The sequence below is a fragment of the Hyaena hyaena genome, unplaced genomic scaffold (genome assembly GCF_003009895.1).
Source record: "Hyaena hyaena isolate Hyena2069 unplaced genomic scaffold, ASM300989v1 scaffold_252, whole genome shotgun sequence".
NCBI classification, from domain to species: domain Eukaryota; kingdom Metazoa; phylum Chordata; class Mammalia; order Carnivora; family Hyaenidae; genus Hyaena; species Hyaena hyaena.
Window position 1 is genome coordinate 1217380 of NW_024080884.1, and position 144179 is coordinate 1361558.

The 144179-nt window shown below is 41.7% G+C and overlaps 4 protein-coding genes across 8 annotated transcripts in view; 2 read left to right on the forward strand and 2 right to left on the reverse strand.

Moving 5' to 3' along the window:
- Nucleotides 1–2974: 2974 nt before the first annotated feature.
- LPXN (leupaxin) lies at nt 2975–43254 on the reverse strand. 3 transcript variants are annotated; one of them, XM_039245058.1, is made up of 9 exons: nt 43014–43254; nt 34172–34329; nt 28286–28332; nt 20370–20469; nt 16826–16993; nt 15711–15884; nt 15548–15629; nt 4498–4646; nt 2975–4187 (listed from the first exon to the last, which is right to left on the reverse strand). In XM_039245058.1, the coding sequence occupies exons 1-9, from the start codon at nt 43027–43029 to the stop codon at nt 3918–3920; spliced, it is 1164 nt and encodes a 387-aa protein (XP_039100989.1). In that variant the 5' UTR covers nt 43030–43254; the 3' UTR covers nt 2975–3917. The 3 variants fall into 3 exon arrangements, with proteins under 3 accessions (XP_039100989.1, XP_039100990.1, XP_039100991.1); XM_039245059.1 differs by lacking the exon at nt 43014–43254 and adding an exon at nt 40335–40480; XM_039245060.1 differs by lacking the exons at nt 28286–28332; nt 43014–43254.
- A 629-nt stretch (nt 43255–43883) lies between these two features.
- Nucleotides 43884–88213, forward strand: ZFP91 (ZFP91 zinc finger protein, atypical E3 ubiquitin ligase). Of its 3 annotated transcripts, XM_039245057.1 has the most exons (12): nt 43884–44351; nt 50260–50288; nt 76123–76335; nt 76567–76603; nt 77217–77321; nt 77818–77952; nt 78956–79006; nt 79424–79502; nt 81141–81255; nt 84239–84338; nt 84688–85060; nt 87175–88213. In XM_039245057.1, exons 1-12 carry the CDS (start codon nt 44005–44007, stop codon nt 87211–87213), a joined length of 1623 nt encoding a protein of 540 aa, XP_039100988.1. In that variant the 5' UTR covers nt 43884–44004; the 3' UTR covers nt 87214–88213. The 3 variants fall into 3 exon arrangements, with proteins under 3 accessions (XP_039100988.1, XP_039100986.1, XP_039100987.1); XM_039245055.1 differs by having other exon boundaries at nt 43887–44351; nt 84688–88102; XM_039245056.1 differs by having other exon boundaries at nt 43887–44351; nt 77220–77321; nt 84688–88102.
- A 1522-nt stretch (nt 88214–89735) lies between these two features.
- Nucleotides 89736–95269, forward strand: CNTF (ciliary neurotrophic factor). Its single transcript, XM_039245061.1, has 2 exons — nt 89736–90415; nt 91656–95269. The coding sequence occupies exons 1-2, from the start codon at nt 90302–90304 to the stop codon at nt 92142–92144; spliced, it is 603 nt and encodes a 200-aa protein (XP_039100992.1). The 5' UTR covers nt 89736–90301; the 3' UTR covers nt 92145–95269.
- Nucleotides 95270–138072: 42803 nt separating this feature from the next.
- The window catches only part of LOC120240385 (glycine N-acyltransferase-like), an 18171-nt gene continuing 12064 nt past the window's right edge, over nt 138073–144179 (reverse strand). The window contains 3 exon segments of the mRNA XM_039245109.1: nt 138073–138582; nt 138996–139167; nt 140995–141121. Coding sequence (XP_039101040.1) covers nt 138180–138582; nt 138996–139167; nt 140995–141121 — 702 coding nt within the window. The 3' untranslated portion in view covers nt 138073–138179.

The following is a 144179-nucleotide window of genomic DNA, read 5'->3' on the forward strand; positions in this document are numbered from 1 at the left end:
CCAAACACAAAGCCAGCCTGGTGGCTGCAGAAGAGTCAGGGAGATCAGGATACGGTGCATCAGGTGACGGTTGTGAAAGCAAAGTGCAGTGATGTTCGTGAAAGTGCTTGGTCACCTTCACGCTCCCTCCAAACATAGGAGGTTATGAGCAATGCTGTGTCGTCCTCCTGGATGAACAAGAGACAGTGAGCCCATTTCAGCCAGAGTGTTTTAGAGCATTTCAGAGACGGGAGATCAGCTGGTTGACCTGCACTTGACTCCCCAAAAGCCCCAGAGAAGTGAAAAGGGTTTGTCCATGGTGTGGCAGTGGCTGCAAGAGGCTTTCCACAAAAGAGGGCAAAGCTCCTGGCTTATAGGGCTTAGGACATGCTGCTGACCCTGAGCCTTATAAGCCACAGATCAAGAGTGCTTGTCCTTGAAGCCACAGCCTCTCATGCTGGAGGTGATAAAAACAAACAAAACAAAATAACTTCCTCCAAAAACTGTATGTACACTTGAGACGATGTACATGAGAATCTGGGCCACACTTATCAGCTCTGAATCTCCAGCAGGTGCCTGCCTTCCCCAGTTTAGTTAGAGGCACTTTCCATTTCTGACATCTCCACTAGAGGGAGCCACCACCACTTGTATTTCTCCCACAGGCCAAATAGAAGACTCAGAGCTGCTCTTGGGTGCCCATGGCACCTCTTAATTGGAAAAGTTTATCCAACAGCACTTAGGTCATGCCACAGGGTCCTTTCATGACTAACCAAACCTGCTGTGTGAATCCTAGCAGGGCTGAGAGTCTGTGTTGTTCTTCCTCAGGGTCTGTCGGGGCCTCCTTCTAGCAGTCCTGAGTGACTGGATGTCCAGAGAAATGGGTGATGACCTGCCCCTTGCAACCCATGCATGAGCAGAAGGAGGTTCTGTGTGGAGTGGTAAACATGGATGCTCAGAGATCCCGAGCCCGTGTGGTGGGCTCCCTGATGGATCCTATGGCCTGTGAAGTCCAGTGGGCATTGTGGGGTGTCTCCAATCTCCTCGAAGAGGCAACAGAGTAATGGGGAGCAACAGGAAATTGCTCTGGAAATTCCACACAGAGGCCTGACATTTGGGGACTTCTTCCCAACTTGCTCTCTATGGAGGGAAATTATCCATAGGAGCTAAGCATAACATGGCAAAGAAATCAAGTGTCTTTTGAAGAAAAGTGGTTTTCCAGTTCAAGTACCACTTGGTTGCAGAGATTTTCTAAATCTTACCTGGCCAAGAATCAAACTGAGTAGTGATGAACTCCTACCCAGGTAGGTGACCTGTGTACAACCTTTCTCTTCCGGAGCAAGTCCTTAGCCCTGGGCCTTGGTTCCCTGCTCTGTCAAGCAGGGGTGGGTCCTGATGATCTCCAAGATGCCCCCTGCAGTAGACAAATGCTCAGTTTGTCATCTTATATTATGGCTCATTTGTTACCAGCACTCTGCAGCTTGAAGCATGTTAAAAATGGTTTCCCTTCATACAGAAATGCTGATGCATAGGAGCACATGTACCCCAATNTCTTCTGCCCATTTCTTCACTAGGTTGTTTGTTTTTCAGGTGTGGAGTTTGTTGAGTTCCTTATAGATTTTGGATATTAACCCTTTATCTGATATGTCATTTGCAACTATCTTTTCCCATTCTGTTGGTTGCCTATTAGTTTTGTGGGTTGTTTCCTTTGCTGTGCAGAAGCTTTTGATCTTGATGAGGTCCCAATAGTTTATTTTTGCTCTTGATTCTCTTGCTTTTGGGGATGTGTCAAGTAAGAAGTTGCTGCGGTGGAGGTCAAGGAGGTTGTTTCCTGCTTTCTCCTCTAGGGTGTTGATAGTTTCCTCTCTCACATTCAGGTCTTTTATCCATTTTGAGTTTATTTTTGTGTATGGTGTGAGAAAATGATCTAGTTTAATTCTTCTGCATTGATTCTTCTGCTAAAACCTCAAGTGCACTTTGACAAATTGCTGAGGCAACCATGAGCACTGTCACATTGGCACCTACGTGTGACATCACAGAGTGCAGACATTGTAAAGAGGATGTTTAAAAGAAGAACGAATACTTTGCTTAGTCTGGTTCTCAACCAAACAAGGCAGGAGGCCCATTGGCTCCCTGCGTGACCTCCCACATAGCCTGGTGTGTTGAAGTTCCTATTTTATTAACTGTTACCACTTCCTTTTAATTCTCAAAAACCCCCTTATGCTCCATTCCCTCAAAGGAGACAGATGTGATCAAGTTTAACAAGAATCATTCTCCAAGAGCTCAGTTCTCATATCAATCTAAAGACACTTAAATTGGTCCTATTTTTAAAAATACCTTTGGTAAAGGAATTTTCCTCAGTAACTTAAACTCCTGGTTGTTGTTCTGTTTTTTTTTTAATTCAAGTAATTACACAATTATTTTGAGACCATGGTAAGAAGGATATAGTACAGATCTTATCAATATCTCTTTTGAGGAAGGACTCATTTTGAATCTTACTTGAACTTGGACATGAGAAAGTCAGATTTCTTTAATAGCTGACAAGCTTTTCTACAAACTTACTTCTGATAGTTGCAGAGGAAAAAATAATTAAATGGGGATTTTTCTTTGAGGCTTGGATTTCCTAATCCAAACTGGATATTATCAAAGATCCTTTATAGCAACTTCCTTGAGAGATTAAATAGACATCTTGTCTGTCTTTTTGAGAGAACTAGGAATGTTTCATTTTTAAGAAACAGCTTTATTGAGGGGCACCTGGGCGGGTCAGTCAGTTGGGCGTCCAGCTTCAGCTCAGGTCATGATCTCACAGCTCGTGGGTTCGAGCCCTGCGTCGGGCTCTGTGCTAACAGCTAGCTTAGAGCCTGGAGCCTGCTTCAAGATTCTGTGTCTCCCTCTCTCTCTCTGACCCTCCCCTAATCGCGCTCTCTCTGTCTCTCAAAAATAAATAAAAACATTAAAACTTTTTTTAAAAAAGAAACAGCTTTATTGAGATATAATTAATATAAAAAATGGACTTTTTAATACATACAATTTTATGAGTTTGTAGCAGTGCATACATAGGTAAATATGAATTTTCAAGTGTCTAGTGGAGATCTGGTTTTTCATGTTAGGTAAACAAAGTGACGAAGACAATTTTAAGGAGTTTTGCCATATTTTAAGATGATTCAATGATCTCAGTGCAAAAACTGAAATGAAATGAATGTTGAGGGCCCAGATTAAGAGAAAACTTAGTGAACAGGAGTCCCTCCTTTCGATTTCTTCTGATTAAAACAAAGCGCCTACTATATGGAAGTAAACAAGAGATACAATGTGAATTTAATTGCACATAGTGCCTCATATATAACCCAGGAAGTGGGAGTTTATCTCTAAATATGACAGCAAGGCATTAAAATCGAAAGTTGTTTCATTGATGTCGGTACTCAAAGTAGTCCAGTTAAAACCTACATCCTTTTGAAAAAAGAGAAATATACCAAAGAGAGATGCAGAGAACTTGGGAGGGGGCTCAGGATTTCTGACAGCACAGATAATGCAGGGGTCATGGGAAAGTGGGGGTGGGGTGGGGGACAAGGGAGGCGTGAAAGGGCCCAGTTATGAGGGCCACTGGAGAGAGACATGGGCAGGGCCGTCCCAGGGGTGAAAAGGAAGCCATCTGAGAAAACCAGTGGTGGAATAAATGTGTGCATGTTGAAGACGTATCTGCAGAGCCACTAACAGTAGGACCCAGATCTAAATCCAAGTACTGATTTAAAAAAAAAACAAAAAAACAAAACCTAGAAATCTAAAACCTAAGACTGCAAGCCTAGCCATGTAACATTTAGACGTCAACTACCGTTTTACTTTCTCTCGACGCCCACTGAGAAGAGCAGTAACCGCGAAGTACTCCCTGCTCTCCGGGTTTCAACTGTACCGGGAATCTGCGGGGACCGTGGGGTCAGCTGAGGTTACAGTGGGAAGAGTTTGTGGAAGCAGGGTTGACAGTAGGTCTTGTCATCCTGCTCCCTGAAGACGCCCTGTGACAACTGCGTCAGGCAGAAAGCACAGACAAAGTGCTCGGGATGGAACTTGTGACCCATGGCACTGATGCAGCGGCCGGTGATGGGCTGCCCGCACCCGCGGCACAGAGTTCCGCGGCGCTGGTGGTAATGCAGCTCACAGAAGGGACGTCCGTCCAGTTCAAAGAAGGAACCAGTAGAAAAACTGCTGAAGCAGTCCTGGGGAGAGGGGGGCAGGGCGAAGAGAAAGAAAAGGAACACAGATGTCAAGAAGCAGAACCTCAGCGAAGTGAAACCCGCAGTCTCGAAATTCCTGCCAGTTACCTGGCAGACGGAGGCGAGAATACCGCCCGTTTGCAAAACAGCCGAGCAAACGCCCACAGGGGGCGCTGTGTTCTGTGCCTCCTTTACCTTCACATCAAGTCCTCACTCTAAGGCTGTGAACCCTCTTACCAGCTGGCGTCCTGGCCTCTCGGAGAGAAGGACTCTCGACTTTCCCTAAGTCCAAAAGGTAAGGGAATATACTGACCCCACAAACAAAGCATTCCGGGTGCCAGACGCTGTCCATGGCTGAAAGGTAGTTTTCCAACACGGGGCGGTTGCAGCCACCACACTTAGGAGAGAACATGGTTAAGAAATCCTTCCGGCAGTATGGCTTCTTGTCCTTCTCGTGAAAGCCTGGAGGGGCCAAATCAAGATGTAGGGTGATACCTTCCGGCACATGGGAGGCTGAGAAGAAGCCAATGATTTTGGCTCTCCTGATCTCAGTGTCGTCATATTCAAAGCAGGACCAATAACAGATACCAACCCCAATAGCTCATTATAAGAAATACAGGAGATAATGGGGGACAAGTGCGTTAGTGCTGTGGCTGGCTCATCCCTAGCAGTTAGTATCGGGGTCTATTCCTCCCCCACGCCTTTGTACTACCCAGGACTTGGCGTGGCCCATCTCACCATATGTGATTCAGAAATCAGTTCAGATACCACCTTATCATAGAAGCCTCGCATCAGCCCATATCCATCACTTCATATTTTTTTATTTTTTATTTTTATTTTTAATGTTTATTCATTTTTTGAGAAAGAGAGAGAAAGAGCATGAGTGGGTAAGGGACAGAGAGGCAGAGAGACACAGAACCTGAAGCAGGCTCCAGGCTCTGAACTGTCAGTGCAGAGCCCCACACAGGGCTCAAACCCACAAACTGTGAGATCATGATCTGAGCTGAAGTCAGAAGCTTAAGGACTGAGCAACCAGGTGCCCTCACTTCATCTTTTTTTTAAACCATCTTTCTAGCACTTACCACAATCTAAAACTATCTCTGTGGTCTGTCTTTCAGTATTAGAGCATTAGCTCTGAAATGAGATATCCTTGGCTTTGTCCCATTATAGCTCTGGTACCTAAAATAGCACCTGAAGAAAAGTGCCTAATATTGAAAAAGAAAGTGCTATGAAATAATAATTTCCAAATGGATGCAAGGTTCTAGATGTAATAATTCCAACCATTCAAGACTTGAAGCAAAAATGAGTGGCTTCCTCTTTAAACCAGGAACGAGAAAACTGGTAAAATTGGCTCAAATATCAAAAGCAAGTTAAAACTCAATAAATTTAGCTCCATTAAAAATATATGTCAATGATTTGTGCATGACCAAAAGCATCATAAGCAAAGCCATAAGCACCATTAGATGGGACAAACTGAAGAAAATATTTTCCAAATATATCTCAAAAGAATAGGGTGTGGGTGGACAAAGCAAATGAGTTAAATAACATTGTGAGGAAGCAGCTTCAAATCAAGAACATGGAATATTTAATAGGACATAGGTTCCAGTTTCTTAAGAAACCAATGGTATTAAGAAAGGGGAAGAGTGGATCATTACAGGATTTTTATTCTGAGAAATAAAACCATCAAATGCAATGCATACACTTTCCTTGGACCCAACTGATTTAAATAAACAAAGTAAATGACATTTTAGAAATCTGACATAAAAGATCTATATGCTGAAAACTATAGAAAGCTTATGAAAGAAATTGAAGAAGGCACAAATAAATGGAAAAACATTCCATGCTCATGGATTGGAAGAACAAATATTGTTAAAATGTCTATTCTACCCAAGACAACCTACACGTTCAATGCAATCCCTATCAAAATAACACCAGCATTCTTCAGAGCTAGAACAAACTATTCTAACATGTACGGAACCAAAAAGACCCCAAATAGTCAAAGTAATGTTGAAAAAGAAAACCAAAGCTAGATGCATCACAATTCTGGACTTTAAGCTGTATTACAAAGCTGTAATCTTTAAGATAGTAAGACATTGTCACACAAAAAAAGACTCATAGATTAATGGAACAGAATAGAGAACCCAGAAATGGACCCACAAATGTATGGCCAACTCATTTTTGACAAAGTAGGAAAGGGTATCCAACAGAAAAAGACAGTCTCTTCAGCAAATGGTGCTAGGAAATGAACTATTGGGACTTCAAGATAAAAAGCATCTGCACAGCAAAGGAAACAATCAACCAAATTGAAAGGCAACCGATGGAATGGGAGAAGATATCTGCAAATATCAGATAAAGGGTTAGTATCCAGAATCTATAAAGAACTTACCAAACTCAACACCTGAAAAACAAATAAGCCAGTGAAGAAATGGGCAGAAGACATGAACAGACACTTTTCCAAAGAAGACATCCAGATGGCTAACAGACACATGAAAAGATGCTCAACATTGCTCATCATCAGGGAAATACAAATCAAAACCACAGAGATACCACCTCACACCTGTCAAAATGGTTAAAATTAATAACACAAGAACAACAGGTGTTGGCAAGGATGTGGAGAAAGGGGAACCTCTTGTATTGTTGATAGAAATGCAGACTGGTACAGCCACTCAGAAAAGTGGTGTGGGGATTCCTCAAAAATTAAAAATAGAACTACCCTGGGGCGCCTGGGTGGCTTAGTCGGTTGAGCGTCCGACTTTCGCTTAGGTCATGATCTCACGGTTTGTGGGTTCGAGCCTCGCATTGGGCTCTGTGCTGACTGCCAGCTCGGAGCCTGGAGCCAATTTCAGAGTCTGTGTCTCCCTCTCTCTCTGACCCTCCCCTGCTCACGTTGTCTCTCTCTCCTAGAAATAAATAAAAAATATTAAAAAAAAAAAAAGAAAAAGAAAAATAGAACTACCCTACAACCGAGCAATTGCACTACTAGATATTTATCCAAAGGATACAAAAATGCTGATTCAAAGGGGCACATGCACCCCCATGTTTATAGCAGCACTATTGACAATAGCCAAAGCATGGAAAGAGCCCAAACGTCCATTAGACAGATGAATAGATAAAGAAGATGTAAATATATACAATGGAATATTACTCAGGAATCAAAAAGAATGAAATCTTTCCATTTGCAACAACATGGATGTCACTGTAACCCTCGGACCTAGAATAGCGCCGACACATACAGGGCAGGGGTTCAATAACTATTTATTGAATTAGCAGACATGCGAACAGTATTACAATATTGACACCGTCAGCTCCAGAACTATGATGTCATTTAGAGCCTCTCCAGGACTAACTAGATTATGTACAAATAGGTGAACTTTGCTGTCAGGAGCTCTCCTTACCATTTATCAGGAGGGTCTGCCTAAAATGAAGGTGACGATTAGCAACCCCATGGATGCAGCACTTGCTTTGTCCTGGTTCCATCTGAAGGTTCTACCTACGGTACTAAATTGAAATTAAAGTCTTCACAGCAACCCTCCCATCTTACAAATGAGAATAGGGAAGCTCAGAGAAATTACATGTAACGAACTAGCCAGTAGGGGACCTGAGGTTCAAACCTAGGCCTACCTTCAAAGCCTAACTTCTGTGTCACACCCCTAGCTGTCTGTACCCTAGTCTTGACCTCGGCGTGGGGACTGATAGTATCGGCTGAGCCCAAATATCATAACCTGATAGCTCTGTAAATATGAGGGCTGTATCTTTACTTCCACTGAAAGAGCAGGTCACAAAGCACGCACAGTGCACTGAAAAGTGGCCCACCCATGAAACGCAATGCCTAGGAACCCGTTTTGATAGTAGCACCAGATCCAAAAAGGCAGTAGGAGCAGCCAGGGGTTGGGACCCAAATCAAGCAACTCCGGTTTTCCTATTATCTCTGGTCACTTTTTGAGATCCCTTGCGTCATTCAACCACGCTGTCCTTGAAGACAGACAACTGAATAGACTTCTGAGGCCTCCAGATCTAAAATTCTAAACTAATAATTTTATAAGCTGTTCTGGGTTCTTCTAAAGCCCTGAGACGCAGAAGAATGTACTTTTCCCCCCTCACTTTATCAAGGAATGTCTAGAGTCTGATCAAGGACAACAGCATGCAGGAAGCCTACCATTTAAGGAAAACAAACCAGCACCCACAACCCTTGCTTTTGTGTGGCATGGTATTTGTCAAACTGCAGCATGCATCCAACACCTGGAGAGCTTGTCAATATGCGGATTTGCTTGGCCCTAGCTCCTCCCCCAACCTCCCCCAAAGAGTTTCTGGTTCAGTAGGTCTGGGGTGGAGGCCCAAGAATTTGTAGTTATGCTCCATAAAGCAAGTGACATAAAACTGAACTTGCCTATAAATGGGTGTTACTTGAGAAAATCGTTAAGACATGCCAACTGACCTAGGAATGACCCTCATCTAGGCATTGCAGGGTAGCTGGTCTCCAGAATGACACAGCAGGGAAGGAACAGCCTCTGGTGAGTCTCAGGAGAGGAATCAAAAGCAATCAGCCAAACTTGCTGTGATGCCCCCACATTTCGTGATCCAATAAACTGAGAAAGTTTCAGCAGTCACTTTCCTGGAGGCCCTCTCTGGGGCCAATTACCTCTGGAGGACACATGAGAAACACTAACAACTAAAATGCCACAGAGAGAAAGAGAGAGAGAGAGAGAGAGAGAGAAAAGTGTCTATACTCTCGGCGAGGCTCTTAGCCACAGGGGAAATTAGGGAGCACCTGCATGGCCTATATAATGAACAATTAAAAAAGAAACACACAGGCACTGAGGACCTGGTCCCCAGGGGAGGATGCTAAGGCCTGATATGCTTAGAAAGTTGAGACTTAAAGAGGAACTTTCTAAACTGAAACAAAAATGCAGATGAATTTAATTTCCCGGAAGGCTCAGCGATTAAGCTGTCATCATAGAAACCCTGTATGACTATATGACTCAAGGTGAGGCAGGATGTCACCTAATTAACAGACTGGCCGTATGGCAGGGGACCCATTTGCAGAAAGCAAAGGATAAAAACAAAAATATAAGGCCGGAACAGCATCTGATTAATAAATGGCCGGCTTTCGTCAGGTGTATCAATAAATGTTTTAAGTGTGGTCTGGTGAATATGTAAGGTCATAAATGACCCAATCCACCTCGTCTGTTTAGAGGGGGTGGAAGTCAAGAACAATGATTATTAGCTACTATCATGGTGCTTTCTGATCATTCTCTGGATGGGATACTTCTCTTCTGGATCTAACTTCTGTCTTTTCTTGAAATATGCCTGTATTCTATTGCTCTGCTCTCAAGGCAACCTGCATTTCATAATCATCCATGAGCAGCATTCACTTGCTAACTGTTCTATTCAACTAACTCTAACACTTCTATGGCTACCAGTACAATATAAATTTACCATGACCCATTTTCATATGATTGAGATTAAATCTCAATAAAAAAAAATCCTGCTCAACTAAAGTGCAGTCTGAAAATGAAATACCTAATGATTTGTGAAGAGCATTGAACAAGCTTCAGTGAACAAGCAAATTACTACAAAGCACTTTGCTAGTGGATCATGTCAGTGCTACTGTGTTTGGGTCTATTGTCAAATAAAGTGAACCATGTTGGTGCCAAGAAGGCGAAGAGATCCAACAGCAGAAGAAGAATTGAGGGGCGACTGGGTGGCTCCGTCGATTTAAACATCTAACTTCAGTTCAGGTCATGACCTCACGGTTTGTGAGTTCAAGCCCTGTGTCGGGCTCTGCACTGACAGCTCAGAGCCTGGAGTCTGCTTTGGATTCTGTGTCTCCTTCTCTCTCTGACCCTGCCCCACTCCTCCTCTGTCTCTCAAAGATAAAATAAATGTTAAAAAAAAATTGAGTCTATGTCAAGGGGCAGTTATGATGATGCAGAAGAAGCATGGAATCTGCAAAAATGGGACCTAAGTTTAAATTCCATCTTTTTGGGGCACCTGGGTGGCTCAGTCAGTTGGGTGGCTGACTTCAGCTCAGGTCATGATCTCATGGTTCGTGGGTTCGAGCCCCGTGTCGGGCTCTGTGCTGACAGCTCAGAGCCTGGAGCCTGCTTCAGATTCTGTGTGTGTGTCTCTCTCTGATCCTTCCCTGCTCACACTGTCTCTCTCTCAGAAATAAATAAAAAACGTTAAAAAATAAAAATAAAAATAAATTACATCTCTTTGAGGGGTGCTGGGGTGTCTCAGTTGGTTAAGTGCCCGACTTTAGCTCAGGCTGTGATCTAACACTCTGTGAGTTTGAGCCCCGCATTGGGCTCTGTGCTGACAGCTCAGAGCCTAGAGCCTGCTTAAGCTATCTGCCCCTGCCCCACTCATAACTCTGTGTCCCTCTTTCTCTCTAAAAGTAAATAAACATTAAAACATTTTTAAAAATAAAAAAATAAACTCCATCTCTTTGACTCTAGCTGTTTAAGAAAATTACTTTACCTCCCCGGGGCTCATTGCTTCCATCTATAATTAGATAACATGTGGGATAAAAATATTCTTACAACAGTGGGGGTTAAGTGATTCATAGTGAGGAATATACATAATAACACGCCTGACATTTACATGAGTCTCTACATTGGTGAAGCGCAGGATACATGGGATTATTTTCACTCCCTCTTGAAGTATCACCAACATGATAGTTAAAGAATTATTTACATTAGGAACACCCATAAGGAATAAGAGAAAAGGAGAGGAGATGCCATAGAGGAGATATCAATACAATGTGCAAGTTTTTAGGTAGGTATATGGGTGGCAACTAGCTGGGCATGAAACAAGGAAATGAAGCCTGCATTTCTGCAGAGGGGAGGCACCAAGACAATGAAGCTAGGGCTCCACAGCATCAGAGGGGCTCGGAAAGCAAATGTACAAGATAGTTTTCGAGGCTGGAAACAAGATTGGCTGAAAGTCTGAAGCGCTGTCAGATCGGATCCCCCCTATCTACCATAAGATGTAGTGATTCATTGTAGAAATCTCAAACCAGAGAGTGTCAAGCACTAAAAGACCTAAAATAATAATATTCAGGGGCTTCCCAGCAAAATGGTTAGAGCATGCTACCTGAGTATCACACAGCTAAGTCCCCCAGTCAACAAGTTCTGCTTGTATTCAAAGAGCTCCCAATTAACACTTTAGAGTCTAGTTCCTAAAAAGCAAATGGACAACCAATGATCAGCAGCATTTGGCAAAGACTGGTGTAATAAGATATAAGGCACAAGATGTAATAGATGTCAAATTTCTTTTGTTTTAACATTTATTTATTTTTGAGAGAGAGAGAGAGAAAGAGGGAGAGAGAGCACAGGTGAGGGAGGGGCAAAGAGAGATAGAGAAAGAGAGAAAAAGAGAGAGGGAGACAAGAACATGAAGCAGGCTCCAGGCTCTGAGCTGTCAGGACAGAGCCCAACGCGGGGCTCGAACCCACAAACTGTGAGATCATGAACTGAGCTGAAGTCAGATGCTCAACTGACCAAGCTACCCAGGTGCCCCAGTAGCAGATGCCAAATTTCAAAATGACCTTTAGGATACCCCTCAAAGTAGATAGCCATGGCTGTTTACACAATTCTTGAACTCCTCACTCACACTGAGGCTCTAAAATAGGTAAAGAGAAAGGAAAAGTGAGAGAGGACTTGTTTGGAAAAACCCTGCTATGAGTGCTCCATCGCCATCACCACCAAGAGGGATGAGGTATGCCTCCAGCCTCCAGTTGAGAGAGGGACTTCGATAAGGCCCCTCAGAGAGCCGGATATGTGTCCCCAGCCACTAACAGGATACAGTTGATGATATCTGACTCACCCCTGGAAAAACTCCAGGAGTGAATCTGGCTGAATACAGAGACACAGCTGACAACTGACTGCAAACCCACTGACCGTGAGAAAAAGGTGCCAGTGCCCCATGGTCTGTATACAAAAGTGTGAGTGACAGAGACACATGCAGCCACTGTGATTGCTTCTAAGAGATCACCAAGAGGGAACAACAAAACCCTGCAAAAATGATCTGTGCGGAATGGGTCCTCTGCGAAATGTGCCAAGCAGAAAACAGCTAGCTAAGAAAAGTGAAGGGTAATCAAGAGTTTGAAACTGGACCTGTACTGAATCCACAAGAGCATCCAAGTGGGCGGAGGGGGGGGGGGAGTTAGCGAGCATGATGCAGATTTATGGCAGCACTAGGAAAATTAGTGCTTTCCTCCAGGCTCGTCTTCCTTTCCCACTGTTTAAACTGTGGAGGGGTCAGATATCAATATCAGCAACAGGGGTGAGGATGGTGGATGCTAATGGCGGGAAAGGACAGATGAAGGGCTAGAATCCCCTTCCCTGGTCTCCCACAGCTTAAAGGGCCAACCAAGGGACAGTAGCGGTCACTTTAAGTTGGATGCTTTAGCTATTACACAGATGGAATTACCCAAGGACTTAGTTTTGTGTTTTGTGGGGTTTTTTTCTAATTTTTTTAATGCTTATTTATTTTTGAGAGAGAGAGAGAGCAAGCACAAATGGGGGAAGAGCAGAGAGAGAGGGGGACAGAGGACCCCAAAGCAGGCTCTGTGCTAACAGCAGAGAGCCCAATGTGGGGCTCAAACCTAGGAACCATGAGATTATGATCTGAGTCAAAGTCCCACACTTAACTGACTGAGCCACCCGGGCACCCCATGTGTTTTGCGTTTTAAGCTGATTTTCTATTTAGAACTGTTTATTAAGGGATCGCCCGGGTGGCTCAGTAGGTGATGCCTCTGATTTTTTATTTCGGCTCAGGTCATTATCTCACAATTCAGGAGTTTGAGCCCCACATCAGGCTCCACTCTGACAGTGCAGAGGCTGCTTGGGATTCTCTCATCCTCTGTCTCTGCCCCTCCCCTGCTTATGCACACATCTGCTCTCTCTCAATAAATAAATAAATTTCATTTTTTACTGCTTATTTATTTTTGAAAGAGAAAGAGAATGACTGGGGAAGGGAAGAGAGAGAGAGGGAGACAGAGGATCCAAAGCAGGCTTTGCACTGACAACAGAGAGCCCGATGAGGGGCTCAAACTCATGAACTATGTGATCATGACCTGAGCCTAAGTTGGATGCTTAACTGACTGAGACACCCAGGCACCCCAATAAATAAACTTTAAAAAAAATCATTGTTCATTAAGAGTCATAAGAAATGACACGGGACTGCCCAAGTTTTTATTTAGGAGACAGCTGAATAGTTTCCCCACTGAGTTAATTCTAAAAAGACAGGAAAAAAACACAAACAAAAGAAAGAAGCCTTCTGATTCCACATGTGAGTCATACTCGTTCAAAACAAACATAAAAAGAAGAAGTCAGGGGAAAAAAAACAAGATAATTCAGAAGAAAGAAGAAAAAGAAAACTTGCAAAGAGACAAAAACAGATCACACAGTAAGTATCATGAATCAGATACTTCAGAATCAGAACAGAAGCTTCATAAAAACATCTCAGCCGTGGAAACTGGAAGTCAGGGAAGTCAAGTGTGTTCAGAATTATAGGGGGAAATAGTTTCACCTAGAATTGTATGTCCAGGCAACTTAAGGTAGACAACAGAATAACAATATTTTCAGATATTCAAGGTCTCAAGAGGGTTACCTCCTATTCATCTTTCCTAGGAGCAGCTCCACCAAAGTAAAGGCAGTAAAAGACCTGGGATCCAGGAAACAGAGGATCCAACAAAAAAGGTAATAAAGGAGTAAAAGAAATTCCCAAGATAATGGCCGGGAATAAGTGTTTCACAGCAGGCCTGAGGAGGAACAATTTCAGGCTGGGGTGGGAGGGCCGATGTCTCCAAGACATAATGAGGGGAACTGACTGACTACCAGATGGGGCGGCCCATTTTAAGAATGATTCCACAGCTCTGACAGATAAATTAGAGCTAGGTACAAGGAAAATTGAGCTGGTAAAAAAGAAATCTAAATAATAACTTCAGGAAAAAAATAACTTATACGAAAAGGATACCATGATAGTAATACTAATTTTTACTGTGTTCCAAGCATGAGGCACTGTTCTAAACACTAAACTGCGATTGTATCTTAAAGTCCTCATAATTACCCTGTGAGGTTATTATTACTGGGCCCATGATGAAGAAAGCGAGATACAGAGGGGTTAAATGACTTGAATGATATCATATGGCTAATAAATACCGCAGCCCAGATTTGAACTTGGGCAATCTGACTCTAAAATCTGTGCTCTGCTCCAGAGTCCCTGGGTGGTTCAGTGGGTTAAGCATCTGACTTCAGCTCAGGTCATGATCTCATAGTGTGAGTTCAAGCCCTGTGTAGGGCTCTGCACTGACAGCTCAGCGCCTGGAGCCTGCTTTGGATTCTGTGTCTCCCTGTCTCTCTGCCCCTTCCCCATTCACACTCTGTCTCTCTCTCTCAAAAATAAAAATATACGTGAAAAAAAAACTTTTAAAAGACAGTTTTAAAATCTGTGCTCTGCTTTACCCATAGTTTGCTACAAGGCTCAACAACGAACAACATTTCCATGGTTGTCAATATGTACACACTGAATACTGGTCTGACCTGTAATTATGACCTAATTATATACTGAGAGAATGGGGGAGGGGAAGTGTGTTGAGGGTAAGGTGGGATAATAAATTCTCATCTTCCCTGGTAGAAAATTAATACACAATTGTTAAAATTCGTGAAAAAAAATCAATGTGTAGTAATATAAGCATATTCCTTAAAATACACACATACATAACAGAAGAAAAACGCTGAAGGCGGAGATAATAACTGGATTTGGGGGCGGAAAAAGGAAAAGCAAGGGACTGATCTTTTTCAGTATTACCTTTAATGTAATACTTAAGCTCTTTGTTTTTTTTTTCAGAGAGAGAGAGAGAGAGACAGGGTGCAGGTGAGCAGGGGGCAGAGATAGAATCCCAGGATGGCCAGAGGCAGGGGGTGGAGAGAAAGAGAGAGAAGCAGGGCTCACCCCAAAGGGGGGAGGGGAGCTCGAGCTCATCTGATGTGGGCCACTCAGGCATCCAAAATTTGAGGCTTTGTATCCGTAAATCTTTGATTTTAAAATTCAGGGGCGCCTGGGTGGCTCAGTCTGTTAAGCGTCAAACTTCAGCTTGAGTCATGACCTCACACTCCTGAGTTCGAGCCCCGGTATCAGGCTCAGTGCCTCCCTCTCTCTGCCCTTTTGCTCACACTCTGTCTCTCTCTTTTTCAAACATAAAGAAACATTTAAAAAGTTAAAAAAAAAATTTTAACAACATTTATAAACGCCGGGAAAACATGGGGAGGGACGGCGTCGAGTACTGAAATGGGTGAGAGGCTGCCCGTGGCCGGAACCAGGACCGCCACAGCGGACCAAGGAAGAGTTAGCTATACCTTCTTCACCGAACACCTCTCCGCAGTGAGAGCAGAAGAAGTGCTCCGGATGCCAGGTCTGGTTCATTGCCGTCAGAACTTTCTGGAAAAGGAAGACACAGAGCCGTCAGAGCGCAGCAGCGCCATCAGCCCTGAGCCCCGCAGGAGAAGGGGGATCACTCACGTCCAGGATGGGAGCCGCGCAGTAAGCGCAGCGCGGGGAAAAGAGGTGGTGGTAGTCCCTGGGGCAGTAGGCCAAGCCACTGCGCTCGAAGAAGGGGCTGGAGCCAATCTCCTCTTTGCAGTGAGTGCAGACGAAGTGCTCCGGGTGCCACGCTTGCCCTAGAGCGTGGATCGCCTGCGGAGGAAATAAAGTTGGGCGCCGCTGCAGCTGGGTGCCCGAGGGTCTACGGTGGCACAGCTCTGGGCAGCACTTTCCACACAGTATTCCGTGTAGACGGCGCCCCCCGGGGTTACACAACATGGAGGCCTAGACCCAGGTCTTGTCTACGGGGTCTGTTGTCCCTGCCTTAGGGAGAGTCAAGGGTGCCCGGTTTCCTGACGAATCGTGCAGATAAAAGTCTTTTAAGTGTTCATTGCGGCTACACTGCTCCAGAGAGTGGGGGGAACCAAAACCAAACACAGCAGTGACAGGCAGGGATAACTACCCCGCCTGGAAGGTCTCCCCGGAAGACGAAAAGGCCAAATGACGGTTTTCCTTCCTCTGGTCTCAACATCTCATCTCATTCCCGCCACACACCCCCCCCCCCCCCCCCGCCCGCCCGCCCGCCTCAGGTCTTAAAGTCCTTTTTGCTGTGGATCTTGGTGACGCATGATACAGAGCAGGAGTCTGTGGCCATGATTTGGAGCTGAGTCAGCAGAAATCATAGTCAGTCAACTTGATTGGGAAAGTCGGGACAGAGGGAACGGGGAGAATCCCTCCCAGGACAGACAAGTGGCTAAGAGTCACACGCTGGAGTCAGGCTCTCCCAGGCTTCAAATCTTACCGCTTTTCTCTTTCTAAACCTTGGACATGCCAGTTAACATCCCAGAGCCTTGGTTCCCTCATCTTTACAAAGGAACAGTAATAGAGTGTCCCTTGAAGGGCTGATGTGACCGTTAAATGAGGAGATAGTTGCAAAGCATTTAACTCAGTGCCTGGAGCACTGTACTAATGGGTAGTTGTTAACTATTACTAATATGTCCTAGAATAGAAGGCGATAGAGCATCCTTGATGAGGCAGAGACAGACATACACACAGACGGATGGCTGTAGAACCAACATCTTGGCCCATCCCACCTTTCCAGCAATCGGTTTCTGACAGGAAGCACAGTGGCCCTTGGGCACAGTGGCAATTCCAAGGTCCTGCAAGTCCTGTTCCAGCCCCCCCAGCATTGAGTCCAGCGAGGCTTTCTGATCCTGCTTGTTTGCTAAGTGCTTCTTGCTGGCATCTGCTTTCGCTGCAACCTGGCACCAGGGAAAGAATCGCAAAAAGCATCAGTGTCACGTATATTTCCCCTTCATTGGCATCTTTGCATGACCCTGAAAGCTCACCTCTACTGACTGATCCTTTCTTCTGTATCTAACCTCTCACCCCAGCACTGGAAGAGTCAACACTGTAACACCAATAGAAATGCTTTCTTCTCCCTTGAATCCTAAACTCCAGAGGCCGGGTGAAATATGAATAATCTTCCCTCATTTGTAAATCTTTTCTGACCACGGGAAATCGGTGTACGAAGATGACACCTTTCCTCACTCCTGTAATGACCACGGGTCAACAATTAATCATATCTTCTTTTTACCCATTCATTCTGCAATGTTTTTTTGAGCATCTAGTTTGTGTTCATCACAGCTCCGGGCTCTTGGTATAGAGCAATGCCCAAGGCAACCGAGACTCTGCCCTCATGGAGTTTACATTCTCTGGGTGATAGACAATAAACAATGGAATAAGTATATGATGTAACATCAGGTAGGGATAAGACATAAGTTCTATGCCAAGAGAGAAGTAACAGAGGGTGGGATGGTGAGAGAGAATTGATTTAGATGAAGGTGATCAGAGAAGACTGTCTAAGGAGGTGACATTTGCACAGATATTTCATGATGTACTGAAGGGCCCAGAAATATTGATATTCATGGGAAAAGCATTCCAGAAGGCAGGCAGGCCCAGAGCTGAAGAGCTGTTAGGAGAAAAGTCAGAAGGTCAGAGAAGCTGGAGCAGAGGGAGTAAGAGTAAGTGTGGCAGCAGAGGATGATGGACAGAGAGGCAAAGATCACACGGAGCCCTCGTGGTAAACTCGGGTTTTATCCCAAGGATGATGGAGCCTCTGGAGGGGTTCAAGCACGAGAGTGAAAGAATCTGATCTACAGGATCCCCGTGGTAGCTGAGTGAGGGCTTACGTGTAGACAAGCATGAGTGGAATTAGAGGCAGCAGCTAGGAGGGAGGCTATTGTTAATAGTTCAAACCAGAAAAAATGACTTCGTCCAGTGTTCAAGGAGAAGGTGGTGAGAAGCTGTCATATGAAACTTGCTGATGGACTGGATTTATTTACGCAAAACCCCAAGACAATTATTATAATCCGTTCAAAGGAAAAGCCTCAAATTACAAAAAAAGATGCCCAGCTCGTCCTTCATCACTTCATGTCCTGATTCTGTCTCTCTCAACTCCTTTCCGACTGGGCTACTCCTACCATCTACCTAATACTTCCTGATCAGGAAACAGGTGCATTCTCTACGGCCTCCATGGCATCACAATTGCACCCACTAGACAGACATTCAAAGCCTCCCATCCACTGCCCTCACTTTACCTTTCCAATCTCATCTTTCATTACTCACTGAAAGCCTCCATTGTTTAAGGCCAGCCAGGCTCCCTGCAGTCTCCTGAATATATATGATTTGTTACTGTCTGCCTTCAGGCCTCTACATATCCTATTTGTACTGCCAGGAATAACTTCACATTATCTCACTAATCCCAAATGCTCATTTCCCTTCAAGAAACTTATCATCTGACAGATTTCCTCCCTCTATTATAGAATGTTACTTAATGTTGAAGAGATTAGCATTCAAAAGGTTAACATCTGAAAGGCCCAAGAGAGCCATCCCTATTAAGTAGGTAAAAAACCCCACAATTTTGTATGCATATACATATCCGTCCATATCTATCTATTCACACCCATGTCTATTTGCTTGGTAGAACAAGCTTCCAGAATGAGTATGTAGGAAACAGGGGCAGAACTGGATGTCTGGAAACAGGGCTGATATGGAAATAGTTCACTGCAAACTTTTCCACCTTTGATTTTTGCACAACGTGAATGGATGGCCTCTTCACAAAATGAGCAGATATTTCTTAAATGTAAATAAACCATTATGCGTGCTAAGTCAATTAGAAAATACAACATAATTAAAACTCGTAATGTAGATTTTTTTTTTTGTCCTAGCACTTTCAGATCTACAGGGCACTGAGGAATGTACCCAGCTTTGAATGTACCCAGGGATTGAAGAAAATTTATGTCTGATGTTTATTCATTTGTTCTTGTGATGTGTCAGGAACTGTGCGGGCATTGGGAGTCCAAAGGTGAGCCACAAAGATAAGTTTCCTGACCTCCCTAGTCACACACCTTTTTGTATACTGCCTTGCAATTCTTAGTATCTTCATGTGTGCATATCAAAACTTCCAACCAATTTAGAGTGGTTGGATTCTCTACTTTAAGAATTCTAGATGAGGGGTGTCTGGGTGGCTCAGTCAGTTAAGAATCCAACTCCTTGATTTGGGATCAGGTCGTGATCTCTCGGTTCTGAAGCTCGAGCCCCATGTTAGGCTCTGTGCTGACAGCATGGAGCCTGTTTGGGATTGTGTCTCTTCTCTCCCTGCCCCTTCCCCATTCATGCTAGCTCTCTTTCTCTCTCTTTCAAAAATAAATAAGAATCAAAAATATAAATAAAGAATTCTAGATGGTATTTCCCTTAGTGAATTCTTAGATTTTTTTAAATGTTTATTTATTTTTGAGAAACAGAGACAGAGTATGAATGGGGAAGGGGCAGAGAGAGAAGGAGACACAGAATCTGAAGCAGGCTCCAGGCTCTGAACTCTCAGCACAGAGCCTGCCGCAGGGCTCCAACTCACAAACTGCAAGATCATGACCTGAGCTGAAGTCGGACGGTTAACCAACTGGGCCACCCAGGCACCCCTTCCCTTAATAAATTCTTGAGCCCACTTCTCTGATTTTCATCCCCTTCCAGGCCACGTGAGCTCACCGCTCATGCTCTACAGACCAGAACAAAGTGGCCGATTTTATCGCAGTATGGGGCTCAGGACTCCTCATCCTCCCTACTTTCAGAGCCACACTCTGCTCTCCCTAGCTCTGCTCAGCTTGCCCTCCGCTGTCCCACTCAGGCAGATCTCTGATGGCCTTTCCACATTCCATCCAGCCTCAGATGCCGGTGCCCTCATGGGTTCATACCTGACTGGAAGGGCCTCCTCTCTCATCTCTTTGCATCCAAACTCTTCCCATTCTTCAGAGTCCATCCCACACCCCATCTCCACCTCTGATAAAATCTCCTTGACCTTTCTACCTTCCTAATGTTTGCTTTATATATTTTGATAACCCATCTGTGTTTTATTCTATAAATGTTACACCGGCTTATGCTTCACTTTACCAAGCATGTTTCACACTCCTTGAGATCGGAGCCCATATCATAGTACCTGTTATGCTCGGATAATGCGTAACACAAAGTTGAGCTTACTGTTGAATTCAATTAAGTCTGGGAAAATGAATGACAACTGAATGATCCGAAGGGGGATGGTGAAGCTGAGGGCCACAGAGACGCACCCAGAACTGTGCTCACCTGGGTCTGCATGTCACACAGGTGGGCCATGAGCTCATCCAGCTGGGCAGCTGCTGAGGTTTTAGGAGGTTGGGGTGCTTTCTGTGGCTCTTGGACCTCACTGTAGGGAGAGAGAAAAAAATCCCAACCCCTCAACACTCAGATAAATGTGAAGCCCCACATAAAATACCAGAAGCCTCAGTTTTAACTACTAACCCCTTAAGTGTGAGTAAAACTAGAGAGAGTATTTAAAAAGTAGGTAGTGGGCAAAAAATCTCAACACGGTCTCCCTGCATTTTGTCTCCATGTCTTCCTCTGTTCATCTCAAAAACTGACCATTGTTCTCAAGTACATGAAGAAATGCTCTGGACATAGAGCTGGCAGGAGAGTCTCCACCAACAGTCAGGTGCAAAGCAGCTTCTAAAAAGGGCTTGAAGATAATGGCCCAAATTATGATATTTTTTATGATCATAGCATTCTTTTTTAAATTATAAATTATTACACCTTCATTCACTTACTGTCAGGCGAAAGACAAAACCTAAGTATGAATAAAGAGCAAGCATCAGCCAATTAAGGGCCAACGGCCAAATCTGACCATGCCCGTTCATTTACATACTGTCGACTGCTGCTTTCTTACACAGGTGGATAGTTCCAACAGAGTTCTTGCGGTCCACAAAGCCTAAACTATTTACTGTCTGTCCTTTACAGAGAAAAAGCACCGATCGAGTTTAGACAATGTTCATAATGTTGGTTTCACATCCATATAATTGAGAGTAAATTACTGATGAATAAAATTTGGACCTGAGAAACAGAATACAGTCTATTCAAATACTTGCCCAATTGTTAGTAAACATAACAGTGCACAAGAGCACAGAATAAGGCTCAATAAATTCTAAGAAGTAAATCATACAGGCCATATTCTTCTATTGCTTGAATGAAAGTACAAATTAATCATAAGAAATCGACCCACTTAAGAAAAAAGAAAGCACTTCCAAATAACTCTTGTGAGGAAGAAAGAAAAGAAACTGAATTTTCAACCTATCTAGAAATAGCAATGGAAGCACACACACAAACATCTTTCTTTTTTTTTCTTTTTTTAATGTTTTTTATTTATTTCTAGGAGAGAGAAAGAGACAGCGTGAGCAGGGGAGGGTCAGAGAGAGAGGGAGTCACAGACTCAGAAACAGGCTCCAGGCTCTGAGCTGGCAGGCAGCACAGAGCCCGACGCGGGGCTCGAACCCACGAACCGCGAGATCATGACCTAAGCGAAAGTCGGACGCTTAACCGACTAAGCCACCCAGGCGCCCCCATAAACATCTTTCAAAATCGAAAGCAGTATGTTATTAAAAGGTAAAAATATAGGGGCACCTGGGTGCCTCAGTGGGTTGAGCTTCCAACTTTTGATTTCAGCTCAGGTCATGATCCCAGGGTTGTGAGATTGAGCCCAATGCTATGCTCTGTACTGAGTGTGAAGGCTGTTTGGGATTCTCTCTCTCTCTCTCTCTGCCCCCTCCCTCAATCATGCTCTCTCTCGCTCAAATTAGAGAAATTAAAAATTAAAAATTAAAGGAAAAAATATAATGGACTCAAGTACAATATTGAAAAATAAGAAAGACTTGGGGTGCCTGGGTGGCTTAGTCGGTTAAGCGTCCAACTTTCGCTTAGGTCATGATCTCGTGGTTCGTGGGTTCGAGCCCCGTGTCGGGCTCTGTGCTGACTGCCGGCTCAGAGCCTGGAGCCTATTTCAGAGTCTGTGTCTCCCTCTCTCTCTGACCCTCCTCTGCTCATGCTGTCTCTCTCTCCTAGAAATAAATTTTAAAAATATATTAAAAATTAAAAAAAAAAGAAAAATAAGAAAGACTAGACACCAATAAATAAATACCCAACTGAACAATCTCAAAAAAAAAGGGGCGCCTGGGTGGCTCAGTCGGTTAAGGGTCCAACTTCAGCTCAGGTCATGATCTCACAGTTCGTGGGTTCGAGCCCTGCGTCAGGCTCTGTGCTGATAGCTAGCTCAGAGCCTGGAGCCTGTCTTCGGATTCTGTGTCTCCCTCTCTCTCTGACCCTCCCGTCTCCCTCTCTCTCTGACCCTCCCCTGCTCATTCTGTCTCTATCTCTCTCTCAAAAATAAAGAAAACATTCCACCAAAACTAAAATAACTAAACAGAAGGAGTAAAACCATGAATTACCGAAAGAGAAAACAAACAGAAACTAGTTTTTTGGGAGCACTGTGTAAATTTTCAAGTTCATAGAAAAATATGAAAAATCACCAAGTTCTATAAATATCACAGAAATGCAACACTAGAACCAGACAAAGAGAGAACAGTGTGTGTGTGTACGTGTGTGTGGGATGGGGTGTGGGGGGGGGCAGTTTAATAAAAACAGCAGAAATGTGTTTTAAAAACATCTTGGCTAGATAGTGTTATGGTTCAACATTAGAAAAAGGATTAATATAATACATTATACAAAAAAATAGAAAAGGTTTATAAACATATTGATAGGTTTATATCAATATAAACCTATTGATATAAATTTTTTTCAATGGACAATTGAAAAGCAGTGGACAATAAATTCCACCACCATTCCTGTTGTTGAATATCGAGGAAAAGAAATTTCATAACCTGATAAAATATAAGAAATCTATAGTGAACCTCATATTTAATGGTCAAATACTAAACACATTTCTAATTAAGAGAAGAGGAAGACACGGATCCTGCTATCACTGCTGGTCTGTGATATCATTCCAGACTGCATCACCAAATGCATTCAAAAGTAAAAATAAGAGACGTATATATTAGAAAGAAAAAGGCAAAGGCTTCTCATTCCTATTTTCTTTTTTATTTAAAAAATTTTTAAATGTTTATTTATTTTTGAGAAAGAAAGAGAGAAAGAGACAGAGCACAAGGAGGGGAGGGGCAGAGAGAGAGACACACACACACACAGAATCTGACATAGGCTCCAGGCTCCGAGCTGTCAGCACAGAGCCCGACATTGGGCTCCAACTCACGAACAGTGAGATCATGATCAGAGCTGAAGTTGGATGCGTAACTGACTGAGCCACCCAGGCACCACTTTATTTTCTTTTTTAAATAGATGATATAATCACTTACCTGGAAAATGTAAGATAAATGATTGGACAACTATTAGAATGTAGAAAATATCAGGATGGTTACTAGGTACAAGAATACAGTGAAACAATTAGTTTCTTTCCTATAGACCAGCGGTAGCCAATTTGAAAATCCACTGAGGGAAAAAAGCACATGTTCACAATACCAACCAAAAAACATATAAAATATTAAAGAACAACTCATCCTAATGAGTTTATTGTCCTAAAGTGACAATAAAATGTGTGTGATGTTGCAAAAGAAACAGATCAGCAAATAGATCACAGGACTGGAGCAGACGCAGAGCCCAGAAACAACTCCTGAACCACGAGAACTTTGCATCTGGTAAATGTGGCATTTCAAATCAGCAGAAACAAAATGCATGACAACCTACTTGAAACAATAAATTTAGATCTTTAACAAACTATACACATGAGTAAGTTTTAAATGAATTAAAGACATAAATACATTTAAACATAAAAGTAGTAAAAGAAAATGGAGGATTTTTTTTTTATAATTTGGGGTAATGAAGGCTTTCCTAAGAAAGGCATAAAAGCTACATAAAAGCCACTTTGCCTTCTAAAGTGAAAGCAAAAAAGAAAACAAAATAACAGAGCTAATCTCAAAAAAACATTAAACATATATACATATTTGAAACATAAATAATATTTAAATATTTAAAATCTGCAAATCAATAAGACAAGCTAATAGAAACAGGAGTTAAGGTTTAAAAGGAAAAAGCAAGTTTCAGAAAAGGAAATTTTAATGTTTACTGCTGTATAAAAATATGCTGATCTCGATCTTAAACATGCAGATTAAACAGTGAGATTCCAGTTTTTATCCATTAGTCAAAAATTTGAAAGATTGATAACATGATTGATAACATTTCTCTCTTAAGGGAAAAAAGACTGTCTTTTGGTCACAATATGTCCCACTAGTGACCTACTTGCATTTCAGTATGTAACAGTAAGAAAAATGTAGGAGGAAGTGGCTATCTTCCCTTCTGGAGAGAAAATATTTTGTCTTTTAGATACAACAGGGCCTCCTGCCAGGCATAATTTTTTGTTTTTTTAATTGAGAAACAAAAATGGTCAAGGACACAAGAGCTTGATTCAATCCTTAGAGCCTTCCAAGGGAGTGCAAAGGACCTCATCTTCAGGACACTTTTGGGTCACAACCCCTTAGTTATGCTGCCACAGGCCTGTGTCTTGGGTACAAAAGGCAGCCAGGCTGTCCGCACATTCTCTGCCCTGTTTCCCAGGGTAGAATAAATAAATGTAGCTTCTAGTACAGTGTATATAATCCTAAAAACCTGTCCCTCTCACAGCTGGGGCACCTTGGTGCTTATCCAAAACACTTCCTACCAGTTTTTAGCAAGACTCCTGGCGCGGCATGGAAAGAGAAACAGGCCTTTGTTGTGATACCTTAATAGTGATTGGGTCAACAATATAATATTCTAAATAAGAATGGAGAGGTCAAAAGGGTGGTGATCCCATCACTACAGGAAGTGCTTCTAAAATGAGAGGAGCCTCAAAATGAGAGCTTATTTGATTGGTCCCCTCGCTTCTCGAAGATGGTAAAAGTGCTTTGCTGTGTTATGAGCAACAGTTTAATTCCTGAGTTAGAGGTTTTAATAACATACAAATACAAGATGTGTGGTGTTTGTTTTAAAATGTTTGTTTGAGGGGCGCCTGGGTGGCTTAGTCGGTTAAGCGTCCGACTTTCGCTTAGGTCATGATCTCGAGGTTCGTGGGTTCGAGCCCCGAGTCAGGCTCTGTGCTAACTGCCAGCTCAGAGCCTGGAGCCTGTTTCAGTCTGTGATTCCCTCTCTCCCTGACCCTCCCCTGCTCGCGGTGTCTCTCTCTCTGTCTCCTAGAAATAAATAAATTAAAAAAAAAAAAAAAAAAAAAGAGCTCCCAGGGCCAAAGCCTAGAACATTTAAAAAAATAAAATAAAATAAAATAAAATGTTTGTTTGTTTGGGGCGCTTGTGTGGCTTAGTCGGTTGAGCGTCCGACTTTCGCTTAGGTCATGATCTCGTGGTTCGTGGGTTCGAGCCCCGTGTCGGGCTCTGTGCTGACTGCCAGCTCGGAGCCTGGAGCCTGTTTCAGTCTGTGACTCCCTCTCTCTCTGACCCTCCCCTGCTCACACTCTCTCTCTCCTAGAAATAAATAAAAAAAAAACATTAAAAAAAATGTTTGTTTGTTTTGAGAGAGGGAGAGGATCCCAAGCAGGCTCTGTGTTGTCATTGTAGATGTGGGGCTCAGACTCACAAACCATGAGTTGGATGCTTAACCAACTGAACCACCCAGGTGCCCCAGAAGAGACGTGTGTTAAAGAATACAGATTCCTCATGCAAGGGGTTTCATTCACTGGAATTTTTCCCTATCCATTCCTCTGCAATGTTTTTATGAAATTTTTTCTCCTTATTCTTACCAAAATTATTTTTGTTGGTTTATACATGTCTAAATATCCCTCATATTGCTACAGTTGAAATATTATTTTTTTTTTTTTATTTATTTCTAGGAGAGAGAGAGAGAGAGACAGCGTGAGCAGGGGAGGGTCAGAGAGAGAGGGAGTCACAGACTGAAACAGGCTCCAGGCTCCGAGCTGGCAGTCAGCACAGAGCCCGACGCGGGGCTCGAACCCACGAACCGCGAGATCATGACCCAAGCGAAAGTCGGACGCTTAACCGACTAAGCCACCCAGGCGCCCCTACAGTTGAAATATTATTACATCGCTTCACTCACCACTAGTATTGAACACAGTCTCAAGGTTGAAGGCAGAGTTCAGTTCTTTTAAGCAAACCAGAGGAAATGGTGGAAGCAGAATGCAGGGATCTAGTTTCTGACTCTCATGCTCTGTCTGCAGCTGTAAGCCTTATCTGCTCCAAGTTATGCCAGCCGTAGGGATCTGTATCAGGCTATCGCTTATTTACTAGGCCACCTGGATTTCATATCAATCTCCCACATAGATCGACACAGCAAGTATCATTCAGTACTTGGGGAAATGTATCAGTCAAGGCCCCCTCAGGAAAATACAAACACACTGGGAATAAGCCAAAGGAATTTAATCCAGAAATTTGATTACACAGGTGATGGGATAACTAAAGAAGCAAACAGAAGATATTGAGGTAACTCAGAGATTAGCCACAGCAGAAAGCCATTAGGCCACAGAGGAAAGGAGGAGCAAAGTTACTAAGAGCCAGGGGCCAAGGTACAAGCTGGAACCATAGTAGACCTGTCTTGCTCCAGCTGAAGCCAGAAAGGATGTGTAGCTGCTGATCCCAACATCCCTTTCGCCCTCCAGTGAAAGCCAACTGATCCTGGAGCCTGGAAAACTCAAACTACAGGGGTCAGCACCCCCAGGAATACAGAGCAGGGCAAGAGAAAGAAATGGATCTGAGGGGAGAAATATGGGAGACTTCTCCATTGGCAAGCCACCAACTGATTGCAATGCCAGATACACGGGAAAATGACTGTTGGTTGTGCTGGCTTTTCTGTTCTATGTTCCCGTGTTCATTAATATTTCTATTGAAGTCCTGGTCTCCTAGATTTTAATAAGCAAATATTTACTGAAAGCCTATTTGTGCCAGGCACTGTTTCATTGTTGCTTTGCTTGTTTTGATTTTTTTTTTTTTTTTACAAGGAGGAGGAGGGATAGGGTGGTCTAGGGGACATACCCAGCAGGCAGTCTCCTGGAACTGGAAGGATCTGGCAATTATATTAATATAAATTGGCCTTACTCCCATCAAAGTAGAAAGTGTGTTCAGGTGGGAAGTTATACAAAGACTTCATGGTAACACAGGTCCTTCCCTTATTTGGCGTCATGGGTGTGCACTGTTGGCTGCAATTCTAGAACCAAATAAGGTATGCTGTGGTACTCTACCAAGCGTGAGCCTTTGCTATCTCGTTTCCCTTTTAATTTGTGAGGTCCTCCCATTTGTTTCCCAGAAAGCTGTCTGATTTTTTCAAAGTGCAAGCAGTACCTGAAGAGAGAAGAAGAAAAACAGCCTTTTTTATTTTCTCAGACTGTTGATTCTGCTTTGGTGAGTTGAAATGATTTAGTAAGTAGATCTGTTTCAATATGTAATGTTTTAAAAAGGAAATCCACCCTCCTTCCACCTCACCTACCTCTCCCCCCACCCCCACCTGCCCCCAGCTAAATAAATCTCAAACAAATATAGAAAGAAGAAGTACAGATTCATTACAAGTGTATATTCATCAGTCTGCTGTGGAGACCCTCTAGTCTTACGTGGACCTGATCTTAGCTCTGGTTTTGTTGGCATCTTGCTGAAACTTTTATAGGTGTTTCCTCTTCCGCGAACTGGAGCATGATATTTGGAGTAGCCCTGCCAAAATATGTGTGGTGACTCGAAGGATTTACACCTTTGCAGGTGGTGAAGAAAATAGCGGAGCCCACCAGCCTGGACGGCCCATGAAGAAGGCAGGCACGTTAAGAAACTGCCAAGCGAGGGGCGCCTGGGGGGCTCCATCGGTTGAGCGTCCCACTTCGGCTCAGGTCATGATCTCACGGTTCGTGGGTTCGAGCCCCGTGTCGGGCTCTGTGCTGACTGCCAGCTCAGAGCCTGGAGCCTGTTTTGGATTCTGTGTCTCCCTCTCCCTCTGACCCTCCCCTGCTCACGCTGTCTCTCTCTCTCAGAAATAAATAAAAACATTAAAAAGTTAAAAAAAGAAAAAAAAAGGAAAGGGGAGGAGGGAAGTAGCCGCAGTTCTAACAATAAACACATGCACAGCAAATTGTTGTCCAGACCCAGGTTGATAACAATCATCTTATATCTTTAATATTTTAAAATGGTGAATTAAAAACATACCTGTAGACACTGGGCTCCCGGATATGGGTAGTATACACGAGCTGCACCTAAGAAATATTAAGAGACAGAGAAGAGCAAAGAATGAGTTTCTGCTGCGAGAATGTTGTCACTCGTCTGCACCCAGAATTAGGGGGTGTTGTTAGCTTCTAAATAGGACTGATAACTAGCATATCTCTGACATCTTCCTTCACAAGGCAGAGCAGTACCAGACATCCCATAGCATAAGGCCAAATTCAAAGCAGAACACCCAGCATGTGAACAAATTAACAGCATCCCCCTCCGTGCCCTAAAAGCACTGAAAACAGAGAAGTTGGTGGTACTCAGATAGAAAACATAAAACCAACAAAATGAATCAGAGCATTTCCTTTACTTAGGATGTTGTCTAGGGGGGACTATAACATGACTAACTTTAACACACACACAAAAAAAATGTGCATCTCTAAATGGTAGTTGACCAGCAACTCGTTTATGTATTGAGCAAATATTTATTGGGCGCCTGTCATGTGCCGGGGCCAGGGATGCGGCGATGAAAAAAACAAAATGAAATGAACAAACAAAAACTGTCTCCCCTGCCTCTGACATTATGGTGCTGAGAAGCAGATAATAAACCAATTAATGGGAAAAAAGACTACATTCGGTAAGATGTATCTAATCAGGGGGGCGGGACATGAGAAATGGGGAAGAGATGGCAATGAAAAATGTATCTATCGATCAGGGAAGGACTCGCTGAGAAGGCACCACTTGAGTGACGGCTCACGGAAGGTAAGGGAAGTAAGCAGACCAGGGGGAACATGGCCAGGCAGCCAGCACCCAGGAGCATCTGTGCAACAGAAAGGAGGCCAGAGTGGCCGCACAGTGAACTGGTAAGATGGGGACAGGGAGTAAGGGGGCCAGATCAAGCAGGTAGGGTGACTATATAATCTATGGTTCCAACTGGGATGTTCTTAAAAGCGAAAGAGGGGTGCGTACCAAAAATAATTGACACTATCCAGCTTTTAAAATACGTATTTCTTGACCCCAAATTCAGTTTTATTATATTGATGGACCTACCAAATAATTCTCTTGAAAACTTACTTTCGAATAAAATTCTCTAGGGGCGCCTGGGTGGCTGAGTCAGTTAAGTGTCTGACTTTTGATTTTGGCTCAGGTCATTGTCTCACGGTTCATGAGTTCAAGCCCCGCATCGGGCTCTGCACTCACAGCATGAAGTCTGTTTGGGATTCTCTCTTTCCTTTTTTCTCTGCCTCTCTCTCTCAAAATAAATAAACTTAAAAAAATAAAATTCTCTAGAACATTTTTAGATGACACACAACTATAAACAGTAATTTTTTTAAAATGTTTATTTATTTTGAGAGAGAGCACAAATGGGGGAGGGGAAGAGAGAGAGGGAGAGAAAGAATCCCAAGCAGTCTCCGCACTGTTTCACAAACTGTGAGATCATGACTTGAGCTGAAATCAAGAGTCAGTTGCTTAACTGACTGAGCCAACCAGGTGTCTCTAAACATTAATTTTTTTACTTTTTATTTATTTTTTATTTTTTAAATGTTTTGTTTATTTTTGAGAGAGAGAGACAGCTTGAGCAGGGGAGGGTCAGAGAGAGGGAGACACAGAATCTGAAACAGGCTCCAGGTTCTCAGCTGTCAGCACAGAGCCCAACGCAGGGCTTGAACCCACGAACCGTGAGATCATGACCTGAGCCAAAGTCAGACGCTTAACCGACTGAGCCACCCAGGCGCCCCTAAACATTAATTTTTTAAAAACAACTTTTACATTGATTATTTGAACATTTTTAAACAGCACAGTAAGTAATTATTCTTGATATAGATTCATATACCTTAATTGGTTACCTATCCATCATTGTCTCCACTGTGATGTGGAAATTTTTCTGAAAGATGTCTCTTTTTAAAATATGATCTTATGATCTTATTGGGGCACCTGCATCGCTCAATTGGTTAAATGCCCTACTTTTGATTTTGGCTCAGGAGGTCATGATCTCAAGGTTTGTGAGTTCAAGCCCCACATCGGGCATCGTGCTCTCTGCTGACAGAGTGATGCCTGCTTGGGATTCTTTCTCCCTCTCTCTCGGCCCTTCCACTGCTCTCTCTCTCTCTCTCTCTCTCTCTCAAAATAAATAAACTAATGAAAAAATTTTATAAAATATGATATTATTATTTCCATATTTTTTTAGTATTGCAAACTAGTTAAGGAGCTGCACTTTATGGTTAATGTATTTTGAAGTTGTTGACACTTTTAACTGATGCTTCTCTGTAGACCATAATATTTTTAATTGAGAAAATATTCCCACTATGGATGCTGATTAGCCTATAAATTCAGGGCAAATTCTGCTAAATGGAGGATATTCTCAATTGTTTCTCATATTAAAATGTATAAATATTTCTGCCCCAGTATTTTCACAGGTGCTGTATTTCTACCTCCATCCAAGCACCTTTCTTCAATAATATTTTTACAAGACAGAGCTCTTAAGTCATCTCTATTCGTGATTCTTTTTAACATTTTGCCAAATGTAGATACTGCAAAATCATAGACCTTCACAATTTCATCCCAGTCTGGTGGAGAATATGAATTTATCCAATTAAAATTAGAAACGCTATCAAAGACAAGATTTTTCCAAAGCACAATTTTCAAATTAGGTAATTAAACCATTTGAGCTCTCATCTGTTAACTTGTTCAATTCCTCCCCAGCTTTTGTAGAGAGAAATTTGAGCTCCTTCCTTTTTGCAAGCTTTGTTTTACATAATTGCAACTTGCTGAAAGGCTCAAAAGCTGAATTTTCATGCTACATTCACTGAATAATTCGATTAAATATTTTGGACTGATTTTCCACATAATGCAACCTATATTTAAGTTGCTTTACAAAGTGTTATTTTCAGAGGCTCAGGCACTTCTAAAATCTTATTGATAGGCAATACAGAGAGAAAATGAATGCAGCCATGCCAAAATGTTGCTTCCGTATTCAACATCACCTTCTGTCACAAAAGTTTTGTAGATGAGTTAAATACATAAATATTCTGATTGTGGAAATATACATCTGTAAATTTTGACATTTGCAGTTTCTATTTTGATTGGTAGAATCCTGGAGATTGGATGCGGTCAGGAATTTTGTGCATATCACAACCAATTCAAGCACATTTCTGCTGCATAGGTTTTTAAATATGGAATGAGCATTTTTTTTTTACCGCAATTCTGTTCTCCACCAAAATTTGTATTCATATTATCACACACACAAAAACCCAGTTTGTCTTCAATGTTGCACTTTTCCACTAAATTTACAATGGCATCAACAATGTCAGATGTTTCATTTTCGAGAGAAGAATGAACTTCCAAATACTGAATTTTGACCCTTTCAACTGGAGGGGGAAAAAAATCAAAGCATTTTGGAATGAACAAATTTTCTAATTGAGGTTTCTGGTGGCACGGACATAAAATTGACATTATTTGATGGTTTACGAATGGAGTCAATTCAATCATCACATTTACTTTAGTTACAAGAACAAGAAACCTTGAAACTGATAATGAAAAATCCAGTTGAGAAGCGTCGTTTGTTCCAGATGTAAAGGTGTGCTTCACCGTGACCTGTAAACACACCTACTTCAGCTGTACACCAAGCACATCCTTCTTACATTAGCAACTTATGAAGTAGATGCTGATGTTTCTTCCCCATAGCTCTGTCTTCCTGTATTCCAAGGGGCAGTAATATTTCTACTTGATGCCGGGGTGGACAGGAAATGTTGGCAAATATTTTGTGCAAATTACACATTCATCATCAATTCCTTGAGAAAATTAAACATGTAATTCTGGATTTGGCTTTGTTTTGAGCCAAATGCTGCTAAAAACATCTGTTGCAAAAATAAAAGCATTGCCAAATAATAAAACAAATAGGTATAGCCTTACATAGACCATTAAGGACAGAGCTGTTTTAAAGGGAACATTTAGAATATACTACCCTCAGTGGCAAGAATGCTTAGCCTCTATTTCCTTAAACGTAATGTGTATAACATTAAGCCACAGTTTCCCATATTTTTTTTCAGACCCTGAGGAGGCTCCGCGCTTCTCATGAGCATTAGTGGTGGTATACCGTATGGCCAGCTGGGGAAAAAGCTTCCAAAGTTTTCCTGCCACCAATGACCAGAGGAGTTAGCTGTCCCTGAGTGTGCCTAAGCTTTTATTTTTAACATCCGGCACACCACATATTATCCCTGAAAAGGTGCTTGCCAGTTAGGATTTATCTGAACAGGATCAGGGAAAGAGAGAGGAGTTATCATTAGCCATCTTTAGGATTCAGCCATAATACAGTTCGAACTCTGTTCACTGAATGTATTTTCATGCTACTAGATGATGAGGCATTGGAAGAAGTCAGAAGAGCCAAATGGAGGTCTATGAACCCATGCTGGTTTACTTTAGCGTAATCACTAATAAGAAAACTTCATAAAATATGGAAGAACTAGGGTAAATGCCAAAGGCAATAATAGGATGTCAGGAAAACAAGCATAAACTCAGGTATTGTCCAAGTAAACCAAGGCATATAATCACCCCACTAAGGTCAGTGTAAAGACGGTGGCTTTTACTTCAAATGAAGATGGAAATTCACTATGGGGTTCTGAATAAAGGAATGACATCATACGATTTAAGTTTTATGAGATCACTCGCTGCTACTCTGAAATAGAATGTTGGGGGCAAGGGTAGCAGACCAGTTAGGAGCCTATGGCTATGATCTTGCATTGAGGAAAAGAGACAGTAGTTCTCTGGCAGAGAAATAAATGTTCATCCTTAAAACTGTATGTATATAGTTGGAGGGAAGAACAATTAAAGGGGGAAGGAACCACAGACTCACATTTCAGGTCTGTGTACCCGATGATTTCATACCAAGTGTACAAGGATGAATCAGAATATCATAGTTCAAAACACCACATATGAAAACTACTTAATTCCTCTTCTACACTAATTCCATTCTCATCAAGCAACCTCTTACTTATAATATAGATTCATGTAGACTTACATATAGGAAGGGAATATATATATATATACATCAGCAAATACTAGTATCTATTCTAGTTGATGGTTTTAATTCTAACCAGACACTGATAAACTGGATTTCTGGATTTTTTTAAAAATACCATCTCTTATGAGTTTAGTTTGTTTCTGTTGGTCCCCGAGAGTGTCATCATCTCTAGGTATGCTAATAATTGAATTTCCCAATACATTCAACAGAAAATAAGACCTGGAAAGTTGTGGCCCTAGAAGGTCACTCTGAAAAGACTTGTCTGAGCTCCCACTTGGCCTTTCCCAGGTAATCCCTGGTCTTCCAGAGTGCCAATTCCAGCCAAACCACAATATGCATCTCTGATGCCCAGACAACAATATCAGAATTTTCCAAGTAAATTAGGGAAGACTCTGTTACCATGCCCTCATAGAAGACAATTTAATTCTCAAAGGCTTATTCTTCCATAATGATTTTCTCAATTCTCCTCCTTTCCAAAAACAAACACCTTTAAGTTATCATTGAGGGGTTCTTCTTCTCTTTTCTTGGACATGATTCTCCTTTCATATCATTTTATGTAAGATACAACTAATTTTCAGAAATGTACTCCAACACTTATATTAAAGGTACTCCAGGGGAGCCTGAGTGGCTTAGTCGGTTAAACGACCGACTTTCGCTTAGGTCATGATCTCGCAGTTCGTGGGTTCGAGCCCCGCGTCGGGCTCTGTGCTGACTGCCAGCTCAGAGCCTGGAGCCTGTTTCAGAGTCTGCGTCTCCCTCTCTCTCTGACCCTCCCCTGCTCACGCTGTCTCTCTTTCTCTCTCCTAGAAATAAATTTTTTAAAAAATTAAAAAAAAAAAAAGGTACTCCAATAAATGAAAAGTTACCGGCAAGGGACTTGTATCACTCTGAGCAGAAAGGACCCCTGAAGTCTCAGCAAGGTCATTCTCCTTTCTGGAATGCTGATCCAGGGAAAGAGGAGCTGGGTTGGAGGATTCATCACTGTCCTGGAGAGTGGAGCGTTCCAGTTCCTCCAATAAGGCATCTATAAGATACAAGAGAATCATAATACAGAATGTGGAAGATTTCTGGGATAATTTTCCCCCTTAAATATCCCCACTGTGCCTCTATTCATCTCCTTCTTCTCCTGGGTTAAGGCTATTTTCAAATATTTTCTCTTATTCCTTATTTTACTTCAAGAATGTGGTCTATTCTACCAGAAGATGTTTAATGTCTCCACATGCTATGATTTATTTCTATGGTTGCATTCAATTTCATAGCATCACTCAAGAATTGGACTTCTTATAATGCAGCATATTAATTCTTATAATTCACTTTGGGTGGATTGCCCACAAACATCTCCAATAAGAAAAAAGTATATCTTATAAGTTTTTCCTATCAGAAAATGGAAGTAACTATATTACTTTTTTTTTCTAAATATACCAAAACAGTGGGGAGACTGGGTGATGCAGATGGATAAGTGTCCTACTCTTGATCTCAGCTCAGGTCATGATCTCACAGTTGGTGAGTTCAAGCCCCACATCAGGCTCTGCGCTGATGGTGCGAAGCCTGCTTAGAATTCTGTCTCTCCTTCTCTCTGCCCCTCCCCCACTTGTGTGTGCACTCTCTCTCAAAAAATAAACAAAATAAACTTAAAAAAAAGAAATATACCAGACAGTAACACTTATTTTTAACGCTGTTTTTTTTTCTTACATCCCAAGCACATGACAAAATTGTCAAAACCAAGTAGAAGTATTCTGTTTTTTAGGGTATAGGGGGAAAAAAGGGATCAGAGAGAAAACAGGTATTGCAAAATCAAGCAAGATATTGCAATCCTAATACTCGTTGCCTCTCTTGTAGTTTTCTTAAGGAAAACCAATGCACGTTACAAGTAGCACACTATCACTTTTCTGTTAGGATGAAATTAATAATAATAATACAAATTAACACATTATAGGCACTATGCTCAGGAATGTATATATTTCATTTAGTCATCCTAATGCTTTAAGGCAGGTGATATTATTGTCCTAACTTTGTAGATCAAGAAAGAGACAACTTGTCTCTGTTGCTACTGACATAGATCTTGTCTGACTGATTCTGGACTATCTGATCCCAGCCCCTGCACTAACTTCAAGTCAAAAATTCCAGTCCCCCTGGGCACCTGGGTGGCTCAGTCGGTTAAGTGTCCAACTTCGGCTCAGGTCATCACACAGTTCGTGGGTTTGAGCCCCGCGTCGGGCTCTGTGCTGACAGCTAGCTCATAGCCTGGAGCCTGTTTCAGATTCTGTGTCTCCCTCTCTCTCTGACACTCCCTTGCTCACACTGTTTCTCTCTCTCAGAAATAAACAAAACATTAAAAAAAAATTCCAGTCCCCATCCTCACATGGATTCTCGGGGCCATCTTGGCATGACTACTCCAAAGTCGTTTCCTCACCTGCATAATGAAGTAATTCTATTTCAAGTTTTTTTCAAATTGTGGGTTGCAATCCATTAGTGGATCCCTGGTGGATTTCTTACCACAGGTCATGTTTTCTTAAAGTTCGCAAAACTGGATTATACTATTTCTAAGGATCTGGCTAGTTCTGAAGTCCTCGGATGAGGGAAATGAACTTCACAGGTCATTAATAAAACAGATTTTCTTTAATTTCAGATGTCGGGGGTGATGGGTATTTCTTAATGGCATAAGAAAAGATTTAGTCATTTCTGCCCGAAAGTCCATCAACTGATGAATGGATAAAGAAGATGTGGTATGTATATGTATATGTGTGTATATGTACATATATATATATATATGTACACATACACACACACACACCATGGGATATATATATATATATATATATATATATATATATAGTGTGTGTGTGTGTATAGAAGCAAGCAGCAAACCAGCAAAATATATATATACACACATACACACAATAGAATATTACTCCACCATAAAAAAGGAAATCTTCCCATTTGCAAAGATGTGGATGGAGCTAGAGTATCACGCTAAGTGAAATAAGTCAGTCAGAGAAAGACAAATACCATATGACTTCAAGAGTATGTGGCATTTAAGAAACAAAACAAATGATCATGGGGATGGGGCGGGGGCGGCAGAGGAAAACCAAGAACCAGATTCTTACCTATAGAGAACAACCTGATGATTATCAGAGAGGAGGTGGGGTGGGGGTGGGTGAAATAGGTGAAGGGGATTAAGGAGTGCACCTGTTGTGATGAGCCCCAGTGATGTAAGCGTTGAATCACTATACGGTACTCCTGAAACTAATCTTACACTCTGTTAACTAACTGGAAATTTAAAAAAAGAAAAGATCTAGTAATTTATTACAAATGAAATTTTCTACAGATCTTTCTTAATCACCCATCTCAAAAAAATTTTTTTTAAGTTTATGCACCATTTTAGAGATAAGCAAACTGAGTTAAACTCTTCAAGGCAAACTACCCTTCAAAAAATAAACTGCAGTGGAAAGAAAGACATGGAGGGGAAATTGAGAAATTAAAAAATTTAAGAAACACAATGAATTTCAATGTATGAACTTAAATAAATAAAAAAGAAACAATGAGGGACATTGAACACTGAATATTCAATACTTTAAGCACTGTAACCTTATTTTAGGTGTATAAAGGATATTTGATAACAGTAAGTAATTTCTGTTAACATTTTAAGTGTTTCATGGTGTTAAGGAACTATTACGAATTTTGTGAGTAATGATGCTATTATGGTTATTTGTATATGGATATATTTATTTTAGAGATTAATGGTGAATTATTTACCAATGACATGAATATAATATCTGATATCACTTTAAAGTAATCTAGGAGTGCAGGCAGAGAAGGACAAATATCATATGTTTGCACGTATAGGAGGATTAGGAGGAACTTGACGGAGGACCAAGGGGGAGAAGAAGGGGGGAAATGGTGGGGGAGAGGGAGAGAGGCAAACCATGAGAGACTCTTGAATGCTGACAAAAACTGAGGACTGATGGATGTGGGGGGGAGGAGGGATGGGCATGGAGGAGGACACTTATGGGGATGAGCACTGAGTGTTATGTGGAAACTAATTTGACAATAAACTATTTGTAAAAAAAAAAAAAAAAAAAAAAGAAAAAAAAGAAAACAGTAACCAAAAAAAAAAAAGTAATCTAAGAGTGGAGTGCCTGGGTGGCTCAGTTGGGTAAACATCAGACTTTGGCTCAGGTCATGATCTCACAGTTCTTGAGTTCAAGCCTGACATCAGGCACATGGGGCTTTGAGCTCACAGCAAGGAGCCTGCTTCAGATTCTCTGCCTCTCTCTGCCCCTCCCTACCATGAGCACACTTTCTCTCTCTCTCAAAAATAAATGAACATTAAAAAATTTTTTTTAAATAAAATAATAAGAAGTGAGAGGAATGGATGGATGTATTAATGAAATAAGATTAGCCAAGAGCTGATGATTGTTTAAGCTGGTTGATGAGTATGCTAGATTTCATTAAATTTTTTCTTTACTTTTATATATTTTAAAATTCCTCATAATAAAAGATTTTTTAGAGGAACAAAAAAAAACTAAAGTAGAAAGAGAAAGTAAAACTTTTTTTCTCATAACCTTACTAGCCAGATTGAATGCCAAACTTCTGAGTTCCAAATTTTTATTCTGTGCCCCTCTATTAAGACATAGCCGCCTGCCTTTTCTATTTTCTAAGCTTCACTCCAACCAAAAGTCATAGATCTTCTTGGATTCAAAACAAAAAAGCACTTACAATAAAGATTAGGGGGGAGGGGAGACCCTCCATGACCCAGAGAAGAAACCTTACCTCTACCCTGAGAAGCACCAACAAACCAAGTTAGTGAAACTCTCCCTGATGGGTCATGAGTTAACAGGCCTTTCTCTTCCTGTTTCCTTTGAGTGCACATCGCACCAACACCCAAAATCATCTTGCCTTCTGCCAGATTCTGTAATTTAAAGATGACTAATTTCAGTATGACAAATGCCGGGTTACGAGGGGTGGCAGCCGGTATTAGACCGAAAACTCCACAGTCCTCTCTTGCCCTTCATCTGCGGAAATCAAATCGTGTCAACGTTAACACGAAAGGAGTAAATTGCGTTTTCTTGGAGGATCTCAGTGGCTTGTGATGCTTTCATTCAGAGCCAGAGTCCGCTCCTGGCTCCCCGTTAGCCAGCCTCCCTGAGTAATGAAGGTTTAGGTAAAATCTGCTGGCTGCAAACTAGCCACCTGGGAGGAAGTGCTGCAAAAAAGGAAGTATCTGCCTGCCTTTGCTAACCTGTCACCTTCCAGGCAGCTTGGTACTTTCTCCATTTCTGGACCAGTTTTCTCTACCATTCATCCTGCTCAACTAGCGTAAAACTGTCCAAATCTAATTTTTAATTTTTTAAGTATCTGGGTCGTTCTATTGGCTGGAGCACCTGAAACAACACACTTCTAAAATGGGACAGGGGCGCCTGAGTGGCTCAGTTGGTTGAGTGTCCTATTCTTCATTTTGGCTCAGGTCATCATTTCACAGTTCATGGGTTTGAGCCCTGCATCAGGTTCTGTGCCAAGAGCATGGAGTCTGCTTGGGATTCTCTCTCCCTCTCTCTCTGCCTTTCCCTGGCTTGCGCTTTTTCTCTCTCTCTCTCTCAAACATAAACAAACATTTAAAAAACCAATAGAAGAACACCTTGTAGCTTAATCAGCTTTGGTGTTAGGGGTTCCTGAGAGCAGTACTGAACAAGTTTATCATTTTTCTTAGTTTTCTCATTGGAAATAAAATGTGGATAATACCTATTTCAAAGAGTTGCTTCAGACACTAACATGATTAATACATGTAAAAACGTCATTTTAGCTTAACTCACTGACTACTACTAGTTCCTCTTTGAACTACCTGCATGAAAGCCATTGGGTGTTGCTAAAATAAGAAAGAAGGGCTAGATTCTAGCGAACTGGAATTTGAAATTAGTCAGAAATGTGAACTTCCCCAATCCTCACACAGAATAAGAATGTGGATTCTACTCCAAGTCCAAAACATGATCTACAATCAGCAAAATAGTTTTGCTTTTATTAAATACCACCTTTCCATCTTCATTAATATCTCTTTCCTTCTATAATTTGCCTTTCTTCTTTTCTCTGCTCCTCTGGCTCTCAAATTACATTCCAAATAACTAACACTCCAAATAATTAACAACAAAACAACAATATGCAAGATATGTTTTTTGTTGTTGTTCATACTTTTGACATACACCAGACATACAAAAACCCAGAACACTATGGAATTAATACAGCTTGGAGATTGAGTAAAGGTTAGTGACTCAGTGTTAGGAAGGATTCCAGCAACAAAAGTCAGCCGAGGATAAGGAATGAATCCCAAGAATGACAAAGCTCCCATTACTCCAAAGATTTGAAGTCAGGGATCTCTCTGAGCCACGTGGCCAATTGTTTCACTGCTGGTTTTAATTGTTTGAAGGGGAAGAGTTATTTGCAGGCCATAGTAATCTGTTCCTTCAGAATTTCAGAGAAATTCTGAATGATAATAAAGAGCTTAGCAACAGAATCACTGGCATTATAGTGCTAATTCTCCTTGATTTAATACTAAACCATGCAACAAGTGAATCCACCCTGGGCTTTCTCCAACTTTTACAGATGCCTCATTCTTGTTCTTCTATTCCATTTCTTCTCCTCACCAACACCCTATATTCCTCTCCCTTTTTTTTTTCCTTCCTAAATCATATCTCTGCAGGTGCCAACTGCGTGACCACCCTATGACCTCCAATAGCCCCCAAGGGGCAAATACTCATAATAAAATGACAGTCTCAAAAACAACTCAGTCCAAAAGTATTTGTGTGTGGTTTACTCTGCTAAGTACCAAACCTTCTGCCTCTTTGTGCCACTGAAGCAGTGAGCCCATAGTTCCCCAAAACAATCCTTCACCCTTGGTTGGGCTGAGGTCAAGGAAGTAGAAACAAAAATCTTCCAGCGGCACCCTCCCCCTGGCTAGAAGGACACCCCACTGCACAGAGATGGTAGCCAAGTCTTCATCCCTTCAGCGTCCCCTCCGGGAAGGTCTTCACTCACCCAACTCTTCCATTGTCACACACCCAAGATGTGCTGGTCCCACACGGTGTGAGGAAACTGTTTTGGCATGTGCTGAAGAGGACCGCAGAGGAACTGAATGAGACAGTGTGAGGCAGCCTCTATAACCCTTTTTGGTTCCTGTATTTGCGTAGAACTTCCTCTCTTTTGATTTGGTGAGGTTTTCTTTTCTTTCTTTTTTTTTTTTTTTTTTTTTTTTTTTAGTTAGGGTTCTATAAATGGGACATAGAAAGATGGGTAGTAGGGTTTCAGTTCTGTTAGTGCATCTGACAGGGTACTAAAGATTCAAAATTAACTTTGAAAAAAATTGAGCACCTACTACGCTCCAGGATTCATCTTGAATTCATGGGAGGGGCAGATGTGCACTTGTGTTTTTCCTCCAGTGTGGATATCCCACTGAGGCTATGCATCAGAAAACCTGCTGTGTGTGTGTGCGCGCGCGCACACATGCAAGTGTGTGCAGGTGAAGCTGGGGACCACAAAAGCAGTTTCCTTCATAAAACTTCTATCAATTAACCAGCACCCAATTCATTTTGCTGTCTTCATTCACTTAATTATCCTGAAAATTATGCTTCCCTGAATAGAATGTAAATCCATTAAAAGCAGGGCAAAGTAGTGGTCACATTTGGATTTTCAGGGTCTGGTTATTTCTGTGGTACAAAACACAACAACTATAGTAGTCCTGAAGAATGAAACTGGAAGACAAGACACAAGGTGTTAACCTGCAGATGTCTCAGTGAAGCACATTTTCTGCCTCGTTTTGTTGCTTTCTAGCAATTTCTCTGAAAAAGGACCCTGAGATTAATGTTCGTCTTTTTTGCCACTCTGATTTTATTCACCTCGAATGAAATAAAACATTTACAAAAGGCCTACTATGAGAAGACTGTGTGAAGAACTGTAATTATGGTCCTCTGATACAGATATTATCTCCATCTTTACCAGTGGTGAAATTAATTCAAGGAATAGTAACTTGCTGAAGTTAACAGAATGATAGGTAGCTTTACTGTAATCCAGAGGGACAGAGAGAGTCTGAAGTGCAAAACCCTATGTAAGGCTGGAACCCACCAACCCACAAACTATGAGATCATGACTTGAGCTGAAGTCAAGACACTCAACCAACCGAGTCACCCAGGCGCCCCAAGCCAGAATTAGTTTCAAAACCTGTGATCTTTCCTCTGTAATCCAGTGGTCTGTTTTTAGGTTGATCTAAGGAACCATTCTTTCATTCCCTTCTGACAAGATTTTTTTTTTAATTGAAAGATTCCCACTCTGCATTACTTTGAGCAGCCATTGGATGTCAGTGCTGTTCCAAAAGTCCAGATGGGTTTGAAAAAATTCCCATCCACACAAATCCATAGTTTTTACAACTGAAATGTCACTAGTCCTATGAAAATGCAGAACACTCGATAGCAAATACGCAACAGTTGCCTCATCTGAAGTGGTAACGGAGCCAAGACACTAAGGAAAAATGCACTTCAGCACTTGGCTTGCAAATATTAGACTCCATCTGCAGCTTAACTGAATGATTAATGTGTAATTTGGAATTGGATCCCCAGATCTTATTTCCAACTGCTTTCTCTGGGGGGTTTTAACCCTGGATGCTTTATTTTCTAGGGGTAAGAACCAGTCTCTCAAAATGCTCCCTGGTTATAGTGCATGAAAGGAAGAAAGGAAGGAATGCAGGAGCCACTGAACGCAACTTGGAAAACAAATGGAAACTCCTATTTGACGCATTAGAATTCAGTTGCACACGCTAGTGGACAGAAAGGTAGTTTCTGACAAAGCTGCTATTCTGACCGTGCTTCCTGTGCAGCAAAAACATCCAAAACCACAGAAACCGAGTGGCTTTGAAGGAGGGAGCATGAAAGAGGCCTTGGGTTTCTGTGTAGGTCACAGAATCACGCTAACAACCCTTCACCCTGCCCCCTTCCCTGCAGCCCAGGGACCGCAGCCAACTTAGGCAGCTGACGCTAGCTCCTTGGCACCAACATCTGGTAGAATAGCAACTCTTAGAATCCTTTCCACAAACATTTATTTAAAAAAATTTTTTTAACTTTTATATTTGAGAGACACAGATGGACAGAATGCGAGGGAAGGAGTGGGGGAGAGGGAGAGAGGAAGGAGTGGGGGGAGAGAGGGAGAAGAGAGAAAAAGAGAGAGAGAGAAAATCAAAGCAGGGTCCAGGCTCTTGAGCTGTCAGCACAGAGCCCCACGTGGGGCTGGAACCCACCAACTGTGAGATCATGACCTGAGCCTAAGTCCCAGGCTTAACTGACTGAGCCACCCAGGCGCCCCTCCACGGACTTTCATTAAGAACCAAATTAGAAGCGGGTTTGTGCTATGCCCCTAGCACCCGACGGATCCAGATTCAGTGCCTGACCTCCAAGAGCTCACGGGTCACACCCAGGATGACGAGGCGTATACTGCAGACATGAACGCCAGAACGTGCAAAATGACCAACCCAGGCTAAAAGCTATTAACGTGGCCATCCTAGAAATGTTTCGCCGTCGCCCATTAAGAAAGTCAGGAAAATCGTCCCAAGCTATCCCAACCAGCAACTGCCCCGAGAACTGTAATGGGATTTGTGTAAGTGTCGCGGCCGAACCCGGAAATACTACCTCCTTGAAAGAGCAAACGCCTACTGCAGAAAGAGTCAACTACCTTTCCCATCCTGCATCACTCAAAACCTCCCAGCATCCCCTGCGCCTCTGGTGGCCTATCTTCCCAAAGCTGAGGATAGTCAGGACTTCATCTCCCAAGATGCCTTTTGACAAGTTGTCCCTGCGCATGCGCTAAGGGGCGGGGCCTACTTGCCCTCACGACCCCGCCTCTGTTCTACGGCCGCCATTTTTTCAGAGACTTTCATCCGGCAGCCGACGGGGTTTTTTTTTCTTAAAGGAGAAGCGACAACTCAAAAAATTTCCCCCTTCTTTCCGCAAGACCTGGCGGCGCTGGGGACAGAAAGGCCACAGACAGGAAAGTGGGGTCGGGGTGGAGGCAGAAGAACGCCAAGGCTACTTCCGCGGCTTAAGGAAGAAGGATAGAAAGCCCTGTGGCATTAGCGGCTCCTTAGGGAGGCAGGTGCGCGCGCAGCCAGTCCAGGGTGCGCGCGAGGCGGGGAAAAAGGTGCGTTTTCCTCCCACCAATCTCCTCGCGGGACCTGCTCCTCCCACTGCCCCTAGCGCGCGTTGAGCTCGTGGGGCGGGGGAGGGGGGAGGAAGGTCACTTTAGGATTGTCGCGAGACGCAGCCGTTTAACGGTGAGAACGGGTGCGCGGGGAAGGAAACCTCGCGCGCTCCCTTAGAGCCGTTTCCTGATTGGTTGAAGGAAGGGGTGGGGGAGGGAACCTGGTACGTCGCTGCGTGAGAGACCGCGAGGGGCAGGGCGAAGAAGCCGTCCCTCCTCTCCGATTGGTCCGCTGAACGTCTGTGGCGGGCGCGCGCGCGCCGCCAGCGGTAGCGGGCCTTGACTGGCAGGGGGCGGGGGGGGCGCCCTCGGAGCCGGGCGGAGGGGAGGGGGGAAAAGAGGAGCGCTGAGTGAGATTGAGCCGGACGCTCCGGTAGGCGAAGGGGGCGGGGGGAGCAGCGCCGCGGCCGCCGCCGCCTCCGCCTCCGCCGCCTGGGACGAGGGGGTGGGGGACGGACGAGCCCTGATGCCGGGGGAGACGGAAGAGCCGAGACCCCCGGAGCAGCAAGACCAGGAAGGGGGAGCGGCGGCGGCGGCCAAGGCGGCTCCGGAGGAGCCCCAACAACCGCCCCCTGAGGCGGCGGCGGCGGCGCCTGCGGGGACCACTAGCAGCCGCGTGCTGAGGGGAGGTCGGGACCGGGGCCGGGCCGCTGCGGCCGCCGCCGCCGCCGCTGTGTCTCGCCGGAGGAAGGCCGAGTATCCCCGCCGGCGGAGGAGCAGCCCCAGCGCCAGGCCTCCCGACGCCCCAGGGCAGCAGTCCCAGGCCGCGAAGCCCCCGTCTCCAGCTCAGGGCAAGAAGAGTCCGCGACTCCTGTGAGTAACGCAGTCTTTCAGGCGGTGGGAGAGACCCCCCTCTGTCCGCACGCAACCTTCTCGGCTCCCGTAGCGCCCACTCCACGTGACATCCTGCCTGCTCTGCCCCCTGCCGGCTCGCACGCCAGATGTCACACCGCCTCCCCGCTAGCTGTCCCGCCGCGCCTCTCCGGCCCTCCCCCGTGCCCTCCGTCCGCGGGGCCACTTCCCCTCTCCCGAGGTCGCCCTTTGTGGGATACGCGTCCCCTGCGCCTTCGTGACGCGCTCCTTCCCCGCCGCAGCAGGCTGCGCCCGCACTCTGGCATCTGCGCTCCCTTTGTCAGCCTGTCCCTTCGCCTCGGACGGCGGCCCTCCAGTGTTACATCACATCCCCGTTAGGGAATCCGCAGCCCAGCCTCAGTTCCAGAAGTGTGGGTCCCCCACCCTCTTCCCATTAATTAGCTCGAGAGCCGGTTGTGGAGTAGCTCTATGTGGTCTTCTCCGCTCTGCTGAATTCTCACATCACGTTTCACTTGTGGGAAGCTGGCGCTTCGCAGGGTGAAACGTGGCTCTGCCAGTTTCAAGTGTAGTTTTTGACACAGCAAAATCCGATGGGTGTCTTTTAGCGGGCTTCCTTTTGTTTTGTTTTTAGTTTTCGCTTCTCTGCTTGTGCTTCTGTTCTAACGTAGGGACTTCATCCTTAAAAAAACAATTCTCAAAGGAAGTCTTATTACCTAGAGATCATGGAGGGAACCCGGAACATAAGTATTTGGAAATGGTTCTATGTGGAAAATACTGAGTACACGTGTTTGTAAATTGTGGAAAGTAATCATATTAGCTTTTGAATTCGGCACGGAAAACAGCATTTGTGTCTTTCGACTTCCAAGTGAAAGAAATTGGTAAAAGGGAAAATCAGAGCGGGGAATCTCCGTTTTGAGTGTCCCCTCCCATAGATAGTGTGGCAAGATTTGGCTTATCCCAAATTTAAAACTTGAAACACACCTGTTCCAAAATTAAGAATTAAGTCTGTGACTTGCATGCTTGTCTTAGAAGCTTCCCAGAAAGAGAGAAAATTCAAAGGTAATAGATGTATTTCCAATTTTAGAATGTTATATAAGTTAACATCCAGAGAATTTGTCGTGTAAACTACAGTTCTGTGAACAAAGATATGTACATAAATCATTTGGTTGTAATTGGGATTCTGATTCCTGTAGATTAATTCCACAGTCACAGAAATTTTTAAGATTATGTATTTAATCTCACCAATTTGAAAAGAGGTATCATTACCCTTATTTGGATCAAGTTCCTTGGACAAATTTCTTGAACTGCATGTGCCTTAGTTTCATTATCTAGAGGAAATAATGTTAATCCTTATGAGATGAATTAGAATTAAGTAATGCATGTGAAACACTTAAAACAAAACCTAATACATAGTAAATGCAGTATTTGCTGAAAGGTAGTTATTAGTGGTGGTAGCTTACTAGATTGAGGTTTAAGTGGTGTGTAGTGGTGACTTTATATCAGCTCTGCAAAATTGGGATTTTTTTCATTTCCTTCCATTGCCACACCTGGGAAGGCTAAGAACTTAATAATACATTTTTTTAAATGCCCTTCCATTCTCCCCTTCCCATCTGAGAGTAAAATATACCTAAACTTTCTTGCCACGTTTCCCTCCCACTGCTCTACCAGCTTTACTTACAGAAATGATGTCTCAACCTGATGACACCTAGGGCGGTAGTTTTTTCCACTTAATTTTTTTTCCCCCTAACTCTTGGCAAAAAAGTACTTTTGAGTCTTTACCTTCCACAGTATAGATGCTAAAACAGTTGAACTTGGATGAAGATGATTTAGTTAAATCCCTTCAGTTTTTTCTCCATATTATTCCCTGGGGGGAGAGAGATAAAGTCTTAATTCTTTGTGTTCCTCCCTCTCATCCAGTATCATAAAAAAGAATAGTGTTCTTTTACCTTCTATTAGCCTCAGAACTGTTTCTTGATTTAAAGTTACACAATTTTGATCAGATTGTTAAAATAAAATTTCCTGGTAATAATTTCCCGCATGCCCTAGAAATCAAAGGAGTTCTAAAACATTTCAGCTAACTACATCATGATTGAGCAGTAACTGGGCCTGGTACTGTGTTGGGCTAGGCTTTATAAAGGTAAATGAGACATGGTCCTTGTCTTCAAGGACTTTGACATATGAAGGGAAGATGCATTGATTAGTGGAGGTTTGTGAGATATGTATGCATGGTATACAGATTGTCAGAGAGATAAACTTTAAAACTAATTAGGGAAGAAATTTATTTAACCCTTTAAGACATTTCTTTTTTTTAATGTTTTATTTCTGAGAGAGAGACAGACAGAGTGAGCAGGGGAGGATCAGAGAGAGAGGGAGACAGAATCTGAAACAGGGTCCAGGCTCTGAGCTAGCTGTCAGCACAGAGCCCGACGCGGGGCTTGAACCCACGAACCGTGAGATCATGACCTGAGCCAAAGTCGGATGGTTAACCGACTGAGCCACCCAGGTGCCCCGTAACCCTTTAAGACATTTCAAGAGGTTTTTTTCTTTCTTTTTTTTTCCCCAATGTTTGTTTATTTTGAGAGAGAGGCGGGGTGGGGAGGGAGGGACAGAGAGAGAAAATCTCAAGCAGCCTCCATGGTGTCAGTGCAGAGCCTGACACAGGGCTCAATCTCTAGGTTCAGTCTCACAAAGCATGAGATCATGACCTGAGCTGAAATCAAGAGTTGGTGCTTTACCACTTTACTCACTGAGCCACCCATACACCCCTCATGAGGTTTTGAGTATTAGTTTACTGAACCATGGTCAAATATTTTCTGACCTTTTTTCTATTTTCCTAACAACATATGACAATTTTTTTAAATGTTTTATTTATTTTTGAGAGAGAGAGATAGCATGAGCAGGGGAGGGTCAGAGAGAGAGGGAGACACAGAATCTGAAGACAGGCTCCAGGCTCTGAGCTGGCTGTCAGCACGGAGCCTTGACGCAGGGCTTGAACCCATGAACTGTGAGATCATGACCTGAGCTGAAGTTGCATGCTTAACCAACTGAGCCACCCAGGCACCTCAATTTTTAAAAAGGAAGTAAGAGATTTAATCTTTGTCTTAATTACTTGTTCTTTTCAGGTTCTTTTATGTATCCCAATGTTTCCTCCTTATAAATTCTCAGTAATTGCTGTTTCACCTACATTTGTTTCTCTTGATTGAACAGACAGCAAAGTGTACAGTAGTTTAAAAGGTTAATAACTACAGGGATTTGGATTGTTTGAAACCTCTTTTTCTGTTAGAAGGCAAAGTAATGAAGTAGAAAAAGATTGGACTAGATAATCAAAAGTTTCTGCTCCCAGCTTTCTACTACTCACTAAGTGACCTTGGACAAGTCACTTAAGGTCTTTAGATCGGTGTCTTCATTAATAACCCATAATTTATGATTTGTGAAGTTAGCTTTATAATTAAATGATAACTAGGTTACAGTTTTTATATACATTTATGCTTGTAACAATGTTTTTGTTGAAACATTCAAAAGGTAATGAAGAGCAGGAAATCCTGTTGAAAGGAAATGATTTTTCAATGAATTTGCTCAAAAGAAAGGCATAAAGTTAAAAGAGTTCAGATTCTTATATTTTAATTGCAGATGTTTATATACACATTAATTTTTATTTTATTAAAAGCATTTTTTAATGTTTTTTTATTTTTGAGAAAGATACACAGTGTGAGCAAGGGAGGGGCAGAGAGAGACGGGGTGGGGGTTGGGGGAGACACAGAATTCTAAGCAGGCTCCAGACACTGAGCTGTCCGCACAGAGCCTGACATGGGGCTCGAACCTGCAATCCGTGAGATCATGACATGAGCCAAAGTCGGATGCCTAACCAACTGAGCCACCCATGCGCTTCTATCTACATCAGTTTTAAAGTATATGTGCATTCTACCATTTTTTTCTGATTTCATCAAGTTAAAACATATTTACTTTTTACTAATATGGAAACTAATTCAAAACTAAGAGTAGGTTAGATTTCAAAAAAGGCTGCTTTTCATTCTACTATGATCATAAGGCCACTGTTTATCCTATGCATTTCATGTAAAACGTCAATAAATACTTTTTTAAACTTCTAGTTTAGCTATTGAGTTATCCTATTGGCTAAAACGGAGTATTCTTAGAGGTATTCCTACAGATTGGGGTGGGGGGGTATAAATGAAGGAAACAAATATTGCTCTATTTTCTGGTACACGGAATTCCATTTTTGCTGTTTTCTTGCTTAAGGTAAAATAGTAGTAAACCTTTGGGTGACACTTTCTTCCTATTTCCTTTTGTAAGGAAAAGGTGAGTGTCATGGATAATGAGAATGAAAAGGCAGTAATATTCTGAATTGAAACAGCTTTTGTGACTCTTTGGAGAAAGCTTCAGTTGTAGATGTTTAAAATTCTGGGGTGCCTGGGTGGCTCAGTCAGTAAAGTGTCCGACTTGGGCTCAGGTCATGATCTCGCGATTTGTGGGTTAGAGCCCCGCGTCTGTCTCTGTGCTGACAGCTCAGAGCCTGGAGCCTGTTTCAGATTCTGTCTCCCTCTCTCTCTCCCCCTCCCCCACTCATGCTCTGCCTCTCTCTGTCTCAAAAATAAACTAAAAAAAAAAAAAATTTTTTTTTTAAAGTTTAAAATTCTGAGCTTTCCTCCTATTGGTGATCAATATGGTAATTGAAACATCTTACCATTCCAAAAAGTTTTTGAAAAGTTCATTGTGTAACCTTTCAAAATTTAGCAATTAAATCCGTACTTCTCATTTAGAGTTAGGAAGATTAGCAGTTATCTTATGTTAATTATCAGTTGGGATATTGGTAATATAATTTAAAATAAAATTATAATACCAAGCTTTTAAAAAAAGTGAGATGAGAAAATGATAGCTGTTCTTTCTAAAGAGAACAGATTTTGTATTATGCTATGGCTTATGTATATGTTTGGATTGTTTGGATTTCTTTTGTACCATAAGAGTCTTGATTTATATCAAGTTTACTTTCAAAAAAAAAAAACAACCAACAAAACAACTTTGCATTGCTTCAGAAATACTGTGTGACATCTTTACAGTATAGATCCAAGACCTGAAGACTTTTGAATTTGGGTAATGACTCCAGGGGTTAGAGGTTCATTTTACCACACTCAACAGTTATGAATGGTAGAAATGTTAACAAATATAAGACAAGATAGTAACATTTTTTAAATCAGTTTATAACACATTAAACTCTTTATTGTTGCTATCTAATTTGTAAAGTACAATTTATATTTATTTCTGAGGTAATAGAGTTTGACTTCGGTATAACAAATGAATAATTTGGGGTTTTCTGTTCATTAAATTTTTCTTATGAAAATTGTCAAGTATACACAAAATAGAGAAAATGGTACAGTGAAATCCCCACAGTTATCAAGATTTTGCTTATTATCTGTATCTCCCTCCCCCCTTCTTTTTGACCTACCTTAGAGGAAATCTCAAACATTATTTTATTTCACCCCTGGTTACTGCATTTGGTAAAATAAGGACATTTTCTTATATAACTATTTAACATAACAAAATGAGCAATATTTTCTTTTGTATTAATCTTTTTATAGTTAAAAACTGTTTTCAAGAACACTGTAGCTGTGTACTATCAGAGATGATACCTATTTCAATTTACCTTAATGAAAATTAAAAATTCACTTCCTCAATTACATAAGCTATTTCAAGCACTCAGTAGCCACATGTGACTATCGTATTGGAAAGTGCAGATATAGAATATTTTTGTCATTGCAGAAAGTTCTATTGACCACACTTACTGTAGATGCTTTCTGCATCGCTCTGGGAATGAATCTGAAAGAGATAAATATCTGTGTCTTAAGGAAGTATGCAAAATTGTTTTTTAACAGTTGGTTCTCATTTCTTTCAGATGCGTGGACAAAGTAACAACTGACAAAGGTAAGACTTGGTCTTTTTTATCTGTCACATACATTACACTGATTATTTTAGACTCTGATAGAAAACAGAATAAACTTCAACCTAAAAATTCAAATTGTTCTCATTTAAAAGTGAATTTTATTTAGTAAAAGATATAGGAGTCATTAGAACCTATTTAGATACTAGATTTGGGCAAGTGAAACATTTTGGCATTATTTGGAAACCAAGTCAGTGGGAAATCAAATTATTTTGTTAATTAAATTTAAATTATTTAATGTCTGTTTATTATAATTTGTTTTTAGCTATATGGTTTTTTAGTAAAGTAACAGAGAGGAATGATACACAATATACAGAGTAAAGTTTAGACAAAATCTTGATGCCAGTAGAGACTCAAATTATAAATGTAGTTTGAAGAATGTGGAAAGAAAAGTGTTCCAAGATTTCAGCCTGGTAAATCATTAAATGAGATCATAAATATACACATAAGTATATGTGTATATTTTTTCTAGTTATTGCTTGCATTTCTTGATGCTAAATCAAATATGCAGCATCCTTTTTAAAACTGGAACAAGTTGGGGCGCCTGGGTGGCTTAGTCGGTTAAGCATCCGACTTTCGCTTAGGTCATGATCTCGCGGTTCGTGGGTTCGAGCCCCGCGTCGGGCTGTGTGCTGACTGCCAATTCAGAGCCTGGAGCCTGTTTCAGTCTGTGACTCCCTCTCTCTCTGACCCTCCCCTGCTCACGCTGTCTTTCTCTCTCTCTCCTAGAAATAAATAAAAATCTTTAAAAAAAAAAAATAAAAAAAAAAATAAAACTGGAACAAGTATACTTTCAAGTGTATTTATTGTGTCTGAAAGAAATCTACTTACCAAGGCTTGGCCAATTTAATATGTATGTGAGTGTGTTTATATGTATATATGTGCATGTGTGTTTATATTATATATGTACATATATATTTGTGTATAAAGATTTTTCTTTTCATAAAGAATACTTTGAGAATATGTAACATGTATAAGGCAAGTTTAAAACCTGGATTTTAGTGCCATGTAGAAGAATGACAGTGTGATTAGGAACCAGTGATTTGAATTGGTGGCTGCTTTGTAAATAATTAGATAACCAGTTACCAGGGGTTTTTTTTTCCTCTGAATTTTAGAACCTGAGGCTAGTATTTCATGCCAGGCAGAAGTATGTATTCTAGGCAAATTTTCTGTGTGTGTAGAAAACTTCGCATGACCAATTTGCTGCTGTTACTTGGAAAATAGAGTCTGCCAAGAATGGAAGGTCTTATATTCCTTATTCAGAGATCATTTTGAAATGTTACGTTGTGATGAAAATGTAGGCAGGTGGCGATCAAGTACCAGAGCAGTTTTTATTAAAACAAAATACAAAATCCCCAACCTGGCTTTATTAGAGCTAAAGTTACTCAGTGTGTCTAAAGAGTATGTATAAAGAAGTTATTTGGGGTTGCCTTGAGGAGAACTTGGAGGATGTGACAGTAATTTTGAATCTCTGTTGGAGATAAATTAATTGCTCTTTGTGTAGATGTCTTAAACCAGAAGTTGGCTTGTTATATGGTCGTGCAGCTGTGGAGAAATGAAACTGCATTCTGGGTTGCTCAGTCTCCATCAGTTCTGCTCTGATTCACTAGTTAAATGCTCCAGATCTTGATTTAGAGCTCAGCATTTGAATTCAAGTTCTACCTTTTATTGCAAATAACATCAATACCTGAAAGTCCAGTAAACACTCGGTAAAAGGTAACTGTAAAATTTTGAAGAAATTCTCCAGCTCTCATTTTCAGCTCTTCTTGTGGCTGTTCAACTCTGAACGGTATATAGGAACATAAAAAAACTGTATCTTAACGTACATTTAAACAACTAGACCAGGGAATACAGAAATGGAGGCTCTAGTGGTCACTTTTCCCTGTGTTTTTTAGTACTTAGACTTTGCCTCCATTCTTACCCTTTATCTTGTCATTTAACTTCTCAGAAAGCTGTTCTGTTACTCTGGAATAGTTTTCATGTTCAGTTGGTGTTCAGTTGGCTGCATTTTAACTGAAGCAACTCAACTCATTCCAAAGTTTTTCAATACTTTGAGCAGGTTTTTGGTATTTTCTGGAGGTACTGCTAACTCTGTGTCATTAATATTGACAAGATGTTTTCAGGATTGTTTTTAACTCTTACTTACTTCAAGTAACATGAAATTATATTCTTTCCTTCAGTCAAATATAAGAACCTTGGACATATTGACATATTTGAACAAATAATGTTAGATACACACAAAAAACAACTTCCTGTTTTAAAATTATGAAGTTGCAAAGTACCATGTTCATTTTTTTACACTTCAAATAGTAAAGAAACATATTTGTATTGGTTCCTGTTCTTGTATTTATATAACCCAGATGGGTATATGTAAAACAGACGGAAAGTGAATATATAAAAAAAAAAAATGGAAATTTGCAAAGATAGTGTTTATTCATCAAGTAATTGTTGTGCATCCCATTATATGTCCAGCACCATTCTAGGTAGTAGGTTGTGCTGATAATCAAATCAGTGCAATGAAACACTTGACTAAAATAATATGATACAGAGTTTGATGAAGTCAGGATGTCATGGGAAGAGCCCTTTTGAGAAGGTGACTTTTGAACTGAGGCCTGAGTATGGAAACAGATAGCTGGATGAAGAGCATTCCACACAGAAGAAGCAAAAAGGGAAAAACTTGAAACCTGAAAGTTTAGTTTACCACTGCCAGAGGATTATCACAGCGGAACTTCCAAGAGTGTTAGCAGAAATTTTGAATGATGGAGTCTAGCAGGTTCCTTTTTAACTTGGCTTTATGTTTTCATTCTGTTCTGTTTTCAACTAATGCTATTCTTATGGTAATGAAGTACAGTGATAGTTTGCCTCAGTGTAGTTTATTAGTAATTACAGTGTTATTTTATCCACTAATTTTCTGTTACTTTCAAGCCTCCAAGTAAAATTGTCCAAGATGAAACCTTATTAAAAAAAAAAAAAAAAAGGAGGGTACATAATATCTTAATATTTACTAAGGTGAGTTTCGAGTGTGTCATGGAATGATAAGTATTAGAGAGTCAAATGTGCTAGGTGTTTAAGTCATCAGTGTGTTAGGTTTTTGTTACTGCAGGGCCTCTCAGAGATTTTGATTATTGAGTAATGAGCAATATAAATACCAAAATGTGCAGTAACTCCCTAACTTAATTGACTATAAGAACCCTCACACACACACACACACACACACACACACACTTTTTCACACACACACACTTTTTTTTAAGGGATAGCTCATAAAATTAGAATTTGTGGAAAACATACTTGGGAGCACTGAGTGCTTAAAATTTGATTGTCTTAAACTCTGGGTCTCACCTTTTATTCAAAATCCATTTACTGTTCTCAGTTACTTTTCTTGTTTCCGGGTAGTAACATTTAGAAAAGATTGCCTAGACAGAGTCATCAAATCAGTTCAAAACAGATCTGGGAATTTACTTAGATTATTTAGAACTTTGACTATTTCCCTTATCTAATTTATAATCAATATAATATCTGGAATTAAAATATTAGCTTGGTTTTTTATTTTCTGGATCACATCATCCGTTTTTTATTTCATTGATCTAATTTATATGTTATAGCTCTGTTCCTTTCTTTAAAAAAATAGAATTTATTTATTTTTAACAGTTTTTATAGTTTCAATTTCATCAGAGTATTTCATTTTTCCTTTGTTGGAATACCTTGGTTCGTTTCTTATCCTGTCATTTTCAGTGCCCTTAAACAATATTTTGTGTTATTCTTAACTATATAGAAGAGGCATTCCCACCTGTTTTTCCTACTGCCATTGAGAAAAATCTAACTGTAATTTTTACCATTTGAGTATTAGTACAAAGGATGAGGTAAGAAGTTACTTAGGACATTGTCTTCACAATTCTTTGACAGATTTTGAGTCTCCTGGCTGATAACCTGGTGTCCCTAGTTAAAATAGAATTTTACTGGTTTTGAATAGGAAAGAGCTATGAAAAAATCACTAGGCAAAAAAAAAAAAAAAGGCATAGATTTAGTTTCAGTCTTAACTCTCAAATATATGATCACTTTTAACTGAAGCATTCTTCACAAATTCAATAATACTCTTCTAAAGTTGGCTTAAATATAAGTTTAAAAGAGCCTCGCTTTCCTTGATATCTCTTAATACAGCTGACATTGGAATATTTCAAAATGGACTTTACTAATTATGGGAAACAAAGCAGAGCTAATTATAGAAATACACAGAGTAGTCTGATCAGGTTTCAGAAACTCAAGTTTCTGTTACTATAATGTTCATGTCTCAAAGGGCTGACAGTACATAGCATTTTATCTGTCCTATTTTGTTCCTAGCTCTTTACCTTAAGGGAGCAGGAACTATATTATCTCACTCAGTAGGAGAATGCTCTACTCAGACATATGGTTCCTCATTGGGAATGCCCTATATCCATTAAACTATTTTCCTAGTTCAAATATATAGACCTCCTATGGTTCTTCCTCTCTGTTCTAGTTTTCTAGAAGTGCAGATACACCTCGTGTGGGGACTGGGACATGGGCTTAGAATGCCCATGGGCTTTTCAACTCATTTCAGTTGTAGGATGTTTTATCAATTAGATAAATGAGTCTTTCCCTTACATACAAAAAAAATAACTTTGTAACAGTTTGCCCATTATGATTCAACTTACATAGAAACCATCTCTGACAACAGTTGTAAGATTATTTTGTAATGTATAGTAATTATTTTATATTGCGATCCAGTTCCTGCCACAACTAACTACTTGAGAGATAAAGCAGAGTGCCCTGGTGGGAGTAAACAGAAGCACGAGCAGCCAGGAACCTCTGACAAAAAGGATTTAACTCTGATTTCATGCCCCCCCGCCCCCCGCCCCGACCTTTTAAGTCCAAGAAGGATCAAGCTCCTCCGAATTAAAACTAGCCAGATTGATCTAACTACATCAAGGCAAAGCCCCTGTTAGCTTCAGTGCAAGTAATTCTCTTAGAGGTAACTGTGGTTCTGTCCTCTGCCTGTCTACCTCATTGCTATCTTGATCCTAGTTAATCTCCCATCTTGTATCCTAGCCTCTTTGTTTGTAACTTTGCCTCTTGAGAATTTCTAAACCCTATTTTATTTACTGTGACTCTCCTAAACTCTTGTTATCACTCATCTATTGCTATATAACAGACCATCCAAAAGTTCAATGGTTTAAAATATTAAAAAGTGTTATTTCTCAATTGGGCTGTTCCCTCTTTTTGGTCTTTCTGTCTAGACATTTTCAAGTCATGGTGGTCTCCAAAAAAAGATGGAAGGCAGAAGCAGCAAGGCAGCTTGACACTACTTCACATGATATAAGATCAACACACAAAAATCAGTTGTGTTCCTGTATGATAGTAATAAAAATGTTGAAATTATAAAATTATACCATTTACAGTAGCATCAAAAATTATGTGTTACTTAGGGATAAATCTTACAAGACATGAAAGATTTAAACATTGGAAAGTACAAAACACTTGAATGAAATTAAAGACTTAATGAAACAAATGATGTACCTTCTTCATGGGGTTAAAGACACAGTATTGTTAAGATGTCATTTCTAAGAGTGGGATCGAGTCTTTCAGGAAAGAGGAAGAGGAGAAAAGATGCTTGTTGGGCATCCAGCCGTGGCTACTACACAAGTATAGTCTATAATTTGTTTAACCCTTACCTCATTGAAGGACACGACATTTCTGTTCTTTTTTTTTTTGAGGATTATAGCTGATCCTTTTGAAAGTCTGTTAAGATATACCATACATATAGCACTGAGTGTTATGTAGAAACTAATTTGACAATAAACTATTTGTAAAAAAAAAAAAAAAAAAAAAGATATACCATACATATGCACAAGCTCACTTACCGTAAATGTACGGCTTTGTGAGTATTCACAAGGCAAGCCCAGTCATGTACTCATCACCCAGCTCAAGTAATGCAACTTCATCTCTACCCCCAAGTGTAACCACCATTCTGGCTGTGAACAGCACAAATTTGTCGTGCCAGTTTTTGGATTCTATATAAATAGAATAATGTAGCATGTACTCTTGTGTAGGGCTTCTTTGCTTACCATTATGTGAGGTTTCTCTAGGTTGTGTTTGTTACAGATTATTCATTTTCATAGTCTAATAGTGTCGGGAGTATATCGTGGTTTATTCATTTTACTGTTGATTGGCATTGGGGTAGCTTTTAGTATTGGCCTTTGTGACTAGTGCTGTGATGCATATTTTATTAATAAATTTTATTGAGACGTAATTTATACAGCATAAAATATACCTATTTCAAGTGCATAATTCTGTCTACATAGATTTTTCTTTTGTGGGCATTTTATAAATGGGCTTTGTATATAGAAATAATGTGTTTTGTTTTTGTGTTTGGCTTCTTTCACTTTGCATATTTTTGAAGTTAATCCAAGTTGTAGCATGTATCAATATTTTCATCCCTTTGTGTAGTACTTCTTTGTATGGAAATATTCCATTAGATTTATCCATTTTATCAGTTGATCTACTTTTTAGCTATTATGAATAATGATACTCTGAATATTTATGGCCAAGTTTTTGAATGGATGAATGCTTTTTTAAATTTTAGGTCGATATCTAGGAGTAGAATTTCTAGATTGTGACTAATAAATGTATGTTTAAGAGCCTGGTAAAGAGTTTTCCATAGTGGTTATGACACCTATGTTCCCTAGTGATGGATGAGGATCTCTTTTACTCTACAACCTCACCAGTGTTTATTATTGTCATTTCACTATTCTGTCAAGCCAGCTGCTTTAGGATAGTGGGGCACATGGTAAGGCCAGAGTGAATTCTGTGAGCCATAGGTCCATTGCTGCATTTCATTTGCTGAGAAGGGAGTTCCTTGTTCAGAAGAAATGCTTTGTGGAAAACCATGACTGGGATAAGGCATTCTGTAAGTCCATAAATGGTATTTTTCATAGAAGTACTGTATGCAGGGAAGGCAAATCCATATCCAGATATTGATTCCGTAAAGAACAAACATTGCCACTTCCATGGTGGAGATGGTCCATTATAATGAACCTGCCATTAAGTAGCTGGATGATAACCCTGGGGAATGGTGCCATATCAGGGACTCAATGTTGGTCTCTGCTGCTAGCAGTGGCACTCAGCAGTGTCTATACCCATTGGCCTTGATGAGAGACTCTGGGTTTGGTTTCCAGCAGTCTCAGCTCTGCAACTATAGGAGATCAGGATTTCTTACAGGGCAGACCTAGAAACTTTCAGGTCGTTTATATGGTGCTTGAGCTAGGAATTTAAATACCTAAACACATTTCTATCTTTCTCAACTTTGTCCAGTATGATTAGAAGCAACTAGCCAATTTCTTGCTCATTTAGCTTGAAATATCCTAAGGTATTAACTACATAATAACCAGAACCTTGTCTGTTATTAGAGAAGTGTTTGATCAGGAGTATCCATTGGTGATTTTTTGTTATAGACTTTAGTGTTCTCTTTACTACCGAAAATAGAGTCATTAGGGTCTTTAAATATAATTAAAGAAACAATTCCAGAAAACCCAGAACCAATTGAGAAAATTCATCCTTAAGATTCTGTCCTTCTGGGAAGTTTATAGCAATACAGGCTTGCCTCAAGAAGCAAGAAAAATCTCAAACAACCTAACCTTACACCTAAAGGAGTTAGAAAAAGAACACCAAACAAAACTCAAACCCAGTCAGTAGTAGGAAGGAAATAATAAAGATTAGAGCAGAAATAAGCAAAATAGAAACTTAAAAAAAAAAAAAAGATCAATGAAACGAGGAGCTAGTTCTTTGAAAAATCAACAAAATTGATAAACCTTTAGCCAGACTCATTAAAAAGAGAACTCAGAAGTGAAAGAGAAATAAAAGCCAACACCATGAAATACAAAGGATTGTAAGAGAATATTATGAAAAATTGTGTGTCAAAAAATTGGATAACCTATAAGAAATGGATAAATTCCTAGAAACGTATAACCTCCTAAAACTGAATCAGGAAGAAATAGAAAATTTTAACAGACTGATTACAAGTCTGTTAATTGAATCAGTAATCAAGAAACTCTCAACAAATAAAAGTCTCGGACCAAATGGCCTCACAGGTGAATTTTACCAAACATTTAAAGAAGAGTTAATACCTATTCTTCTCAAATTATTCTAAAAACTAGAAAAGGAGGGAAAGCTCCAAATTCAATCTGTGAAGCCAGCATTACCCTGATACCAACACCAGATAAAGACATCACAAAAAAAGAAGTACATGCCAGTGTGTACCTGATGAACATGGATGCAGAAATCCTCATCAGAATGTTAGCAAACTAAGTCCAACAATACATTTAAGAAATGATTCATGATCAAGTGGAATTTTTTTCCTGGGACAGGAGGGTGGCCCAGGATTCACATATCAATCAGCATGATACGTCACATCAACAAGAGAAAGGATAAAAACCATATGATCATTTCAATAGATGCAGGAAAAGCATGTGACAAAGTACAGCATAGCATCTATTCATGAGAAAAACCTTCAACAAAGTGAGCTTAGAGGGAACATATTTCAACAGAATAAAGGCCATGTATGGAAAAGCGCACAGCTAATTCATACTTAGTTGTGAAAAACTGAGCACTTTTCCCCTAAGATCAGGAAAAAGACCAAGATGTCTACTCTTACAACTTTTATTCAGTAAAATACTGGAAATCCTAGCCACAGCACTCAGACAAGGAAAAGAAATAAAAGGGATCTAAAATTGGTAAGGAAGAAGTAAAACTTTTCCCGTTTGCCAGTGACATGGTATTATGTACAGAAAACCCTAGGGGCACATGGGTGGCTCAGTTGGTCAAGTGGCCGGCTTTGGCTCAGGTCATGATCTCATGGTTCATGGGTTTGAGCCCTGCGTTGGGGTCTGTGCTGACAGCTCAGAGCCTGGAGCCTGCTTCTGATCCTGTGTCTCCCTCTCTCTCTGCCCCTCCCCTGCTCATGCTCTGTCTCTTTCTTCAAAAATGAATAAACATTTTTAAAAATTAAAAAAAAAAGACTCCAAAAAGCTACTAGAATTGATAAATGAATTCAGTAAGGTTGCATGATACAAAATTAATACACAGAAATCCATTACTCCTTTATACACTAATAATGAAGTGGCAAAAAAGAAAAAAATAAGAAAGCAATCCTATTTACATTTGCACCAAAAATAATAAAATACCAGGAATAAACTTCACCAAGGAGGTAAAAGACCTATCTATACTCTGAAAACTATAAAACATTGATGAAAGAAATTGAAATGACACAAATGGAAAGATATTTCATGCTCATGAATTGGGAGAACAAATATTGTTAAAATGTCCATATGACCCAAAGTAGTCTACAGATTTAATACAATCCCTATCAGAATACCAACAACGTGGGGTTTTTTGTTTGTTTGTTTTTGTTTTTTTACAAAACTAGGAGAAATAATCCTAAAATTTGTGGGGAGCCACAGAAGACTCTGAAAAGCCAAAGCAGTCTTGAAAAAGAACAAAACTGAAGGTATCACAGTTCCTGAATTCAAGCTGTATTATGTGGCTGTAATAATCAAAACACTATGGTGGTGCTAGCATAAAAATAGATACATATATCAATGAATCAATGAACAGAATAGAGAGCCCAGAAATAAACATGATTTTCTGGTTAACTTGTCTTTGATAAAAGATGTAACAATATACCATGAGAAAAAGTCTCTTCAATAAATGAAGCTGGGAAAACTGAACAGCTACATGCAAAGAATGAAACTAACGCACTTTCTTATATCATACACAAAAATAAACTCAAAAAGAATTAAAGACCTAAATGTGAGGCCTGAAACCATAAAAATCCTAGAAGAGAACACGGACAGTAATTTCTCTGATATTGGCCATAGGAACTTTTTTCTAGATGTGTCTCCTGAGGCAAGGGAAACAAAAGCAAAAATAAACTCTTGGGACTACATCAAAATAAATGCTTCTGCACAGCAAAGAAAACAACAAAACAAAAAGATAAGCTCCTGGGGCACCTGGGTGGCTCAGTTGGTTTAAGCGTCCGACTTTGGCTCAGGTCATGATCTCGCAGTTCATGGGTTCAAGCCCCGCCTCGGGCTTTGTGCCAACAGCCAGCTCAGAGCCTGGAGCCTGTTTCAGATTCTGTGTCTCTCTCTCTCTCTGACCCTCCCCTGCTCATGCTGTCTCTCTCTCTCTCTCTCAGAAATAAACTGAAATGTTAAAAAATATTTAAAAAGACAAGCTACTAATGGGAAAAGGTATTTGCAAATGACATAACCAGTAAAGAGTTGGTATCCAAAATATATTTTAAAACTTTTACAGCTCAACACCCCCAAAATATCCAATTTAAAAAAAGGCAGAAGACACGAACAGACATTTCTCCAAAGAAGACCATAGACACATGAAAAGATGTTCAAATCACTCATCACCAGGGAAATGCAAGTCAAAACCACAATAACACAAAAGTACAAACCACAGTGAGATAATCACTTACACTGGTTAGAATGGCTAAAATAAAAAACACAAGAAACAAGTATTGGCAAGAATGTGGAGAAAAAAAACGCACGTGCACTGTTGGCGAGAATGCAAACCAGTGTTGCTTCTATGGAAAACAATATTGGAAGTTCCTCAAAAAATTAAAAATCACTACTGTGTGATATAGTAATTCCACTACTGGGTATTTACCCAAAGAATACAAAAATTCTAACTCTAAAGAATATATGAACCCCCATGTTTATCGCAGCAATAATAATTACAGTAGCCAGATTATGGAAGCAACTCAAGAGTCCATTGATGAATGGAAGAAGTAGGGTGTGTGTGTGTGTGTGTGTGTGTGTGTGTGTGTGTGTGTGTGTGGTGGAATATTACTCAGCTATTAAAAAAATGAAATTTTGCCATTTGTACCAACACTGGTAAACCTAGAAGGTATAAAGCTAAGTGAAGTGAGAGAAGCACAGCTATCCTGTGATTTCACTCACATGTGGAATTTAAGAAACAAACCAAATGAACAATGAAAAAAGACCAAAAAAAAAAAAAAGGATTCTTAAATAGGAACGACTGGTGGTCGGGAACCTGGGTGGCTTAGTCAGTTAAGCGTCTAACTTTGGCTTAGGTCATGATCTCCTGGTTCATGAGTTCAAGCCCCACATTCGAGTTTGGGCTCTATACTGACAGCTCAGAGCCTGGAACCTGCTTCAGACTCTGTGTCTCCCTCTCTCTTTGCCCCTCCCCCATTTGCACACTGTATCTCTAAAAAATAAATAAAAATGAAGCTTACTTTTAAAAATACATTAAAAAGAAAAATCTTTTTTTCTGGTTAACAGGGGAGGTGGGTGCGTGGGTAAAATAGGTTAAGGGATTAAGAGTACACTTACTGTGGTAAGCACTGAGTAATGTATAGAATTGTTGAATCACTATATTGTATACCTGAAATTAATTATACTGGATGTGTTGTACTGAATTAAAATTTTTTTAATGTATATGAAATTTAAAAAAAAAAAAAAACCTCTTCCTGTAGAACCCCTTTCCATAGCAGAGTCTGGATTATTATGGCTCCATGAGTGAAGCAGAACTAGTTAGTATATAATGGAGAGAGATTTATTTTAAGGAATTAGCTTATGTGTGATTGTGGCTATCAAGTTGAAAATCCACAGGGCAAACCAGCAGATAAGAGGTGGTGTTGCAATCTTGAAGCCAAACTCCATGAAATCAGTCTTTGCTCTGAGGCCTTCAACTGATTGGATGAGGCTCACCCACATTATGGAGGGTAGTTTACTCAGAATCTATTGATTTATGTTAATCATATCTCAAAAGGACCTTCATTCACAGCAGCTTTTAGGCTGGTGTTTGATCAAACAACCAGGCACCATAGTAGGGGTGGGGAGAAGAGGATTTCCCACACAGCAACCAAGCAATTCTCAGACACCAGCAGGATATCCCAAGGATTCATCTCAATTCTGTTACTATCTGTAAGGAAACAGCATCAGATTCCACAGGTTTAGGGCTCAGTCCTATAAGACTACTCCCCCATACCTCCATTCACATGCCAGTAGTAGGTCCAGGTTGTTACCTATTCTGAACTATAAATCACAAGTTCTCATGACCCCGTCTGTGTATTCAGTTAATTGGTTAGAGCAGCTCACAGAACTCAGAAATATTTTACTTACTAGATCACTGGTTTATTATAACTCAGAAACAGCTAGATGAAAGTGATACTTACGGCAAGGTGTGAGGGAACAGGTGAGAAACTTCTGTAACTGAACCAACATGAGTTCACTCCTTGGTGAGTCACAAACTGAAACTATCCCACATAAATTGTTGCACAAAGGAAACTTTATTGGCAACAAATAAGGTGCTCACAGGGAATAACTTCCAAAGCAGTGACTCTCCAAAATGGGTTCATTTTATTTAGGGTTAGGATGAATATTTAGATTCAGAAGCCATGTCATATGTAGAGACAGGTGTAAGGTCACATATATGCTTTAAGGAAGCATGCCTGTACACATATATGTTATGTAAATGAGGCTTGTGCTCCTCCTTGGGTAGAGGTTTTAGTTTCATAATGAGGTAACACTAGTTGTTGGTTATTCTTGAGGTTACTCCATGGTCCAAGTGCACAGGCACAAATCTGTTACAAATGGGTGGTCTGGGCTGGCCTCAGGTCTTGTCAGGGCACTTACTATTGCTTGAGGGATAGTTTCGGTTTCCATTTGAGTTAGGAGATAAGCTAAAAAGAAGAGCTTAAGGAAAAAATCCAAGGCAGAAGTCAATGAGTACGAGCCATTGGGCAGGTCTTGGAGTCTAGTTGGTGACGCTTCCCTTTCCTCCCCGCTCAGCATGCCATTCTCCCCAGGTCTCCACGTGTTTACCACCCCAGAGGCTCTTTGAACCCTACCTTGAGCTTTTATAGAGCCTTCACAATAGCCTTGGTTGATTAAATCATTGGTCATTGATGTTCCATTTGATCTCCAGAGGTGGGGAGGGGAACTAAAAGTTCAACATTCTGGCAGCCAGCCCTGTTCCTTAGGTGGGATCCAAAAATCACGTTATTAACATAACCAGAAACACTTTTAACACTTAGAAATTTTGAAGGGTTTGGGCAACTCTGAGTTAAGACCTTGTGGATGAAGACCTAATAAATATTTTTCTTATAGATCACATTACACTAGCCTAGTTGATAAATAAAATTAACACATAAATTACATTAAATTACAATTCATGTCTTCAATGTATAGCAGATTTTATGTTCTTATTTAACTGTTGCTTTTGCTTTCTCTGTTTAATTTCTTTTTTCCCTTTTCTTAACCCTTTCTACTTTTGTTCTATTTTCTCTGCTTAATTTAACACCTTAAAGGATTTAATTATTGCTATAATATTTTTAATTTTCCAAGAGCTCTTCTTTAGTGTATTACTATTTAATGATGTACTCGCCTCCCATTAATATACAGATACATTTCTGTGTGTATGTATGTTTTTCTCTGTTCCCTGAATTGCCATTTCTTTCAAGTTGTTTTTCCCATTTGTTTAGTTAGCCTTCTGAGATTTTTGTCATGTTTTTGGTGTTTCCTAACTTTTGATTTTTAGAGTAAAGTACTAAAATGCTGATTGGGAAGTCGGTGTGCACAGATTAGACTTCTTGTCCCCTGTAAAGAGATGATGTAGGCATAGTCTTTCTATGGGCAATTTCATTTTCATCAGAGAGAAATTCTCTATCTCTGGTTATAGGGGTGGGTGGGGGATCAGTGAGGATGGTCCTCAACATTTATTATTTCTGCTTCCATTTAATTATCCCTATTCTTGAATAATACTTCAACTATGCCTTTACCTGGAACTGTTGATGCAAGAGCCTGTCTAGTTCAGCCTTTTCTAAATAGTAAACCTGCTCGAACGGAGGGCTGGTTGCTGGCAGCATAGGATAAAAGTGACTGCGTGTTGAAACTAACTTTTAAAACTTTCCAACTGCTCTTTTCTCTTTTCAGGCCTACTGAGCATACCCTCTTTCAGAGGCACCTTGTGACTATTTCTTTCTGAAGTGGCTGTGTGTGTGTGTGTGTGTTTGTGTGTGTGTGTGTGTGTGTTGTGGCTTGTTTCCCAGCCTTGTGTGTGTGTGTGTGTGTGTGTGTGTGTGTGTGTGTGTGTGTTTGTTCACTTGTGGCTTGTTTCCCAGCCTTCTAGTATAAGTTTAAACTGTTTGATGTAAAAAGTCTTTATCATTATCCTGGTTTGGGTCTTCTAAAATTTTGTTGAAATGAAATCACAGGACTGTTGTCTCCTTTTGTGTTCCTCTAACTTTGTGATTCTTAGTCATTTTCAGTTCTTCTGTCATTCTAGTGACATTTCAGAAGGAAGCAGACAAAAAAAAGTATATTCAATCTGCTGTTTAACTAGGAGTCCCCTGCACACTACTTAAAACCATAGTAAATTCTAATATTCCTTTTATTCTGTCTGATCTGTATGAATTACATTCATCCCACTAAATCTATTGCTGTTTTGTTTCTTGAATTCTCGAATGTGAAGAGTGAAAGAGAGTGAACTCTATGTTGGAGATGATCTTAGGGATCATCTCTAACCCTTCATTTTATAGATGAGAAAATGGGAGACTCTCAGTTATGTCTTAAGCAAAAGATACAACACATTGCCCCAAATTAGTATCTTAAAAAGTAGTTTATTATTCCTTGTTCTTCAATTGGCTGGATGCTTCTGCTGTTCTCCTGGGCTAGTCGGGCAGCTGAAAGGGCCTGATGAGGCAAGATGGCCACATCTGGCATGTGTAGCAGTTGGTGCTGGCCAGGGGCCAGCAGCATGGTTTTCCTCCTCATGGTCTCCTGTCCTCGACTGGGCTAGCCCAGGTTCTTAAAAATAAGGCAGTCTCTGGGCAGCTTTCCAAAAGGGCAAACTTCACTTGCAGAAGTGTCTGTCAGGCCTCTGCTTGTGTCACATTTGCATCTTCTATGTCATCACCAGAACTCTCTATATTCAATTGTTTTGGACCTTTCTGTATCACTAAAATTCTTGTGCTGTGCCATAAGACCGAATGGTTAGAAAGTTGCTTGGTGGACATGGTATTAGAAAGATTCTATGAAAAGGAGAGTTAGATGATGCCAGCGTTTCTTAGCCTCAACTTACTTGATAGCTCATGCATGCTTTCTATAGGTGTAGCCAGAACGATGATGTTTGACCACTGCATTTGTTTTCTTTTGTTGTGTAACAAATTATGACAAGCTGAGAGCAACACCCATTTATCATCTCTTAGTTTCTCTGCATCAGGAGTCTGAACACAGCTATGTCCTCTACTGAGGGTCTCATAAGTCTTGAAATTAAAGAGGAAGTGACCAATAGTTGGTTATAAAAGTCTTGGTTAAATACTAATTGAACTCTGGAAATGGATGAGATGTGCAGGTGTTTTCAGTGAGAAGAGAAGCAGTCCAGTAAACACCATCGTTTCAGGTAGGGCATGGAGAGCCCAGATGAGACTGAAAAGGATAAAAAAGTCCAAGAAGAAAAAATGGTAGAAGTGAAGGAAAGGCAGAGTTTTAATTTTTAGAAGGAGGTAGGTGGTCCAGTCAATTAAGGGTCTGACACTGATTTCGATCTCACGATCTTGAGAGCGAGCCCTTCTTCAGCTCTGCACTAAGCATGGAGCCTGTTTGGAATTCTGTCTCCCTCTCTCTCTGCCCCTCCCCAACTTGTGAGATCTCTCTCTCTCTCTCTCTCTCTCTCTCTCAAATTAAAAAGTATTAAGAACTCATTTAAAACAAGGTAGCTAGAAAAGTAGTGGCAAATGCTACTGAAAGATTACCCATGATTAAAAACAAAGTATCCATTAGCTTTAGTTCAAGGAGTCTATGGAACAACTATATTCCATTACAGTTAGTTTTTCTTTGTAAGCCTTCTTTTAAAACCCTATTTTATTTTATACAGTTAAAGCTAATAACACTGAGGCATAAATAAGTTTTACCACATTCCCAGAGGAGTCCATGGCACACAGAGGGAAGTGCCCTTCTTAGCATTGGTGGCCTTGGTAGAAGCAGTTTTAAAGGAACAATAGCATCACAACCAAAGTGATATTATACAGAGATGTATATTATTTATTATACAAAGATGATGATGCATAATGCGAAGATCTCAGAGAAAGTGCATGTAGAGGACAGAAGTGAGTTCAGGGTTTCTGCAGTGTAAGAGCATCATGGTTGAAGAACATAGTCTTCAAAATCAGACAACCTGAATTTGAAATCTGCTTTGCCCTGAATTTGCCATGTGACTTTGGGAAGTTTTCTTAACTTTTCCATGCCTCAGTTTCCCTGTCTGTAAAATTAAGAAAGTATGTAAAAAGTACTTAATGGAATATTTTGAGAATTCACTGCAAGATGATATACGTGAACTACTTAGAACAGTGGTAGTCACATGATAATATTCCTTATTATTGGTCTTTAATTAGATTAGCCCAAGTGCTAGATCCATTTTTAGGTGACTTTGTCTCTGTGCTGCATTTTCTTTGTGTATTGATTCGTAGTTTAATTATTAAAAAGCAACCCTTTCATAGTGCGTGGACAATGCCTCCCTGTTAAAGCACCACCGTCGGCTCTCGTTCACTATATTGAGTACATATTAAAACCCTGAGGAAGATGACTACTTATGATGGATACAGGCGAGAGTAGGTTACAGAGAGAATGAATGTAGAATAAGAGCAGATGATAGGATTGAGCCATGACATTAAAATATAAAGGACAGTTGGAGGAGGAGGAGAAGCTACCAAAAAAGAATGAGGACAGGAAAGTAGGAAAAAGGAGCAAAAGAGTGTGATACCGTGAAAGCCAATTGTCAAGAGATAAGACAGGAACTAAAAAATGTCAGTTAGGTTTACCTCCATGGAAGACATTGGAAACCTCAACAGTAGCAGTTTCAGTAGAATAGCAGGGGCAAACACCAAATAATCCAAGATGCCTCTTTCTTCCTTACCTCTGCATCTTACCCTGCTCAAGGTCTACTCATTTTGTGCCTGCCTTCCCCCCTCCTCCAGCTCACCTCAGCCTATCAACCTTTTATCCATTAGCATTTTTATTTAAGGTTCTTATTAAAATTAGATACACAATTGCATCCCAAGTTGCAACTCTCAAACCACCTCTGTTATGAATCCATTGTGTGCCAGATTGAGCTCCATTCAGGTCATGTAGCTCTTAACTCTAACCTTCAGAGATTCTCTGTTACCTGTCTAACTTCAGATTTATTCAGCCTGGATCCCAAACCTCTACAATGTATATGCATTATATTTGCCCAGCTTTATTGCTCACAGTGTTCCTTAGGTGGACCAAATTGCTCCCTGTAATATTTCTGAGCCCCTATAACACTGAGCTTTTCTGTTTCTGCAGTACTGTTGTGCAGTTTCCTTTTCCTAAATTTACCCTCAGTGTCAGTGTCACACCCATACTATAGTATAACCTTTTTTACATGCTACAGATATTCTGCTACACTACATTTTACCATCAAAATATGAAAGAGTATTTAGGAGACAATGGATTGTAAGACTGAACAAAACAAAATTGTACTATGCTTAATTTTTTTAATAGCTTTACCATACGAAACTACTTCTGTAACAGAGAAACCAGTGAATAAGCCAAATGTTGGGATAGCTAAAACAACGTATTTTATAAAAGTTGAAAATGACCATTTTATGTGGACCTTGCTAAATCTAGATCATAGCACTGTAATCAACCATGATAATGGCAATTGCCAATTGTAGGGTTCAACTTCATACTTTGTGTGTGGATTTCTAGTTGTCTCAACACCCTTCGTTGATGAGACTGCTCTTTCCCCATTAATAGTCTCAGCAAACTTGTTGAAAATCAGTTGACCTAGGTGCATGCGTTTATATTGAGACTCTCAAGTTAGTTCCATTGGTCATTCGTTCTGTCTGTCTTCTTGCCAGTGCCACACAGTGGCGCCTATGAATTACTACAGCTTTGTAATGAGTTGTAAGACTGGGAAGAACAAAGTAAGCCTTGTAACTGTGTTCTTTTTCAAGATTGTTTTGGATAATCAGGGTCCCTTACATTTTCATATGAATTTTAGGATCAGGTTTTCAATTTCTGAAAAAAAAAAAAAAAGGCTGGGATTTTGAAAGTGATTACATTTAATCTGTAGATCAGTTTGGGGACAATTAACATCTTAGCTGTATTTATATTTAAGTAATGTGTTGTATTTAATTGAATTGTAAATGGAATTGTTTTCTTATTTCCCTTTTTGGATTACTGATGGCTGGTATATTTAAAACAACTAATTTTTGTGTGTTGATGTTGTATTTCACAACTTGCCTAAATTTGTTATCTTTAGTATTTGTTTTGCAGAATCTTCAGACTTTTCTTGAGAAATAGGTCATTTCATTCACAAATAGAGATACTTTTACTTCTTTCTTTGCAGTTTGGTGCCTTTCCCCCCACCATGCCTAATTGCTCTGGCTAGAACTGTCAGTACAGCTTTGAAAATAAATGGGGAAGGAGGGCATCCTTACCTTGTATTGCTCTTAGGGAGAGCTTTCAGTCTTTTGCCATTGAGTATGATAGCTCTTTGGTTTTGATAAATGCCCTCTATCAGGTTGAAGTTTCAGTCTCTTTCTAGTTTTCTGTGTGTTCTTATCATTAAAGTGCTGAATTTTGTCAAATTCTTTTTCTACATTTTAAAATGATCGTGTGAGGGTTTTTTCCTTCTTTCGCTTCAATGTGATATACTACACTAATTCATTTTTGTATATTGAAACCACCCTCATAATCCTGGGATACATACCATTTGATCTAGTGTTAACATTGCTTCATAGTCTTAATGTGCTGCTGACTTTAGTTGGTTTGCAAGGGATATTGGCCTATAATTTTCTTGTGGTCTCTTTGTCTTTGGTATCAGAGTAATGATGGCCTTACAGAATGAATTAAGAAGTGTTCCCTCCTCGTTTATTTTTTTGGAATTGTTTGAGAAGGATTAGTGTTAATACTTCAAATGATGGGTTAATTCTTTCTCCAGTGAAACCATCTGCTCCTGGGCTTTCCCCCCTCATTGGGAAATTTTTGATTACTACTCTTTGTCTTCACTTGTGTGTTCAGATTTTCTGATTCTTCTTGAGTTAGTTTTAGTATGTGTGTATCTAGATGTTTATTGCATGTAGTTTAATTTGTATATAGTTGTTAATTGTGTTTTCATAACCATTTTTTTTCTGTAAGATCAGTAATAATGTCCTCACTTTAATTTCCAATTTTAGTAATATGAGTCTTTTTTTTTTCTCAGTTTAACTAAAGGTTTGTCCATTTCTTTGATCTTTTCAAAGAGCCAACTTTTAGTTCCATTGGTTTTTCTCCCTTGGCTTCTACTTTCCTATTTTTCTCTGCTCTAATCTTATTTCCTTCCTTCTGCTAGCTCTGGCTTCTTTTTTTCCCTTTTCCTTTAAGGTGTAGTTAGATTATTGATTAGACGTGGGCTTTTTTTTTCTATTTTAATGTAGACATTTAGATCTATAAATTTCCCTCTATGCACTGCTTTTCCTACAGCCCATAAGTTATGCTATGTTGCATTTTCATTTTCACTTATTTTTAAGTATTTTCTTTTTTTTAATGTTTATTTATTTTTGAGAGAGAGAGACAGGCAGAATGCAAGCTCAGAAGGGGCAGAGAGAAGGGGACAGAATCAGAAGCAGGCTCCTGCGGGGCTTGAACTCACAAACTGCGAGATCATAACCTGAGCTGAAGTCGGACACTTAACCGACTGATCCACCCAGATGCCTCTTGTAGTATTTTCTAATTGCCTTTGTGATTTCTTCTTTAACCAGTTTGTTGTTTGAAGAGTGTGCTGTTTCCACATATGTCTGAATTTTCTAGTTTTCTTTCTGATACTGATTTCTAGTTTCATTCCATTGTGATCAGAGAACATTCTTTATATGATCTCAGTCTTAAAATTTCTTAAGACTTGTTTTGTGGCCTAACATATGGTCTACCCTGGAGAATCTTCTGTGTGTGCTTGAGAAGACTATGTATTCTGGTTTTGTGTTAAGTATTATTTATATATCTGTTAGGTCTAATTTTTTTTATAGTGTTGCTCAAGTCCTCTGTTTCCTAATTGAACTTCTGCCTATTTTATTTTAGTACTGGCTAGTTCTCCCTTTAATTCTGTCATTTTTTACTTCATATATTGGGTATGTATAGGTGTATAATTGTCATATCTTCCTGATTGACCCTTTATTAATACACAGTGTCTTTCTTTGTCTTGTAACATTTTTTGACTTGAAGTCTAGTTTGTCTCCTATTAGTAGAGCCACTTGCTGTGGGTTGAATTGTTTCCCTCCAAAAAGATGTTGAGTACCTGTGAATGTAGTGTATTTGGAAATAAGATCTTTGCAGATAAATAGGTCTTTGGTGGTAATTTGTTATGGAAGCCCTAGAAAACAAATACAGAGTTTGATACTGGAAGTATGGGGTGTTGCTGTAACAAAATACCTTAAACTGTAGATGTGGTTTTGGTTAATGGGTAGTAGCTGGGGGGATTCTGAGGCAATTAATCAGAAAACCAGCCTGGATTGCTTTAAAGATGGTTGGGAGAAATCTAGATGTTAAAGGCAAGAAGGCAAAGGAGGCCTTAGAAAAAAAAATGATGAACATGTTAGTGGACAGTGAGAGAGGTGATCCTTGTTATAAAGTGGCAGATAACTTAGCTGAATTATGTTCTGTTGGGTAGAATGTAGAACTTCTAAGTGAGGAACTTGTATATTTAGCTGAGAAGATTTCCAAGCAAAGTGTGGAAAGTACAGTCTGGTTTCTTCTTACTGCTCCATGCTAAAAAATGAGAGGAAAGAGATAAATTAAGGAATGAACTATTAAGCAAAAAGAAACCAGTACTTGGAATCTTTCTGTTGTGTGTCCATAACACAGGTTTTTAATTTTTGTTTTATACACTTGGCTTATAAGTCATGTAGACGAAAAATGAATTCTAAACCAAAAAACACAATAATACTGTTTTATGTTTATTTATGTAACTATACTGTTTTTATTTTTTCATATGGTTGTGAGTTATTTCCTAGTGTCCTTTCATTTAAGCCCGGAGGGGACCCTATGTAGCATTTCTTGTAGAGCAGGTCTGCTAGTGACAAACTTCGCTTTTGTTTATATGAGAACATCTCCAGTTTGAAAGGATAGTTTGCCAGATATAGAATTCTTGCTTGACATTATCACTTTAAATGTGGTATCCCTCTGCCTTCTGGTCTCCATGGTTTCTTATGAGAAATAGGCTATTAGCGTTATTGAGCATTTCTTATACCTGATGAGTCACTTCTCTTAAACTGTTTTCAGGAATCTCTCTTTGTCTTTTGGCTTTTGACAGTTTGATTGTAATGTGCCTTGGTGTGGATCTCTTGAGTTGTTGACATTAAAAGTAAAACAGCCAGGGGATGCCTGGGTGACCCAGTTAGTTAAGCATCCAACTCTTGGTTTTTGGCTCAGGTCATGATTTCACAGTTCATGAGTTCAAGCCCTGCATCGGGCTCCACACTGACAATATAGAGCCTGCTTGGGATTCTCTCTCCCTGTCTCTCAAAATAAACTTTAAAAAAACCAAAAAACTAAAACAGCCAACTATTTTACCAGTAAAATGAGTTTATTCAGGAATAGCAGAGGATTGACAATTCTGGACAAGCAAGTAAAAATAAAAGTGATTGGCAAGTCCTTCAAACAAAGGAGAGGAGCTTTGGGACAGGTGTGGAGGTAGGGGTGGGGGTGCCATTATAAACACAGTGTCCAATGGAGTAAACTGGGAGTTTGAAATATAATAGCTTTTTGTTGGTTGAGTTGTGACTGTCTCATAGGCTGAGCTGTTGTCAGGCAAGGAAAAATCTTCCTCCTGCTCAGGTAGTAGACTAAGCTTCTTTCTGTTGGGAATGCATGGTATGTCCCTTTTGTCTCTTTCCCTTGGCTCTTTAAAGGGTTGCAATGAGTGGTATGGCCTGGGCCAGCAAGCTCCACTGTAAATATGTTTCCTTTATTCAGTTTCACAGAATTTGTCCTACTTGGAGTTCATGGAATGTCTGTTGTGTAGATTCACATCTTACTGATTTTGAGAAACTGTTGGCTTTTATTTCTTCAAATATTCTTTCTGCTCCATTCTCTGCTCTCTTTTTAGGACTCTCGTGTGCATGCTTAAGTCAGTATGCTTAATACTTTTCTTTCTGGTCTTTGAATTGGATACTCTTATTTGACCTCTCTTAAAGTCAAATAAGTCGAAGATTTATCTCTTTCCCCAGATCTGTTGAGTGAAATCCTCTAGTGAGTTTTTCATTTCAGTTGTTACACTTTTCGGCTAAAGAATTTGATTTTTTTTTTTTTATAATTCTTCTTTATCCACATGCTTTATTTGTTGAGACATTATTCTCCTGATTGTTGTTAGTTATTTGTCAATGGTTTAAACCCTTTAGCCTTTTGAGCATACGTTTTAAAACCATGTTCTTTATCTTGTTTCATCTGTAAAGGCTCTGTTTCCTTTAGCTTATGTTCAGTAAGTAATTTGATCAAGATTTCCTTAAATGTCTTGTTTGACTCGTCTTTCTTAGTGTTCATGTGGTAGCTGTAAAAGTTTGAGTATTTTCCAAAGTTTTTACAAAGTTGATTCTGGCAGGTGTGTGTGTGCATGTGTGTGTTTCTGATGAGGTACATTTTTACTGAAAGCACTCTGATAGTGCTTTTTTTTTAAGACTAGAGTTTGGGGGAATGGGGTGGTATTCCACAAAGTAGGCTATTAGGCTTTATATATAAGAACAGGCAATTCTCTAGTGGATAAGATGAACAGCATGAGAAGATGTGGCCATACAATCCTTCACACTGAAGAAAAAGCTCTACAGGAAGTGGAATGGGCTTAAAGTCCAAATTAGTGTCTTTGGGTTGAGTAAAAAGGAAGAATCTCCATATATATATGTAGACATATATGTAGATAGATAGATAGATAGATATGTATATATATATATATATATATATATTTTTTTTTTTTTTTTTTTTGAGAAAGCAAGCAGGGAAGGGTCAGAGAGAGAGAGAGGGAGCGAGAGAATCCCAAGCAGGCTCTGCACTCAGCACAGAGCTCAACACAGGACTTGAACTCAACAGCTGTGAGATCATGACCTGAGCCAAGATCAAGAGTTGGACATTTAACCATCTATCTGGGTCTGCTTATCTAGCTTTGTGATTTTAAACAAGTTGTCTTTGACCTTCCAGTTACTTTATGGATAAAACTTATTGGATTGTAGATAGTTGAAGATATTTTAAAATCTAATCCATTTTATTATTATTATTACTACTACTACATTATTTTGATACTTAAAATAGTTTGGATATGGGAAGAGTGAGAAAGGCAATAATGAGTGGGAAGGAAAATTGAAAGGAAATACATATCCGATTTAAAAATTATATCAGGTTTTTAGGCGTTCCCACTGCTTTTCTCTACAATTTAAACTAATTTTACTCCATTTCCTCAGTATATTCTCATAAAATTTTCTTTTTTTTTAAAGTTTTATTTATTTCTAGGAGAGAGAGAAACAGCGTGAGCAGGGGAGGGTCAGAGAGAGAGAGAGTTACAGACTCTGAAACAGGCTCCTGGCTCTGAGCTGGCAGTCAACACAGAGCCCGACACGAGGCTCGAACCCACGAACCACGAGATCATGACCCAAGCGAAAGTCGGATGCTTAACCAACTAAGCCACCCAGGCGCCCCTCTCATAAAATTTTCAAAGAATATAACTAAAGCTGAAATAGCCTCCAGTCACCAACTCGTTACACAGTGGAGGAAATTATATTTTTCAAATCTTAAAAAACACATTATATATAGTTTTGTGTGCTTAATTTCTGTTTAACAATATTTTTGCCAACGATTCCATGTTATTCTTTACAGATAACCTCTGTATAATATCCCATCTTAGTAATAAACCATAGTTTATTTGAACATTTTCTTGTTCAGTACAGGTCAGCATCTTGAAGGGATGGGTTGTTTCCATTCTTTAGCTGTTACAGATATGCTACAGTGAATGTCCATGAGCCAGTTTATTTTCCTAGGTAGATACTTAGAGGTGGAATCACTGGACATATTTTTGTACCTTCTCTGGAAGTGACCTGTATTTATCAATTTCTTATATATCCTTCCAGAAGTATTATTATCATATATAAGATATATATCTTACATATATATTTATTTCTATATATAAAACAAGTGTATACGTATATAATATTACATGGATGTGGGGGGGTTTTTGCATAATAAAGGGTCAGGGAGGTATTTTCATGCAGTTGCTTTCCAACTGGGTATATCATAATTCATCTAAGCAAGCTCCTCCTGCTGTTAAGTTTTCCACTCTTACTACTAAAAACAGTGCTGTAATGACTGTCTCTATAGACAAGTCATTTCATAAATGTGATTGTAATTCTGTAAGATAAATTCCTAGCAGTTGAAGTTAACATGAAAGGATCTGCATTTATAATTATGATAGATCCTGCCAGAGTGTCCCTCATAGCGCTCTGCCAGTGTCCGCGCTGCCATCTGTGTCAGTGTCTCCGCAGCCCTGCCAGGACGCTGTTCTCACACATTTGGATCATCGCCAGTATGACAGGAACAGGGATATCACACTAGTTGTTTTCATTTGAGTTCCTCCTGTTCTGAGAAGATTGACCTGTTTGTTTGTGTGAAAGCCGTGTTTTTACTGGCTTTTCTCTGTTGGGCTATTAGACTTCACTTCTAGTGGAATTTGCCTTGCAGAAAATTGTTTTTATGTTTATGTAGTCATAGATATAAATGTTAAGACCTAAAATTTTGTGTTATTCTTAGAAAGCCCTTTTCTATTATAAAGAATAGTCAAAATAGTCAAAATGTGCTCACTTTTCATATGCCAACATAGTAATAAGCTACATTAGGGATGAAAGCCAGTTTGTAATACTAAGCTTTTTACTTTTTTATTGCTCAGGAGGGAATGGCCATTGTGTGTGTGTACCTACCTGTGCGCAGCATCTCAGGAAAACTGAAACAGAGCAACACTGGAGCTGGACTTTGTCATGATAGGCCGTATAGATGATTTTTTAATGTTAATTTTTGTGTGAGAGAGCAAGTGCGCATGAAGGGCAGGGGCCGAGAGAGAGGGAGACAGAGAATCCCAAGCAGGCTCCACACTATCAGTGCAGATCTCGATGGAGGACTCAAACTCATGAACTGTGAGATCATGACCTGAGCCGAAATCACGAGTCGGACACTTAACAAACTGAGCCAACCAGGTGCCCCATTGGCCCTATAGATTAATTCAAATTCATGGTTTGGGTCTAAGAATACTGAAAAGAGTCAAGGGATGGCATTTTCCTATGGAATTTCTCTTTAGCAACTTCTTCCAGCATTGTTTGGTTGTTAACACATACAGACTTGTGATTCTTTCTTTCCTGTTCTTCTGTAAGAAGTTCTGGCCATCTTTCTGGGACCACACACCTAATTTAGTTTCTTTAGCCTTGGATATAAAGGCTAGAATTGTGGGAGTTGAATTACTTTGGTATATTTTGCATACTTCTCTTAGCGTTCCATTTTTTTTGTAGGTAGGATATAACACTACTTTACGACATGAAATTTTTTTTTTTTTAGAGTGATGACAATAAGGATTAAGTTTCCTCTCATCGTGTTTCTCTTATTTTAGAAAAAAATCTGAGGGGCTTTTCTCCTGAAAAAAAATTTAATTTACCTTCTTTTTTTTATTAACTGTATTTGGAATAGTAGATATCCTAAGATGGTTATTATTTAACACTAAGTAATGGTGTATGTTTTCATCTAGATCCTAAGGAAGAGAAGGAGGAAGAAGGCGATTCTGCTCTCCCTCAGGAAGTTTCCATTACTGCAACTAGGCCTAGCCGGGGCTGGCGCAGTAGTAGCAGGACGTCAGTTTCTCGGCATCATGACACAGAGAACACCCGAAGCTCTAGGTCGAAGACTGGTTCATTGCAGCTCATCTGCAAGTCAGAACCAAATACAGATCAACTTGACTATGGTACTGTACAAGTAATGCACGTGCTGATTTAATAACCAGTGCCCTATTGATTTTAAATGTAATGTTGAACAACTTAACTTTCAAGGGTAGGTCTGGTAATACAGGGTTCCTTTTAGACAATTTGTACTCTCCTTTTGTATAGTTACTCCAAGAGTAATTTGGCTTGAGACTCTTGGCTGCAGAGACAAAATACCGATATCCATAAAGTTTTGTTTTGCTTTCTTTCTCCAGATGGTGCAGAAGAACATCAGTCTCCAGGTGGCATTAGGTAAAATATTTCATATTTCATATTTAAACCCTTGGGGACGTAGAGCACACACAGAAGGTGTTTCCTACTAGAAAGAATGTGGGACTGCTAAAAAAAAAATTAACTTCAGTTTTGGTATTTACTGTAAGTGTCACTGGTTCTTAATTAGAGCTTTAACCATGTAATCTTACCTGGTTTGGAAAGCATGTCTTGAGTACTTTCTGTATTCTGGCTTATTCTGTGCTAGCCACTAATGGGAAATGTAGATGTTTTTTACTAGGATTTTTGAAATGTATATTCCATGGTAAGTCATGTGAATTTTTTTGGTTGATCTTTTTTGATAGAGCATATCATCAGATGACTAGACACAGTATGATAAAGTCAGATGTTTTTTAACTCTTAGTGCCGTTGAGCAGTTATCACTTTACCTTAATTTAATGAGGTAATGTGTTTTTAGTTCTAATTATTATTGTTAGGATAAAGCAGCTAGATTGCATCCAATTAGACCGTAAGGATGAACATTCTAGATAACTTACTGTGACTTTCTGGTATCTCTAAATAAATTAGCAAATAAAATCCAGTCAGATATAATCCTTATAACTAGAATTTCTCATTTTTATTTGCTTCTTTTTAGTAGTGATGAGGAAGAGGAGGAAGAAGAAGAGATGCTAATCAGTGAAGAGGAAATACCATTCAAAGATGACCCAAGAGACGAGACCTACAAACCCCACTTAGAAAGGCACGTCTCAGATTTTACTCCAGACATGTCGTTGGAAAATAAGTTAGGAAAGCACTATTGCATGCTTTTATTACACCTTGTTACTAAACTAATGGCTAGAGACTTAATTTAAAATGAGTAATTATGTACTTCTTTTGCAAATTTAACATGATCTTTTAATCCTTCATATAGTCCTCTCTTCTATTTATATAGAACTTTATTTTGATCATATCCAAATAATTGGATGTCTGCATGGTTATCTTAACAAGATATCAATTGCCTTCTCTTTATAACTATAGTGAATTTTGATTCTAGGGTATTGTTAGTCTAAGCAGCTCTAAGTATGTATCATTATCATGCATGTGAGAAACAGTTGACTGCAAATTACATTTCATGAGCTGAGAATCATAATTTTACAATAAATCAATGATATTCACAGTTTTTACCCCATTGTCACAGTTCCTTTTGAAAAGATCCTTTGCTGGATACCAATGTTGAAATATATTTGTGTTTTCAGGGAAACCCCAAAACCACGGAGAAAATCAGGGAAGGTGAAAGAAGAGAAAGAGAAGAAAGAAATTAAAGTGGAAGTAGAGGTAGAGGTGAAAGAAGAAGAGAATGAAATTAGGGAGGATGAGGAACCTCCTAGGAAGTGAGTAGGCAATTACTACTAAAAATGAAAACCTAACAGATTTTGAAGCCACTGGTGGAAAAAAGGGTGGGAGTGGGAGGAGGGATATTGACAGGTACATATTGCTGCCTCACATAGCTGACAGTTTCATTCGAGAGACCCAAAAGCTTGAAAAGTTTAAATCTAATCCAAAGCAATGCTTAAAGATATCTAAATGAGTGAGTAAGATGGTAGCTATTGGGATGTAAGATATGAGAATAGCAAGAAAAAGTATAGCAAATGTGGAGTCTCAAAAGAAGGGCAATTAATGCAAGTGATTTAAGAATCTTGACTTCTTGTCCAGCCATCATTGACTGTTGCAGAAATAAGATTTTTTTTTTTTTTTAAATGTTTAGGCTTTTTGGTTCTATCATAAGGAGGAGAGTAGAGTTTATATTCTTAGGGGTTTTAGATAATGGACTCTTTTTTTTTTTTTAATGTTTTATTTATTTCTGAGAGAGAGGGAGACAGTATGAGCAGGGGAGGGTCAGAGAGAGAAGGAGACAGAATCTAAAGCAGGCTCCAGGCTCTGAGCTGTCAGCACAGAGCCCGATGCGGGGCTCGAACCCACGAACCATAAGATCATGACCTGAGCTGAAGTCAGACGCTTAACTGACTGAGCCACCCAGGCACGCCAATAGTGGACTCTTTTATTCTACTTTTTAAATTGATTAAATTTAGGTAATAGACTTTTTATGGAGACCGCTCTTCCAGTAGTACCTTAAGGTTTATCCAAATCTTCCATGATAATGTATAGTTTATGGAAAGTATGTATTTAACTTGTGCAGATTTATTTAAGTGAAATTACTTTAGAATGACATCTTTGTTTGGCTTGTCAGATATGTCTTTGGTTCTGTGTATTGTGGGTTATCCTTTGTTTCTGCCACCTTCTCTTTGGTCTTGAGTATATGTCTTAAGCCATCCTTTACTCCAGGCTTCAGTCTGGAATATGTGGACAGTTACTCTGTTCTTTATTTAATTATAGGAGAGGAAGAAGGCGAAAAGATGACAAAAGTCCACGATTACCCAAAAGGAGGTAAGTAGCTTAAACCCTTACTGTGTTCCTTATTCCTGATGGTAAGTACTTTACTCACATAATTACTCACAATTACCTTGCAGGAATGGCTATTTAAAAATTTCTCAAAAAGAACTTTATTAATGTCCTTGACACAAAGTTACTGTGTTTTTATTTCCATTGCAGGGTCTTAAAAAATCTTAATGTTTCTTTACCTGTTGGGGAGTTACTAGTTTTACTTTGTGCCATTTGTTTTAAAACTCTTTATCAAACATTTCGCCGTTTCTGGTTATTTCTAACATCAATTCTATGCAAGCTGTATACTAGTAAAGAGATTTTAATTCTTTGTGCTATAAAATTGCTGTTCCACTGAGTTAAGTCACTGTTCAGAGTGCTTCTTTTCTGTTTGCTAACATATCTCCTACATACTGATCACAGAAAAAAGCCTCCAATCCAGTATGTCCGTTGTGAGATGGAAGGATGTGGAACCGTTCTTGCTCACCCTCGCTATTTGCAGGTCAGTAAGTTGTTACATAAGGCAGCCTTTCAGGTTAGTTTCTATTACTAGTTCTCATATTTCATGACGTACTATAATTTATGAACTTGTACAGGCTTTATCATTGACGTACAGTGTCAAGAAAAATGTGTAGAAGCGTCTGGGTGGCTCAGTTGGTTAAACATCTGACTTCAGGTCATGATCTCACAGTTTATGGGCTCAGGCCACACATGGAGCCCTCTGCCTTTAGCACAGAGTGCATTTCAGATCCTCTGTCCTTACCCACCCCCCCTGACATCCCCCAGCTCATGCATGCATTCTCTCTCTCTCTCTCAAAAATAAACATTAAAAAAAAATGTCTAAAAACATAGTGCAAAAAAAAACGGATTTCCTTGAAATAGTCTAGTGTTTCCTATTGTGGTGTAAATACTTCCAATATAAGAGATGATTTTACCAACACACCAAAGACACAGATGAACGGACTTTATTTTAATGTGTATTTTTAAAAAAAAGTTGCAACTCAAACCAGTGATTTCTTGAACACTGTTAAAATAAAATGTTAATTTTTAGGTTTTTTTTTTTTTTAAGTAGATTTAAAAAATTTTTTGTTAATGTTTTTTATTTATTTCTGAGAGAGAGAGAAAGACAGCATGATCAGGGGAGGGTCAGAGAGGAAGACACAAAATATGAAGCAGGCTCCAAGCTCTGAGCTAGCTGTCAGCACAGAGCCCAACGCGGGATCCGAACCCACAAACCGTGAGATCGTGACCTAACCCGAAGTCAGATGCCCAACCAACTGAGCCACCCAGGTGCCCCTAAGTAGATTTTTAAAAATGGATTAACGATACAGCTTCTATTTAGGTCTAACAGAGAACATGAAAGTGAAATGTTTATTACTAAAACTTAAGAAATGCCTCTTTGGGGCCACCTGGGTAGTTTAGTTGGTTGAGTGTCCAACTCTCGATTTCGGTTCAGGTCATGATCTCACAGTTTGTGTGATCCAGTCCCGTGTCGGGCTCTGCGCTGACAGCGCCAGTGTGGAACCTGCTTGAGATTTCTCTCCCCCGCTCTCTCTGCCCCTCTCCTGCTTGTGCACGTGTGCGCTCTCGCTGTGTCAAAATAAATAAATAAACTGGGAAAAAAGAGAGAAATGGCCTGTTTGATTTTTGGGTTAGCAGCAAATATAACGCGAGACTAAGGCCTCACTTTCTGATTCTGGTTCTATTATAACAGTGTTTGCTACCTTGTTATAGAAGTAGTAATGCTTATGCATTTACTGCATTAAGCATTATATAATACATGATCTCTGTATTCTCACAATAATACTATTTATTGTTATTGTTAATAACTATTTAACTATGTTAAATACTATTTATTGTTGTGTTAATTGTGGTCTCAGTTTTACCAACGAGTTTTACCAACTGTAACTTACAGTACTTAAGTACATTTTGTAAGGTCACACTGCTTGTTAATGATAGACCCAGACTGGAATCCAGATCTATCTCCATAGCCTGTTTTCTTAACTATTTTATTATACTGCTCCCTCCCCCCATCCATATGCAGAGTATTTGGTTTTCCTTTAGCACTTTTGACTTAGCAAAGGAACAAGCTTTCAGGAAGCCTTAATTTTTATCCCTCTTTATATTCTTACTGTTTTAGCACCACATTAAGTATCAGCATTTGCTGAAGAAGAAATACGTATGTCCTCATCCCTCCTGTGGGCGACTCTTCAGGCTCCAGAAGCAACTTCTACGACATGCCAAACATCATACAGGTACTTTTTTAAATAAAATGTTTCATCAAGTGTTAAGTGTGTTCTACTTTTAAGTATGTAGATTGATAATGATACTTTTTTCTAATGTAAATCTTAAGGAGTCTACAGTCAAGTGTGAGAGAAAGCTATGAAAATAAAATGTAATAAAACAAATTTTATAAGAGATGAACAAGCTAGGGCTTTTTTACTTTTATCCTTTGACTTTTTAAAGAACTTGTATGATCAGGATAATTTTCTATAGAGTACATATTCTATATCATCTGTGGACTAGAAACTTTACATGTGTTATTATCATCATTCAACATCACCAGGTTTGCTTGTATTATCCTTGTTTTACAGCTGAGAAACCAGAGGCTTTGCACATTAAGTGACTTGGCCTTGGTGGCATCACTAGTTTTTAACAGAACCAGGATTCCTAATTCCGTTTATGGTAGATACTTGTAATAGCTTTTAGTGACTAAAAATGAGTATGAAGAGAAAGCCTGGATGGTAAAGAGGCTTGCCAATGGTTTATGACAACTACTGGGTAGCTCCTGGCAATTCTGTTGCTGTTGAAATCGTGAAGCTAGCTGTTACATTCCCGTGAACTCTCCTATAGGAGCTGTTGACTCAAAAAGAGAAACCAAATGCCTTCGTAATAATACTCTAGAATGGATTCAAATTCCATTCATTTTTAGCCACTGACAGTCTCCATGCTGGTCAGTTAATGGGAACAAATTAGACTGGGTATTTGAGTTAATTGAGTAGGTGCCAGACACTGGATTATTACTACTCTCAACAGTTGTGGAGGGTCCAACTAGGAATTCTAGTTGTCTCTTACCCAGGGTTGTACTGATAATATGTACCCTTTCCATCTTAAGTGGCTTAACTTCTCACCTTTCTCATCTGAAAAATAGGGATAATAATGTCACAGATATCATGGAATTATTATAAGGATGAAATAAGATCACATATAAAGTGCTGTTTCCTGCACAGGGCCTGGCACACAGACTTTTCAGAGCCCCAGGATTTGAGCTCAGGTGTGACTCACTGCAAAGTCTGCAGGCTTCCCTTTATACTGTGCTGTGCTGCTGCTGCTCCAGGGAGAGTACAGTGTGCACTCTGTTCCTTGCTACATGCTGCCATATCTCTACTCCTTCTCCCTGTTAATGTGGTTTTATTCTCTACAAAAGTAGTTTCTGACCACCAGTTTAGGGTATTTTAGCTATAAGTGTCACGCCTACTATGACAAACTAACGGCTCTAGAAATTCAGTCCGTTCCAATTATTTATATTTGTCTAATACAGTTTTGTGATGTCATTGCAGTTTTTCTTTTTCCAAATTAGTATGTACAGACTTTCTTTGAAAACGTAATTTATTTGGGGGCACCTGGGTGGCTCAGTCGGTTAAGTGCTGACTCTTAATTTCACTTCAGGTCATGATCTTTCAGTTTTATGGATTGAGCCGTATGTTGGACTTGCGCTAATGGTGTGGAGCCTGCTTGGAATTCTCTCTCCCTCTCTCTCTGCCCCTCCCCACTCTTGCATTTTCTCCCTCTCTCTCAAAATAAACATTTTTTTAAAATGGAATTTATTCAAGCAAGTGGATGCCCCACCCAGGTTTGCCATGCTACAATGAAGCTGGAAAGGTAGACAAGACCTGGGAGACAAACTTAAGAGTTGTCTCTGGGATAAAAGTGCATTTTTAGACCTTGCCTATTCATCATGTAGAAGATACCCCAAAAGGGACTGGTGTCACTTGAGCCAGGGTTACAAAATCTCAGACCCTGCCTCAGATCCGCTCAACTAGCATCTGCATTTACTAACATCCCCATATGATTCCCAAGAATATTCAAGCTTGAGAAGAATTTGGCTCTTTCCCACACTTGGCTTTTAGAACTGTTTGGGATGGAGTATAGAATTAAATTGGATATTATTTGCCTTTTAACGTATTCTCGTGTTTTCACTGTGACTATTGGTAGCAATTTTAAGAAAAAGGCATAGAAAACGTGATCATTTATTCAAGTGATATAGAGTATCTCCTTGTCCACTTCTCTCCAAAACCAAGAGATAAAGAAATAATTAAGTGCAATGCTTCTTTGACCCATAGATTCTACACCATGTTACCAAATTCATCAAAAATCCTGTGAAATTTGGGGGGATTGTGAAATGACAGAGGCAGGGGTTGAATGGTGCAGAAGATGTGGGGTAGGAGAATAAGGTAAAGAATACAGGTACTGTTTTCATGTATTTGGTAACAGCAACTTGAACCTTTTTTGAGAAATTTAAATTGTTTATCTTGGCTAACATTTTTTAAACCAGAAACAGAAGAAATGATTACCACTTTAATTGTGGGTCACTTTTCTTCTAGGAGATGCCAAATTCTGTTGTTATTGTTGATTTTGGTGTTTGAGTGCCAAATTCTTCATATGTAAGCGTTCAGCTTCCACAATCTGAAAAAAAAAAAAAATGTTTTAAAGAATAAAATCCAGGGGAAATGTAGTTGTTTACTTACTAAGCAGTTTATTCAAGATCTGGATTACCGGTAAGATTGAGATTAGGGTTCTGATTCTCATGTTTCTGTTAGGTTGTTTTTGTTTTGCTTTGTTGAGTTTTTTAAAACAAGTCCTGGGGCACCTGGGTGGTCCAGTTGGTTAAGCCTCTGACTTCGGCTCGGGTCATAATCTCACAGTTTGTGAGTTCGAGCCCTGCATCTAGCACTGTGCTGACACCTCAAAGCCTGGAGCATTCTTTGGATTCTGTCTCCCTCTCTCTTTCTGCTCCTCCTCCACTCATAGCCTGTCTCTCTCAAAAATAAACATTTTTAAAAATTGGTATATATCTTTGTAAAACTTTGTTTATCCAAAGTGTATTTTATACATTGAAAACAATATTGCTTTTACTATAAACCTGACTGATCATCTGCTTACTTATTGTAAACTGGGAAAAAAAAATACTTAGAGGGATTCTAAATGGTATACTAACCACATTATTTTTCTTCTTAGATCAAAGGGATTATATCTGTGAATATTGTGCCAGGGCCTTCAAGAGCTCTCACAATCTGGCAGTGCACCGGATGATTCACACTGGCGAGAAGCCATTACAGTGAGTGTTTATTTACTGGTGAACATCTGGGTGAGAAGCGCATATATGCCCTGCTCGTGGGTTAGCCCCTGTACAAACATTTCAGTTGCCACTGCTGTTTGCTTTTACCAAATCAGAGTGAGTATTGATTGGGGATGCAAGTTACTTAGTGAACTTATCCTTGTTTCCTTTGGTTTTTAAACAAAAGAAAAGAACAGATTAGTTTTCCATCTAGTTAACCTAATTTTTCACAGGTATATGTTAGTGACTGTTGCTTATATATGTGACCCCTAAGTTCTTGCCCTGACCATGAGTAAGAGCCCTCCACATTTCTCTGTTTGATCAGCTATTTCCTCTTCTGCTCTCATAGATGCGAGATCTGTGGATTTACTTGTCGGCAAAAGGCATCCCTTAATTGGCACATGAAGAAGCATGATGCAGATTCCTTCTACCAGTTCTCTTGCAATATCTGCGGCAAAAAATTTGAGAAGAAGGACAGCGTAGTGGCACACAAAGCAAAAAGCCACCCAGAGGTGCTGATTGCCGAAGCCCTGGCTGCCAATGCGGGCGCCCTCATCACCAGCACAGACATCTTGGGCACTAACCCTGAGTCCCTGACACAACCTGCAGATGGGCAGGGTCTTCCTCTCCTTCCTGAGCCGTTGGGAAACTCCACCTCTGGAGAGTGCCTCCTGCTAGAAGCCGAAGGGATGTCCAAGTCATACTGTAGTGGGACAGAGCGGGTGAGCCTGATGGCTGATGGCAAGATCTTTGTGGGAAGTGGCAGCAGTGGGGGCACTGAAGGGCTGGTCATGAACTCGGATATACTCGGTGCTACCACAGAGGTTCTGATTGAAGATTCAGACTCTACTGGACCTTAGTGGAAGGGAAGACTTTGGGCACTGGGACAGCTCAGACTTTGTATTTAAAAGATAAAAAGGACAAAAAAAAAAATTTAAAGCATTTAAAATCTAGTAAAATAACTGAAGGGCCTGCTCTTTCCATTGTGGATCACAGCACACACACCTACACCCACCCTCTTCTCCCTCTATTGTCCCCTTTATGAAATTGATGTTGCCTTTACCAAAAAGGTAGGCAAAAAAGAAGCTCTTAAAGTGAGGGTTCTCCTCCCCCTCCGTTCCAGCCAGGCAGACTTTGTGCTTACCGGCAGATCCCTTCTTAAACCTGTAACTCTGATGTGCTCTGGATCAGCTTTTAACTCTTGATAGTATCTTACTGTCCTCTAAGCCCCTTCTCCTTCACTGCTGCCCTATGGTTCTGGCTTCTACCCGCTGCGGCACACTTACCCCCAAAGCATCATACAGTTCTAATCTCTGGAGGCTGGCAGCTTGACTTGGCACTTTAGGCTCCCTGGCAGGGTGAGCTGTTAAAACAGCACCCCTCTCTCACTCACCCCCCTTCTCCTCCATTCCCTGCTGGGTTTCGGAAAGGAAGGATTCATGGGGACCACCTCCCTCCTCTGTGAACCCAGCACTTCAGTCCCCTCCCAACACCTCCATCTGGTTCTCAGTGGTGCTCACTAGCTTGGAAGCAGGCTCCCAACAGGGAGGGGGGCTGCCCTCTACATGGTTTCTCAGACCATAAGACAAGGCTCTGTATCAGTAAAAGTCCCAGACTAATGGCAGAAATTTGCACTTTGAAACGTGTGTTTTTGTGTTGTGGAACCTGAGATTCCTTATTTATTATTGGAAAGACTGATTTTTTTTTCTCTTTTTTTTTGATCTTTGTTGCTATATTTTGTGGGGCTGGGAGAGATTAGATTATTCTGACATGGGATCCTTTCCATAAGAGGTACTTTTTTGAAGGCAAGATATAGGGTTGAAGAAGCACAGCCAGCCTCTAAAATCATAGCTCTCCAGTGGCCTTTAAAGAAAGCTGGTCCTCAGCACTAACAAAATCACTACAGTAGTATACAGTAGCCTAGTGCTTTTTCAGAAGCCTATTTAGGGAAGGTTGTTAGATTTTCAGTATTTAGTGCTCTTTGAATTTTTAGAGCATTGAGATTTAGGAATTTTGAGGGGATGAGAAGGATTGTTCAGGGTCTGAATTACAGATAAAAGATTTTTTTTTGAATTTATTTTCTTTTTTGTCCCCTTCATTTCTTTCCACACACCTCTTGGCCCAATTCTGACCCCTTACTTTGTTTTGGTTTCTGCTTTACTTTATCATTGGTTCATTCCAGCTCCCAGTTAGTGAAGGACACTGCCATTAGTGAAGAGATATAGGACTCGCACAGTTTTAAGTCAAAGAAATTGTTCTGTTCTGTTTCCCTTCGAAGAACACTTCAGAAGAGGAAAGGCTTCCATAGACAAAGTTAATAATCTGTATAGTGATAACTTTGATTTTTACCTAAAATTCTGGGAATTACCATATCCATGGAGATAGGGGTTTTCTTGGGGTAGATTGCTTATTACTGTCCAAAGGAGAGGAAGGTTGTGTTTTTGTACAAGTTTATAATTCCCAGAAGACTAAAAACCTATTTGGGCTCATTTTTAGAGAATTAGAAGGGCAGTTTCTAACTTCTGTGTACCTCACAAGCTGGAATTAAAGGCTTGCCCTATTCATTGTTTGTCAGAAATGTGTGATGGCTGTTGGAAAGAATGAAGTTTTGCTGGGAGCAAAATAAGGAACAGCTTGTTTTTCACAAACACTAAAACTACAAAGTTTATCAATTTTCTCTTTGATTTATTTTTTTTCCCAAAAAGAGGGGTAACAAAATGTCATATCTGAAAGAGGCTTACTTTACACCCACTAGTGTCAGTGGTTTGGATGCCAGGGAATAGGGAGTCAGACACCTACAGTGAATAGACTTAAAGGCACCATTGTTTCTTTTCAGAGTGTTGCAGATTTGCCATCCCTCCAGTGTGGGGGTTGAAAATGGAATAAGGATAGAAGGGATGTAGAATATGCTTTCCTGCCCACAGTAAGGATTTGGAATTGACTCTGGTATGTTGACTACATTTGAAAATATTATCAGATTGATTGGGTGGGTTTACAACGAAGTTGTTCCACTCCCATTATAAGTCCTTTTTATACTGTTTCACTGGCTTGCATCTGTACTCCACACTTAACTTCTGTCATCATCACATTTATTTTCTCTGTCCCTGTAAGTTGTGCTTGCAGTGGCCAGTCATCAGATATTTTTTAACCACCTACACAAAAGCAAATTGCATTAAAAAACTTGATGAGAGAAAGGGAAAATATGTTCTTCCCTGTATCACACTCCTCCCCATCAAAAGCAACAAGTTAGTTCTAACAATTAGGAACTTTCTGTTTCTCATTTTGTTTCTTGACCTCTCTATAGGTACCATTTGCCTACAGTTTGCTTCAATAAATTATTATCAGTTTGCAATCAATTTTAAAATATTCCCCAGGGACTTAATCGTTTTTCCTTTTGAGAAAGGGATGCTAGCACAGTAAAAAGTGGTACAAGTAAGCTGTCTTCTACTAGTCCCTCTTCCCTTTCCCTGTCTGCTTCTCACACTGTGTACTTCTGTGTCCTTCCAAGGAGCTCTCCTAACCTTAAAATTCTACATTGCCTACTCTTAGTCAAATTGTGTTACCTTTTTAATAACTCTTCCCACTGCATATTCTCCATCTTTAATTGGCAATTCTAAGTTCTGAAAATGTGACTCAGATACAAGTATTATTTCTGGGAGATGCGCCTCCCCCTAATCTCTGGTTGCCTAGGGTTATTCTGCATAATCGAGACTTACTGTGCTTCAGAGAGTTTGGATAAATACTGGCCAGGATTACTGGGAGTTTAAAAAAAAAGAATTCAGGTATGGAAAAGCATCTACATAGAGCACTTGAACCTCCTTTGTACCTGTTGGAAAATATCTAAAGAGTGTACTAAAGCCAGCTAAGGTTATTAAGTCTGGTTGTTTGAAGTACCGTTTTTCCCTCCTTCTTTTTCCCACTTTCCAATGTACTCAAGAAATTTGAAAAATTGTAATGAATCAGTTTAAAATATTCTATTTCCTACAAGCCTTTTTTGCCTGTTGTAATGTGCAGGACCCTTCTCCTTTGATGGGAGAGACAGGTAGTCCCCTGAATTAGGTTGAAAAGGTTATGTAAAAAGAAATTATAATAAAAGGGATACTCTGCTTTTCAAATCCTTGTTTTCTCTTAATCTAGGTAAGGCATATCCAAAATAAATATGTAAAGAAGAACAATAAAAGTTGTCTTCATGGAAGCAACTTGTCTTCCTTGATTGTACTGAATTGCAGTTACCTGAAGGGTGAAAACCATTGCTGCCGTTCAGTGAGAGCCCAGTGTGCTCAGAGCAGGTTTTATGTGGCAGATGCTGCCGTTTGCTCTCATTGGGAGTCAGACAGTTAGTGCCTGACTCACTGTAGCTCTTGATTTCTAATGCTGATTTGTCATAGGATTCTATGATCATCTGGCAAACTTGGAAATCCCTCCTATGTTTTGACAGACTTCTAGAAAAGGTGGCCCTATTAATCGAGTGGAGAGAATGTTAAGAATGCTGTAAAGTTTATGTTAGTCTGATAAATGACAAAACCTTGGTACCAAGTAATATCAGTGCTTTTTCACAAAACTCCATGTGCACAGCAAGTGCTAATTTAAAAAGAAGACCTGTCCTCTTACATTCTTAAAAGGCCTACTGCGACAGCACCCACTTCTCCCTTTTCTCCTTTCTTACTCTTGCGTATTGTTTACCTATGGAAGTTTGCGTCTGAGAAGGTGTGGGTTTCAGTGTAGAGACAGTGTCTGCCAAGAGACAGTGGGAGCTAATTGATTGACTTCGAGGATGACCCTTGGAGCTCTTGGTCAGTAAGCATCTAACCTACTGAGTTGAATGCAGTAGAAGAACAACTCTAACTCTGCACATGCTATTAAACTCTTTTGCCCTCATTTCAAAGCCCAGCTCATTCTCTTATCTTGTTAAGAAGCAAGGTGGTGTGACTGGGCTAACGAAGAAAAAGAAAAGCATGTTGTCACTTGAGACTGCCTTAGAAATGTTACCCAGTCGGGCTTGGGTGTTTCCTGTCCTTTGGAAAAGAACAGGCCTAAACAGTACTTTCCTCATCCTGTAGCTATGAGGAAGGCACCCTGATTGAGGTTAGAGATGCTTACTTTGCTGATTTTTAATTGAGTGTAAATTAAACTAACTTTAAATACATAATGAAGCTATAGAAATGGAAAGATGCTGTATTTTTAAGGGACCTGTTTTACATAAACTTTGTTTCCTAAGTAAATGTCAGAAACCTAAAGAATAAAACTGAAAAATCAATGGGAGAAACAGCTGTAAAATCAGAGACCTGTATTTAACTTTTGTGCCTGTTTCCTGGATTTTGTGCATATTATTTAGTTTCTTTAAGCCTCAATTTCTTATGTAAAATGGGGAAAATAATATTTATCTCATAGAATTATTCCACACGTCAAATAAAGGCTTTAAAGCCTTGAGCACAGTGTCTAGTCCAGAGTAGTTGCTTAATCAATGGCTGCTGTATTGATAATAATAACTTAATATTCTTGAGCACTTTACCAGGCCAAAAAAAGGAAAGAAAGAAAGAAGAGGACATGGGGAATACAAAGGAGGGTGATAATAAAATGAACTGATAAGTATATAAAACAGATCCCATTAGGCAGGGGTGTCATGAGGATTAGTGTGATAGGGACCTTGTTGCTAAGTGCAAAAGCAAAACAATGACATAAAAACAAGTAGACTAGGCACTGAGTGGAGGAGAGAGATGGAAGCAGACACTGCAGGAAAAAAAGCTGATTAAAAAGGGGCCTTTGATTCCACAGGCACAAAAATCCACAGCCAGGAATTTGCTGCCACCTCTGAGTCAGGCAGGGGGGTGGGGGTGGGGTGCACAATCCCATTAGTACAGAATGCCCAGTGGATTTAGTCTGAGAGTCACATTTCTTATTTGGACCAGTGTAGACAGAAGCAAACCCAGCTCACTTGTTTCCTGGGACATTTGAGTTAGGGAATGGCTTTCGCAGAGCACTCCTCACTGACCCCTTACCGCCGGGACCTCTGTAGCCGCTCTATCTGGCTAGCAAGGAAGATTCGTTCAGACCTGACTGCTCTTATGGAATCTTATGTAAGTTGCCTATTTTGCTGTTGTCTGTTTTCGCTTCATCTCCTCTGATGCAGCCCGTTTCCACCATGTTCCATCCCCCATTACCAATCATGAAGGCCCTCCTCATAGAGTCATTCATAGATGGGGGCCTATCATTTGACATGGTTCCTTCATGCTTCCTTCCCTTAAGGAAACTCTTGTGATAGTATTTTCTTCTCTAGGCTATTTAGGAGACCTGTTCTTTGAATAAGAAAATATACATGGGGTTCTGGGCAGGATTGACTGTATGTCTTGGAGGCTGTTCCTAATTTGATTGCTTACAGTCTGAATTCTACCACAATAGATTAACGGTGGGTTCTTCATACACATTGTTCTGAATTTTTGTGCTGTGTAAGTGAAAGAGTGAGGTGTATAGGATAGAGAGAAGAGCAGTACAAATCCAAAGAATTTCTCCTATACAGAATCAGCCACCCACTTTTTATAATATATACCAAGTCTCCCTCTGTCTAAATAGAATGGTCACCTACACTGCCAAAAGGATCCCCCAGAAGATTCACTGGGGTCTTAGGGAAGTGTCAAGGGAACTTAGGGAGTTAACCATGGAGTTCCAGACTGGTTTTTTGATAGAGGGAGATCCCTGTCCTTGTCTACCTGAGGCCTGTAGGGATACTGAAGGCCCTGTGAGAGTTCTGAATATAGGTTCTTACAGCCTCACCAGTTAGAAATCAGACTCTGAAATATCAACAAGTCTGTTTTGGTTTTGTTTTTGTTTTTTTTAACTAGTATCCATTGAATTCTCTAAAGGATTGTCCTCACCATTGAAAGTGGACAATGGAGGAGAGAGGGGGTTAGAAAAATTCTGCAGTGGGTTAGTTCTAGGGCTTCATAGATGTACCCAGTGTTTTTTAAATCTCCAATATGATTTAAAATACTCCAGTTTCTCAAAGGCAGTTTGAAGTGGGAAGGAAACATTCTAGACCCGTGGTTTTCAACCCTTAGAACCCAATGAAAGCTGCAGATTCTCCCACAAAAAGTGAACAGATAGTCAAAACAGTATGTATAATTTCAGAAACAATAGTGTCTTCCTAAAGTTCCATCATTGGGTCTCAAATGAAGAGTTCCTTTTGTAGATTTGTTATTTTCTTTACAGTTTAGATCCTTGACCAGGAAGGTGAATAAGGTTTTACATGAGATTTAGGGATTAAATAAGGACTTTGGGATGATTACAGAAGATGTGATGTTTTTATGTATCCTTGGCCAGATGAAGCATCAGGGCCTGAACGAGAACATAAACCTGGACTCTGTGGATGGTGTGCCAGTAGCAAGCACTGATCGATGGAGTGAGCTGACTGAGGCAGAGCGACTCCAAGACAACCTCCAAGCTTACCGTGCCTTCCATGTTATGTTGGCCAGGCTTTTAGAAGACCAGCAGGTGCATTTTACTCCAGCTGAAGGGGACTTCCATCAAGCAATACATACCCTTCTTCTCCAAGTTGCTGCCTTTGCTTACCAACTGGAGGAATTAATGATGCTCCTGGAACACAAGATCCCCCCCAGTGAGGCTGTTGGGATGCCTATCATTGTTGGAGATGGTGGTCTCTTTGAGAAGAAGCTGTGGGGCCTGAAGGTGTTGCGAGAGCTTTCACAGTGGACAGTTCGGTCCATTCGTGACCTTCGAGTCATTTCTTCTCATCAGACTGGGGTTCCGGCACACGGGAGCCATTATATTGCTAATGACCAGAAAACATAGCAGCTTTCCCTCTCTCTCCCCCTTCCTTTTCTAGTGGAATATACACAGTTCCTGGGGTCTCACTTTCCCATCCTTAAGTTTTGAAAGGTTGAAGTTTTCTAACCTTTAAGACCACAGGCATTTTCATCAAGTAGGGTTGGAGATGTGGACAAATGGGCATAAGGTTTATTCTGGTGTGTGTGTGTGTGTGTTGGGGCCATAAGGGAGTGCGGGTATGGACAACATTCTTCCACTTTAGTGCTCTAACCTTTTCTACTCACTAAGTTAACCTTATAAGTATTTAACAGTCTCACAGGATAAATGTGTTTAACTTTAGTCCTAGATGACTTTTCTGAGAAGACAAATAGTGAATGAAAAATCATGGACTCTACTAGCCAATTCAAACTCATGGATAATAAAAATAGTAACTAACATGTATGGAGTATGTACTATATGGTAGCAGTACGCCAGGGGCTCTGTGTGTATTATAATTTTCACAACAACTCTGTTAAGGGAGGTAGTGTTATTCCCACTTGGCAGATGAGAAAACAAGGCCACAGAAATTATAACTTGTTCCAGATTACCTACCCAGCAAATGGCACACTTAAATTTGAACTCAGATCTTTCTCATTCCAAAGCCTATGTGCCCCTCACTTCAGAGGCCTAATTCTGAACCTTGATCACTGCACCTCTGTGTCATAGAGGGTTGGAAAATTGACCCATGTAGTCTATCCCCAGCACTGGAAAAACAATCCCCATTATATGTCCTGATAGGTTAGTGGAACAAAATTGGCATTAAGGGTGGTATTTAAAGTTGCTCATGCTTAGCTAAGAAGAGAGCAGTGGAGATATTAAGATCTTTTGAGGAAAAGACTAGGCCCACCGTACTTCTGAAATGAGGATGCTCCAGGCTGATTTAAAGTGTCCCCAAATGTTTTTGACTTTTGGATTGGGCACAGCACGTACTAGGTTACCTCACATTTCTAGTCATCAGCAGTGTAGCGACACAGACACCGTAAGCCAAGCATTCATGAACAATGTCTGTCTGGAATACTACTCAGGTTAAAATGTCATAAAACTCCTTTACCACACATTCTCTGGACTTAGTCATGAGGAGAGGGTAAGGCCCACTCTCTTCCCAGCGGGAAGGCCAGCGGTTCTGAAGCAATATAGAGCCAAGCCTCCATGCTCCACAACAAAGGGGCAGGACTTTGTGTTCAGTGTTCCTGAGAGAAACACCGTATGAAAGACACCAACTTGTAAATGTGGGCATTAATGGAAAAGGTCATTTGCGGTCAGGCCTGTGAACCAGTGCTGCAGCGTAAGCCCAGAAGCTCTCAGGTGTGACGCTCTTTTATGCTACCAGTCAAACTCTCCCTCTTGGATGGGAGACCCAAATCAATTTAGTTTGCTTACTTGAGGGTCCTGTGCTCTTAAGTGAACCATGAGTCAGAGAGGGCCAGCCACATAGGTTGCATGAGATTGGGATGGGGTGACTTATCTTTCATCTTTTTCCCACAAGAGTGCATGTCCAAACCTCCATGAGGTTAGAGAGGGGGTCAAACGCTGGGAGAGGCACTATGACAATACGGGGGAAGGGAGGCTGTTGTGCAGTGTACGTCTGTGGAAATGACCCTGTATGTGTAGAAGGCATCAGTGCTGGTTGGAATTGTGAGGCACGAGTTTAGGGTTAGGGAGTTCTAGGGAGGAGCTCAGTGAGGACCAGCAATCACTTTCTGGTGGAGGGAGGAGTTCAGTTGTGTCTCAGAGGTTGGCTGGGTACCAAATAAAGAGCAATCATGAGAAAGGGAAGGGTTAGCTGTTAGAAGAAAGTGAGGCAGCAATAAACATTTGGGTCCAGCTCCCATTCAAGGCTTATTGTCTGGTTTTAGTTCATTTGTAATTTTGGTATATAGGTAGGTACTTCCTCAGTGAATGCAGAGAGGCTTATTTCATTCAAGCTTTCTCCTATTTAAACTTTTTCATCTGCCTAAGAGCAGTATTTCTAATGGATAAAATACCTGTTTATTAATGTGAAGCTCTTAGATTTATCTGTGAAGTATTTTAGGCTCTTTCTGTTTAATGGATAAAGATGTGACTACAATTTCTTAATGGGGAGTAATTGAACACAGTCTTGCTGAATCTGAAAGAAGGGACTCCTCTCCAAGTGTTTCGTGTTTATATTCAGCAGATGAGGCAGAGCTGATGTCAGCAGAAGTTTCAAAAATCAGTGGAGCATGACTTAAGCTCTGCTGAGTTACGTATGAAGGAATATTTACCTGTAAGAGGCACATTCGAAGTTGCAGAGGGTCCCGAGAAAGTACAAGTACTATTGAATGGGAGGAAAATAGGAAGCCGTGTGAGTGTCAATTAGGTCACAAACATCAAGTCCCCCTGAGTGTACGCCCAGCATTGTGCTAAGAGTTCTGTATCAGTTTCTTCAAAAAATTTGCAGTATCCCTCAAAAGAAGTAAGGGGGAAATTGTTAGAAAAATGTAGATAGAAGAAAGGAGAAATGAGCACTCGGCTCTAATAACAAAGTCGCAAACGTGCGTGGATCTGAATGTGTCAACTGTGCATCATGCTTGTCTGATGTTCTAGGCCCCTGTTCTAAGAGTGTGTCTTAAAATACAGGTGGGAATAATGGCAACACTGAAGGATGGTCTTTTTAAGGGTCCGGAACTCAAGAGATTTTTGGCCTTTAGATGTTAGTTCCCTTGTTTCTTAGGTCTATATATGGATAAGATCTCTGGGGAATCATATTTTTATATACATATAAACTATAGTTATATAATATGTAACTATAAAAGTTATATAAAATGTGTAATATGTAACTATAGTTATATATACGTAAAGGCGTTTATGTGTGTGTGTGTGTGTGTGTGTGTGTGTTTTAAAGGCATTTAAAATTTAGTTCCTAACCGCTAACTCATATTTTTGTAAAGACGATTCCTTCTATCCCACAGCCTCTAGAAAAGTCCTTTGTCGGGAGAGAGATTCTGTTTTCCTGAATCTGTAAGGAGTTGCAGGTGTGAGAATTGATGAACTTTGCATTGGTTTAAGAAGGTGACTTGGGGGGAAAAAAACCTTGCAAATTGGTACAAACTCACAGGCCAAATGTCAAATAAAATTAGCTTTGAAATAATCAGGTTTGTGAGAAGTGAAGGTTTTAATAAAGTCATAGTCTTGGTATTGCTGTTATTTCAGGCTCATGTGGATTAAAGCCCAACGGATGACTCATTCTTGTGACCACTGGTCAAACAGGCAGAAAGACAAGTGAATATTTCAAGGAGACCTACATAGCTCCTAAGTGGTTTGGAAAGAATTATGAATCCTCAGCTCCTCATGAGGTGGCTGAACGCCTACTATCTTAATACTAAGGAGTAAAACAGAAATGCAGAAAGCAAAGGGGCTTCCACCAGGGCGATAAAGTGATTGGTGAAGAGGAAAAGGGGGGTGGGGGAGTCAAATTTGGGTATCATTTCCGTTGATTTACGAGCGTTAGTTACTAGGCAGTGCTTAGGCCAGGACATTTAAAAAGAATGGGGTGGCCTCCTGCCTCAGCCCACCCAGGAACAAACCCTCTGAATGAGGGCACACTGAAAATGAAAGTGGTAAAAATTTCCTCTTTCCACTCAGAAGCTTCCATAGAGCCCTGAGGTCTACAGATAAACACAGTAAAAATACAATTTGACCTTTTGATGAGATAGATGTGTGTGGGGTATGTGGTAACATCCGTGTGCATGTGATTCTTCTATTACTTGGACCCGTATCTTTTTGGCAGATAGAAAATAAAAGATGCAAGAGCGACTAACAATAAAGATCTCGCCTCAGCAGGACCATGAGCTGCTTCTTTTATTTCTGTATCTTTGGATGAGCAAGAGGAATTTCAAGTGATTTCAACATTGGATGAAATTTAATCCTCCCAGCAAGGGCCAGGCTCCGTCGAGCGTGCCGGGTAAATCTCCATGATGCCAGGCCACCGGGAAAAACTCCCACAGCCAGTCAGCCTAGAAAAGGCGGACGGCCCCACACCTATCAGCTAGCCTGCAGACGAGGAAGATTTCCTTTCCTATGGCTTAATTTCAAGTATCTGAACCCCATCAAGCCCTGACTGGCCCATTTCTAGTCCAGTTTGAAGGTAGAAACTTAAGCTGGGAAAAATCGCACAGGGGAAAATAGGAACCTTACTAAGAGATGCCATATTTTTATCTACATTTTCAAGGCAATATGAATACTGCATTTACTCATGTCAGGCAGTTAATCCTCTGAGATACCATCTCACAAATGAGGGAAGTGAGAATGAGCATTAACTTGCCCAAGTCCCTCCCCTAGTACCTGACAGGTGTGGAGCTTGCTTTCTGGCTCCAAGACTCACTCGCCTATACCCCACTGCCATACACTGCCTAATGATCGAGGCTGTTTTATGTTGAAATCACCCTCCATCTCCGTAATTCAGATAAAGCCAGTACAAACTTGTGCCAAACCTGGCTCTGTGACAAACCCTGTTAAGTTTCCAAACAGATAAATCACCTTTTCGGAGCTTTCTCGTTAATGAAATGGAAATGACAACTAACGTTACAGGTTGATAACTGGTTTAGATAAATGAGTATCTGAAAGTACTTGTGAATGACATGCAAACATCAAGTATATTTCATGTCTCAGATAGCTTGGGTTCATGTAAGACCTTCAGCTGAGGAGAGAGCTCTGTTAAGTATCTCAGAGAAATCCCAGTTGCTCCCCAGGGTCCCATCTGATCACAGTCTAGACACCCCCCTGTTGTGCCGGTGAACCTTTGGCCAGTAGAGACTAACCCGGTCTCACAGGTAACTTGCCAGGAATCCCGCACCTCCCTGAGAGTGGAGACTGGCTGTTCTCCCCACCCACAAGGTGGCTTTCGCAGGGGCGGGGGGAAGAGGGGTGGAATCAGGCAGGCTCCGGAGCAGCCTGGCAGACACTGTCCAGGATGTGTTAAAGCACTCATTTAGACGGAGTCACCTGCCACATGCCAGCACCTCCTCTTAACACGGAACAGAACTCAAAACTTCTCCACCAAACAGCACCACAGGGCCAGAGAGGTTCAGTTATGTGCCACAGTGTCCCAGCTAGAAACCAGAAGAATCAGAACAACTAAGCCTAGGGAATCCCCCACTGTCCCTTCATGCTCCTCCATTAGACCAGCCTCATCTTAGGAGACATCTGGGGTCTCTTCATCCTTCCCACTCTCTTGCATCCAGCACTCTGGCAACCCTTCCTCTCACAAGCCTTCGGAAACTCTGGGAACAGCAACTCCTAGGCCAGACTTCTCTTGTGATCCCAGCCATCACCCCTACCATTTGGTCATCCTATATGCCATCCCTCCCCTGACCAGGGAAAGCAGGAGCCAGTCTGAGGTAAGGTTAAATATGTTATTCCTTCCAGGATAAGCATCATCCGAATAAGGGGCCCAGGGAGGCTTTTTTCAAAATAAATTCCTGGAGCACCTGGGCGGCTCAATCAGTTAAGCGTTTGACTCTTGGTTTCGGCTCAGGTCATGATCTCATGGTTTGTATGGTTTGTGAGTCTGAGCCCTGCATCAGGCTCTGTGCTGACAGCTCAGAGTCTAGAGCCTGCTTCGGACTCTCAGTCCCTCTCTTCTGACCCCTCCCCTTCTTGCTCTCTCTCTCTCTCTCATATATATAAAACTTTTTTTTTTAAGGTTTTTTAGATAAATAAATTTCTGAGGCAGGTGAGGTACCTTTAGGTCAGACCAACCTGATGCCACACCACTAGGTAAAGGTTTAAGACTACCTTCTCTCCTCTTGCTTAATTATCCCTGGCTCTTATCCTCAAAGTTTGGGGTGGGGAGAGAGTTGGAAGGAAGTTACACAGACAACTCAGTAGGTTACTAAAATATTACCAACCTGGTTCAAAGCTCCAAAGCTCAGTCTTCCAGCAGTTTCCTGTCCCCCTCCCACCAAATGCAACAATAATACATATTGAGGCCTACTTCAGACCAGTAATAAGGATACAGAAAGGAATGTGGTGGTAGTAACAAACATTTATTCAGTATTTAATTACTCTGTGCTGGTCATCATTCTAATTGCTTTACAGGCATTGACTCATTTATTCCTCAGAAAAACTCTATGAGCTAGGTACTGACGAACTTCAGGGCAGGCCACCCCAAAATGGGCTGCTTTGGCATGTAGGTTATTTTAAAGTTACTTAAACAGCGTGTACCGACCCTCTTTTGTCTCCAGAAAGCAGAAAATAAATCTCCTGGAAAAGGACCCTCCCTGTACCAGGAGAGAGACATGCTCATCACCAGAGAGGGAATTGAGGGCTGAGAAGTCTCTATACACAAACCATGTTACTTCTTCGCTAACTTACTACCTCAAGTCCAAACCCCCTGATCTAGTCAATTCTTCACAAATGTGTCTAAAAGGTAGGTATAAAAGCTGCCTGCTCTGGTCACTTCTCTGAGTCTCATATTTTTATATGAGTATGTATGAAATTAACTTTGTCTTTCTCCCGTGAATCCATCTTAGGTCAATATTTAATAATTTAATTATTAGACCAGACAACAAATCTAGAGGGAAGAAGTTCTCTTCCCTTAAAGTACAAAGATTTTTCTTTTACTACTGAAGAAACAGAGGCACAGACAGCAGATCTTTCCCTGTCTTGCAAGCACTCATGGTGTTCTAAGAAAGACAGCAGGTATACAGCCAATGGGGACAGAAGTCAGGGTGTGGTTAGTAGCACCGCAAGTATAAAAGAAGAGCCGTAGGAGCCCCAAGGAAGGGAGGAATGGAGAGAACTTCTCAAAAAAAAAAAAAAGTGGTTTGGGAGCCAGACTTTGAAAAAATGACTAGGATTTTGGCCTCAGGAAAAAGAAAGGAGAAGCGGGCAAGAACATTCCGGGGAGAAGGAGCAGCACTTGTCAAGGCTTGGCTGCTGGAAGGTATGTGGCATGGTTGGGAATGTTCACCAGGACTGAGCTCGGGGTTCTCCGAGAACCACAGTAGGAGATGAGACCGGAGGAGTGAGGTGCTGAAGCCTTTAGGAAAGACTATCTGGAAGATTCTTCAAGAGGGATGGTGCTAGCATCTACCCTTTGTTTTAGAAAAACAATTCAGAGGGCTCTGTGAGAGCTGTCCTGGATGTGGATGTGGTAGTGGCCTGGGGCAGAGGAATCCATTAAGAAGATGCTATTGTTCTCGGGGCAAGATATTGAAGAGCCAAAAATTAAGTCCTCCATTAAGAGAAACCTCGGGCTGCACGTAGCCCCAGTCCCAGTCCCAGGAAAAGCCTCAGATTGTTCAAGGCTAAAGCCATCCTCAGACCGCCCTCAGTTCAGCTAATCAAAAAGTAAAAAGAAACATTCCTCTGGTCTGAGTCAAGGCTGGGAACTGCAGATACAAACTAGCCAATTTCTCACCGCTTGCCTGAACCCCACGTGGGCCCTTTGAACTCACCTCATAACTGGTCATTTTCAAAGGATTCTCAGAAGTCATGATTGGGTCCCACCAAAAGTAATGAACACCTCACAGATACTGAATGGTCAGAGCTGTAATTGTAATTGGTGCTTATGTGATGATGCTACATGAACTGTAACACCCCCATCCCTTACTCCCTAAAAACCCTATTCGCTATTGTTCTTCGCTTCACCAAACTGCCACGACACCACCACCACCGGTAGGCAGATGAGCCCCTGCTCGAGCTTGTAATAAAGACCCTTTTGTATTTACATTGGTGCCGGCTCCTTGGAGGTCTCTGGGACTCGCGATTCGGGCACAACTATATGTTTTTGGTTATTTGTGGAAATGTTAAAGGCACCGGGGTACAGAGGTGAACACAACATAACCCCTGATCTTTTAAAATTTGCGTTCTGGTTGAGGAAGATAGGCAACCGCTAACAATAGAATTTAGAGAGGGATGTGTGTTATGCCCAGATCGCGATCTCCCCAAAATCCCAAGACCACCAAGGAGTCCGAGTCACGTATGCAAAGGCAAAGGGCTTTATTACGGGCTTATCGGGCTCCCAGACCTCACCAACGCAATGAATCCATGCTGAGAGCCCCGAACAAAGGAGGAGTAGGGTTTTTATTAATTCTAGGGCAGGAAAGGGGTGATGGACAGGGACTACAATGTGATAGGACAAGGTGACGGCGGAGGTTGTTACGGCGCAGAGGGATTGGGGAGTTTAGAGCAAGGTGGGCCAGAATAGTGGCCGGAACGTCCGGTACCTCCCAACCTCCAGTGATTGGTTCGGACACAGGGAAGGGCGGTGGCTCAAGCCTGCTGAGTCAGGCCTCAGAGACTTGGGTCTTCTCCTCTCTGGGGCCTTCTGAAGCCTGTCATGGCGCTGGTTTGGTTCTTCAGTGAATTATATAGGAAATCAAAAAGTGATACAAGATTAGAGGAGGCCATGACAGAATTTCCCAAGGAGTTAATTTTCCTGAAATCTGAATGATGAGATGAGACCACCAAGCGACCTGAGAGGAAGTACCTGGCTCACAGAGAACCAACGAGTACAAAGCCCCAAGGCAGGAATGAGCTTCCCATTTTCTTGGAACTGAAAGGAAGCCAACGCGCTGAAACCAGGAGGGCAAGGGAGCAATGTCAGTGCTCAGGCCCTCAGCCAAAGACCGGGAGGAGCACACCTGTGGTTACATGAGTGGCTTTATTACCTGTTGCAGTGAGGAAGAATGGACACCATGGGAAGCTAGGGGGTGTCTCAGTAAGACAGTGTTAGCACTTACTGTAGGATTTAGGCTTCGGCTGTGTGATTCAAGGGAGGGCCTGAGAAAGCAGAGAGAGGCTCCAGCTTGGATGCTGTCAGGAAGTGAGGGCAATTCGATGACTGGGTATTTTGTGGGTGGCACAGGGACCTTGATTTTGTCTGTGATTAGACAAAAGTAGGAAGTGGCTTTGTTCTGTTTCCCTTATCACCATCTCAGGGAGCTTGGTGTGAGGCTATTCTTCTATGAGGTGGTTTTGATCAGTGAGGCTCACTGGCTCTGAGCCCCAGACCAGCTTGTGATACACTGCAAACCAGCTGTGGATGTCAGATCAATGCTGCACATCAGGGGCTACATGTTTTCTCTCTCACTACCAGCGAGAGTAAGTGTGGAAATGAATCTGGAATACAGCAGGTGTGCAACCAAGTCAGAGAAGTCAGTGTGTGGTTACTATTTCCACATAGATAACAAAGAGCATCTCCTGGATAAAAATGACCCAATCATAGAATCACCCTTGCTTTCTGACAGCACTCAATGCAGAGCAAAACTACACTTTATCCTTTCCCAAACTAACTAACTCAAGTCCAAAGCCTATAGTAAATCCCTGCTAACACTCCCTTATTGAGGTGCTCCAAAGTCCCCCATGATGTACTGTCTCCCTCACGGCAACAAGCCAGTAAACCCAACTTTGACTACAGGTATTGTCCTAGGCATCTTTGGCTAAAGGGTATTGACACTGCAAAGAGAAACCACTGGAAATTTTTAAGCAGAAAAGTGACATAGTAGGATTTACATTTTTAAAATGAGCCCTCAAGTGTCCCTGTGAGTAGGGGGGTTTAAGCGGGCAAGAGTGGAAGCAAAAAAAAAAAAAAGAAAAGAAAAGAAAAAGAAAGAAAGAAAAGTAAATTCCACAGATGATGGAGAACCTGAATTAAAAGTGACAGTGGATGGACACCAGTCAGAATCACTAAAATTAACAACTCAGGCAACAACTGATGTTCGTGAGGATGCGGAGAAAAAGGATCTCTTTTACACTGCTGGTGGGAATACAAACTGGTGCAGCCACTGTGGAAAGCAGTGTGGAGGTTCCTCAAAAAGTTAAAAATAGAACTACCCTACGACCAGCAATTGCACTGCTAGGTATTTACCCAAAGGATACAGGTGTGCTGTTTCAAAGGGGCACATGAACCCCAATGTTTATAGCTGCGTATTGACAATGGCCAGAGTATGGAAAGAGCCCAAATATCCATCGACAGATGGATGGATAAAGAAGATGTGTATACACACACACACACACACAGGAGTATTACTCGGCAATCAAAAAGAATGAAATCTTACCATTTGCAACTATGTGGATGGAACTGGAGGGATTTATGCTAAGCAAAACAAGTCAGTCAGTCAGAGAAAGACAAATATATGACTTCATTCATATGTGGAATTTAAGATACTAAACAGATGAACATAAAGGAAGGAAAGCAAAAATAATATAAAAACAAGGAGGGGAAGAAAACATAAGAGACCCTTAAATACAGAGAATAAACTGAAGGTTGCTGGAGGGGTTGTGGAGGGGTGATGGGCTAAATGGGCCAGGGGCAATTAAGGATGACACTTGTTGGGATGAACACTGGGTGTTTCACATAGGTGATGAATCACTGGAATCTACTCCTAAAATCATTGTTGCACTAGATGCTAACTAACCTGGGTGTAAATTTTAAAAAATATAAATAAATGTAAAAAAAGTAACAGTGGATGGAGAAAAGGGGACAAGTCTTATGACCATGGCAGAGGAGTTAGCATAGGAAGCTGGAGAGAAGGATTCTGAGCTTTAGGAAGAGGAAAGAAGCAAAAAATATCCCCTGCCAACTAAGAGGAGAGTGAAGAGGTAAGAAACAGGGACACGGGAACGGGTATTGGAGGTACCATAGGAGAACACAAGGCCGGTTTTTAAATATGTTGAATTGAATGTGGAGAATAGCAATCATGGAAGAAGGAGTGGGGAGGGGAGTACCTGGGAATGAAGCTGGAGGGAAGGTGAGGACTCAACCATAAGGGCCTTGAATGTGTTAAGGAATTTAGATTCACCCCAAAGGCAATGAGGAACCATTCAAGGTTTTATATCAGTAATCCTCAAAGTCAGCATAACAAAAGACCCAAGGCCAGAAGGAAGGAAAGATAAGGACAGCCACCCGGGAACAGGGCAGTTCTTCTGCCTTAGTTCTATAGGGAACTGGAAGGGTCCCCTTGTCCAAATCCAAATGCAGGGCCCCCTGTGATTCTGAAGGTCACGAGAGCTTTTGTCGTCCCGAGACATATGAGGAAGTCACCCCACTCTCCACCTCCCAACTTGGGCAAATTTGCATCTCCCAAAAAGGTTTCCATTAGAACCAGGTTGGAATTAATATTGAATTTAGCGGGGGGGGGGGGGGAGGAGTATAGAAAGAACCAAAAAGAACCAAAATTTGATTTTAAGCTTTCTTAAAGTCAAAATAATGACAGAGATTTCTTGGGGCTCCTGGATGGTTCAGTTGGTTGGGCAGCTGACTTTGGCTCAGGTCATGATCTCATGGTTCGTGGGTTCGAGCCCCGTGTCCGGCTCTGTGCTGACAGCTCAGAGCCTGGTGCCTGTTTGAGATTCTGTGTCTCCCTCTCTGACCCTCCCCTGCTCACGCTGTCTCTCTCAGAAAAAAAAAAAAAAAAAGGACAGAGTCTTCTTTATTTTTTACATGCCCTGAAGTGTCCTTAAGATAGCAACAAGCCAGCTGTCCAAAAGAAGCCTGCTCCAGGAGAAGACATTGTATAGTGTCCAAGGAATGACTTCCTGACAGTCGCCCAGTGGTCTCCATTGTGTCACGAGCTGGGATGGGACTGTGGCAGTCTCTCCACCATTACCCAGAGTCCTAGAAAGGCCTTGGATGCCAAATGGTTGCACCATGTTACCACCTCCCCTTCACCTGTTCCTTTTATTTTTATTTTTTGCCTACTTGCCTCGGATATTTTGAGACAGTGAAAACGTGAGTTTTATTTGTGTTTGCTCCTATGCCCATTATTATTCAAGCACTTACAATGCGCAAAAGGGGGCTTACAAGTGCTTTATTGATGAAATAATACATTTAAGAATCTAAGAGGAGCAGGTAACTTAGAAGGATTTGATAGGTGTCTCTTATCACTTGGGGCCTCACAGGACGACTTCTGGTTTTCTTTCATCCAGCATATTTGTAGAGTACCTACTTGGCTGTCCTGCCCGATATTGAGCTCTGGAAGTAACCACAGTGAGCACACTCTCCTTCCCCCCATCCAAAGAGCTCATAGTCAGTTTGGATAAAGAATTCAGGCGAAGCGACAATACAGAAATGTACTGTCAGGGGAGGTGACATTTGAATCCAGTCTTGATGGATGAGTAAGACTTCATCAGGCAAAGACACAGCCAGGAATTAACATGAGGTGGGAATCAACGTGCATAGCAGTGGGTGTGTGACATGAGGAGAGGCTAGCTGGACATCAGGGTGACAAGGAAGGTTGGTCAGAGCCTAATGGCAAAGCATCACCTATAAAAGTGGAGTGACATATATTTAGGTAAACATGTCCTGTGTCATTATTTAATAGCACCTCCTTCGGGCTTCAACAAGAATCCGGATTTGGATGATAAATTCTGTGGTCACCCACTTATAGGGCGCTCTATTCTGCCCCCCTTCTTTTATATCTTGGGGGAAAACCTTTCCTTATGCCCTGGTCCCACCTCACACCTCATGGAGGAGAAGCTCAGTTTGGGAGCTCTGTGCAGGGTGGGGGATCCCTATTCCAGGAAATGGACTGAGAAAACCAGAAAGGAGCAGAATCGTCCCAGGCCAGCAGAACTGAACACGTGTGAAAATGTGCCTGGCTGAGACCACGAGTCCTGTCCCATCCCGGAAGTCTTGCCAGCCCCCTCCCACTTACCCATGATGTTTTGTGGGAAGCTCTATGACATTTCCACAATGAGACATTTCAGTTGTGCGGGTGTCTGTTTCACTCAGCTGTGAGCTCTGATGATATTGTGTATCCACCTCACCCCTGCTCACCTCCGCACATCACCATCGGAATTATCTGCATGTTGTGACAGCTCGGGGTGACATGCCAGGATGACTGTACTAAGGGATTTCCTTGCATTATCTTGTTTAGTCCTTGTAACAATTTATAGCAGTCTCATGATTATCCCCATTTTATAGATAGGAGAGGTGAGACAATTTGCCCATGGTCACAAGCAGGAGCAGTGGGATTTGAACTCAGGGCTGTCTGATTTGGTTCTGGGGCCCCACTTTTAAAGTGGTGGCAGGGGTGCCTGGGTGGTTCAGTCGGTTAAGCGGCCGACTTCCGCTCAGGTCATGATCTCACGGTTTGTGAGCTCGAGCCCCGCGTTGTGCTCTGTGCTGACAGCTCAGAACCTGGAGCCTGCTTCAGATTCTGTGTCTCCTTCTCTCTCTGCCTTTCCCTTGCTCACTCTCTGTGTCTCTGTCTCTCAAAGATAAATAAACATTAAAAAAATTTTAAACAAATAAAGTGGTGGCAAATCAGACCCCATAGTGTTAGTGCTATAGATGTATGTATGTAGTTATGTATGTACGTATGTATGTATTTATGTTTATTTTGAGAGCTAGCATGTGCTGAAATATGCATATGAGTTGGGGAGGGGCGGAGAGAGGGAGAGAGAGAGAATCTCAAGCAGGTACCTTGCTTCAGCACAGAGCCCAATGGAGGACTCAAACTCACAAACCATGAGACCATGACCTGAGCAGAAATCAAGAGTCAGACACTTAACTGAATGAGCCACCCAGGCGCCCCAGTGTCATAAATTTAAATTTAGAAAACCTGGGCTATTCCAAAATGCTTCGTATCCAGTATCTCATTTAGATTTCTCAAGTCATGCAGAAATTTAACGTGCTAACTCCATTTTATAGAGGACCAAAGTGAGGCACAAAGGAGTTATAGGAGCTGATATTTGACCCAGACCAAGCCAGTAGCTTTCTTTACTGCTATACTCAGCTGTGGTTTCCTATAACTTAGTTAACTTCTCTGAGCCTCAGTTTCCTCTCTGGAAAAATAGGGATATTCCCAGTGCTTAACTAAAATCATTTTTCAAGGGTTAAATGAAATAACCTTTGCAAAGGGCAGTCTAAATACTCAGGAGGTACAGGGCATTAGCATTTGAGGTATTGGAGTCAAAGGACTTTAGGCAAGTCACTTAACCTCTCGGAGTCCCAGTCTCCTCATATGAGAATTACTTACAGACCTTAGGATTTGTGAAGATAAAGTGAGATGCTATTAGAATGGTACTTTTCACATAGAGCCAGTCTCTATAAATGGTAGTGATCACAAGTCCAGAGAAGGCACAGGACAGGCAACAGTAATTCTGTCCTTAATTGCCACCTCCAATGTGCACATGCCAGCAGAAGAGGATGATCTCAGACGCCCCAATGTTATTTAGATTTCAGTTGCTGCTTCCTCTTAGGATCTGGAGTCTGCACCAATACTATCTCATCAGTATCCGGTTATCTTTACATTTGTAGCTTGAGCAGTTGAAATACCAAGAAGTAAAATGACTCTCTTAGGGTTATTCAAGTTAGGAAAGTGGGGTCTTGCCCACCTGGTGAGCCCACGCTTCCTGACTACCAGTACGAGAGTCTCCCCATGTGACTTCAGAATCGGCTCTAAAAATTCACCTCCCCAAGGGCCATTTGAACTAGATTTCTGCATGCCCTGTGGTTCTAAGGTTGAGGGTTTAATGGGACACCCTTAGTTCGTTCTTGTGACAACCAGAGACTCATTGCAATGAGGCCTGTGTCCCAAGAACATTATAAAACTGAGCTGCGTCCCTAAGAGATTGGTCTCTTGGGTTAGAGAACAGCAATTTTCTCTGGCATACCGGAGCTAAATAGGAACTCCGAAGGGAAGGCTGTCCCATAGGCGCGGTTGGGAGTGAGGTAGATTTGGGGGACACGTGTGAGTTTTCCAAAGCTAAGCTCCATGGAACATCCATCAAAAACAGAGGCTTTCAACTGTTTTGACTGTGATCACAGTTTGAGATGTCTTTTACATTGTGACCCCCTATACTGAATGCATAGTTGTTGTTTTTCTCCTAATTTTTGTTAACGTTTATTCATTTTTGAGAGATAGAGACAGAGCATGAGCGGGGCGAGGGGTGGGGGGAACAAAGAGAGAGGGAGACACAGAACCCAAAGCAGGCTCTAGGCTCAGCACAGAGCTCGATGTGAGGCTCAAACTCACGAACTGTGAGATCATGACCTGAGCCAAAGTTGGACATTTAACCAACTGAGCCACATTATTTTAATTTAAATCCTTTAAAAATGTCATTTTTTGTGTGTGAGTCAAAAATGATTGGATACAGGCGCTTTTCAACTTAATATACAACTAAAACAAAATTTCCCAAAAGCAATTCCTGTATTTATTTCATGGAATGCACTGTATTTTTTATTCTATTTCATTATAAAAAATGCTGATCATAACCTAATTCATATCATGATCCACAAATAGGTCAGGCCCTATTTGGAAAACAAAACAAACAAACAAACAAACAAACACCTCTTATCCCAGCATGAGAGAGAAGTTTTTGGGTCCTTGGGTACAAGACCATGATTCTGAGAAAACAGACTGAATTTTTTAACAATTAGGGAAAAAAATTCCAACCTCAGTTATATTGTCTGTCCTGGGGTCAATGCCAATTCTACCTTCCTTGTTGATTCTTCCTACCAAAGACCACAAGGAATACACCTGTTTTTGAACAAAGTTGGGCTTATTGGCTCCTTGCAAAAGAGAGGCAGGGGCAATGTGTGAACCTGCGGGGCTGGGGGTAGGGGGGAGAAGGGTGGGGCTTCTCAGCAGGAGGGTATCAGGGCAAGGGATTGACAGGTCTTGAGTGTATGTTAGGTGATTTGGAGGAGGGTCTGAGGAAGCATGGTTTAGCTCTACACTGGTACCTTCGGAAAGTGCAGCCAATTCTATGTTTGGGTAACTTTTTATCCAAGTGGTAGAAGGAAGAGAAGGGGCTAAAGCCTTAGGTAGTAAAGAGTCAGCAGGACTGTTTGGTTATCTTTAAGTCTGGACAGAATTCTTGTCATCATCTATGTATTGAGACTGGGCTGGGCTCCGCAGTCACCCCATAGGTCATCTGTTCCTCTGTCAGGATGCCTCCCCACAGTCTCCTGGAGCGCCCCCCCCCCCCCAACCTTTCTTGCAGCAACTGGAGCCATCGCTTCTGCCCAGAGCAAGAGCCACCACAGCCACAGTGGTGCCCACCCGGGAGCCAGCCGGGCTCAAGAGCTTGGCAGGCAGGGATGGCAATTCGATGCTGGCCTGTGACTGGTTTTGCAGCCTCACCCGATTGCTGACCACTGGACTCAACCAGGACAGAGTGTCTGTGGGTGCTGCCGCTGTCATGCGGTGAGGGGGGAGGGCTGGGAAGAAATGGGGGGATCCGGACAGCTGTCGGCTGCTGGCCCCAGAGAGGCCCAGTCCCGAGGCAGTTGAGGCTTTGACAGTCATCGCTGAGGGAACCCCCGTGTTGGCCGTCCCCTGCGAGGCACTTCATGCGTGGCCCGTGGGGCTGTCCTGGTAGAACATTTCCCTCGGGGGCCCAGGGCTCTGGTCCCTCACAAGGCCCACTCGGCAGCGGAAGACACCCCCAAAGGGGAAGGCCTGGGGTGCGCCTAGCTCTGAGCCGCCGCTGACCACCTTGAGGTCACTGAAGAGCGCCCGCGGGTGGAAGCAGCAGGTGCAGGCGGGCGCCCTGGTGAGCGGGTTTGGCCTGCACACTGGAGACGCCTCCGCAGAGGACGCCGGAAGCGGCGGGGGCGGGGGCCTGCGAGGCGCACGGTGGGGCGGCCAGGCCCCCCACGCCGTGGGGCTGGCGCCGGGGCACACGGCCCCGCAGCCCGGGAAGAAGAGCCGGCACTCGGGGCGGGGCGGGCCTGTCTTCAGCGTTGACCCGGGTAAGACGCGTCCCCCGGGAGCAGGTTCGGGGGGCGTCCCGCCGGCACGCGGCCTTGCCCCCCTCGAAGTCGCCCTCAGGCATCAGTTATCGGCTCGGCGGCCGCTCTGCGCCTCAGGCAGCCGGGGAGCTCGGGGAACGCGCAGGGGCGGCGGGGCCGGAGGAGCGCGGGCAGGGCCAGCCCGACCCGCCGACGGCCTCCCGCCGCTTCCGCGGGGTGATGCGGCCGAGGCCGCGCCTCGCGGAGTCCGCGGCGTTCCCGCAGGAGCCGGCTCTGCGCCTGCTCGGACCGCGGGAGCAGCCGCGGCGGGGGCGGCGCACGTGACGTCGCTCCCCCGCGGGCCGAGCGGCCGAGCCTCCCGCCTCTCCGCGTCCTGGTGGGTGAGTTTGCGCGCGCGGGCCTTGGCACGGCGTCCCTGTCAGGGGCTGGGCCTCGCGGCCTCGCCGGCCTCCTGCGCTCGCAGGGCCAGCAGGTGCTGCGGGGCGGCGGGCTGGACGCCGGGGGCGGGGCTCGGGGCCCTCCCCGAGCAGGTGCGCCACACGCCGCTGGCTGTGACCCGCTGGGACTTTAGGCTCTACCTCTCGCTGTCCAGGCAGCTGACTGAGAATGCGCCGTGGAGGCCCGGGGGCGGGGGCGGGGCTGGGGGAGAGAAGGAAAGCGGAGCATGAAGGTGGCCGCTCAGATGTCAGGTGTCGGTGCAGCCCTGAGCCTGTGGGCAGTGAGCTCGAGCGCGGGGCTCCCGTCGCCCTCCCGCCATGTCCCACGTGCATGTGGTCTGGAGTGAGGTTCTCGCTGCTTCCGTGGTGCGGCAGCTCCAAGTTGCGCAAGTTGTTCCAGCCCCCCCCACCCCCACAGCGCCCCTGGCACCCCCAAGGCCAGGGCCTGCTTGCGGCCCTGTGCCCCAGGCCGCCACGCCCAGCCCGGCTGGGCACGGCCAGCAGGACGCCAGGCAGGGGCGGAGGCTGGAGAGCTTCACCTTGGCAGCCTGCTGCCCTTCGGCAACCACATGGAGCCGAAATACATGGACAGTGACTCAGCAAGACTTGGCCCCCCTCCCCTCTCAGGCTGCCCCCCTTGATGTTTCAGAGGAAAGCATGACCCCGATCAGAAGCAGCAAGGGGAGTGGAACTCGGGGGATTCCAGCCTTTGCGCTGGGCCAGGGACAGGTGGACCAGGCTGGTGGAGAGCCGGCTACCTGGGGGCCCTCCTGGTCTAGGTTTGTGTAGAAAATCAAATCTATTGAGCACCCAGCATTTAAGGCTCTCACAGGCTTCTGGCTATGGGGGGCAGGTAGGGTCCTGCTACTGCTACTACACTGAATGAGGGAGTGGCTTATGGGGAAAGCCTGGAAAACGGGGTCTTTTGCCCATTGATCAGGCAGCTTGTGTGTGAGGCACTGTGACTGGGAGGTCACATTTACTGCGGGCTAATTTCCGTGTGTGGGCCTTCCGCAGATATTACAGAAAGGAGCACCTTCTGGCTGGGGCGGGCTCTCAGTAGCAATAAGAAGTGAGAGGGGGTCTGTGTCATTGCTCCAGAGCTCTGGTATATGGGCAGGGCTGAGCTTCCAAAGGGGGTTCTAAATAGTCCGGGGTCCAAGAACTTTCCTCCTCTTTTTCCAACTTGGAGGTCTCCACCTCCTCTTCCTGAGATCCCCAGCTCCTCTAAATGTGACTGTGGCCGAGGGGCTGTATAATCCTAGTTTAACCTCTCACCAGTTGCCTTTTACATTTTAAGAATATGAGGCCCAGAGGAGTCAGGTAAAGTACCAGGGTCACAGTTCGGCCCGTGGTGGAGCCAGCATTTGAATCTAGGTTCATCGAATGCCAAAGCACAGTTTCTGTCCACTGATCTGTGCCTGTCTTCCTCTTCAAGGTCAGGGTCTGGATTTGGGGATCGCTTAAGCCGGTGGTAGCACTTCTGGTTAGACCTGGTTTCCGCAGTGTACTTGGAGAAAATCATTCCCCTCCCCCATCACGTGTGGACGAGGGGGCACCAGTCAGAGGAATGGCTGCTGGCCTTGACTTCCCGATATGAGTTGGAATCTGGGCCCTCGCAATTTCATCAGCCGAGCCCTCCCACATTGTGGCTTTCTTCCCAGAATCCCACTTCTCTCATTTGTTACACGTTGAGAACAATACAAACCTCTTCAGGCCTGAGCTGTTAGTGTAAAAGGCCCAGCAGAGCGCCTGGCACAAAATAAGGTGTCCATTTAGTAAAGTGGGTTAAGTGACTTGTTCAAGGTTTGGATTTGCACCCAGGTTGGTCTGACTCCAAAGCCTAGTGCTCTTTCTACCTACATGTGGTTCCTTCCAATCTCTCTTTTGGCATTCTGTTCTTAAAATGTGTAATTGATTTGTCATACGGTAACTTGGGATGGATTATTTGCTAGAGAGAAGACTGTTCTCTTGGGGAGATAGTAAAGCCTTGTTCCCTGTTGGTGTTATCTTCTGTGACAGGGACAAGTAATCATGTAGCTTTCCTCATCCCGCTCAGTCCCTGGGGCTTGTGACTTAAGAACAAACACCTCATATCATTGTAAAGTTCAAAGTCTGGAAATTCATCATGTTTGGTGATAGCTCTTTCCCAGGACCTGGGGCAGGTTTGGGCATTTTACAGCAGTGGACACAAAGAAGGCAAATAGGCTTTGGCCAAGGGGTAGCTGAGCATTTGCTGATGGGGGTCAGATGCAAGCAGAAGGAGGGCAAGGAAAACCTTGTAGATGTTTTGTTACCAGCCCCGGGCAGCATGTGCTGAAGCCCGGGGATCGAGGGGTCAAATGGTGCCCAGCACTCACATCCCCTAATTGTTTAGAGGCAGCGTACAGAACAGATAGGCAGGGCAGCCTTGAGTTAGATGCCAAGGCCCTGTGACCTCGGATAAGAAGTGTGACTTCCTGCAAAACAGGAACAAATAGGACTTTTTTTTGCAATTAACTTCAAAAAGTACAACAAATGGCTGTGCCTGGGTGGCTCAGTCAGTTAAGTGTCCGACTTCTGCTCAGGTCATGATCTCCCAGTTCACAGGTTTGAGCCCTGCGTCAGGCTCTGTGCTGACAGCTTGGAGCCTGGAGCCTGCTTCAGTTTCTGTGTCTCCCCCCGTCTCTTTCTGCCCCTCCTCTGCTTGCTCTCACACACACTCTCTCTCTCTTAAAAATAAACATTTAAAAAGTTACAATAAACCTTGTTATGAAAAATTAAAAATAAAGGGGCGCCTGGGTGGCTTAGTCGGTTGAGCGTCCGACTTTCGCTTAGGTCATGATCTCGCGGTTCGTGGGTTCGAGCCCCGCGTCGGGCTCTGTGCTGACTGCCAGCTCAGAGCCTGGAGCCTAATTCAGAGTCTGTGTCTCCCTCTCTCTCTGACCCTCCCCTGCTCACGCTGTCTCTCTCTCTCTCTCTCTCTCTCTCTCTCCTAGAAATAAATAAAACATTAAAAATTTAAAAAAGGAAAAATTAAAAAGAAAGAGATTAAAGTGAAAAAGACCTTCTTCAGCCAGTTCTCCTCCCCAAGAGATTCCCACTGTGAACTGGTGGGTGTATCTCCTTTCACACATGTTTTCATGTGTGCACCAGGCACATTTACACACATAGTTTTCCTTTACAAAAATGGTACAAGCCATAACACTTTCACTTTACCTACGGAGAAATTGATTCCCAGAGAAAGTGATGTGCACTAGGTCACACAAAAGGTAGATTGAAACAGGGCTGGATCTGAGTCCCTGCCTTTTGACTCGAGGTCCAAATCTGAGGTCCAAATCTCAGGCCACGGCCTACCCTGCCTCACAGCCTCAGGGCCCAGCATATTCCAGTAGAGCACTCTAGGGCACACACACCCACACAGTTAACCTTGTGGATAAGCAGAGGAAATGGTCCAAATATTTAACACCATGCATGATGCAGTCTCAGCCAATCAGAACCCACACTGTCTGGAAGTGGCCTTCCTGAGGTTACTGGCTAAATATTGGCCCTGCATGTAGGGGTCTCATTTCACATTGTACCAGTCTCTCAGTGCATAGCTGGGAAGGGGATACAGAAGGGGGAGAAGGAGAGGAAGGGAGGGAGGTAGGAAGGAAGGAAGATGCCAAATGGTCTTAAATAACACCACAGAGGAAGAAAGAAAATGCTTTCAACAGAATCACAGTGTTATTGACAGTATCTATCTATTTTTAAAAATAAGGACAAGGGAGGGACGCCTAGGTGGCTAAGCCGGTTAAGTGTCCGACTTCGGCTCAGGTCATGATCTGACTGTTCATGGGTTCAAGTCCCGTGTCAGGCTCTGTGCTGACAGCTCAGAGTCTGGAGCCTGCTTCAGATCCTGGGTCCCATCTCTCTCTGCTCCTACCCTGTTTGCACTCTGTCTCTTTCTCTCTCTCAAAAATAAATAAAAATAAGGACAAGGGAGATCATGCTACTTGAGAAAAGCATGTTGCTTGTGAGAGAGGAAGAGCAATAATGAAAAAGGAAATAAATAGAGAGGAATAGTTTGGCAGAATTACATTTGGAATACAGCTTTGCACTCAGTGGCTCTGTGACCTTGGACAAATGACTTAATCTCCTTGAACTTCCTTTCTCTAAACATCTGTGAATGTGACAGGGAGGAAAGGAACAAAGAGTAATTTAACCAAGATTACATCAGCTAAGGGTCAGATAGACTGAGAGGTCTGAGGGACTTTCAGTCTGGTGAGCTCATATGTAGTTCAAGTCAGGGGTGGTCCAGGGAATTCCAGATGAGGGTCTCAAGGCTTTTCTCACCCTGAATTTGAGCTGATGGGGATTCCAAGTTAAACCTCTAAATAAGTTTCATTCTTTATAACATTTTTTTTTAAGTTTATTTAGTTTGAAAGAGAGAGAGAGCGAGCATGAGGAGGGCAAGGGCAGAGAGAGAGAGGGAGAGGGAGAAAGAATCCCAAGCAGGCTCTGCAGTGTCAGTGTAGACCCAGACTCGGAGTTCGAACTCAAAACCTGTGAGATCATGACCTGAGCCAAAACCCAAAGCTGGGCACCTAACCAACTGAGCCACCCAGGTGCCCCAATAAATTTCATTCTTTGAAGTCCTGTGGTTTGTGTGGTAGAGACTGGGATGACTATTGAGGGATATGGAGGTATAATCACAGAGGCAAGTATAAGGAGGAGAAAGTGAAGAGTGGGGTGTCTTTCAACCTCTTTGGTTTATGGGGCAAGCTTTTGACCGGGTTTTTACACCACAAGCATACTTTTTGCCTGCTTTAAAAACCATGAATAACCATAAAAGACTTGCGGAGTGGTGAACATTCAGTTTTATTCCAGAAGCCCGGAGTTCTCCTCACTGCATCAGCTTCACTGACCAGCAGAGGGCAGTGCAGATGGTGACATCACTGCAGGTTGTTTGGTGCAATGGAGCGACTTTTTAAAATTTGTTACCCCAATTGCGGCAAAACAAAACAAAACAAAACAAAAAAACCATGTAACATAAAATTTAGCATTGAAACCACTTCTAATTGTATAGTTCCTTAGTTTTAAGTATATTCACATTGTTGCACAGTGTCCAGAACATTTTTATCTTACAAAACTGAAGACTGTAGACCCATTACAGGACACCTCCCCCTTTTCTCCTCTCCGTACCCCCTGGCAAGCCACCGTTCTACTTTCCATTTCTGGGAATTTGACTACTCTAGAAAGCTCGGAGGAGTGGAGTCATCCAGGGCTTGTCTTTGTTTCACTAGCTTATTTCTCTTAGCATACTGTCTTCAAGGTGCATCCACGCTGTGGCATGTGGTGGACTTTAACTTCCCTCTTGAAATGAGTATTTTTGCCATTTGCACAACATACAGATGGCACGAATCTCCTCTTCCTCGGTTTGCACTCTTCCTGGTATGTCATGTATTTGGAAGTGCAGGCATCAGTGCCTCCCTTCAACTCCTGCGTGTGCGAGCCACATACGTGCATTCACTGAGCTGCTCAAATGTGGGCTAACTGAAGGATGGGGAAGGAACAGGAAACTAGCACACCCATTCAGCGGGCAGCTCCTGCTAAGGGTGTCTTATATGCATAAGACAGGACGTTGTTCATATACCCCTTGTAACTCGGTGTTTCCATATCTTGGAATCCGTTGAAAAGGATGACTCAAGGAAGAAAAAAGGATCCACGTTTAAAACATTGAGAGTGGCATCAGTGGTGGTGTGCAGCTCACAGCTCCCTGCACGAGAGAATGTGCTCTGAAGCCAGCAGTGAGCTCACAGCCTCCAGCTGCTGCCCATTTGAGATCTGCCCCACATTTGGGCCAAGTCTATACTCTTCTAGGCAATTGGAAGAGACGACCCTTAGCGGGTAGGCTTTAAGCTAAACCCTGAAGGATGAACAGGATTTACTCAAAGAGCAGATAGAAGAGTGTTCTAGGAGAAAAGTTATTCATTAGCCAGCCTGTGAGCAGAACTTCACCCCTCCACCTTGGTTGCCAGGGTTTGTGCTCCCATCGAACCCATCTTGTTCCCACAAATGGCTCCAAACATGCCCTCACCTTGAATCTGCAAATGCTACTTCCAGTGAATGATGCCTGGCCAGCCAGGGACCTCTTGTAAATCCCCTGGATCCTTAAAATAGACTTGCTAAGTATTGATATAGTGATCAAGGTCATATGTCATCTCCTAGGTGGGTTAGAAACAGAAAAGGAAGTAGAATGGACTTCGGAACACTGGGGAAATCTATGCTAACACAAAACTTGTTCATTTCAGCTCTGGTGTAAATATCATAGAGGAATGAGCTCAGATTCCAATAAAAGAACAGCCACTCCTGCAACCCTTATCAAAATAACACCAGCATTCTTCACAGAGCCAGAACAAACAATCCTAAAATTTCTATGGAACCAGGAAAGATCCTGAATAGCCAAAGCAATCCTGAAAAAGAAAACCAAAGCTGGAGGCATCATAAGTCAGTACTTCAGGCTGTATTACAAAGTTGTAACCATCAAGACAGTTGGGACTGGCACAAAAACAGACACTGAGATCAATGGAACAGAATAGAGAACCCAGAAATGGACCCGCAAACGTATGGCCAACTAATCTTTGACAAAGCAGGAAAGGGTATACAATGGAAAAAAGACAGTCTCTTCAGAAAATAGTGCTGGGAAAACTGGACAGTTACATGCATCAGAACGAAGCTGGACGGCTTTCTTATACCATACATAAAAATAAACTCAAAATGGATGAGAGACCTAAAGGTAAGACAGGAAGCTATCAAAGTCCTAGGGGAGAAAACAGGCACCAACCTCTTTGACCTCGGCTGCAGCAACTTCTTACTTGACACGTCTCCAGAGGCAAGGGAAACAAAAGCAAAAATGAACTATTGGGACCTCATCAAGATAAAAATCTTCTGCTCAGTGAAGGAAACAATCAGCAAAACTAAAAGACAATCAGTGGAATGGGAGAAGATATTTGCAAATGACATATCAGATAAAGGGTTAGTATCCAAAATCTATAAGGAATTTATCAAACTCAACACCCCCAAAACAAATAATCCATGAAGAAATGGGCAAAAGACATGAATAGACCCTTTCCCAAAGAAGACATCCAGATAGCCAACAGATACATGAAAAGATCCTCAATGTCACTCATCGTCAGGGAAATACAAATCAAAACTGCAATGAGATACCACCTCACTTCTGTCAGAACGGCTAAATTAACAACTCAGGCAACAACAGATGTTGGCAAGGATGTGGAGAAAGAGGAACACTTTTGCACTGCTGGTGGGAATGCAAACTGGTGCAGCCACTGTGGAAAACAGTATAGAGGCTCCTCAAAAAATTAAAAATAGGACTACCCTACGACCAGCAATTACACTGCTAGGTATTTACCCAAAGGCTACAGAAATGCTGAGTTGAAGGGGGCACATGCACCCCAATGTTTATAGCAGCTCTATCAACAATAGCCAAACTATGGGAAGAGCCCAAATGTCCATCAACTGATGAATGGATAAAAAAGATGTGGTGTATATATTCAATGGAATATCACTCAGCGATCAAAAAGAGTGAAATCTTACCATTGGCAACGACGTGGATGGAACTAGAGTGTAAACAAAATAAGTCAGAGAAAGACAAATACCATATGATTTCACTCATATGTGGAATTTAAGATACAAAACAGATGAACATGGGGGAAGGGAAGGAAAAATAAGGTAAAAACAGAGAGGGAGGCAAATCATAAGAGACTCTTAACTACAGAGAACAAACTGAAGGTTGCTGGAAAGGAGGTAGGTGCGAGGGATGGGCTAAATGGGTGATGGGCATTAAGGAGGGCACTTGCTGGGATGAGCACTGGGTGTAATATATAAGTGATGAATCATTAAATTTTATTACTGAAAAAATATTTTTTGATTAATACATTAATTAAAATATCAGAAGTAAAAACAAAGCAACAAACAAAACTAGCCATTCCTACCTGCTCTTGTGGGCAGAAGATGACTGTGTTAAACTTAGGCCACCTGTCCACCAGCACCTGAAGCTCAAATGAGCCCCTCTGGTTTGCATGGGAGATTGCACCATAAACCTGTAGCAGCCCAAATAATAGTGTGCCTCCAGACAGTGGGGGCATCCTATGCCTGTGAATAAATCTTGAAATAAATTCATACCAGGGCTTCCAGGGTTGGTGTCTGTGGACAGTGTGGTCACCACTGCAACCTTTTCCACCTGGCAAGGCTGGCAAGCTGCCCTGGGAGTTCAGCTTCCGGTGTGTGTCTTCCTGGGGGCGTGTGACAGGAAGGCAGGAGGGGAGCCATGGATATAACGTTCAATAGCGGCTTGGCTTGTTCTCTATGTGATGTGTCCTTCTCAGGCCTAAATTGCCTAGTACAGGAGCTGAAGGCTGGAAAAACTGCAAACAAGGTGATGCACCCAAACCTTCCTGCATTTTCAAAGAAACCCCAGGAGTGGGCGTAGCTCAGCAGCGCCACACCCTGGAGCAGCCACCTTTGACTCTGTCAGAGTAGGGGAACCTGCCAGGACATGTTGGAAATGGGGTGGGGTAAATAAAAGAAGAGCTACATGTCTGGCATCAGTACATGCTCGGCAACAGACATGCTCCAGGCCTGTCTCTAGGAAGCCTAATTCCATGTGGTCCCCTGTCAAGGGCAGGCTGGGAGCTTGTCGCTCTGCCCAGAGTCACCCTTCCCAGTCAGTGGCATTGGAGTTCATCCGCTTTTGCCTGGAATCCAGCGACTGGACGGGCACTGGGCAGCATGGGTTGTTAGCAAACTGATCAAATGAGTGATGGGCAGGGAGTCAGGGAGTGTGTGCTCATGGCCCCATGTTTCCTGGAATGGGGGTTCTTTGATAACACATTTTGAAATAGGCTGGGAACTTTGGTGTAAGACATCCGTTTTCAGAGACTGGGAGGGGGGTGCAAGGAGGAACCTCCTCCCCACCCTCTCTCTCCCCCTTTCTCTTTCTGTCTCATTAAAAAAATTTTTTTAAAACATTTTTATTTATTATTGAGAGACAGAGAGAGACAGAGCATGAGCACGCGAGGGGCAGAGGTAGAGGGGGAGACACAGAATCTGAAGGAGGCTCCAGGCTCTGAGCTGTCAGCATAGAGCCCAACGCTGGGCTCAGACTTACAGACCATGAGATCGTGACCTGAGCCAAAGTCAGAAGCTTAACTGACTGTGCCACCCAGATGCCTCACTTTCTGTCTCATTTTAAACCACTTTTATAGTGAGAACTCTCTACTGTTACACCTCCTTATACTCCTATTCTGGCAGCTGTTATAGAGACCAACCACAAGAAGGGCTAAAAAAGAACCATCAACTGAGAGAACACAAGAGAATAGTTATGCCGAGTTAGGTCAGGCTTACTACTAGAGATTGGTATAAAATAGAGAAGAATAAATTAAAAAGATGATATTAAAACAAAAGTCTAAGCATCCACAAACAGGAAGAGAGAACATTTTTTCATGAGAGCAAAATTTAAATAAAATTCACCAATAATAAGAGTGAAGAAAGGAAAATAATATTTATTCATAACAATAAATAGCCAAAAACGTTTCAGTAGTTGTACATGAGGTACTGTCTGAGCACTTCACGGGTCTCACACGCTCCTCACAAGGACTGTTTGAGAATAAAAGCCATTATTCCCAATGAAAAGATAATGACCCAGAGGCCTGACAGATAAAACAAATTTTTCAGGGTCAGCTAGGGAGTGGCGAAGATGGGATTCCAACCCAGGAAGTCTCACTGCAAAGCCTATAGTCAAAATTGGATGAAAAGCTTCAGCTGTTTTTATTCACATTACTACTTTTTTTTTCTTTTGAGAGAGAGAGAGAGAGGGCGCGCATGGGTAGGGGAGAGAGGCAGAGGAAGAAAGAGAGGAATCCCAAGCAGGCCCCACACTCAGCCCTGAATTCGATGTGGGACCCCGAACCCACGACCCTGGGATCTTGACCTGAGCCGAAATCAAGAGTCGGAAGCTCAACTGACTGAACCACCCTGGAGCGGCCATTCATATACTCACATCACTTCTGATATCAAAGGCGAATGTTTTGCTTTACCTCCCAACACCAACTACGTGGTGTCTTTTCCGACACCCACGTCTAAGACTGTCTGTTGCCAACCAGATGTCCAGCAATTCAGTTCAGTTCTGTCACTACCCAGAGTTAGCACAGACCCACAGGTTAAGGACTCAGTTCCACAGGACTGTTTCCACTTCAGATGCCAGACCTGGGCACCTGTACTGACAGATCGGCTATAAATCAGAGGTTCCCATGACTTCCTCTTCAGCCTTGATAATTTGCCAGAATGGCTCACAGAACTCAGGAAGGCACTCCATTTATGTGTACTGATTTATTAGGAAGGACACAAATGAATAGCCAGATGAAGGCATACGAAGAGAGTTCCAGAAATATCTTGTGTGCAGAAGTCCCCCCCCCCCTGTCCTTGTGGCTTTGGGACAAGCCACCCTTTTGTCATGTGAATTTGCTCACCAAACAGGAAATTCTATCATTTAGGGTTTTTTTTAAATGTTTATTTTTGAGAGAGTGAGTGGGGGAGGGGCAGAGAGAGAGAGAGGGGAGACAGAGGATCTGAAGTGGCAGAGAACCCAATGTGGGGCTCAGACTCACAAACCAAGAGATCATGACCTAAGGCGAAGTCAATGCTCAACTGACTGACCACTCAGGCGCCCTTTATTTAGGGGTTTTTATGGAGGTTCGAATACATAGGCATGATTGATTAAGTCATTGACTAAATTCCATCTCCATCTCCTTTCCCCTCCCCAGAGACTGGAGAATGAGGCTAGAAGTTCTAAACTGCTAGTCACTTGGCTGGTACCTCTGGCAACCAGCTCCCTTCCCCTCCTGAAGCCCTCTAGGGGCCCACTTAAAGTCAGCTCATTAGCATAAGCTCAAGTCTGTTTGAAAGGAGTTATGAATAACAAGAGATTCTCCTGCTACCCCAATGCTTAAGAAATTCCCAGGGCTTTAGGGGCTCAGTGCCAGGAACTGAGGACAGAGACCAAATATATATATTTCTTATTATGTCACACAGCAGAACAAAATTAAGAGATGTATTGGGTCAGGGGTCCCCAAGACCGCTCTCAGGCTCAGTGATTTGTTGGAAAGACTCACAGAGCTCAGAAAAACTGTTTTTTTTCTTCATGGTGTGGTTTATTACAGAAAAGAGATACAGTTTAAAATCAGCAAAGAGAAAAAGACACATAGGCTGGAGTCCAGGTGAAGGCAGGCATGACCTTCTAGCTGTCCTCTCCCAGTGGAGTTGTACAGATAGTGTCCTGTTCTACCAGTGAGGTGTGACAGCACACACAAATTGTTACCAACCTGGGGAACTCACCTGAGCCTTGGTGTCAGAGTTTTTGTTGGGATTCGGTCATACAAGCATGGCGGCCAGCCCGGAGGTCACCCTGATGATACAGTGTGGCACAAGACTCCAGGTGAATGAAAAGAAGGATTAATCATAAATCACATTGTTAGCATAAATTATTCAGCATAGACCACGGTCTCAGATATTCAGAGACATCCTTATCAGGCTGGAGGGCCCATCGGCTCACTTATGTCTGCCAAGAGCTGCTGGTTTGGGAAGGTGCCAAGGTTCTAGAAACCCAGGCCTGTCAGGTTAATCATTTACTACTCAGTTATGTTTAAGATAAAAGTAAATAACACGCAATAAAAGACAACGATGTAAAGCAACTGAAGGTTAACATTGTCCAAAAATGGTTTTAAAAAAGAAAGGAAAATAATATTAGACTTGAGGTCTGTAAGAAGTTTTCTGACAACTCCCTCAGAAAAAGATCTCTTGGGCACACCTGGCTGGTTCAGTCCAAGGAGCATGTGACTCTTGATCTCGGAGTTGGGAGTTTGAACCCCACGTTGGGTGTAGAGATTATGTTGGGCGTAGAGATTACTTAAAAATAAAATCTTTTAAAAAAAGGAAGGGCGCTGGGGTGGCTCAGTCGGTAAACATCTGACTTCAGCTCAGGTCATAATCCCACTGTTCGTGAGTTTGAGCCCCAGGTCTGGTGTTATAGCCCAAGGATAAGAATAAATAGAATTGTAATAGCAGTTTATAAAGTTTTCAGCGATAACATTATTAGTAATAATATCAACATTGTTGTTCTGAAGTTGCTATATGTATATACACACTGACATAATGATTAGGCAATTAAGTAAACAATTATGTTAATCTAAATAATTATACTAATGTCATTAGGATCCAAGATTTTCACTGTAAGAGGGAAGACCTACAGATAAACAAAAACAAAGACATTACATAGAAACAATGTAATCTGAAATCTGCTTTGGCAAAGATCAGTGATGAATTTTCCCCTTAGGAAAAGTAAAATGCAAATACATGTTTTCAGATCATACACATTATTCATGTCCCAGCTGAAAAAAGCCCAGAAACAATGATCAACTCTGTTTATGATCTCTTAAGATAATTTCCCAGTGAAAGAAACTATTGCCCTTGAAGAGATGGTTGATGCAGGTCTGAGAAAGAGAATGAACGAGATAAGCCTGGAAGATCTTTTTGAAGCTGAAGGAAAGGAAGTTGTCAAAGAATAGTGGAATCATGTCAAAGGACTCAGAAACTAACGTGAAGGGAGTCCCACTGACCAAGAACTCAGTGGATAGAAACTTTTCAAAAACGGTAAAACCCAAGGGTTCATAATGATACCAAAAATACAAAGATCTTTGCTAATCAACTCATTGTTCTAAAAGCTGCTAAATAAAAAAGTTAAGAATTGATTCTGCTTTTCCTATACTAACGCTGTCTCACCGAATAAGTATTATGGAACAGTTCTTTGGAGGAGAATTCCAGCTAATGAATGCAGAAGGAATGACAGAATTAGAATGTCACCAATATTGGCTCATGTTATATGGCCATTGGATGGTACCTGTCTGGAGCATGTTTTTGAAGGAAACAGCATGGACGGTCCAGCTTGCTTCGAGGCCAGATAGTGTTGCTGAACGTGGGCTCTGACTGATTTGGAGCAGCGCTTCTCCAAGGCTGGTCCCTCAAACAGCATTATCGGCATTACCTGGAAACAGACTCCCAAGAATGCTCGAAAAAATAAAGACTATCCACTAAACAAAACAAAACACCATTTTGTAATTGTTAATGCACTTAGGCAAATGTCATCAATGGCTCCTAAAACTGATAGGTGAATGGCCAGTGGGGAACTTCGTAATGGTTGGAAAAGTCTGACAAAAAGTCAGTACTCCATGGATCAGTACTGACCATAGAGATGGTCACACTTTATGTGCCTCCTAATGAGATGCAGTAAGAAGGTCACAACCACAGTCATGCAGTGTTCTTGCTACAGAATTAAACCTGACCCTGATTAAGTTCTCCATCTAATTGCAAGTTTGCAAGAAATACAGATTGCAGAAAAACAGGTTAAACAACACACAGGCTTCAGAAAAACAGGTTACACAAATCCAGAATGTGGGAACGTCTCTTGGACAATCTTTTTCAACAAGTAATTTGAAAGGAGATAAAAATGAAGTGAGAAATCTTGTTTGAATTTTGATTTAAACAAATCAACCGTAAAGAGATGTAACAGCAAGAGATTATGAATTATTTTATCCATGTTAACTGCATTGGGTACATTTGCAAAAGCCATCTTATAGATACATAGTGAAGTATCTGCAGGTACTATGATATGGTGTCTGGAATTTGTTTCAAAATAATCCATACTTGATGGTATGTATGGGGGGAAGGTTTACTATCTTTTGTGTTTGTCATTCTATCATGGATACTCAAAATTTAAAAGCCTTTCAAAAAATATTTGGAGCATGTTCCCACCCTCCTAGGCAAAGCCAGTCTCCCAATATTGAAAGCCAGTTGAAAATGCTGACTGTAGGGGCTCCCAGCCTCCTTTATAACCAGGACACAGGCACCCGACACAGACACTACCAATCATATTCGCTGTTCCTTGACTTTGGATAAGCAGCCTGGTGGCCCGGGACTTGGGAGTATCAGCAGCAATTCCAGTGGCAACACTTAATATTCTCGATCAGAGGTGCTGGGGGTGCAGATCTTCGGTGTCTGGGCACCTGCAACATGATTAGGTAGATGGTTCCAGGCTAAGTAACATTTAGGCTATATCCTAAGAGACATTCAAGCCCATCTAGATGGAGATTCAGGTGGTTCACCCATTTTCTATTCCTTTTCTGCTTAAAGAGAACTTCCATGAATTACCACCAGATGGCGGTCTAACACCCACCATCTGCCTTCTGTCCTTTACCATGCTACCCATGAATACAAGTGAACCTTACTTTCTGCTAAAGACACCCCCACTTGCCTTCTCAAGAATATCACTTTAGCCATTTACCCCCCTTTCCCAGAATCATTGATTTTTTGTGCTCTTATTGGGTCATTCCCTCCAGCATACGAGACTATCATTTTTCCCGTCTTAAAAGAAATAGCTTCTCTTGAATCACTGACACTTCATTTCCTTGCTCCTATTTGTCTGAACTGCTGTCTCCATTTCCTCTTCTGCAGTCGTCTCTTTGAACGGCTCCAGTCAGGCTTCAGTTTCCCTCAGTTTATGGAGGGGCATCATCAAGTAACCGGCAACTTCCACCTTCTTACATCCAATGGTCAACGATCAGTTCTCATCTTATTGGACCCATCAGTAGGATTTGTATACTTCTCTTTCCTTGATGGACACATTTATCTTCAAGGGTTCCCTGAATGCTTCTATCCTAGTCAAAGAAGAAGTGGGAAGAGGAAAAAGGGAAGGGGAAGGGAAAGCAGATGTTGAGTATTTACTAAAAATCAGACACTGCTCAGTACTTTTTATAAATTACCTCATTTATTTTTTTTTTTAAATTTTTTTTAATGTTTTATTTATTTTTAGGAGAGAGAGAGAGACAGTGTGAGCAGGGGAGGGTCAGAGAGAGAGGGAGTCACAGACTGAAACAGGCTCCAGGCTCCGAGCTGGCAGTCAGCACAGAGCCAGACGTGGGGCTCGAACCCACGAACCGCGAGATCATGACCTAAGCGAAAGTCGGACGCTTAACCGACTAAGCCACCCAGGCGCCCCACCTCATTTAGTATTCATAGCAATTCAGTGAGATATGTGCTATTTCTTCAGATTCTGCAGGTGACAGTCTGTAGATCCATAGAGATTCTGGTCCCTAAAACCATTTTCACACTGAAAAATTTGTTGGAAAAATAGCTGATTTCACATTTGGAGAAGGCAGATTTTTTTTATAAGACTTTTTTTTTTTTAAGTTTTAGGAAGTTTTTTATTCTACAAAGCCAGAAAATATTTTAAAATTAATGAAATCATGTCAGATGAACACAGCAGATTACCTAAAAGGAAAACCATTGACCAAAGTTGTCACAATTTGAGCTCAAAAAGAAGAGCAATGATTGTAGAATATAGAAGGGCATTCAGTCTGAATCCACAATGATCCACTGAAAGTTACAGAAAAAAAACCATGAATGGGTATAAAAAGAAGTTGATGAGTATTGTTGGTTCATTTATTTCATTTTTAAAAATCAGAAAATTTCTAATGCTAAATAGCTTTTTTTTTTTTTAAAGATCGTATGTTTGAAGAATTTCAGACCTAATGAAATTCAGGAGTTGTAAATTGAACAGACTGGTACTCTTCATTTGGGTTCAAAATAATCAACATTTGACATATTTTCAGGCATCCATGACCCTGTAGCCCCTAATTAGTGCATATGTCTTATAAATACAGTGATATTTTCTTATATAACCACCAAACAGTGATCAAACTCAGAAAACCTGGCTTTAATACAATATAATTAACAGTATTATTAATACATAGTCCATATCAAAATTGTTCTAATTTATCCCAATAATGTCCTTTATAGAAATTTATTTATTTATTTTAAAAAAAATTTTAAAAATATTTAACGCTTATTCATTTTTGAGAGACAGAGTGAGACAGAGTGCTGGGGTGGGGAGGGACAGAGAGAGAGAGAGAGAGAGAGAATCTGAAGCAGGTTCCAGGCTCTGAGCGGTCAGCGCAGAGCCTGATGCGGGGCTCGAACCCACAAACTGTGAGATTATGACTTGAGCTGAAGTCGGATGCTTAACTGACTGAGCCACCCAGGCACCCCCACAATTTATTTTTTGGACAGCTTTTAATATGTTGACACACTTTGCACTTACCTGCAATTGCTTTAGTCCTCTTTAACCTGAGACAGTTTTTCAGATTTTCATTTTCATTCATGATATTGATGTTTTTGAAAAGTACAGACCAGTGTTTTTCAGAATACCCCAAATTTGTGTTTGAGTACTTACTTGTTAATCGATTAAAGTTATGTGGGATGTACCTGATATACAAACTCAAGATTGTATTTTTCTCAGTGCACCGCATCAAAGCACAGGATGTTGGTAATTTTGATGGCTTGGCTGAAGGTATCCACCTAACTAGAATGTGTTTTCTGATGCAAGGAGGGGTGGAGGTAGAATGACACTGATAAAACCATGTGAACTATCCAAATTTCTGTTCATCTTAAATATCCGCAGTAGTTGTATGGCCCTAAGACTAGGGAAGAATGAAACATTAGCTACAGAGAGAGGTCTTTTATATTTGCATTTCTTAATACCCCGTCCAATTTGTTCACACTCGCAGCAGCCAGCTGTAGAGCCTGGGTCTCGTGGGGCGCCGACCACCTGGACTTCCATCATATGCTTTCTTTCCTTCTTTTCCCCTCCTGAGGTCAGGAGTCATGGATGCCATGCTGAGTGGCCAGTTGTGGGAGGGGGTGAGCGGGCCACATGACTGTGGAGGACAAAGGGGTGTGGGCTGCAGAGAGGCACCCAGCACGGCAGGACACATAGCCCCACGGGACCCTCAAGACAGAACTGGACTCGGTGGAGCACACTCTTTGGAAGCGGCTCCCCGACTGACTGCCCCCGAAGGCCGGTGACATTTGTGTCAATGTGAAGACTGACTTCAAATCCCAGCTGGCCCGCTGCCAGAAGCTTCTGGAGGGACTTGGAGCCAGAACTGGTACAGTGAGATCTGTATTCACCCTTGAGCCGGGCCACCAACCCTGCCATCAACACTGCCCTGCAGCTGCGGAGGGGGGACAGCTTCCAGGCCTTGCAGGTGGCTGCCAGTCCGCCCTCTGGGGAGCTTGTAGAGGAGCTGGAACCGGTGTTTCACAAGAACCCCTGACCCAGATCCACAAATCCATCTCCTGTCTTCAGGGTCATACCAAGTGATTGTGGTCAGGACAGGAAGAGCTAACGGTCTAATCTCTGCTACAGGAGACTTTTCCTCCTCTCCCTATAAAGTCTTTTCAAGTTTTGTTGATTGTTTCCTTCGCTGTGCAGAAGCTCTTTATTTTGATGAGGTCCCAGTGGTTCATTGTTGCTTTTGTTTGCCTTGCTCCAGGAGCCATATCTAGAAAGAAGTTGCTGTGGCTGATGTCAAAGAGGTTGCCGCCTGTGTTCTCCTCTAGGATTTTGATGGTTTCCTCTCTCACATTTAGGTCTTACGTCCATTTTGAATTTATTTTTGTGTATGTAACAACGTTGTCCAGTTTCATTCTTCTGCATGTTGTTGTCCAGTTTTCTCAGCACCATTTGTTGAAGAGATTGTCTTTTTTTCCATTGGACATTCTTTCCTGCTTTGTTGAAAATTAGTTGACCATAGAATTGTGTGTCCATTTCTGGGGTTTCAACTCTGTTCTGTTGATCAGTATGTCTGTGTTTATGCCAGTACCATACTGTCCTGATGACTAAAGCTTTGTAATATTGCTTGAAGTCTGGAATCGTGATGGCTCCAGTTTTGTTTTTCTTTTTCAGTATGTTTTGGCTATTCAGGGTCTTTTGTGATTCCACACAAATTTGGGGATTATTTGTTCTAGCTCTGTGAAAAATGCTGTTGGCATTTGATAGGGATTGCATTAAGTGTGTAGATTGCTTTAAACAGTATAGACGTTTTAACAATTGTTCTTCCAGTCCATTAGCATGGAATATATTTCCATTTCTTTGAGTTCTCTTCAATTTCCTTCATCAGTGTTTTATAGTTTTCAGAGTACAGGTCTTTCAACTCTTTGGTTAGATTTATTCCTAAGCATCTTATGGTTTTGGTGCAATTGTAAATGGGATTGATTCCTTGATTTCTCTTTCTGATGCTTCATCATTTGTATATGGAAATGCAGCAGATATCTGTACATTGATTTTATGTTCTGGAACTTTGCTGAATTTGTTTATTCTAGCAATTTTTTGTTTTGGGTTTGTATAAAAGTATTTATTTATTTTGAGTGAGCGAGAGCGTGTGAGCATGCATGAGCGGGGAAGGGACAGAGAGGGAGAGGGAGAGAGAGAATCCCAGGCAGGCTGCATATTTTCAGCACAGGGCTTGAGCCCACAAACTACGAAATCATGACTTGAGGTGAAACCAGGGGTCAGATGCCTAACTGACTGAGCCACTTATGCACCCCATTTCTTTGGTGGAGTATTTTGGGTTTTCTATGTAAAGTATGTCATCTGCAAATAGGGAAAGTTTGACTTCTTTGTCTTTTATTTCTTTTTATTGTCTGTTTTCTGAGGCTAGGACTTCCAGTACTATGTTAAATAACAGTGGTGAGGGTGAACATCCCTGTCTTTTTACTGACAGTACAGGTAAAGCTATCAGTTTGCCCCCTTGAGGATGGTATTAGTTGTGGATCTTTCATATATAGCCTTTATGATTGAGGTATGTTCTCTCTATCCCTACTTTGTTGAGAGTTTTTATCAAGAATGGATGCTGCATTTTGTCAAATGCTTTTTCCGCATCTATTGACAGGATCATATGGTTCTTATCTTTTATTAATGTGGTGTATCACATTGATTGATTTATGGATATCGAACCAGCCCTGCAGGCAAGGAATAAATCCCACAACCATGGTGAATAGTTCTTTTCATGTACTGTTGGATTCAATTTGCTAGTATCTTGTTGAGAAATTTTGCATCCATGTTCATCAGGGGTATTGGCCTGTAATTCTCCTTTTTAGTGAGGTCTTTGTATGGTTTTGGAATCAAGGTAATGCTGGCCTCATAGAATGAGTTTGGAAGTTTTCCTTCCATTTCTATTTTTTTGAACACTTTGAGAAGAATAGGTACCAACTCTAAATGTCCGGTAGAATTTTGCTGGGAAGTCATCTGGCCCTGGACTTTTGTTTGTTGGGAGATTTTTTATTACATATTCAGTTACTTTGCTGGTTATGGATCTGTTCAAATTTTCTATTCCTTGGGGGGAGAGGGGAAAATTGGTGATGGGCATTGAGGAGGGCACTTGTTGGGATGAGCACTGTGTGTTGTATGTAAGCAATGAATCATGGGAATCTACCCCTAAAACCAAGAGTGCACTGAATACACTGTATGTTAGCCAACTTGACAATAAATTATATTTAAAAAAAAAGAAAATTGTTTTAAAAATTTAAAAAAAACAATTTTATATTTCTTCCTGTTTCACTTTGGCAGTTTGTATGCTTTTAGGAATTTGTCCATTTCTTCCAGATTGCTCAGTTTTTTTGGCATATAATTTTTTATAATCTCATGATTATTTGTATTTCTGTGGTGTTGGTTGTCATCTTTCCTCTTTTATTTGTGATTTTATTTATTTGGGTTCTTTCTCTTTTCTTTTTGATAAGTCTGGCTAGGGGTGTATCAATTTTATTAATTCTTTCAAAGAACCAGCTCTTAGTTTCATTGATCTGTTCTAGTGTGGGTTTTTTTTTGTTTGTTTGTTTCTATATCATTTATTTCTGTTCTAATCTTTATTATTTCCCTTTTTCTGCTGTCATTAGGCTTTATTTTAGGTTCCTTTCCTAGTTCCTTTTGGTGGAAGGTTAGGTTGTGTATTTGATACTTTTTTGCTTCTTGATGTAGGCCTGTAGTGCTATATATTTCCCTCTTAGGACCACTTTTGCTGCATCCCACAGTGTTCGGATTGTCATGTTTTCATTTTCATTTGCTTCCCTGTATTTTTAGATTTCATCTTAAATTTTCTGGTTAACCTATTCAGTCTTTGGTAGGATGTTCTTTAACTTCCATGTATTTGTGGTTCTTTCTGATATTTTTCCTGTGGTTGACTTCAAGTTTCATGGAGTTGTGGTCTGAAATTGTGCATGGTATGATCTCAGTCTTTTTTTTTTAATGTTTTATTTATTTCTGAGAGAGAGAGAGACAGCATGAGCAGGGGAGGGTCAGAGAGAGAGGGAGGTACAGAATCTGAAACAGACTTCAGGCTCCGAGCTAGCTGTCAGCACAGAGCCCGATGCGGGACTCAAACCCATGAACCATGAGATCATGACCTGAGCTGGTCAGATGCTTAACTGACTGAGCCACCCAGGTGCCTCTTTTTGTACTTGTTGAGGCCTGATTTGTGACCTTGTATTTGATCTGTTCTGGAGAATGTTCCATTTGCCTGATTTGTGACCCAGTATTTGATCTGTTCTGGAGAATGTTCAATGAAAAGAATGTGTACTCTGCTGCTCTAGAGTGAAATGTTCTATATATATCTGTTAAGTTTATCTTGTCCAGTGTGACATTCAAAGCCATTGTTTCCTTGTTGATTTTCTGCTTAGTTGATCTGTCCATTGCTGTAAGTGACATGTTGGAGCCCTCTACTATTATTGTATCATTATCAATGAGCTTCTTTATGTTTGTTATTAATTGATTTATATGTTTAGATTCTTCCAAGTTGGGGGTATATATATTTATAATTAGATCTTCTTGTTGGATAGGCATCTTTTTTAAAAAAATTTTTTTTAATGTTTTATTTACTTCTAGGAGAGAGAGAGAGAGAGACAGCATGAGCAGAGGAGGGTCAGAGAGAGAGGGAGTCACAGAATCTGAAACAGGCTCCAGGCTCTGAGCTGGCAGTCAGCACAGAGCCCGACGTGGGGCTCGAACCCACGAACCACGAGATCATGACCTGAGCTGACGGATGCTTAACCGACTAAGCCACCCAGGCGCCCCGTTGGATAGGCATCTTAATTATGATATAGTGTAGTTCAATCTTGTGTTACAGTTTTTGGTTTAAAGTCTAGTTTGTTTGATTCTACTCCTGAAAACAATATTACACTATATGTGAACTAAATTGAAATAAGTACTTGAAAGAAATAAAATCTAGTTGGTCTGATATGAGTGTGGCTACTCCAGCTTTCTTTGACATCCATTAGCGTGATGTTTTTTCATCCCCTCACTTTCAATCTACAAGTGTCTTTAGGTCTAAAATGAGTCTATTGTAGGAAGCGTATATATGGGTCTTTTTAAATAATCCATTCTGGTGCTCTATGTCTTTTGATTGGAACATTTAGTCCATACACCCTGAGTGATTACTGATAAATATGAATTCAGTGCCATTGTGTTACCTGTAAAGTTGGTGTTTCTAATGATGTTCTTTGTTCCTTTCTAGTCTTTATTGGTTTTGGTTTTTCTTTCTCACTCAAAGAGTCTCCTTTAGTATGTCTTGCAGGGCTAGTTTAGTGGTCATGAACTCTTGTAGTTTTTGTTGATCTGGGAAACTCTGTCTCTTCTTCTATTTTGAATGACAGACTTGCTGGATAAAGTATTCTTGGCTACATATTTTTCTCATTCAGCACATTGAATATATCATGCCAATCCCTTCTTGCCTGCCAGATTTCTGTGGAGAGCTCTGCATGAACCTGATTTGTCTTTCTTTATAGGTTAAGGACTTTTTTCCCCCTTGCTGCTTTCAGGATTCTTTCCTTGTCTGTGTATTTTGTATAATTTAGCACAATATGTCTTGGTGTTGGCCAGCTTTTTGTTAATTTTTATGAGAATTCTCTGTGCCTCCTGGATTTTGATGTCTGTTTCCTTCCCCAGATTAGGGAAATTTTCAGCTATAATTCACTCAAATAAACTGTTTGCCCCCCTTTCCCTCTCTTCTTCTAGGACTCCTGTGATACTTGTCTTACTATGTTTCATGTAGTCACTGAGTTCTCTAAGTCTACATTTGTGATTTTATACTTTCCTTTCCCTCTTCTTTTCAGCTTCAGTATTAGCCCCCAATTTTATTTTCTTTATTATTTATTCATTCCTCTGCTTCTTCCAACCTTGGTGTCATTACATCCTGTTAGTTTTGCATCTCTGTTATGGCATTTTTTTTTTTATTTCTGCCTAACTACTTTTTAGTTCTTTTATCTCTGCAATAAGGAACTGCCTAGTGTCTTCTATGCTTTTCTCAAGCGCAGCTAGTATCCTTAAGATTGGTGTTTTAAATTCTGATATTCAGGCATATTACTTATATCTGTTTTGACTAAATCACTAGCTGTGACCTCTTCTTGTTCTGTCTTTTGGAGTAAATTCCTCCATCTTTTTTTTAAGTCACTGGTGTGTGTGTGTGTGTGTGTGTGTGTGTGTGTGTGTGTGTAAAGCCTGCTCTGTTTCCTACTCCTGAGAGTAATGGTTATATTAAGAAGAGATCCTATACTGTCCAGTGCCTGGCGCTTCAGGGAGTGTTTCACAGTTTGTACTCCACTTTTGTATTTTGGCTGCTATTTCCCTCAGTTGATCCTCTGCAGAGTTTCTCCTTGCCTGCAGTGGGATTTCTGGACTTTGTCCAGTATGTGGCATTTTATTTATTTATTTATTTATTTACTTATTTATTTATTTAATTTTATTTTTTTAGAAATAGTTTATTGTCACATTGGTTTCCATATAACACCTGGTGCTCATCCCCACTAGTGCCCTCCTCCATGCCTATTCCCCCCCCCCCACATCCATCAGTCCTCAGTTTTTGTCAGCATTCAAGAGTCTCTCATGGTTTGCCTCTCACCCTTTCCCCCACCATTTCCCCCCTTCTTCTCCCCCATGGTCCTCAGTTAAGTTCCTCCTAATCCTCCTATACATGCAAACATATGATATTTGTCCTTCTCTGCCTGACTTATTTCCCTCAGCATAACACCCTCAAGGTCCATCCATGTTGCTACACATGGCCACATTTCATCCTTTCTCATTGCCATGTAGTATTCCATCGTTTAGATAAACCACATCTTCTTGATCCATTCATCCGTTGATGGACACTTAAGCTCTTTCCATGTTTTAGCTATGTTGAGAGTGCTGCTATGAACATTGGGGTACATGTGCTCCTATGCTTCAGCATTTCTGTATCCCTTGGGTAAATTCCTGGCAGTGCTATTGCTGGATCATAGGAGAGTTCTATTGTTAGTTTCCTGAGGAACCTCCACACTGTTTTCCAGAGGGGCTGAACCAGTTTACATTCCCACCAACAGTGTAGGAGGGTGCCCGTTTCTCCACATCCTCGCCAGCATCTAGAGTTCTCTGATTGGCTCATTTTAGCCACTCTGACTGGCGTGAGGTGGTATCTCAGTGTGGTTTTGATTTGTATTTCCCTGATGAGGAGGGATGCTGAGCATCGTTTCATGTGTCTGTTGGCCATCTGGATGTCCTCTTTGGAGAAGTGTCTGTTCATGTCTTCTGCCCATTTCTTCACTGGGTTGTTTGTTTTTCGGGTGTGAAGTTTGGTGAGTTCCTTATAGATTTTGGATAATAACCCTTTATCTGATATGTCATTTGCAATTATCTTTTCCCATTCCATTGGTTGCCTATTAGTTTTGTGGGTTGTTTCCTTTGCTGTGCAGAAGCTTTTAATCTTGATGAGGTCCCAATCGTTTATTTTTGCTCTTGATTCCCTTGCTTTTGGGGATATGTCCAGTAAGAAGTTGCTGCGATGGAGGTCAAGGAGGTTGTTTCCTGCTTTCTCCTCTAGGGTGTTGATAGTTTCAGTGTGTGGCATTTTAATCAGGTATGCTCTGGTCTCCTTGTTAAAATAAGTCTGATCCTGTTTCCACTAGAGCTGAAGCTTTGTGGCACTCTGTGAGCAGTAGACTTGGTGTGTGCAAGGGTTTGTGCTGGTAGGAGCCTGCTGCACTGGTTCTCAGGCACACTTGCCCTACTTCAGAAGTACCTGCAGAGCACAGGGTGCATGGCTTGGTATAAATGGTTCCAGCCTCCGCTGGGGCACTATATTGCTCATGGAAGTCTGTCAGCAGTGCTGATGGGTAAGCGGGAAAATGGCATTACCCTTGCTCTCTCATCCCTGGAGAGGAGAGGTCATGCCTATTGATGTTCAGGAAGCCCTCACAGGAGAGTGAACAATCTCCCCTTGGTGTCCCTGGCTTCTGTTAGATCTCTGCCTTCATCCTGTGTCCAAGCTGTCTGCCTGCCAGGCAATACAGTTCTGTGTTTTAGCTCAGGTGCATGGCTAGGTTTCAAAACTCCAAATTTTGGAGACTGGCACATTGGGGGAGGATCTCACCATGCTGTGGCTGGTGCTGGTTTGTCCCAGAAAAGCAGTTGCACGATATTGCCAGGGACTCAGACTTTATGGTAAAGCACAGGAAGAAGCCAGCCCCAAGGTTTGCTGCCCTCAGGAGTTGTCTCTGCTACTATGTTAATGAACAGGGCAGCACATTGGTGCCTGCCAGCATTTTAGTCTCCTGAGAGGCTGTGCCACTTCTCCCAAATGCATTCCAAGAAGGGGAAATGTCTTTGTCAGTGCAACCCAGGAGATCCTCAAGCCATGCTGTCCACTCCGGAGTCTCTGGCTCCTTCCCCACAGGAGTGTCACTATTGCTGCCAGGCTTCACCTCATGGTAGTGCAGACTTCTAAAACTTCAGACTTTGGAGGTGGGGGGGGAGGAGAAGGGGGGGTGATGGGCATGGAGGAGGGCACTTGTGGGGTTGAGCACTGGGTGTTATATGAAAACCAACTTGACAATAAACCATTTAAAAAAAAAACAACCCTTCAGACTATGAGCTTCCCAGCTCATAAAAACTTGCCTTCTAGTTTTCCTAGTCAGTGGTCTTGGGTGAATGTTTCTCTTGCACAATTTCCTGTGTGCCACTTTCTCTATGTTTCTCTCTCTCTCCCTTTCTTCCCTCTCCAAGATCAAGACTCCCTCCCCTCTGCAGCACCCACAGCTCTTTTCTCCCAGTCATATTTCCACATCTTCTAACTTCCACAGTGTGGCTTCTTTTTTCCCTCTAGTTCTGCATTTTTTTTTCTCTCAGCATTCAGATCAATTTCTTGGGTGTTCGGAGTGATTTGGCAATTATACACCTGTGTTTGAGGGAGAAGGCAAGCATAGGACCTCCCACTGCTCCACCATCTTAAGTTCTTCTCTGTATGTCCCCCCATTTTCTTTCCTATTTGAACCTTTATCTTGTTAAAAAAAAAAAAAAAACCCTCAGAACCTTTATTTTGTTAAAAAAAAAAAAACACCTTAGAAAAATTGCAAGAACATTACATTAAACACACACATAATTTTCACCTCTATTCACCAGTTAGAGTTTGCCATGTTTAAATTTAAATTCTTATGTAGGCTACAGATATTATGACCATTTATTCCAAATATTTTAAATTTTTTTTTATGTTTTATTTATTTCTAGGAGAGAGAGAGAGACAGTGTGAGCAGGGGAGGGTCAGAGAGAGAGAGAGTCACAGACTGAAACAGGCTCCAGGCTCTGAGCTGGCAGTCAGCACAGAGCCAAAAGCGGGGCTAGAACCCACGAACAGAGAGATCATGACCTAAGCGAAAGTCGGACGCTTAACCGACTAAGCCACCCAGGCGCCCCTATTCCAAATATTTTAGTATGTATCATGGAAGTACAGGGATAGTCTCCTATATAACCATAATACAATGATCAAATTCAGAAAATTTAACACTGTTCTACTACTAGTAACTAATACACTGTGTACAAATTTTGCCAATTATAGCAATAATTGCCATATATATATTATATATATATTACATATATATAATTATAGCAATAATATCCTTTATAGCATTTTTTTCCTGATCCAGTATCCAATCCTGAACCTCAAATTGCTTTTAGCTGTTGTAATTTTTAGATTCATTTTCTCTGGACAGTTCTTCCACGTTCCTTCTTCTGTCATGATTTAGAAGCTTTACATGTACATGTCAGTTGTATTGTAGAATGTCCTTCAATTTTAGCTTCTTTTATTCTTTTCTGAGGTGTTTAATTTTTTCCTGTTGACCATATTCAAGTTACGCATTTTGTTTTTTTTCAAGCTATGAATTTTAGATGGTAATACATTAATAATGTTATTTCTTCATCAGTGAATCACATCCAGAGACCCATGATGGGTCCCACTATTGATGGTATTAATTTTTGTTCACCTGGTTAAGGAGGCACTTTTAAATACTCATATGTTGTATCGGAAGTCTCCAAAGCCATTTGAAATCTCCACATTTTAGAGATTTTTAAAGATATCCTTAGGAGTTGTGATGTCCTAAGGATACAAAAGAATACAAGTGTCCCTCAGTGATTCCCTTCAGGTCCAAAGTTCTGAAAACATTATAACCCAATTAGTTCTCAAGGAGCTTTGAGGAATGCCAGATTGTAGATGTAACTGACCATGGGGTGGTGTGAGGGAGCTTCAAGACAAGGAACTGGGGAGCTGAGCTGGTGCCGAGCAGTATAGATGGAGAATGTGGCCTTGAATTGGGGCCATGGAGGATAATAAAGATGTCACTCTGAATACAAAAGATCCTTCAGGTCACATTTCCGACAGCCCAGGTAAACGGTCATGCCAGACAACTCATAAAACTAAAAGGTTTGTGTTTTTCCATGGCACAGTAGCTGAAGATATTCTTTCTCTGTATTAAAAAATCATCTATGGTATTTTCTAATGACCAAGTTTTATGAGGAAGTAGTGAAAGTGTAGTTTGGTGTCTGGTAGTGCACTGTTTAATGACAATGTTTATAGAAGCTTTGAGAATTTGTAATGAAGTATTATTATCAATCAAGTAAAGCACAAATTTAAATTATGACTACAAAAGAAAAATGATATATCTAAGTAGTGTGCAATATGAATTTTCATCTATGATTCTAGGATATAATGTATGTTCAATTATTTCTCTAAACCAATGGTTTTCAAAGCCTGATTTGTGGACCAACACCGGTATCAGGATCACCTGGAAAGGTGTTAGAAATTTAAATCCTGGGGCTCTACCCAAAATCTACTGAATCAGAAACCTAGGAGTTAGGACTCACAGTCTGTGTTTTAACAGGCCTGAGTTAAATCAGTCTGTGATTCTGATGCAGGTTCAAATTCGAGAATCCTTCCTCTAGACCAGTGGCTCTCAGTCACAGGTGACTTTACTTTCAGGGCACACTTATCAATATCTGGAGACATTTTTAGTTGTCATAACTGGGATAGAAGGTGCTACTGGCATCTAGTGGGTAGAGGCCAGGGGCCTACTAAGCATTCTACAAATGCACAAGATAGTCCTCACCCCACAACAAAGAATTGTCCAGCCTAAAATGTCCATTGTGCCAAGGCTGAGAAACCCTAACTGGCCAAGAAATTAAACTTCAGTCAGTTTCTGAGGTGTGGAGGGACATCATTCTCAATTCTATTGCCTAATGCCCAGGCTTAGATGGGACCAGAAGGAAACATTCTTTATCCAGGCGATTACCTTCATTCCAGTGCTCTCTTTGCAGTTTCTTCTGAAGTGATGGGGCAAGGACCCTTCCAGCTCATCTGTCTCCACAGGGAGGAATATCCCTCTACAATCCCAACTAGATTCTCCCATGAGATAATTTTCAGAACTTCACAGAACTCAGCCATCCTGAAATAATGTGCCACGGGCAAGTGGGGCAATGGGTATGCATGCCCTCCCCCACCTTCTGTCTCTCTGTTAATATCCACTCCCCCGTCTGGGCACTCCTACTTCTCTGTCTTGGTAAACTCACCCATGCTGTCCCCATTATGAATCACTTTGTTTCAATTTACACAGCAAGACACAAAATCTCTTTATTGTCTGGGGTTTCAGGTGGGTTTAGGAAGATCTGCATCCAACCTCAGCTCAGGTCATGATCCCCCAGTTTGTAGGTTCGAGCCCCGTGTCAGGGTCTGTGCGGACAGCTCAGAGCCTGGAACTGCTTTGGATTTGGTGTCTCCCTCTCTCTCTGCCCCCCGCCCCCTACTCGTGTTCTGTCTCTCTGTCTCTCTCTCTCTCAAAAATAAATAAACATTAAAGAAAATTTTTTATTTTTGAGACAGAGAGACAGAGCATGAGCTGGGGAGGGCAGAGAGAGAAGGAGGCACAGAATCTGAAACAGGCTCCAGTCTCTGAGCTGTTAGCACAGAGCCTGACGCGGGGCTGGAACCCACGGACTGCGAGATCATGACCTGAGCAGAAGTCGGCTACTTAACCGACTGAGCCACCCAGGCACCCCAAAGAAAATTTTTTAGAAACAATATTCAATCATTTTCCCTGGTGTGGGTGTGAGAAGATAGACAGGCTAACTTAAGTCTTTTTCTTATTAACCCTCCCTGCTATATCATGTGTATCACGTTGAACCTAACTTCTCCTGTGTACTTGTATATATTTAATGTACCTCTAAAGTAGCAATCAGAGGGAAAGATCATCTCTACAGACCCAATGAGCAGAATATACTTGCTGATCACTAAGGAAAAAGCCATAAAAGAAAGAGGAATAAGTCCTAATGCCCAGAAAATATTACCCTCCCTGGAAGATTTGGCAAGGCTCTACCAATCCGTGTACTAGAAGTTCTAGGAGAAGCCATTGAGGGCACCAGGTAGCTGATGAAGGAGCATCAGAGAGATCCCGGAAGTGTGGGAGGCTAAATTATGTGGGGGCCACCGAGGAAGTTCCTGGGCTGCTTCATACTGATAAATCTAAAGGAATCCCATCTGCAATTCGGGCGCAGGTACTGGGGTGGTCTTGTTGACCAATCAACAGCTTAGAGAGCTTCCTTGGAGGCCAAACAGTGCCATTCCTTTATTGATGATTACAGTTACAGTTTATTCTTTCTTTCTGCCCAGGCCCATCTGACATGGTCTTCTGCTCAGGACTGCTTCACAGGGGCACACAGTGCCACTGGTTCCAGCTACAGGGCATGGTGACATGATGCAGCCTGTTACTCATTTTCTGCATTATTTTGTTATTCTTGTCTATGTGAGAATATATGGGGAAGCCACGTTGGTATAGGGAGAGACAATGGGAATAGATGACGTGACTGATAAGGCCCTGGGCCCGGTACTCAGGCACAGTACCTGCCATCCGCATCTCTCCTGTGTAGTCCATTAGGTTCCAGGACACAGGGGTCCCCTCAGGCCCCAGCAGGCAGAAGGTGGGGAAGGTCCGGATACAGCGCTCGATGAATCTCTGGCTCCTCTCATTGCCGCCAAAATACCAGAATTTATTCACCAAGGCAGCGTGGGTCACATCCAGGGAGGAGGGTTTAAACGTCTCTTGGCAGCTGTGGAGGTCCAGAAGAAAAGCAAAGTTCTTGAGGAGGGAGGTTTGTACTTGTTCTTCCCTCTACTATTTTGAGAGACAGAGTATACAGAGGAAATAACAAATGCAAAGCTTGTGATGACAAAGGGACAGAAAAGTCCACTGTTGTTGGGGCGAGTGAGCAGGAAGAACAGGATAGGATAGGGTCGAAGAAACAGGCAGAAGTTGGATATTTTCCAGATGAGAAAGGAAATGGTGGAATATTTTAAGCAAAGGAGGAATATGGTATGAATTACATCTTAAGAGAAGATTACTCTGAATGTTTTTAAGAATATCGACTACAGATGGGCGAGAGTGGAAGCAGGGTGAGAAAATGGGAGGCTGTCTCAGTATTGAGAACTGTGAGTAGTGCAGAGTGACTTGTATCAAACTCACATGGCCTTGGGTTTGCCACCACTGGGTGATAAGGTCTTTCCCTCCAGCAGGGAAGGAGCCAGTTTCTTTACTGTCTCAGCTGTCATGTAGAGAATGCACTGTGTTTGCTTGACTTGAACGGATTTAGTGGCTGCAAGATTTTGTATCACCTCATTCAGGCTGGGCTGTGAACCTAGATGGGATTATAAGGAGAGACAATGATTTAATAAGTACATGCTATAGACAAGCTCTCCACTGGAGTAGGAAGTGTCTGGGATTTAGTTAGAGAACCTAGGTTCTAGGTTCAGTGCTGCCGCTGTGTGATCAGAGTCAAGTAATCAGCATTTGTGCAATTTTCCCTGATCTTTGTAAGTGAAAACATGCCCAGAAAGAAATTCATTAAGCCATTGGTGGCAAAGCACGACTGGAACCAAGTTTTCTGGGCTACATAATCATATAGTTTTGATAATTAAAGGAGAGAAGGTTTTTTTTTTTAATGTTTTATTTATTTCTAGGAGAGAGAGAGGGAGACAGCGTGAGCAGGGGAGGGTCAGAGAGAGAGGGAGTCACAGACTGAAACAGGCTCCAGGCTCTGAGCTGGCAGTCAGCACAGAGCCCGACGCGGGGCCCGAACCCACGAACCGCGAGATCATGACCTAAGCGAAAGTCGGACGCTTAACCGACTTAGCCACCCAGGCGCCCCAAAAGAGAGGAGTTTTTTAAAAAAAGTAGTAGCCAGGGGTGCCTGGGGGGGCTCAGTCAGTTAAGCATCCGACTTCCACTCAGGTCATGATCTCATGGTTCGTGAGTTCGAGCCCCACGTCAGGCTCTGTGCTGAAACCTCAGAGCCTGGAGCTTGCTTCAGATTCTGTGTCTCCCTCTCTCTCTGCCCCTTCCCTGCTTGTGCTCTGTCTCTCTCTGTCTCAAAAATAAACATTTAAAAAAAATTTTAAAAACCTAGTAGCCAATATCCATTGTGTATTTACTATGTTCCCAGTATAGTAAATGGTTGCAAGTAATGGCCTGTATTTGCCCACATCTCCTTGTATCCATTCCTTGGAATAGTCCTCTCCTGTACTGCAGCTGACCTCAGCCATATGATTTCCTTTTGCCAGTGGAGAAGAATGAATTTGATGCAGGGAGAAGCTTAAAAGTGCTTGCATGTTGGAGCTTGCCTTCTCCTTGTGATCTCAGTTACTTAGAGACCTGGGCTAGCCTGCTGACATCGTGTGCTCCTATCATGCCCTCACCATGGTAGCCAGTGCTGACAGCCAGAACCATCATTCAGACATGTGACTGAGGCCATGTTAGAGCAATCAGCCCAAAGTCTACCCATCAACAGACTGCAGGTGTGCAAGTAAGCCTAAGTGAGACCAGAAGAACTGCCTTGCAAAGCCTAGTCCAAATTGTTGATTCACAGAATTATGAGGTTTGCTGTGCAGCAAAAGTCAATGGACACCTCCAGGTATTATAGTAAGAAATGCTTATTCAAGATTTCATTTAATCTTTTCAATTCCTCTGTCTTCTAGGAACTATTATTATCCTCACTTTTGTGTATGAAAGTCATGGTCTCTAAGAGGATAAGTCATGTGGCTACGATCACATAGCAAATACAGGCAGATGCCACCCTAGGGAATCTGACTCGGTGGAGGGGGCATGTCCACTACCATAACAGCTGTCCTTCATGATCTGGGAGGTGCTTTATGGCACAAGTCACCATTCGCAGTCCAGGAATGGAAGGCCTTGGGTGAAGCTCTGCTTTGGTACCCGGTTACCCTAAGGAATCCTGGATATGTCTACAAAATATGCCATACATCATTGGCTGGATATCCTGGATATAAATCCAGGAATTATATTATGGTTCGCTATATCAAGCCCATTCTTTCCAAGCTTTGAAGGTGTTTTTTCTCCCTTTATTAGTGAGTTAAAAAATTGGCAGCAGGCTGAGGGTCTGGAGTTTGGGAGCAGGAAATTTGTTCAAGACAGAGAAGTGAGTCTGCACACATCCTGTTTCTCTTACTTTGGATCTGCAAATGCTGTTTCCAATTGATGACTTCTGGTGAACCAAGGCATTTCTGACAGTTCTTGAGATCCGTGGAGAAGATTTGGTAAGTATTGGTGTAGTGATCAAGATCATCTGTCATCTCCTATTATTGTTGGGAAAAGGGAAATAAAACAAATTTTTTATATTTCACTATTGCCATACTTTTTCCTAAATTCCATTATATTGTTTTAAAAATTGAGATATAGTTGACACAGTGTTACAGTAGTTTCAGGTGTACAGCATAGTGATTCAACAAGTCTATACTTTATGCTGTTCTCACCACAAGTGTAGCTACCATCTGTCACCATACAAGACTATTACATTCCCTATGCTGTACCTTTTATACCCATGAGTTATTCATGCTATATCAGGAAGCCTATATCTCCCTCTCCCCTCCACCCATTTTGCCCATCCCTGTGCCTTTTTCCTTCTGGCAACCACCAGTGTGTACTCTGTATTTATGGGTCTATTTTAGATTTTTGTTTGTTCATTTGTTTTGCTTCTTAGATTCCACATGTGAGGGAAGTCATATAGTATTTGTCTTTCTCTGGCTTGTTTTACTTTGGATAACACCCTCTAGGTCCATCAGTGTTGTCACAGATGGCAAGATCTCATTCTTTGTGTGGCTGAATAATAATCATGCGTGAGTGTGTGTGGGTGGGTGTGTACATACTACATCATCTTTATCCATTCCTCTGTTGGTGGACACTTGGGTTGCTTCCATATCTTGGCTATTGTAAAAAATCCTATAAACATAGGAGTGCATATATCTTTTCAGATTTGTGTTTTTTTCTTTGGGTAAACACCTGGCAGTAGAATTATTGGGTCATTTGGTATTTCTAGGTTGTTTTTTTTTTTTAAGTTTATTGTCAAGTTGTTTTCCATATAACACACAGTGCTCATCCCAACAAGTGCCCTCCTCCATGCCCATCACCTCTCTTCCCCTCTTCCCCACCATCATCAGCCCTCAGTCTGTTCTTGGTATTCAAGAGTCTCTCATGGTTTGCCTCCCTCCCTCTCCCCAAGTATTTTTCCTTACTCCTCCCCCATGGTCCTCCGTTGAGTTTCTCCTAATCCACCTGTAAGTGAAAACTATAGTATCTGTCTTTCTCTGCTTGACTTATTTCACTGAGTATAACACCCTCAGGTTCCATCCATGTTGCTACAAATGGCCAGATTTCATTCTTTCTCATTGCCATGTAGTATTCCATTGTATAGAAAAACCATATCTTCTTGATCCACTCATTAGTTGATGGACACTTACGCTCTTTCCATGATTTGGCTATTGTTGAGAGTGCTGCTATGAACATTGGGGTACACGTGCCCCTATGCTTCAGCACTCCTGTATCCCTTGGGTAAATTCCTAACAGTGCTATTGCTGGGTCCTAGGGGAGTTCTATTGTTAATTTTTTGAGGAACCTCCACACTGTTTTCCAGAGGGGCTGCACCAGTTTACATTCCCACCAACAGTGTAGGAGGGTGCCCGTTTCTCCACATCCTTGCCTGCATCTATAGTCTCCTGATTTGTTCATTTTAGCCACTCTGACTGGCATGAGGTGGTATCTCATGAGTGTGTGGTTTTGATCTGCAATACCCTGGTGATGAGGGACGCTGAGCATTGTTTCATGTGTCTGTTGGCCATCTGGATGTCCTCTTTGGAGAATGGTCTGTTCATATCTTCTGCCCATTTCTTCACTGGATTCTTTGTTTTTCAGGTGTGGAGTTTGGTGAGTTCCTTATAGATTTTGGATACTAACCCTTTATCTGATATCTCATTTGCAACTATCTTTTCCCATTCTGTTGGTTGCCTGTTAGTTTTATGGATTGTTTCCTTTTCTGTGCAAAAGCATTTAATCTTGATGAGGTCCCAATAGTTCATTTTTGCTCTTGATTCCCTTGCCTTTGGGGATGTGTCAAGTAAGAAATTGCTGCGGTGGAGGTCAAGGAGGTTGTTTCCTGCTTTCTCCTCTAGGATTTTGATGGTTTCCAGTCTCACATTCAGATCCTTTATCCATTTTGAGTTTATTTTTGTGTATGGTGTGAGAAAATGATCTAGTTTCATTCTTCTGCATGTTGCTGTCCAGTTCTCCCAGCACCATCTGTTAAAGAGATTGTCATTTTTCCATTGGATACTCTTTCCTGCTTTGTCAAAGATTAGTTGGCTGTACACTTGTGGGTCCAAATCTGAGTTCTCAATTCTATTCCATTGGTCTATGTGTCTGTTTTTGTGCCAATACCATACTATCTTGATGATGACAGCTTTGTAGTAGAAGCTAAAGTCTGGGATGGTGATGCCACCGTTTTGGTTTTCTTCTTCAATGTTACTTTGGCTATTTGGGGTCTTTTGTGGCTCCATACAAATTTTAGGATAGTTTGTTCTAGTTTTGAGAAGAATGCTGGTGCAATTTTGAGTGGGATTGCATTGAATGTGTAGATTGCTTTGGGTAGTAATGACATTTTAACTATATTTATTCTTCCAATCCATGAGCATGGAATATTTTTCCATTTCTTTGTGTCTTCTTCAATTTCCTTCATAAATTTTCTATAGTTTTCATCATACAGGTCTTTTATATCTCTGGTTAGATTTAGTCCTAGGTATTTTATAGTTTTCTGTGCAATTGTGAATGGGATCAGCTTCTTGTTTTCTCTTTCTGTTGCTTCATTGTTGGTGTATAAAAATGCAACTGATTTCTGCACATTGATTTTGTACCCTGTGACTTTGCTGAATTCATGGATCAGTTCTAGTAGGCTTCTGGTGGAGTCTGTTGGGTTTTCCATGTAGAGTATCATGTAATCTGCAAAAAGTGAAAGTTTGACTTCTTCTTTGCCAATTCTGATGCCTTTTATTTCCTTTTGTTTCTGATGGCTGATGCCAGGACTTCCAGCACTATGTTAAACAACAGTGGTGAGAGTGGACATCCCTGTCGTGTTCCTGATCTCAGGGGGAAAGCTCTCAGTTTTTTCCCATTGCGGATGATGGTAGTTGTGGGCTTTTCATAAATGGCTTTTTATGCTATTTAAGTAGTTTCCTTCTATCCTGACTCTCTTGAGGGTCTTTATTCAGAAAGGATGCTGTATTTTGTCAAATGCTTTTTCTGCATCTATTGACAGGATCATATGGTTTTTATCTTTTCCTTTGTTGATGTGATGTATCATATTGA

Bases quoted from the DNA above. Each gene is read 5' to 3' on its own strand.
- LPXN (XM_039245058.1), bottom strand. The intron at 16,994-20,369 runs GTGAGCACAGTT...CCCTGGTGCCAG, and splicing joins TGTGTGACATGCAGACCCAG to GTTGCAGCGAAAGCAGATGC. The intron at 15,630-15,710 runs GTGAGTGATCCC...TTCCTTTTCCAG, and splicing joins GCGCGGCTCCCATCCTGGAC to AAAGTTCTGACGGCAATGAA.
- CNTF (XM_039245061.1), top strand. From the start codon at position 90,302: ATGGCTTTCGCAGAGCACTCCTCACTGACCCCTTACCGCCGGGACCTC. The intron at 90,416-91,655 runs GTAAGTTGCCTA...ATCCTTGGCCAG, and splicing joins CTGCTCTTATGGAATCTTAT to ATGAAGCATCAGGGCCTGAA.
- ZFP91 (XM_039245055.1), top strand. From the start codon at position 44,005: ATGCCGGGGGAGACGGAAGAGCCGAGACCCCCGGAGCAGCAAGACCAG. The intron at 76,336-76,566 runs GTACTGTACAAG...TTCTTTCTCCAG, and splicing joins TACAGATCAACTTGACTATG to ATGGTGCAGAAGAACATCAG. The intron at 77,322-77,817 runs GCACGTCTCAGA...TTGTGTTTTCAG, and splicing joins TACAAACCCCACTTAGAAAG to GGAAACCCCAAAACCACGGA.